The sequence below is a fragment of the Teleopsis dalmanni genome, chromosome 1, assembly GCF_002237135.1.
Source record: "Teleopsis dalmanni isolate 2A chromosome 1, ASM223713v2, whole genome shotgun sequence".
Classification (NCBI taxonomy): domain Eukaryota; kingdom Metazoa; phylum Arthropoda; class Insecta; order Diptera; family Diopsidae; genus Teleopsis; species Teleopsis dalmanni.
In genome coordinates, this window is record NC_051846.1 from 187,613,343 (window position 1) to 187,751,889 (window position 138,547).

The window sequence follows — 138,547 nt, forward strand, 5'->3', positions numbered from 1 at the left end:
AAAAAAAAAATACTTTACAAAAAACATTTAAAAGGTTATTTCTTGTTATGGTGGAATTTTTATCTGAAGTATTTCTAAAAGAACACATGATGTCATCTAATAATGAGAGTGAAATTCTTTTCAGTTACGAATTTTTCGTCGAAATTGTGTGGCGAATTTTAAGTGAAGTGGCAAAAAAAACGCACTAAGAATGAAGACATTTTCTTTAAAATTCATGGAAATATAACCACTTAATTTATGATTAGATTTCGTTGAACTCATAATAAAAAATAAAATTAATTACAAAAATATTTTGAATTTAATAAATAATTTATTATTGTATATTCATTTGAAAGATGTCATTCGAACTGTTTCTAATTATAATTCAAATTCTTTATGAATTAAGGTGAATACCACCTTAAAGCAATTACAGATAGCTCAAAACCTGGCTTTAAGAAAACTGTTTAAGATCCATGGTATATTAGATCAACAGACATACATAGAGATCTTGGATAGACTCAGTGAAAAAATATATCAGAGACAGAGCTTTAAAATTATTCACTAAAGTTGATACGCTACTTAACCCCGCCCTAACAATCCTCAAGTCCACTTCTGGACTCTCAGGAAGATATGCTGATGTAAGGTCCGTCATCAACTAAAAGACAAATAAATGATATGATTTCTTAGCCTAGTTAGCCTAGTCTAGTGTGGGGTAGAGATATGCCCCCCAGCCATTATAGAGTAAAAGTGCGTAATAGTACTAACTCAAGAAAAAGAAGAAGAATTTATTTATTTATAATGGTTTATATATTTTTTTTAAACCGACTATAGATCCCTTTTTCTACGCAGACCCAATGGAAACATTGCACGTCAAGCTCTGAGATGGAATCCTCAAGGCAGTCGTCGACCTGGAGCGCCGGCTAAAACTTGGAGAAGAACAATTGAAGAAGAACTACCATAAGAGCGGCGAACTACTCCTGGAGTGATTTATGTCGTGAATCAAATAACCTAATACGATATAAAAAGATGGTAGAGGCCCTATGCTCCACTGGGAGATAAGGATAAGCGAGAGAGAGAGAGATCCCTTTTTGTTGAATATTTCAACGTATAGCCTATAGCCGGATTAAAAAATATATAAAAACCATTCTTTATGAACTATTTTTTTTAACAAAGTAGAGAAAAAATCAAGAAAACATACACATAATTATACAATCTTCAAATACATTTCAAAAAATGTTTTACCATATATAATTTATTATATTATATCTGATGTATCTACTTAAACTATTTCCAATCTATTTAAGTTTTTTAATTACCCATTTGCACTAATGTTCATAACTCCATAGATTAGTCAATATAATGCAGTTGTAAAACAATACATATATACCGATTACATATTAATACCGAAAATAGCACATATTTGAATATATAAAATGCTGATACCGTGAAAACTCTCATTACAGACATGGTTGTTGAACCATATCGACTTCTTGTGTTATTTATCGGTTCATTATAATATACATAACAATCTTAAGACCAACATCAATACGATGAATAGAAATCTAAACAAAATTGGTGTAGGAAAACAGGATTTACGATCGTTGAATGAGAAATATACGAATAATAAAGTAATCTTGTATAACAGCATCATAAAACCAATATGGACTTATGGTATCCAGCTGTTTGGTAATGCTAGTACTTCAAATATTGAAAGTATCCAAAGAGCTCAGTCAAAAATACTGAGAACAAACACTAGTGTCCCATGGTATATTAGAAATGAAAGTATCGACCGAGATCTACAAATTCCCTTAAAGAAAGCTGAATTTGACAATATAAAAAATAAATACAATAAAAGGCTAACAGACCATGTTAACGCCTTAACAAGGATCTCACACTTCTATCCATTACTTCTCGCCTAAAAAGAACTGACCGTCCAGCTATTATTTAATATTCAATAGCTTGAAGTAAAAACCGCACCTTTCCTTTTAAAAATCTGATAAAGTTGAATTGCACTTTTAATAAACCACCTAACATTTATCTCATTACAGACATGGTTGTTGAACGGATACATCTATTGAACGGATATCTCTGTTGAAATTATATACCTGTTGAACGAACATTTCTTTTGAACGGACACCCTTGTTGGAACAGACAGTTCTGTTTAATGGGGACCAAATATTTTTAAAGAATGAAATGGGACAACTGAACCTCTTTTCATTAGAAAGAAATCAACCTATTCATATTTCACTGTAAAATAATATTATAATTCTGCCACGCAATTTAAACGATGCCAATATCGGACTGCACTAAATACTAAACGTTATAGCAAATTTCAAACAATTATCATTAGAATCAAAATTTTTATTTAACTTTTGTACCAATTAGAAAAAAATATTTGTACAATAAATTAATTTAAATCTTAATAAATAACTTTCAAGTATCCGAAAATAGAATAAATAGATCTGCATAATTTAACCATATTTAATCATTAAAATCTTTAAACAGAAGTGTTATTAATAGTGAATACCATAAAAATTATTCTAATATTCTTGTAAGTGAATAATGGGAATATATTTTTTATATCTTTTAATTTTTGCACTACAAACTATCATTTTCATTATTTGCAGATTTTTGCTTTTTTCCATACATTATTTATAATCAAAAATAGATTAATGATCTCAAATAACTTCATGGGAAAATTCTGTTAAAAGATTATTCTTTTGTTTTAAAACAAGTTTTCTTCATTATGTATGGTTGGAGGAAAAATTAGATTCATAAAGGGTTACACGTTGCAGTGGTGCTACACTAGTCAACAAATACTTTTAGTTTGAATTTGGTATTTCAACAGAATGGTTAAGTCATAATGGTCATTTTGTGAATAACTCTTTACATATAAACTTTATTGAAGAGGGGTTTAAAATAATATATGTTGAAGGTAAAAATAATTATAAAAATATATAGAAATTATTTATTTAATAGATTCATTTGAAGTTTCATTCATATAGGTAAGTGTTGATTAAAAGTAAATCCTATCTATTTGATTGCTACTCGCTAACTAAATCAGAAAGATTTATGTGTAGAAATAAACTCTATAATCCATTATCGTAATACTTCATCAAAATAATAAAAAAAAATATATGAGAAAATGAGCAATATATGATAGTCCTGAATATAAGACACAACGCATATTTTTATCTATCTATTTATCTATTTTTATCTATAACTAATCGAAAATCTGTAATCTAAAATATTTCCTTAAAATAATGGTGGATTGGTTGGTTGGTTACAGTGGCAGTCCAAATACCTCAATTATTTATTTTACGCCGTTTTGTTATCACATTTCTCATGAGAAGCAGTAAGATAGAAGAACACGAACTGAATCCATCCTGTCGAATTTAGATATTTTAAAAGGTCTTTCGTCTTTACCGTTGAATAGTCTAGAAAAATATTTTACTGTTTTAAAAATTGAAAGATTGCTTTCAAGAAATGAAAAAGAATTGTATATAATGAGGATAATATGTTATAATATTCAGATATATGAGATTATATGGAGTAAATCAGGTTGACCAACTCACTTTAACTCTACGGCTTTATGGTGATAGCACTACTGAAAACGGGACCTGCTGTTCTTATGGAAGCATTTCAAAACTCTAATAACACTATGGCTATTCTTAATCTTAGCATTGGGCACTTTTGTAGTAGAGCTAAAGCCATAATTCTTTAAACGCTCACTCTGTTTCTACCTACAGAAAAAACATTTAACTGTGTTTTTTTCCCTTTCCACAATTTTATGAGAGGTAAGTGACAATAAGTAAATATCTGCCAAATACCCAGTTAAACGTTATACAAGTCAGACTCTTAGAGACGTCCTCTCTTGGGAAGTTAAGGAGACCTGCAGATTTTTTTCTATCTACCTATATTAACCAGGGAATAAGAAATATACTTTTATATTTATTATAAGCCTATTTTATTAAATCGAATTCACTCGTATATATAATCAAAACTATAATTTTTTAAAATATATGAGCAATAAGATGCAATTCTGTATGTCCTTTCATAATTGAAGTTTTTGTAGCAACTTCTTATAAACTTCTATAAAGCTTTAGGCTTTACTTATAAAAAAATTGTAGGCTGGTGTAATAAATAATGACAGGGGTATGTAAATAGGTTATTTTGTAAGTTTAATTACAAACGAGTACACAGGGAAAAGTGCTTTTAATTTATTCGTTCATTGCAAAAGAACTAATAGCAGATACTATACCTTCTTGAGCGTTAAACGCATTACCATTTCTACAATTTGTATCTTCTAACCATTGGGAGCAGTAAAAAATTAACATATTTTTACATTTACTATATAGGTATTCATTTTCTACCCTCTGACAATGTAATTGCTACATATGTAATTAATATCTTTAAGAAATAAAGTGGATAAACTTTTAAGTTGAATTTGAAAATGCTGGAGATTTTTAGACAATAAAATTTAGGAAAACAGCTTGAGAAAAATGAGGTTAAGTTGTCATAATGCTTTTTTAATATTTTGTTTATTCAAAAAATTATAAATTTTAGAATTGCATAAAAGAATATCGACTTATCCCCAGCTAGATACGTATTGTTCCCCAAAATGGAGAAGGTACATGCTACATCACAAAAAATATATTTACGAGTGTTAAAAAGAAAAATCATTCTGGACGTCCATAAACATGAAGTGATAAATAACACACCAATCAAACCAAAATTTAAGTGCTCAAAAATCATCGATTGATAATAAGACAGTTCGCTAATACTGTTGACATTTTATTTAGATCTGTTGATCTTTTATTTGTGCCTGTAAAAAGTAATATCTCGTTTGTTGCCAAATATCTTCAATTTAAAAAAAAAAAATCATATGAGTCGAATATTATCATACAATTGATAGACTTCTTAGTCAAGATTTTCCGACTAAAAAAAATTGACAAAATACATGATACTTGAATATGCGAATTGGTTCTGTGCATACAACTCAAAAACAACCGACCAATCAAGCGACCAATCAAGCGACTACTACACAAAACCTGAGAAGACTCGTTCTTAACAAAAAATTTTATATTAGCTATGCGAGGTATAGGTACGTTCAACTTTTTGCAAAAGAATTCTTGAATTCTTCTTCTTCTTGGTTCTTGGTTTTCCACGATAATGTACAATCGTACAAATTTTAACCCATAACGTTCAACAACTATCATATTTGTCTTATTGAACTCCGTATGATATCTAGCTATTCTGCGTCGAGAATCAAGATTCTACTCTGAGGACTTGGTTTCTGCATGATTAAGCAGATAAATACCGAATAGCTTCGCTCTTTAAATGCTATTCCAAAAGTCGACTTTTAAATCGAGTCAATGTGTCTTCAAATCATTTAAGGTACTTCTATTATATCGGGGTAGGAGTATTTTAAATACAATGAGTTTGATTTAATAGAATAGATCATGTTTTTAAAACTTATAAACAATTTTACTTTATTTTTTTATCACATCGTTATATAAAATATATTATATATTTTATTTATTATTATATATTATATATATTATATATTTTACAATATGTGTTAACGGATATTTTTAATTAAAAATTTTAAATTGAAATTAAATGTTAAGAAACTATCTAGATATAAATGTATTTAAATTTATGCATTATATATAATTTAATATCTTATCTTTTTAATTTTTTTATCTTTTTATCTATCTTATTTATCTATCTTAAAAAATATATGTGAATATATAATTCCTTTCCGTTTTTTTTTAATAATTTTTTTTAACATTTCTACACTTCATTCACAAATCTTAATAAACTTAAAATTATATTTCAAAGTTAATCTTCTGCTTAAAGACAATGTAGAAATGCTGTGTAAGATGTATAGTATGTCGTATGAGTATCTTAAGTAGGCGTCGCAAGCTTTTAAGAGCAGCAACAAGTTGTCTAGTTTAATGTGTTTAATCCAAATTCTAAACCTACATTATTGAGATCAGTTAGGTAACTCATAAGCCATACAAACGCAGATACTTGACGACAATGTCGGTGTAAGCGAGCAACACCAATGACAACTGCAGACCCACATGTTGCAGATACGAGTATCTACATAAGCCGCAACTCAGTTAACGTACTACCAACTCAAAGCTCTTACAGATGCAATGCAACAATACAGCAGCAACCGTTATGACGGAAGCGGTATTGCGTTCGAATTAGTCCCACACTCTTTTTATTCATACGTATATTGCGCTGCAACTTCACAATTGCCTTATAAAAATACATTGCGCTAAAGATACTTGTAAAGAAATGATAAAAAGTATCTATAACAAATTTATGCATAATTTCGAACGATTGTTCCAAGCGGGACATATATTCCAGCATCATTTTCAGCTTGTACGAGTATTTATCTTTTATTTTAACTCATTTTGGTATATTTTCTATTTATGTTTATTTCTTTCTTTCTTTCTTTATTTATTTTATTTATTTTATTTTACTGTCTTTCTTTCATTCACCTTTCTATTTATATTATGTGCTGTTATGTTTATTATCTTTGCATTTTTCTATCTGCGATGTGATTTTTTCTTAATCATTCAGAAACCGAATCGTGTTTGAGATACTTTTTTCTAGTGGAACTCTTGAAGCGCTGCTACCGCTCCAATGCTGCCAGCACCGAAGAAACTGTAACAATGAAGATTGTTGACCTCCATTAAAAATAAAAAATAAATACCAGAAAATGTTGGTACAAATTAGTGATTTGTTTTTGTAAAAAATTTACTTTTTTATGCTGCTTTCGCAAATATTTCAGTTTATTTTTTTTCTATTTTTCTATTTTTGAATTTTTTTTTTTCAATGAAAATAACATTTTTTGAATAACAAAAACATTTTTAGTATAGAAATATTCGGATTACATTGAGGGAAAGTTTTTTCTTAGTTTAATTTTTGATACTTTTAAATTTAACTGTATTTTGCTTTTAAACAATTTTTCTTGAATGCAACTAAAGACTTCAAATTGTTTCGAAATATATCTTTCAAATAATCAATAATATAAATTTTATTAACTACTTGTTATGTAAAACATAATATAACTATTGAACACATAATTATAAAACAATCTACTTCGTTATATCTGATATAAAATTTACTTTTTAAATGAGTTTTATATTTTTCTAACAAACTATGATATGTAAAGTGAATAACGCTTCTCTCTAAAATATACTTTTTATCTACAACAAATATTCATTTATTGAACTATTATTTAATGGAATAACTAAAAGTATGAATGAGATAACTTGTGTCCTCTGCTCATACCCTGCGATTGTAAAGAAACTCTTCTTCTTCTTCTCTTAGCCTCTGCCCCCCAGTGGAACATAGAGCTTCCACCATTATTTTGTATCGGATTCTGCTACTTGATTCTCGGCAGATATCATTCCCCGCATTCCACTGCTTCTTCTTTTATTTAAACAAGAGGTTAAAATCTGGAAGAGATTGATCTCTATACTTTAGCCATTACTTTTGTCTTGTTGCTATTACTCTCTAGGTCGGAAGCTGCTGCATTTACCCTAAGTGCTTCAATGTGTTGTTGTAAGTAACTGATATTATAGCTGAGTAAACAAACATTACCTCCATATTCCACATCTTCCAGATGCATATATGGATTCCACTGGAAACATTGTAAAGAAACAAACTAAAAAAAACTGGACACTGGATCCCAAAACATTAAGAGATTTTTCAATACATTTCATCAAGATAAAATAAATACATTTCGAGGGAATACTTCGTAGGGAAAAATTCCGTACTAAACATCATCTATCAGTCATGATTAGATCTGATGGGGGCAGGCCTAATAGAACTATCATGATTGAGAATTAGAGGTAAAACCGAGTTTATAGACTTGTCAGGTTAATAATCTTTAATTTGAATGTGGGGTCAGGTTTTCTCAAGAGATACTTTTACCTTTAAGTCGGTCTGTCAGGTAAGCAGTTCAAACGATATCCTTTCAGTAGTGTCACAACGTGATATTATTGTATTTGGCTTATCTTAATTTTGGTACAAAATGCTACCATCCCAAACTAAAACAACCCTATAAATTGTCATTAGCTTCAACCATTTTCTAAAAAAACGTTTCTTCTGAAATAATGTAATGAAATGAATTGTACGAATACATTGATCCGTATTTAACATATAAAGTAATTTAGGCCCTTCGGGTCAGATGTTTTCACAATTTCTCATTTGTAGTATAATGATAAGATAAGACATAATGTTCAAGTTAGGTTTCGTACATAATTTGGGCATCCCAATCTAACCTAATCCTAACCTAAAGTTTAACATTAGCAAGAACCTTACTCCAAAAAAAATATGTTTCTTCTGGAGTAATTTAACGAATGAAATGTATTTGTTAAAGGGTTGAAAATTTGAACCAAAGGTCTTAAGAACTTTTCCAATTAAAAATTGAGGTTGCAGCCACATAAGATAATGGCGCTGACCACTATTTTGGAATATGAAATCACCAAGTCAATATTAAAAAGACATATAAGTTATGTAGACCATATATAGTGATCGAGTAAATGAATGACATGTTCTAATTGTTTCTCTAACTCACACTTACAACAGGATCAGCTAAAAGGAACTTTAAACCAGTTGATACGTATGGTCGCATATATTGAACTATGAGAAATACAGGTTTACTTGTAAATTTATTTGTATGTCACCATTTGATCGGCATTTTATAATGTTTTATTTGAATAATCACACTTAAATTACAGCTTAATAAATACCCGCAATGCTCAATAACTTAGTTACTTAGTAATCTGGTTCCTTTATTCAGCATGTCATTTGATCATTTTAACCCATAATTTTTGATAGATCATTAATATGTTAACAACTTCATATATAAATTTATTTATTTATTTTTTTTTAATTTGTTAATATTTTCCAACCAAATATGTGGACTTCTTAAACAAAACCAACATGATTAATGACTTTCAAACAATTTGCAAGTTTTTTGACACATTTTCAATTTTATACGGTGACACACTTTACTTAATAAACTATCCTATGGAGAAGTCTATAAATCTATCTGAGAATAGCACAGAAATGAGTATAATAAAACATATAACTGTTTTAAAATATTTAAAAATAATTACGTAAATAATTGCATTAGCTGTAGGTTATAATGAATAAAGAATCAATTATATATGTAGTTTTTTATTTATTTATAAATTTTAAATAAATTCAGAAGCTTTAAAAGTTTTAAGTACAATTTTGTTGAATGGCTTGCCGCTAGACATTTACGCTAAACAGTCTTAAATAGTCTATTAAAGTCGTAATTTATTATATTATAAATTAATGTACAAACTATCTTTGCTATTGTAAGTGTCTGTACAATGCTTACCAAATGTATACATCACCTTGATAGACTAATGGTGATATAATCTTGATTATGATATAATCTATTGAATCTATAAAATACATCCCACTGTTTCATTCGGGCCTTTAATGCTTGTATATAAAATTTTGTTAATATTATGCCGTAAATCAGTGGTATTATTTTCAATCGAAATTCACATTTAATGCAATTTTCATTTTCGATTGGTAAATCACGAACGAAATATATAACACTCGAGATTAATTTATAATACTCTAGATATTTTTTCAGAGTAGCAAGATGACCTACTGTTTTATATGACTTAGCAAATAAAGAATGATTTGATTTGATATATAAATATATGTATGAAATATAAATATTTACTAACACTACTACAAAAATATTGGATAGCTCCTAAAATGTTTGAATGGGCAACAAAATTTGACAGCTCGAGAACAAATCTAGCTGGAATCCAGATTTACCAATCAAAAACGCCATTAATATTAGTTGAAGTGATTGTAATATATCATGACCTATTAAATTAATTGTAAATTCTCTGGTACATGCTTCTAAACAAAGTCCAACTTATATTAAACTATTGATGAGCCTCAAATCGGCAGACTTTGTGGCTCTCACAAAATATAGAATCGGTAAGAGTCTGGAAGTGAGTACTTGAAATCTTAGTGCTGATCAGTTTAATCTAAACTTACTTGATGATTGATTTTTGTATCGACAGCGCTTTATTTTTTATTAAATTAAGACATAGGCGCCATTTTATTACCACACATACTGATATAAGGTTCTAAACTTCAAAGCCGGCTTGATTAAGAATCATTTGAGTTGTCTTTATGGGAATATGCAAAAGTAACTCAAATGACTTCTCTTTATGAGGGATCTTAGTATGCGGAAAAACTTCAAACATTGAAATGAGCATATGTGAAGTTATGTTTGAGCTCTTGTAAGCTATATGTCAACAAGTCATAGAAAGACGTATCAAGATACTTGAGTACTATAAGATGTAAAGGACACTTAAATGATGCTGTACCTCACATCCAATCACAAGATCAGATAAATGTATTGAGGTAAAAATTTAATCGTAATTTCAATCACAAGTGTATTCTATTTTCGTTTCGTGTTTTCGGAAGCACGAAATCAATATTTTAGTAGATAAATATTTTAAAAATACCGAGACTAGATTTAAATGGCATATGAAATAACTGGGTTTGGGATTGCCAAACAAAGTAGCGCAGCAATCATAGCAAAATTTTTTTACTAACAACTGACCTTAACCAAGTGCCAGTTATCTTCTTGAAGAGTATGAGGAGTTCCAGCTGTTATACGCAGACAGGTTCTTCTGCTACAGAAACTTTCTCCTGACCCAGAGCAAAACGAGCCAGCAGGTGACAATATATTTAGAGAAGTAATCTTTTTCTACGAGATTTTAACGAGACTGGAGTAGGCGTAAAAGCAACAGAGGTGCCTGGAGAGACATGCTGAAAAAGGCCAAAACCTGGTAACGGGTTGTTAGGGCCAAGCAAGTAAGTAGTTTTCTACGCAGAAAGTGAAGATGGTTATTTTAAAAGGCTTATTTGAAGAATAAAATGTATATACAATTAGCAATAATATATAAACTTTGAAGATAAGACGTTAATATATGTTGCAGTTGTGAAATGCAGTTGTGCATCGAATAAATGATCGAAGAGTTTAATGATATATGTGTGTCATTATAATTTTTGTACAGTAGTTGTGTGTATTAACCATTTCATTAGTATATAATTGTTTTAAAAGTTGTATTGCTACATTTTCTACTAGTCTGATAAAACTGGTCTGACTTTATCAAATAGCAATTGATGTATTTTATCTTTTATCAAGCTAATTTACTATAAAGCTTTTAATTTTGATATGTCTTTAAATTGCATTAATTTCGAAATGAATTTAATAGTAATGAAGTTGGATCAATCGTAGGCAGTAATTACTACTTCGACTTCTCAGAAAAATACTTTCAAAACAAAAATTAAGAAAATATTTTAATTTACAAAAAATAATTGTAAAAGTAATGAACTAAATGAACTTAATTCATTAAAATATGACTTTTGACACAATAATAGACATTTTTAGAGTATATATTAATGTTTATTACTTAGACCTAAACTGTATAATCAAAGCAATATACATTGATATGACATATCTATTTTAAATATTATTGATTTTAATTATCTTACATTGAATGGAAACCAATAATTGAAAAACAAAATACATTAATTTAGTTAAAGAACGAACTATGATACTCTGAACCACATGATAACCCCTAAAATAAAATATTGACTAATATATCAACCACAATATGAACACTTAATATTACTTCAAAAAACTTCAAACATTAATGCTTATTAATACATAAAATTATTAATGAAAAAAAAACTAGACATAAACAAACTTTGCCAATAAAAAATATAAACAAACTGATTTTCAACGCCACAGAGACGAATATCTCACAACGCCACAGCCAAATATTCGTCGTAGATATAAAAATTATTTTTATGAATTACAGACGCTACTGTCATCAAAAAAAATTAAACAAATAAATATAAATGACAGCATGAAAATAAGAATAAAACTGTTTATATATTGTATATATGTATGTACCACATATAAAAAATGGCATAAAACTCTGATAACTTCTGCGCAAATAAATTGTATGTAAATATAGAAATATTAACTAATGAACCCATCAACATTTTATTGGACATACGAGCATTCACATGGGAAAGTATCTCATCCACATATTTTAACAATTATCAATACTATATAAATATATGTACAATATATGTATGTGTAGGTATGTATGCATAAGTAAGTGTGTAAGTAAGTTTGCATAGTGCTTCAAAGCCAACATATCTACATAAATATAGTACATGTATTTGAAAGACCCTCGACCTATCGATATGTTCATTGATGTCATGCAATTGCACAAATTGTCTTTTGTAGGGTCACCGAGTGAGTGTCTCCCACCCACTCGCACACCCATAAATCAAGTTATGCTCTCGGCATTATTTTCTGTCTGTATTTTCATTCTTCTCCACTGTTTCTGTTATTTTAAACTGATTTGTAAATATTGTCGATTGTGTACGAGTATGGAATTTATGCCATCATTGGTTGGATGGTCATGTGAATGCCGCGTCACCAAAAGGAGTGGCATTTAAATGAAGAAGATTTTTAATAAATAAAATAAATACTCGTACAATGTCATAAACTCTCGGTGTGATTAAAATATATATAAGTTATTTAACTTTAACAAAGCTTTTCATTTGAATGAAAGCCTTTATTTTATTACTATTATATTTTAATAATAAAAAGTTATTAAAAGTTTGCATCCACATCTATGATTGATGTTTCAATTGTATCTATATATGGTATCTAAAGGTTTTAAAGGTCAAGCAATTATTATAAAAGGTTAAATTAATAACAATAATTATATGTAAGAGTAAAAATATGGAAAAGGTTAAACACTTTCATAATTTTGAATACATGTACTTACATTATATACAAATATGTACTATATTTTTATAGAATAGGTACATTATTAACTTGTCGAACAAGAGATGATACTACATTTATAGCTGAAGTATTGAATTAAAACATCTGAAAATTATCTATTTGCTAGAGAATTTGTACAATTTAGAGGATTGAAGGAACTTAGCGCTATAAAGTGGACTTTTAGAGTATGTAATTTAATAATATCAACAATAAATATTTCTATTTAGATGAGTACTAAATGAATTCAATTTCGTCTTTTTTATTCTAATCATTTCATTTTGAATAAAATCAGTATATTTATATTTTCTACTATTTTATATATGTAAAGGTTAGATCAGGTTACATCGGCGATCCCTAGCGGATCCAATTAGGCCTATTGGCTCATTGTGTTACCTTATATAGAGGAAAACTAAGTGTTTAAAACCACTTAAATTGTTTGGACAATTTAGAGGATTAAAGTCACTTAGTGCTATAAAGTGAACTTTCAGAGTATGTAATTTGATGATATCGACAATAAATATTTCGATTAAAATGAGTTCTAGGTGAATTCAATTTCTTCTCTTTTATTCTAATCATTTCATTTTTAATAAAATCGATAGATTTATATTTTCTACCTTTGATATATGTAAAGGCCAATGAGCCTATTGGCTCATTATTGTGTTACCTTATATAGAGGAAAACTAGTGTCATGTCTAGTAATTGATCAAAATCCTTAAGAAAGGTGGCTCCTAAAGTGTTGAGTCATCGTCGTGCATAAAGTTTTGCAGAGTAGATGAAAGGCACTTTCATCGTCTTCCCCATAGTTGCAACAGGAATGATTGAAAGGGAGATTCAGTATTCTAGAGAGGGTTCCCTAGTTTGCAGTGACCTGTAAGTAAACCTATCAGAAGACTAATATCTCTACGGGACATCTCAATGAGAATATTAGATTTCCTTAAAAATATTACTTTTATATGTGCCAATGTATATATATATATATATATATATATATATATATATGTCATTCTTCATATATATTCACTAAAATTACGCTGAAACTTATATATACTCGTATTCTACGCAATATATATGATTTTTAATGCTATGACTTAATAACATAGATATTCAATTATAATTATTTAACATATTTGCACTAAATTTTAGCAAATTTACATTATTAATTTTAACTTAAATCGACCAGTTCTCGAACAAAAATAGCAAAAACGCCTCTGCGGAAATTTCAAAGCCAAAATATAAATTTATAAAAACATTGCAAAAACGTGGTTGTATTAACAATAACCTTTAAATTAAATCTCATATAAGTATATGCATATATCTTACATATATATATACATAAACATACTCATACATATCGACATATTTTTAAGTATTGTTTCAACTAAAAACCAACACGAATATTTAAAAATGCGTTAAAAAAATTAAAATACAACACAAATGTTTACATTGAACAAGCAAAAAAACAGTTGAGTTGAACATTAAAAACTCCATGATTTTAGTAAGCATATCTATGTATCTAGATATCCACACAGTTATTTATAAAAGTGACACCTAAGGCAAGCTCAATGTCTTGGCCAAATTATTATTGAGAAATGTGCAAGCAGTGCAACTTACGTGTATGCAGCGCCAGACACTGCACATTTACTCATTTTTTATATTAAATTATTTGTTTTTCATGAGTCTCGAATGCTTAAACCAATGCAATACTGACATCAGTAGTCAACTGTAGTCGTAAAAAGTATAAATTTTTACGTTTATTATATTTTAAATAATTCATTTTTAATAAAGACTATGAGTTCATAGCTCAAATTGGAAAGAAAACAGTGCTTAGGTAAGTAGGAAGATAGTCTGCTAAGTACGACTGCTATCGTATAGCAGTGGTACTAGTGCTCATGGAAGAAAAGTATAATTGGATCCATATTAAAGAATATTCTATTATAGAACCAAAACCACTATTGTTTATGATGGACTTCAATCAGATAATTGTGGAAATATTATTCTAAATGAGTCTTGCTCAGCACGTTAAAGATCATTTAATCACTGATCTCTAATCTAAGATATTTAGAATAAAAACCTAATAGATCCAGAATCAGGAGAGCAGTATTATTTAAATGGACACAGAGTGTATAATTACACATCTTTAACTTGATAAATTTATTTATTTACTATAAAACAAAATCTAATAAAACATAACACAAGTATGATCTATAATAAATATGATATAACTTTTCAATGTAGAAACGAAAGGGCTACCACAATCCAGAATGTCGAGAAAAGATTATTTCAAATGAGTAAATGAAGTTTAGTTGCATATTTCTAAATTGAAATCTTTATTTATACACTCTAAAACAAAACCTAATAGACTATATAGATATAAATGTGATGTAATGTAATCGACTACCTCGATCTGAATTTTGAGGTAAGTCAATAACCCCAAGAAAAGGCTTTTATAAAAAGACACAGAGATAGACACAGTATAGGCACAGAAATTTAATTTGTCATATTTAATATATATATACATATTTTATATATATAAAAAAATAAGCAACTATTCGATATAAAAACTAAAGGGTTACAACTATCCAGAATTTCGAGAAAAGATTTTCATAAATAAGAAAAGATGGTGTAGGCACAGATTTCTAACTTTAGTCTTACGTCATATAAATAACAAAACCCCTAGTACATTTACTACAAAATAAAACCTAATAGGGTAAAAATATCTAACAAGATTATTCAATATACAAACTTTATGATTATTTACATCAAAGGTTCTTGATCTGGCTGCACTATTTCAGTGGCATGTCAAACACAACATACATTTTACAACATGGATCGCTTAACAACCGCTGTATTTAAACGTAAAGAATCAAATATAGTAATATAGTAGTAAATTCTTTTAAACAGATATTTCTGGTACATGATAGATACCAGAAACTACCTGTTGAGGAGCTCATGCAATGCTTCGTAAGGACACAATTTTACTGAAACACATCCCTTTGTTAGCACTTCAAAAACACATAAATGTCTCTAATACCTATGTTACATTGGAGATATCTAATATCTGAGGAAAGAAAATACTAAACAGAAGGCAGTGACTTCTGTCGAGTATATGACAGTACCTGACATAGTAGTTGATTAATATAAAACTCTGTTTCTTAGTACTAATAAATAATATAAATGAATGTGTATAGTACATTAATGTTTACGCGATAATGCCAAAGCTAATTTTTTTTCTTATTTTAAATCATAATAACACCGCAAGCGGACTATAATAACACAATAATGTCTTTAACACCTTAAATAGTGATAATTGATAAAAGGATGTTCTAGACGAGATCACCACCTTCTGGCAAGTACCTGACAAAGTGCTTGATTGATATTAACCTCTTTTCCGTAGTAAATATTAAATAATACAAATAACTATGTATAGTCTATTAAATCTTCAATAAACCCAAGTTCTTGTAACAATATTTATCTCAATATTTATATTAATATATAATATTTTGTTTCTAATTTTAAATAACAATAATGCATTAGTAGTTTTTTAATAACTTAACGATGTTTCTAACGAAAGAAATTCTAGAGCGGATCTCTTATTTTTGCCAAGCACCTGACAGTGCCTGAACGGGTAGCTGGGTGACATTAACCTCGTTGTCTTCGTAGAGCATAGAGTTTTTATTTTAATTAATTAAAATATAAACTTTTAGTAAAATACTACTAATAAATACTTTTGTTAGAAATTTTCCACTATATTTTGAAGCTTTTTTCCATTGACTCTCAGATAAATAGTAACGACTTTCACGATCATAAAAAAATCTTCCAACATTTTTGATAACTATATTTACACCTTTCATCATGTTTACACATATTTGAGGAAAACAATTCAACTAATTGTATTCATAACTTATAATAACTACTTCATACTAGTACTTTTATCACATAAATCCATCTCTAAAAGTATCTACTATATATATGTATGTTATATAATTAACACAACGTTGATAGTTTGACCTTAGAAATGTTAATGGTTTAATTGCTTTGACACAATTTTGGTTTTAATTTTATTCAATTCGATTGCACTTGTTTGTTTCAATAAACTGATTTTTGAGTAAATACTTGAGACAGAAAAAAAACATTTACAGCAATTCGCTTTTAATAGTCGCAGTATGAAACCCCAAATGTTTGATATTACCACAAACAGAGATAGGTAAACACATTGAAGTCGGCATTCGACGCAAATTTTGAATATCTTCCCAGCGAAGCCATTGGCGATCAAGCCAAACGATTTTAAATTTTTTTATGTAAATTTTTGCGGAGCCACCATTCAATAAAAAAAAATTTTACATATCAGTAAACAATAAATTTTATAGATTAAGCGAATGCAAAAAAAAAAAAATAAAAATACTTTAAACCCCACGTCACTTTTTTATACATACTTGGCATGCTGTCTTACCATATAGAGAGCCAATGGTAATGTATTTTACAAGAAATAGCAATAAGTTAAATAGTTAATATATCTATAAATAAATATTCATTAGGTATAACTGAATTTAAATATCTTAGATTGTTTAATAGATAAATAGTTAGGGTGACGTAAAGTAATGGTGATAATTAGTGCCCATCATAGTACCATAGTTGTAGTACCATAGAGAAAAAATATGCTATATATAAGTACGTTGCAATGATACTCCTTTTAATGTTATTGGTTTTAGATAAAACTAATAGATGAGTATACTTAATATATAAATATAGATCTAGGACATGATCTAGGTCACAGTACTATATTTTTTTTACAAGTAAATATATTAGATAATTAATAGAAATAAACATTCTACTGGGCAACAAATTTACTTTATATCTCCACATTTTACAATATTTTATATTGAAACTTCAGAAAATCTTAGTATTTAATTTCTAAATGTATCTCAACTTCTCAGATTAGCTATCTTATCCCAACGTCATTATAATTTATTATTATTATTGTTAAGGGATGTGGCACTGCGCCAGTCGTGTCTATTGTGCCCCCTTCTGGGCTTAGAGTAGGTCTTTAAGCCCTGCTGCGTCAATAAAAAGTGGTATAGAACCTGCTTTACAGAGTTTTATTGCCTCTTCCGTAAGAATATCTATTCCTACATTTCGAAGAACTTCTTAAGAAAGTAGGACTATGTGCAACTGTTGATAAACCATAGCGACCAAAAATCAATCAAACAAGACACAATGAAAAAAGAGTCTCGTGTTAACTTGGAATGCCATAATATTTTAAGATCGTAGAACATATATCAGTTATCTCGCGTACTAAATGAACCACCATTCTCGTATTCTATAATTATTCTCATTATTTAGCAAAAATTTTTAATTTTTATTACTTATTTTAACCCGAACTGAGATAAAGATTAATGATAAGTGTTACAATACTCTTTAGTACAAGCTTCCACAGTTGTTTCAGATTCAAATGCCAGATCCAAAACCAGATAAAGACGTTGAGATCACTTACTGATAATCGGAGAACACGCAAAAAAATACTAACAAACATTTCACCACAACATTTGAAATTACTAGGCTCCTTTAATTTTGTTTTTGAACGGCGGTAGTTACCAGATACAAACCCAGATAAAGGCGTAAAGATCACCTACGGAGAATCGGAGAACGCAACCAAAGAAGATAAACAAATATTTCACTATGTAATTATTTCTCAAAATTTGTAGTTGCCAGCATCCTTAAATTTCGTTTCTAAAAGGAGGTAGTTGCCAGATAAAGGGGTTGCCTACTGACAGTCGCAGAACGTGAGTTAGTGCAAATCTATTTACTCTAAAACACTTCTCAAAATTTTTATATCTGACCCGTATAAATTTCGGCAGTGGCTACACTGACATTCATATTTAAATCTCGGAATGTCTAATCTGATAAATTTTTGTGGCATAATGCGTAAATGTTCCTAAACTTATTAAACCCCTCATCTGGAAAAATTTAATATTAAACATACATTTTTTATGAAATCAAATCTGAAAGTATTACAACCTCTAAATAAGTCATTGTACTCAGGCATCATTGTTCTTTTACAAGTAAAAATTGTAACACTAATAAGTTGATGTGAAAAAACTATACATAATCTATATAAAATTATGACTATAAAAGTGCTCACACATAATAAGTATACTTGAAATTATAATAAACTAATACATTAATGGAGTGTAAAGAAAAGAACAATTGCCTGGCATAAATATATAGCATATCTTATAAAGTATCACATTTACTTTGTTCGTTCTAAGCATACATGTGTGAAGAATGTATCTGAGAAGGAGTAGCACACAAGTGACACCCCATAGAAATAACACTAAATAGTACAAATTTAACACAACTCTAACCATACTGATGCAACCTACAGAAAAGACCCTTCACAATATTGGCTTTTATAACAGATGGACATATTGTGAAAGAGGCATGGATACAAGCATTTAACTAGGTATACATATATGCTTACTATATACCCCGCTTTTGTTTTATTAACTGCGATTTTTTACTTGTTTATTTATATATGCATACATAAATGTAAATATATGTCCAAAGTAGCTAAAATGCTACACTGCTACAATTTGCATCTTAAAGATACTTTTACATAAGTTTAAATACAATTTTATGGTTTGAAGTTGATAACGTGACACTTCACTTTGGTGTTAGATAGCGAGTTTTATGTGAAAGATGTTTAAAATTTAAAAATTAGTTTATACGTTTATATGTTTAAAGTATCTACCATATGAAATCTGGTCTTCAAGCTGCTGATTTTTAATTTTTATCTGCGTGTGAATTGCATATTAAATTGATTTTACGATTGATTTTTGCAAAGTGAAAATTTTAAAACGCATATTTCAAACTTAATTGTCGAGGTGTTTAACTGGAGATCTACAATTTAATTTGAGCACGCAACAATGACTATTTTTGTATCTGAAGCGATTTGCGAGCTCAAATGAAAATCATAAAAAGTTAGGCACGAAAATGGTGAAAATTTTACTCACACCCAAAACGGGTAGCAAATAATTTGACCGTTTCTATCCGCCGGTCATACCCGTTCCATTATTGTACAAAAATAACAGTTTATTACATATTTGGATACTATTTTCATTCAATGACCTTGAAAATTCCTTTTATGTTTGTTACACGTTTTGAGATACATCGAGATGTCGTCTACGAAAGCAATTTAAGCTTTAAGAGAATAAATTTCGCAGTTGATTAGTCTCAATTATTCAATTTTACTCAAAAGATACTTGATAATCTTTATATTGTACGAACCATATTTAGTCTTCCAAATGATGTACGCGTATGTAGATAGAGAGAAATGCAAAGGTCAAAGGAATCTCTGAGCACAGCAAGTGGTGCTAATATTTATGGTAAATCTCTATAAGTACAATATCTTATTTGGAAATGGTGTGTAAACAGATTCTAATTAGGAATTAATTAAATATTCTGTTTAACATAATAGTAAATATTATTTTTAAATCTTTTTGAGTTAACAAAAAGATGTTTGCTAACATAGATACAAACTCCATTAATATCAAAGTACTTAACATCGCAAACTAAAAAACCTTCGTAATATATAGATATTCCACATACACATATCAATATTTGTATGTAGTATAATTTCAGGATATCAGAATCTGAAGCTAATTGTTTACAGTCCAATTAACACTGAACTGCACCGATCTAACTTCCCAGAAAAAATTAACTAATCTCATATCCCAAGGATATATAATAAACCGATATGATCCCAGTCCCTAGAAAAAGTAATATATTTAGTTAAAACGATATGATCCCAGTTCCTAGAAAAAGCAAACTAATTAGATATTCCCAACAGCAAGAAAACGATATGCATTATAACAGCAAAAAGTGATTAATCATCGTCTATAAAATAATCTATAGATAATGATCTATATTATTATCATCATATTTGGCAATCCAAATAGAATTAAACCCTGCAAGCGCTTTATAAGACGACATAATTAAACATATAAACAACGTCGATAAGTTAAGGAAAGAATTTATCCTAGCAGATTAGCTGCTACATATCTTATTGAATATATCTTATTGAATATAAGAAATTCGAAACAAAGGACTATAAGAACTAAGATGGATAGATAAAGTTGATCGTTGATACAAAAGAACTTGAATTACATTAGAAAGATGAAATTGAACAAAATAAATAAACGCTGCTGTATATATGTTCATTTTATATAAGAATTATAAGAAATCTAAACTGAAGGACTAACACTTCATTAATAAATAACTGAATCGGAGTACAAGATAAATGGGTGTCGGGATATTAAGTTTTTGGAGTATAAGACTAGTTGTTACTGGAGAGCATTGGTTAAAAAGAAATCACAATTTAAGAGAAGGGTTTACAAAAGAAACTTCACAGACGAGAAAGAATGAATCTGATAGAAGGCCTTGAAATGAGAAACCTTTTGCCTTGTATATTTAAACAAAACGATTAAAAGTTTAAGTGAGTAAAGTATTTTGGATAGAAGTTCATGAGAACTGCTAAGTATGTTCAAGGTAAGGCACAGTAAAAAGTTTTTTAATCGCTCGATATTGAATTAAATTTTAGATGGCAGATTTGGGATAACCTTTTCAACAAGATGTTAAACTTGGGAGAAATCTTCCATGAAGACTGCAGAGTTGGGATAACTACCCGAGCAAAATTACAGAGTTGGGATAACTCTCCCAGCAAGATTGCAGAGTTGGGATAACACTCACAACAAGATGTCAGACTTTAAATTAGTCCCTAAACAATATGGGAAAGTTAAGATAACTCTTCTAACAAGATAGTAGAGTTGGGAAAAATTGTGCCTAACAAAATGGCATATTTGGAAGATGGCAGAGTTGGGATAAAACTCCCTACAGGATATCTGACCTTGAATTACTCTTCCCTCAAGATAGCAGAGTTGGGATAACCCTCTCAACGAGATGGTAGAGTTGCGATAACTCTGCAAGCAAGATGGTAAACTTGGGATTACTCTCCCAACAAGATGGAAGAGTTGGGTTAACTCTCCAACAAGATGGCAGAATAAGGACAACTCTCCCAACAAAATGACAAAGTTGGAATAACTCTCCTAAAAAGATGGAAGAATTGAAATAATTCTTCTAACTAGATGGCAGAGTTCGAATTACTGTCCCAACAAGATGGCAGACTTGTGATAACTTTCCCAACAGGATAGCAGAGTTGGGATAACTTTCCCAATACGATGGCAGAATCAGAAGAATGCACATCTGTAATTTAAACAGTGCGAACACTTTCTTTTCAAACACATGAAAACACATCATTTAAACGAAAAATTAATTCAAACCAAATGAGAAGAGAATATTCAATTTAAATTGACCCTATTAAAAAACAAAGTTCAAATTTTATAGCGTATAATTTAATAAAATTTTATGTAATTTTTATTATATTAAAGTCATCTATTTTACTACCAAATAAATTTTATCTTGAATACTCATTCTATTATTATGATCATTACCGAACTTAACAGTTGCAGTATCTATTTTTGTCTGTATATGTATGTATATATGTATATGTTGTATGCTCGTACAAACATTTTCTAGCTTTAAAAATTGTTGATGTAGGAAATGATTTTTCCAAAATTATAGACTTACACACACACACTCACATTCCTATTCGGAAATTGTGAATGAAATTCTTATGTGTGTACTTAAGTGGTTTTCGTGTTTGGGTGTGTGTGTGTTGTAAGCGCTATTACGTGCGTTAATTAAAAAACAAAAGAAAAGAACTCTAACCGGCTATAAAAATAAGAACCGACTAAAAAGAAACATGTGGCATGAGACAAACACACCTTAACCTTGCATCACAGGTACAGAAATGTTTGTGCAAATGTAAAAAAGGAAAGTTAACTTATTAAATGTTTACTTGTCAGGGGCACAAGTGACACTTTACATTAAATGTACATAATACATATGTACATATGTATATACGTATATATAATTTTTTTTGCGTTTGTTTTTTTAACTTTGGAGTAATTTTCACATTTGTAACCAGTAAATAAGTAAACACTATTTTGGTAGTGAAGCGTGAGTGCTTTGCATTGTTGTTGCATAGGAAATATAAAATTTTACCACAAGGGATATTTAATTGAGCAAACCTATGATTGTATGTATGTGTGTGTGTTTTTTTATTTAAAAGGAACACAGTGAAGTCACTTCATTTGGGTTGAATAAAATAAACGTTGACGTTATACCTTTTTTGGTAACTTCCTGGGATTGTCATAGGAAATTTTTTTTTTCTTTATACAATGCGTTTTTAACAGTAGACAATTTTTATTGTTGTTTTTTTTTAATATATACAAATTTTAAGGTGTATTTTATTTAAAGTTTGAGACTTGAATTTTTAAGTATCTTTTATCGAAGTAAAAATATATTTATAAGGATAAGTTTTTGAATTTAATGTCATTAATAAAATCAAATTGATTAATTAATTTGAAACAATTATCAGTCTCAATTATCAATTTTATTATATTTTCTAAAAACTACTGAATTACATATAAGAAATATATCTTAAACTAAAAATATATTAATAAGCATAAGTTTTTGAATTTAATACCAATAAAAAAAATCAAATTGTTTAATTAATTTTAAATAATTATTAGTCTCAATTACCAGTTTTATTATATATTCTAAAAACTACTTCTTTTCTTCTTCTTGTTCTTGAGTTAGTGCTATTACGCACTTTTACTCTGTAATGGCTAGGGGGCTTATCACTACCCCACACTAGGCTAAGAAATCATATCATTTATTTGTCTTTTAGTTAATGACGGATCTTAAATCAGCATATCTTCCTGAGATTCCAGAAGTGGACTTAAGGATTGTTAGGACGGGGTTAAGTAGCGTATCAACTTTAGTGAATAATTTGAGAGCTCTGTCTCTGAAATATTTTTTCACAGAGTCTATCCAAGATCTCTATGTATGTCTGTTGATCTAATATACCATTGAATCTTAAACAGTCTTCTTAAAGTCAGGTTTTAAGCTATCTGAATTACATATAAGAAATAATTCTTAAACTAAACATATACATATTTATAGGAATAAGTATTTGAATTTAATGTCAATATAAAAAATCAAATTGTTTAATTAATTTTGAACAATAAGAACAATAAAGTCTAAATTATCAGTTATATTATATTTTCTAAAAACGTCCGAATTACATATAAGAAATATTTTTTATATATTCTATATAAAAAGGTGCCGATTTTGAAGATTTTATTAATTTCATGAAAACGAGTTGAAAGAACTTTTTAAGGTATTTTATACCGTCTTATTGCATTAATTAAAATTTAATGTTTTGACTTAAAATAATAATTGCAAAAACCAAAATTCTGACTTATTTATTATAAATTTTAAGTATATTTTTAAGCTGCATAATGAATTTTTGTAATCTTATAATATATGCATTTATCTTAAATATTTTACATATTTAAGTTATCAAAAACATGCGCTCAAACGGATATTTTTATATATACATATATATATGTATATGTAAATGTATGTGTACATAAAAAACTGGTATAAAACTTGATGAATGTCTAAATGCCGGCTAAGTACTTTTCTTGCACAAAATTCATCACGTGCGAATTTATTTTTTTTTTATTTCCATAACATCAAACACACACACACACATACACACTTGCATGTCACATACACCAGAGCAAATGGTAACAACCTAGCCGTTTTACTGCTGCCTACATCTGTCTATGGAGAAAAAAAAAGTTAACCTTGTATTAAGATTTATTTACCTTTTGTTGCTGTTATTCTTAATATGAAAATATATGTGTGTACATTTTAGCAAGGTGGCATTGCAAGAAAGTGAAGAAGTAAGAAATAGATTATAATCAAAAAATTTGGCAACGTTGCATATTAAAAACAAACTGTCTTCAGACAAGGTGTTAAAATTCTTTTAAATAAATTGCCTCAATCAATTTATATGCCGCAATAATAATGATGAAGATAGATTTTTCTTCTAACTGAATTCAACTTCAAATTAATGGATTCAGAAATACTGGTTGACTATTTCTAAACCGTTAGTAAAACGTTTTTCTAGTTTTCTCGCCGAGAATAAAATGAGTGAACGCAAAATGTATACATTGTAACGCTTTTAACTAGATTTCTTATTTAAAATATAACTAAATAAAATAGTAATTTTTACTAAAATTGAAAAAATAAAATATTAAAGTCATGCACGCATTTTTGCTTACCTTTGAAAAAATTTCTCTAAAGAATTTAGTAAAATAAAGTTATTGCAGACCAAAATCTAATAAGCTCTAATTGGATTTTTTTTTCTATTGATTATTTGTAAATTAATCTACAAAGAAATTTTAATTTTTCTTAAATATATTATATACAGTATTTAATTTTATTATAAAACCTACCATTAAATTATCTATTAAATAAAAACATTTCTATTTTAAAAATATTTTTATTAAAAACATATTATTATTGTAGTTATTCATAAAGTCCTTATAGACTTTGAAATCGAACATCAAACCAGCTTTCAAAATAAACTGTTTTATGACAAGCTTATCACCAAATAAATACAGTACAACTAAACAAATAAAAACAACAACAAATCCGGCATACCAAGCATTTGCTAAAAACATACTTCCATAATCAGAAATGACTCACATATGAAACCTATACAGCACAAATAAATATGTACAATCATAGCATAGAAAAAACAAAAAAAAAAATAAATTTATTTGCTTTTTATCGTTTGCCCATATCAATAGCCTTTATGTGTAACCAAAAATTCTTGAAATAAGATGACGTTGTATGCGTCTTTCAGAGCCTAACTTTCCCCTCTCAAAACAAAACAACTGTTTTAAACAAATCAAAATATACAAACATGACTTGAATGAGTAGAGAGTGTATTTATTATTCAAATAAGTAAATGTAAGACAGTGTTGCGTTTTATAGCAGAGGGATTTTAAGCAACACGTAGGATATTGTAGAGCAAATGATATGTTGTTTCCTTCATTGCATGGCAATAAAATAAAACTTTGTTCAAGGAATCAAATCATTAGCTATGAAAAAAAATTATTAGATGTATTACTATATAAATGTTCATACCTTTAGTACCTTATAATGTTAAAAAATATGCAAAGAAATATTCAAACTGTAGTGTAAATCTATGTCTGTTAAATTGATAATAGATTGTTTTTGTTCTACTAAAAGAATATTTATTTGAGCATTCTTTAGTACAATTTAAAGCTACTTTTATCTTAAGAATATTTATATATCAATTCTCAAAAAAATTAATTGGTTTTGGTCAACTAAAAGAATATTTGTACTATTTGAAGTTCCTCTATCTTTATATTTTTATTAATTTTTTTTATTATTTTTTTGATTATATTGGATTACAAATTAGGAAATTGGATATAAATTGGAATCTTATACAAACCTAATAGCATAATAACTATAAGATAGTGCACAAAGATTCGTGTGGGTCATATAACTAACTTAGAGTTGATTTCGGAGTAGCTTAAGTATGCATTTAGTCAGCAAACTTAATGTCTTAAGCAGAAACAATAGTAGTTAGTACTGAGTTTTAAGGTACGACTGTAAAATCGTCGCACAAGATCCTGTACAACACTTAAAAAAAGAATGACAGGAAAAGAAAACTATATTAAAATGTGTTGATACTTATACCATTATCAACAAAAGATATATATAACTGATACTAGTTTGATTTTCTAATATTTATACTGTGTCTTTATTAACAAATATTTATGTACATGCCTCGTTTTAATGCATGATAGTTTTCTTGCTTTCACTATTCAAATCTAGGAAGGCTTGCTATTAAAAACACATCTTATTATAAAAGAGATCACAACATTTAATATCAATATTTGTTTAATTCATATCCAACTTAACCAGTATTTCTTCTTAAATTTAGATTCTTATATCTAAGAACATCTTATTATGTATAATTTGCTTATATAAAAGTATAAATATATAAATTAGAACAAATTTTTATTTACTAAATATTCTATTAAATTAAATTAAATTAAATAGTGCTCTAATCCTATTTTTAGAAATATGCAGTTATATCCATAGCCTGCTTAGCTTATGGTATTAGTAAAGAATTCAAATTATGAAATTATATATAATTTTCTTATATAAAAGTATAGATTCTAAACAATGGGACCTTGCTTAGCTAATTCTATTAATAAAGTATTCAAAGAGTGAACTTTTATTATTATACTAAGATAAAAGTATTAATAAACAATGCAATTAGTAGACTTTTATTAAAATAATACATTTGCTTACTATTTCCAAACATGTGCAATCATTTTAGTCAGATTTGTTAGATGCGATGACAATAGACAGATAATTAATATAATTTTTATCATAATATCCTTCTTATATATACATAAACAATAAAAATATTCATACATAATATAAGAAATTACATTAAATAATTTTCCAAAAAAAAAAAATCCCTTTTCACATTAATAGAAATTATTTTAAAATTCTTTATGAAAAATATTTTTTATTTTAATATGATTAATATTAATTCTATGCTACTAATCGACTTTTATGGACTTTTTTGCTTGTATAATAATGCATAAGTTTTTTTATTGTACAATTGATAAGAAAATAAAATTTGATTAGCAGTTAATTTCAATATCAGTTACATTAGAAATACTACTGCTTATCTGTTATTTCATAAAAGGCAACACTGACTCAGTGTTAAATTAAATGAGAGTATGAAAATCGAATTTCTTTTTCTAACAACCGTACAGCAACGCACTTAGAGTTATGTGTGAAAAGTAAAACTATATTTTTAAAACGCTCCCCAAGCCATTGATGTAATATTGTTTGTATATATTTTATATGCATTTGAAAGAAATTTACTCAGGCAAATTCTCTGAAACTTGAATAAAATATTTTGATAATGCATCCATATCCATATATGGTAAAAAGTCGAAAATCGTTGGAGAATGGCTTTGATAAGAGCGTTGCCTTTATAAGCGCCTGTAACGACCAGTTTTACCAATATTACAGTTTGCGTTCTTGTGCTGTGTGGTATTACCAACACGAACGACTACAGTCAAAGACTTAATTTATTTATTAATTTAATTTTAGTAAAAAATACAAATTTACCAAAAGTAAGTAACAACGATTTTCAATGGAATATAAATAAAAAAATATAAAAATAAAGAAAATCATGTGAAAATTTATAAAAGACTGAAAAGTGGAATTGTGAAAATTAAAAAATTATTTATTAATTAAAAGAATAGTGGAAAATAATTTTAAATGTGTAATAAAATAAATATACAATTTTGAAGAAATTAATAAAGCTGGAGAATTTTGTCTTAATAGACTGAAAATAAAAATTTATATATTGAAAGTGTTTTGGAAACCTTTGAAGTCAAAAATGTTATAGAATAATTAATAGCAATTTCTGTTATAATAGTTATATATTAAATGGATTAAAGAGTTAAGAAGTGTAATTATAACAGTTTTGCATATCTAATATATGCATACAAAAGTTTCTAAATATATAAATAAATTATTGTTAGTTCCAACCCTCTTTCATCACGTGCAACTTAACTTGAATTTTTGCAGTGTATAGGGTGTGCCCTTTATGCACTAATTCCAATTCTAGCATATTAACATTGGAACTAATGGTATAATATGTATATGCTGGCTGCACTCTAAAGATGTTGGGTGAACAATACGTTTAAATGAAAGTTTAATGTTGAATTATAATATAAAATTCCCACATAATAATGGATTCACTTTCATTTATTTTCATAAATTTTTCGGATAATACAATCATAGTTTCACCCATTCATTTGGAAACGTATTTGTCTGATGCGGTTGCATACAATAGACTCAGATCTTTTACAATAAGCAGACTTTCACACAAGCACGACGCCTATTGTATTCCAAACTGTAACTAATGTGAAATAGTAAATGCTTTAAAGAAAGTTAAAAAATTTTATTGTTGCATAAATGACTTATGTATATAAACATAACATTCTCGGAAAGAGTATAAATTTTAGACATATATTTGAAAAAAAAATATCATTGTTGATAGGGGACTTAATGCAGTTGTTGTACCTTTTTTAAAAGTCTACTACAAAAAGAATTTCTTACCTAAAAATAAGACCAGTTACGGACTGATATGATAATTTCCGTTTGAAGTATATGGGCGCCGCACCCACGTCTAGTATAAAATCGAAAATTTTGTAAAATAGATATAGGAATTTACATAAAGAATAGTAAGTTCTTTAGTAGTTTGCAAGCAAAATCGGTTAGAAACAGATATTTATTTAAAAATTATAAGATAGATAACGATAGCAAATAGGTACTAAACTCTTTAGGAGTTGCAAACAAAATTATATAATTATAATATAATTTTTATTTAAAAATAGTAATAGATAAATGGAAAATAAGTTTGCTAGTGAAATTTATTAGTAATATTTGTTTTTTTATTTTTTAAATAAATATAAATAAATGGTTAATAGGTACTATATTCTTAGTTAGCAAAATTTTTAGTTAGTTACTAAGCAAAATTTATTAGTAATAATTTTCTTTTTTATTGAAAAAAGTATTACTTAATAAATTCTTAAGCAGCTTACAAACAAAATTTATTATTAATATATTCTTTTTTTTAGTAAGAATTGTAAGCTATATATAGATAACAAATAAACACTTCATTCTTCAAAAGACAACTTATTAGTAATATTTTTTTTATTTAAAAATAGTTATTTAATTCTTCATTAGTTTACAAGCAAAATTTATTAGTAATACATTTTTTAATTTAATTTTTTTTTTTTTGTTAATACCGCCCGCTACTTTTTAAACGAAAAATGCCAGTTTAGGTATCAAAAAAAATGCCGGTTTCGAACACATTTATACCAATTGTGTGTATATATATATATAGCCATATAAATATTTCCACTGAAGGGGAATGTCGCGAACAGAAAACATGACCATATATGGTCACGAAAATTGTACTGTGCAAAAAAACACAAGTTTGAGAGCAAACCTTAAAAACTCGTTTTCACAATATATATACGTATCTCACTCTTGCGCATGGCATATTTACGATAACAGAAACTTATAGTTATCTTGTGTCTTACTTATGTGAGTGAGAGCAGATTGTATAGCAGTTAATTTCGTTGGAATAGCAACTAGCGTAGCGCTTATAGGAAACGTTCATTCGATTTCGAACTGTAGAATCGGTTGGTTGTGTACTTGTTAGTAAAAACAGTTTTGTGCTTGTGCCAAGTCAGCGGTTTAATATACTTGTTTAAATAAAAAAATTTAATAAAAGGTTAGAATTGTGTTATTTATATAAAAGTTAATCAATTTAAATAAATTTGTGTAGTTTAAATACTTTTGGATTTTGTACTAAGTGAAGTTTTTAAGAAAATGTTTTAAATGTGGCTTTGCAGACGCCATTTTTTATTTTTTTTTATTTTTTGGGGTACATAAGCCGGTTGCCATTGTCAAGGGCGTTGCCCTCATTTATTACTAACGTAAAATTTTTAAATTAGTGTATAAAATAAAATAAGAATTTAGAATGCAACAAATTTGTTTCAAACGTCAAACTTAGTAAATATTAAAATAAAATTAATTTTTCTTCGATATAATTAATTTATATATTATACAATTTTTAAACTGTTTTGCCACAATTTTCTATCCAAATTTATGTTTTAGTTTTATTCAAGTTGTTTTATTAGTAATAAAATTATTATTTTTGCAGCATAAATATTTTTGCAATTTCACATCAGTCTGTAAAGCAATAATCTGTATTAATTACCTTAATTTTAATATTTCATAATATTAATAATTTTATTCTTTTTTTTTTTTGTATTATAGCAAAAATGTGTGACGAAGAAGTTGCTGCCTTAGTTGTTGATAATGGTTCCGGTATGTGCAAAGCTGGTTTTGCAGGTGATGATGCACCACGTGCCGTGTTCCCATCAATTGTTGGTCGTCCCCGTCATCAGGGTGTGATGGTTGGTATGGGTCAAAAAGATTCATATGTTGGTGATGAAGCACAAAGCAAACGTGGTATTTTGACTTTGAAATACCCAATTGAACACGGTATTGTAACCAACTGGGATGATATGGAAAAGATCTGGCATCATACATTCTACAATGAATTGCGTGTTGCACCAGAAGAACACCCTGTCCTACTTACAGAAGCTCCATTGAATCCAAAGGCTAACCGTGAGAAGATGACACAAATTATGTTCGAAACCTTCAACACACCCGCCATGTATGTGGCTATTCAGGCTGTGCTTTCATTGTATGCTTCCGGTCGTACAACTGGTATTGTGTTGGATTCTGGTGATGGTGTCTCTCACACTGTACCAATCTATGAAGGTTATGCCCTGCCACATGCCATTTTGCGTTTGGATTTGGCTGGTCGCGATTTAACTGACTACTTAATGAAAATCTTGACTGAACGTGGTTATTCATTCACAACCACAGCCGAACGTGAAATTGTACGTGACATTAAAGAAAAATTGTGCTATGTTGCACTCGATTTCGAACAAGAAATGGCAACAGCTGCCTCCAGCTCATCATTGGAGAAGTCCTATGAATTACCCGATGGACAAGTCATCACCATTGGTAATGAACGTTTCCGTTGCCCAGAAGCCCTATTCCAACCATCATTCTTGGGTATGGAAGCTTGCGGTATTCATGAAACCACTTACAATTCCATCATGAAATGCGATGTCGACATCCGTAAGGATCTTTATGCTAATACTGTATTGTCTGGTGGTACCACCATGTACCCAGGCATTGCTGATCGAATGCAAAAGGAAATCACTGCTTTGGCTCCATCCACAATGAAGATTAAGATTATTGCCCCACCAGAACGTAAATACTCTGTCTGGATCGGTGGCTCAATTTTGGCATCACTATCAACCTTCCAACAGATGTGGATCTCCAAACAGGAATATGATGAATCTGGCCCATCAATTGTGCACAGAAAATGCTTCTAAGCTGCTTAAGCTTACGATGACTGCCGTATTAGCCGTATTAGTGGTATAAAATGAAACGTAAAGAATGAAGAAAATTAATTGAAATGACTATGTTAAAAATTGAGTAGAAGCAAAAAAACCTAGCACGTAAGATTGTATTACAAAAACAATGTCATTAAAACTATTAAAACAACAAAATACATCTAAAGTTGTTTGAAATAATTCAATGAAATACACCTACACATACAAGAACAATTTACAACATCAAAAAGACATCCCAAAACTGCAAATTATTATTAATTTTTTAATTTTTTTTTTAATAACTCGCAAATGTATTATTATTTCTTAATTATTATTATTATATAATTATATAAAAAAGATGAAAAACTGAAAAATAAGAAAACACATTTTGTCCTTTTCGAAAACAAAGGCAAAAGAGAAAATTAAACCAAAAACTCGGAAGTTTTCCTTTCTTTTTTCTTCAAAATCAAACAAAATTTCACATTTCATCAATTCAAAAACTTCATTAATTTCCATTTATAAAAAGAGTAATTGCTTTCGAGGTGGTGATTAAGGTGGGGGAGCAGTTCATTCCGTTAAAAACTGTAGAACACTTTTGGCTTTGTAGTATTAAACAGCTCCATCTCTAGATTTAAGTGACCTATCTGTATTAGCGAGTCGGCAAACCAATTTCCATTCACTTAATAGAAATTCCTGTTGCATTTCTAGTGATGCGCATATATAACAATTAACCGCTATGCAAGTAACCGTTAGACTTGAAAGTCAATAAAGATTAACTGTTCTCATAATAGGAAGATCAAGAATTTTAAGTGAAAGTCAGTTAAACATCTTTATTGCTCTTGCAACATTTTTAAGTAGAACAGTCTACACACAAATCCAAAAAAAAAAATTAATTATAAGAAAAATGCAGTTAACAAATAAAAAAAAAGAAATAGCAATTAAATAAATTGCATTTCTATTATATTACGATGGTAGCTAAGATACAATAGTAGAGAGTAGTGACATTTATGACACTTTACCCAAATTTCTCATTCTTCTCTTGTTAGTCAATTAACTGTTCTTGGTTGGTGATTGTCTCCAACTGCCATTCATGGCTGTAGGCTAAACTGAGGCACTTTGGATACGCTATACTAACTGTGCATATGAAGACACTTTAATGAAGCAACCAACAACAGCATTTGTTTTGGGTCATTGGCCTACAATAGAACTGTGAATTGGTTCATATGGCAGCGGCTGGTGCGGGGTATGGGTTTATATGTACTAAAGTTAGTTCTCTTTTGTTACAGACAAAACTGTTGCCTCCGATTATGACGGTGCCAGCTACACCTGTTGTGTGAAGCATTTAATTAATTCCGTTTGTCTACTTTCTAAATATGCTTCTTTATATGCTAATAATGAACATATAAATTGGAACATTTGCATCGCTTATATCTATCTATACACAGCCACTGATTAATGATTGTAGTTCAAAAAAATTTTGATTCTATTTAAATTGCAATACAATAATGAATTGAAAGTAATCTGTATATATATATATGTGCGTATGAAGTTTGAAATTAACTGCATTACACATATGTAGGTATGACTAGACAATATAATAATGTAGTATTTATTATAGTAAAATTATTAGAAGGGGCAAAGTTGCGCCATGACTTATGCTATATAATTTTTATATCCTTATAACAATATGAAAGTGTTATATATGTGTATATCGTAAAAGTCCTAAGAGAAAAAAAGAAAGACCTGAACGCGAATGAATTTAAAATAATTTAAATCTAAAGACTTTCCAATTCGGATCAGGAGTGGGTGCCTAGACGCAGGTTCTACAAGAAGCATATGGCATGGACAGCTAACTTATAAGGAATACTCCTTAAAGTAATGCGAAAGTGGTTTCGAGATGAAAAAGTCTGAAGAAGAAGAGGAGGTGTTTTAGTTCATATACTACACAGTAGGAGTCAGATATACTATTCCAGCGACGGTGGATTTAACGGTGCTTAAAACATTCCACCGACTCCCCAACAAAAAAAAAATACATTTATATATAGATGTATATATTTTAGGTTAGCAATAGGGACTTACACTACCAGCGGACCAAAATTACTGCTACCAGAAAAAATCATGTATGCTATATATAAAGATATAGATATAGGGAGCTTCTAATACTGAATAGTAGTGGCATCCCACTTGTCACAGAGTTTCTCACTGGACATTGTGGAGTAAAAAAGCATCTATCGAATCTAAATATTACATGAGACGATAGCTGCAAACTTTGTTGTGAAGAAGAGGAAACAGTAGAACACATTCTGTGTCACTGTGATAGTTTCGCCAAACTCAGACTTTGGTACTTAACAACTGCCTATTCACTAATAACGGAATTAGGCAACATCTCTCCAAAGGACATAATGGCGTTTTTAGCTGCTACTCATCTATGAAACTAAAGTGGATTTGTCACAATAATCCTTAAAAGATGCAGTGACATGGTGACATATCCCCAACCCGTTTTAAAGAATGAAATTATTTATTAATGTATATATAAAAATATCAAGTTTATCTATATCATCTCAAACTACCAGCAGAGCAAGAGCATTCCTATAAAAAAAAATCATGTGGGCTATATATATAGATGTGGATATATACATATAAAGATTGAAATTATGCGGATAAATTAGTATGAATATTGATAAGATTATTAAGGGCCATGTTATGCAGAGTGTCTCGGGCACGGCATGAGTACAATTGTTGTTGTTTTCAATGCAAATTTTAAATTAGAGAATGAGAGAAAAAACAATATGGCCGTTTAAACTCCGGCATGAGAGCCGGCGTTTTTGTGCCCCGGCACTAAGGCAAAACAGTGTTGTTTAGTAATAAATTTCAAAATTTGCGCCTTTTAGGAGTAAACTACTACAATTCTAGTACGTTTTGGAGAAAAAATGGCAGTAAGCAACACAGCATTTTTTTTATAAATCGCTAATAATATAATTATTACACTTTCCGATTTTAAAAAAATGCATAAATACTGTTAACATTTATTAAAAGATAATATAATAATAAGATAGCATTATTACAGCCTCTATGAGTTTTTTCATGCGAGTTATTTTTGGTGGCAAATTGAGAGTGAGCATATCTAAATTTCCTTTTAAATTTAGGCACAACCAAGAAGTAGTAAAAATACAAAATTGGCAATACTGATGTGACACTCTGCATAACATGCATTTTCGGCATAGCCCGAAAGAGCGTAATTTGCCGTGCCCGAGACACTCTGCATAACATGGCCCTAAGCGAAACTTAAACTATAAATATGAGAATTTTTCGTTAATGTACATATCTACGAATAAACTACGAAACGTAGTTTTCATAAACTATTTAAAAAAAATAAGAAAAACTGCATTTTTTATTTAGGTTCTGATAATCTATAGAATTGAAGTACTTTGTCGCAAAATAATATTACTTCATTAAAATTCTAATATATTTAATTTTTTATTCCAACAAGCAAACAAAAATTGCAGTGCTGTAGATAACATTTATTTTCTTCCAAAAAAGGGGTCCAAAATATATTATAAATATTTATAATACGAATATTATATGTAAAAATTAATAAATACATATATATATATGTATATATATGTCAGCAGTTTTAGATTCAGATGGGAAAAACCGCTTCCATTTTTCGGGCCTTAGAGCTATGTGTAAGAGAGTGCCTACGTAGGGGCACCCGAGGTATCAAAATATACATTTTTTCGGACAGCTTGGTTGTCCTCTAAAAGCTCTAAAATCTTTATCAAACTTTTTATTTCAATCAAAATTGGTATGGGAAGGTTTTTAACTTCTAAATATGTTAGCATCGAGAAACTATGTTACTCTTATATAGATACCGGGACATGAAGGGCATGAGGGCAATGATATAGCTGACTCTCTATCAAAGAAAGGTGCATGTACTCCTTTCATTTGTCCAGAGCCCTTCGGGGGGTAACAAATAGCTTCACAAATAACTTATTATGTGAACGGCAGAAATAAAATCTATTTGAACATTGGAAAGCATAAATAGACATGCGACAGTGAAGAAGATTCATTAATTCTGAACACATCAAAGTTGAAGTTATCCTTAACTTGAACAGAAATGATATTAAAATCTACACTGAACTTCTTACAGGACACTGTAGACTCAATTACCACATGAAGAATAAAAGTGCGGTAAAAAGTGATTCCTGTCGACTCTGAAGAGAAGGAAACATCAGAATGTATTCTATGCAACTGCCCAGCAGCGATAGGACGTAGACTTGACTACCTTGGAAGCGGGATTTTAGTCCCAAATCAAATAGGTAAAATTAAGCCCACAGCATTTACGAAATTAATAATTAGTCTAGAATTGTTTTAGTTGTACTTCTAGGCGCAAAATAGATCTTTTAGATCGGACTGCATTCATAGTCTATTATTTAAGAATAATATGGGTTCAGATCTACTTAGAATATTTTACTTTATTTCAATAAGAAAAATAATTAATGAATTCATTTCTTCAAATATCGTGATTATATAGCTCAAGAAACTGATCCCTTTTTCTTATAGTCTTACACGACTTTACTTTTATGTAATGTTTTGTACACGTTTTGGTTTTGTATATATTTGCATTTTTAGTAATCCATTGCACTATTTAAAATAAAAAAGAAACAGGTCTACATTTAGTACATCGGTTGGCATTGTTTGATACAGTTTTATTAAATTTAATTTCAAAAGGTGATTGAATAAATTTCAAATTTAAAGCTAGAGAAATTTCTGGAAATATATTGGAATATTGTGTTGGAATATTATCTATTGGATTTTAACCAGAATTGATAAGCAACTATGTTAATTACAGAGTTTTTTGAAAATCAGGATATATTCATAACTGGCGCTACAGGTATATAACATAAAGATCTTTGAAGAATAACGTGGTTTTGAATTAATAATTCGGTGTAAGTGGATCAGACCTCTTCGATTCTAAGAAGTTGGAATCTCAAGATCTGCTGAAATTAAAAAACCTATCGTTGTTACAAGTAATATTTAAACTGAAATAGATAATTTATAATTACAAAAATAAAGTCATTATCGACCCGGTAGTGTTAATGTTTGGTCTGCGTCTTTGGTCTTGATACCAAACAATACAAAGGTATTAAAAGTATAAGTAAGCATATATTTTTCATAAGGGCAAAATTGTGTTTACTTATTTATATAAATATATATAAAATCGATTTGTTAAAAATAATGCCTGATAAATAATAAAGCCTAAAAGCGCTATTTGACCTAAGAAAAGTTATGATTCAGTTACATAAAATATATTAGATTATGCATTCAGTTGCATTAGAAATGCATAAGGAAGTAAATTAATTTAAACAATAATTATATATGGTACATTGCTTAACCATTAATAGGTTACGCTCGTGTGACATTTCCACCAACGACTTTAAAAAATGAAGAATGGGGTTTTTTTCATATACATAAGTATAATATAGATACTGTCATATTTAATGTGGACTAACCATGTCTGATGGACAGCTCTGATTCACACTAATATGCTATTATAAATCCAATACGTCTTAATAGTGCGACTATTTCAATTAAGACCAATAAGTAATAATGACTTAAGCATAATAAAATTAATAAAATAAAATTAATAATAAATAAATAATTAAAATAAATTAACTAACTTAACAAAATTAACTTAATTAATTAAGTTAGTTATCATTAATTAATATTAAAATTTCAACAATTTATTACCTATTTTTCCTGACATCTAGAAAAAAAGTTTAATTGATGAGCGGTACTACTTCATTTCAGCAATTGGCTTTACAAAATAAACAAGTGTTTAGTCCTCGTAATTTCTTTAATGGTGTTGTAACCTGCTAGGATCTAAAAAGCAGATAACATGAAAGGATTAACAAGACTAATACATAGATTGGAATATGGATAGGTTATAGTAAATTGAGGGAGAATCAAGGAGTATGTGTGAATTGGAGTTTGGGGTTGGGTGGTATTTAATTAAAAATCAACACAGGTCGATCGTCAATGGGGTGAGTTCAAATGTCGACTAGATGGAGGTTTGTGTGTGCAGTGGAATGTTTTTTTAATCATTTTTCCTAGTATTAAAAAGTCTCAATCCCTATATTAAACACGAAGGGGAGAATCTGATAATTATGCTCATAACATTTTCTTTTCTAATCTGGTGGTATATATTTAAGAGATTGCGAACTTCAATACATCGTCTGAAACTATCTTGGAAATTGAGCATTGAAAGTTTGTGCAGCCTTGGGTACTTGTTGAAAAACACGATTAGATTCTAGTTTAACAAGCGCGAGTTTAAACCGTAGTTTAAACCGGTGAGATCCCAAGGGATCCATTTAGGCTTATAAGCCCATTGTGTTAGCGTATATTTTAAAACTTAGGGGTTAGAACCACTTAGAACCTTTGGCAGAGCTTATATTTAAGGGACTATAAACTACGGACTAAACTATAAACTATTTAAAAATAAAAATTTGAATATTTTCTAAAATCACTGATGATGAGTAGTACTTGGGAATACTCGAAATATCGTTGTATGGTCAATCAAATTACAATAAATTAATTAAAATTTGTGTTATTGTTTCTTCATTACAGTTCGAATCCCTCTAATTTTGAAATTTGTGATTGTTAAAATCATTGTTGCTATTATTAAAAAAGTCTCAAGCCAGAGCAACAATACAACTGGACAAATCTTTAAATTAAGCTCGCTTTATATATTTTTCTAATGTGTTATTATACATTTGTATGTTCTGTTGTCTATTAAAGAGGTCTCGATACAGATCGGGTTATGTATATGTCAGCATTCTAGACTTCGCTACTTACTGTATATGTTATATCTATATAAATCATATACGTATATTTTTGAACGATTTTAATATATTTTTATTTTAATAAAATTAAGGCTTCATTGGTAAAGCCTTGCTGGACAAATTATTACGTTTATCACCAAATATTGGAAACATTTACGTGCTTATACGAAGCAAAAAGGGAAAAAGTGTTCAGGAACGTTTAAAAGCGCTTTTAGAAGCTCCTGTATTTGAGAACTCTTGGAAAGAGCAACCGCAGAATATATCGAAAGTATATGCGATCGATGGCGATACCACTAAGTTAAAACTGGGTATTGGTAATGATGATATGGAGAAATTGAAAAATGTTTCAATATTAATACATGCGGCAGCTACTGTAAGGTATGTTTACAAATTTCTTGTATCAAAATGTTTTTAATTACTTTTATTTAACAGATTCGATGAGCCTCTACATCCTGCTATACTTCAAAATACACAAAGCACCTATGAAATTATAAAAATTGCAGAGAATTTGAAACAACTTAAAGTTCTCATGCATGTATCGACAACATTTTGCAATTCTAATCATACTGAGAGCGATGAAGAGGTAATAAACAATAAGACTAGATCCATAAAAATTTTATAATATATATGTGATAAAATATAGGCTTTATTAAGAATAGCAAAATATTTAACATCAGCTTTATCACAATTCTATGTCTGCATAACGTCGGTTAAACCTGCTAGGGACTTATTTATCAGAGAAGTTATTCGTCAGTTCCAAAACCACTCTTTGAAGAGTTTCTTATAATTTATTAAAGTTTGAAATAGTTAAAGTTCGAAATAGTTTGAAAACCAACCAACGAACCTTACCTATTATAAGTAGCTAATAACGGACTATTTTAAATATCTGAAATAGTTATATGGGTTCGAAAATTATTTTAAACTAAAATTTATGATTAAATTAAAACAAAAAATAAAATTTATGGGTTCATTTTTCATAAGATTGATCAACGTAAATATATCTCTATAAATTTATATATAATTTTCAAAATGTCTCCTTTTCTGTGTAAATATGGTATAGGTGGAATAATGAATTATGAGAATGAAGTCACTGTAGAGCGGAAAAGAACAGAACACATTTCTTTCTAGGATAAAAAAGTCTGCATTCTTAGAGTCAGCTTTTTTAAAGTTGTTACACTTAAGGACAGATCCCATTGATAATTAGGTGTCTAAATCTAAACATAAACATGTTTGTCCAAATCTATTTTGTGTTGTCCGTGACACACCCCTACTATTCGGGAATCTAGAGTTCTTTCGATTTGAAAACATTGATGTTTTTTATTATTTTTTAATGGTTATTATTAATTATATTTTTTTAACTACTAATGGGATAGTAGTTAAAAGCAATAGCATTAATCAGCACTTACTGGTACATGTAGTCGTGATCGGCTTTTTGCGTACTCAGTCTTCCAGAACTAAGGGGTCCTTTGGAGTTCTTAAAGCGGTTCTAAAATAACCGCTTTAACCTGACGTTTAAGTTATTATCATAATAAATTTAATCCAAACTTCTTCCTATATATTCATAGGTTTTTCAGGCTTGTGCGGATTGGCGAACAACAATAAGATTAGCTCAAACTTACGATGAAGACACGTTGGAGACCTTAAGTTTAAAGTAAATTTAGTTTTTACAACATTACATAAAACTATACTTTGTGCTATCACAAATTATGTATTTATATATTACAACAGATACATCAACCCATCGGCAAATACCTACACATTTACGAAAAACTTAGCCGAGCAAATCATAAATGAGTACCGTTACAAATTACCAGTAGTAATCTTTAGACCATCAATAGGTATTTTATTAAAATAAATATATTTTCACGCGATTTGAATTTCTTTAATTTTTTATATCAGTTTTGCCTGCTCTTAAAGAACCATTGCCTGGTTGGATAGATAATTTAAATGGTTCTATAGGTCTTATGCTAGCCTGCTCTTTGGGTATCTTGCGTACTAATTATATTACACATTCAATTACACACGATCAAGTACCGGTAGATATGGTAGTACGTGCTATGTTAATAGCATGCTTTAAGAAAGGATATCTGTAAGTAAATTATATAAGTTTGGAACTATTAATATTATATTAACTATGATATATGTCATAAATAAAAATGATCAGTTCGAGAGACGATAACAATTTAGATGTTTATAACTTGGGCTCAAAAGACTACATACGCGTAAATTTAAGAGAATTTCTTATAATAGCTGAAAAAGAATGTAAAAAAAATCCGTTTAAGAAAACATTATGGACTCCTGGCGGAAAACCGACATTATGTCCATTTACATTTCTAATAAGAGTAAGTAAATTTTTCAAGTAAAATATGCTTAATAGAGAAAGCAATTCATATGTTACGATTTTTTTAGTATATTTTCCTACAACTTTTGTTGTCATATCTGGGAGATATTGGTCTGCGTTTATCTGGACAGAAACCATTGTGGGTATTAAATATTTGTAATAATTATTTGATATATTTTCCAAATTTTCTAGCCTTTTTAAATTGCAACGACGCATTTTTGTTGCAAATAACGCAATTAGTTATTTTACAAATAGAGACTGGATTTTTAAAAATGACAAATCAATAGCTTTGGAGACTATAATACCAAAATCGGAAATGTAATTCTATGTTTTAGAATAGATCAATATCTTATTAGCTAATTAAAATATTTTTTTAATGTTTAGTGACAAATTTGGCTTAACGGAATACTTACATCGAAATGAAGGTAAAATTATCGCTACTTATATACGCGGCTTGAAACTATTTTTAATGAACGAACCTGAAGAAGCCAGTAAAGGGACTTGGAGACGTTTTAAAATCTTAACGTATACCAATTATTTATTACAATTGTTAACTGTTTTAATAGCAGTAAGGTTTCTTATATATTTGCTTTTTTAATATTTCTTTGAATGATATTAAATAAACTTTAAAAATGTTCATAAAAATTAATTTTGTTTTTAAAGAAAGTGCTTATGCCAAAAATTAATAAAATTGTTTGAATAATAATTAAGTAGCAGAAATAAAAATTATATAAATTAATAACTAATGTTTATGCAATGATTTTAACGATCCTTTGTCTAAATGTCTTGTTCTTAATGACCTCTCAATCCAGTTATTATTGCTATGATTATTAATCTGAGGTCGTTCTTTTTTACAAGCTCTCTATTAGATTGTTGTAAATCTGGGTTCAGATTCGAAGCACGGTTCTTAATAATCTCTTTATTAAGTTATCGCGCCTCTAGCTTTCGATCTGACTTTACGGTTCTTTATAAACTGTCTGTTGGAATATTGCAGATCTGGCTTTTAATGTAAAGGCATTATTGTAAATAATCTCTTAACTCAGTTATCACGCATCTGGGTTTTTAATTGAGATAATAGTTTTATAATCTCTCTAGTAAGTTGTTGTGATTATAGTCTTTGATTTAAAATAATTAACAGATATTCATAATCTGTTAATTCAGTTATTAAACCTCTGTATTTGATTAAAGGTAATTTTTTACAATTTTTATTTTGGGTTATTGAGAACCTAGTCTTTAATTTGAAGTCATGTTCTCCTATAAGAAGATGACTTCTTAAAGATTTCTTCAAAATTTGTCATTTTAGTTGTTTTACCACTGGTTTTTGATTCGAAGTAATGATGTTTCACTTAGTCATGGCTTACAATATCTATATTGTGTTCTTACAGAACTAGTTTTTGTACTAAATTAATAATTCTTAATACTTCCTCAATTCAGTTACTACGCGTTTGGTCTTTGATATAAGGTTAGGCTTCTTCATAATTTCTCCTTCAAATTGTCCGATTTTAGGCTTTTGATCAGTCATTCTTCATAATAATCTCTCAATTCCGTTATTACGCCTCTCGTTTTTGATTTGAGGTTATGTTCTTTATAACTTATCTATTGGAGTAATGTAATTCTTGCTTCTAATCGAAATTTATTATTTTTAATAATCTTTAAATTCAGTTATTATGAGTATCCTTTTGCTTTTGACTCGAGGTTGTGATTTTTTACAAAATAACTGACATGGCTCTCTGACGGTATGTTATGGATCTAGCTTTTGATCTGAATTCACAGTTCCTAATAATCTATTAATTGCGTATCTGACTTTTTGTCTGTACTGTAGTTACAACATATTTATTAGGTTATTGTAACTATAAATTTTGATCCTAAATCTTTATTCTTAAGAATTTAAAATTCTTGACTCTAGTATCTTGTTAATAGTAAAAATTAAAGTCAAGACAAATAGCTAAAGTTTAAAATTTACTTAATATACTTAAATGTGATTATCAGTGTAGTTTATATTTAAGCAATTAAATATATAATTGCGATCGTAAAGTCTATAGGTGAAATTTTCCTATTCAAATTGAACGTCTTTATCCATAATTTTTATTCGAAAATCCATATTATATCTACATATATATAAAATCGTTTGTTCGTCTGTTCGTTACTCAATAACTTTTTAATGACTTAACTAATCTTCTTGATACTCTCAGATCTTATTTATATAGTTTTTCGGCGTAACATAGGCTATTAAAACATTCGATATTAGTTATAATTTTAATTTAAATAATAAATTTAATAATTTCCGTTTCAAACTGTCCGACAGTTTGTGTGAATGATACTGATTTTCTTATTTTTTTCAAATAAAAAAAATTTATTACATAAGCATAGATTTCAATATATTTAAAAAATTAAACTGGATATATATACATTTGCTTAATAATTAGAATAGAGGAAAAATATATTTTTCTTATTAATTGTAGCTGTGCTTAAAGAAAAAATGCCAAGATTTAAGAATTGAATAAACAACAAAATATTTTTGGGCAATACGTAAGAACTTTACTTTATTCGGAAGTTCCAACATATTTCACATGGAACAAAACTTTAAAAAAGTGGTATACTACATATACATAGAACAACAAATCATAACTCAAATATTCAATTCAATCGGGAAATTTATAACGAAGCTTTGATTATGATCGAAGACTTATGTTTACTTATATCAAATCAACCAATTAAATTATAAGGATTGTATTCGCCAAATCGTTTGGCAACCGATCTATTTAACAATGATATGCAGTGCGACCTTCAGTATAGCTCTGAAGATTTGGTTGAATTTGTTACAAGAAGCGAACAAATCTTAACGCACCAACTAAAGCTCATTTATGATTGGCTTTCGAACGCAATTGCAGCAAAAGAAGGCGGCTTTTTTTTTCTTGGATGCATCAGGTGGAACTGGAAAACCTTTCTTAATTTTAGTCATTCTTGCAAAGGTTAGGATGCAAGGTAATATCGCTTTAGCACTTGCATCATCTGGAATCACTGCGACATTGTTAGATGGTGGTAGAACAACCCATTCGGCACTAAAGTTGCCACTAAACATACATTCATGTGAAAATGCAGTATGCACTATATGGCTAAAGTACTTCAAAAAAGTCACATCATTGTTTGGGATGAATGCACAATGGCACATAAGTATTCATTGGAAGCATTAAATCGAACACTTAAAGATTTAAATGCCAAGGATAGACTTTTTGGAGGCGCTTTAATTTTATTGGCAAGTGATTTTAGACAAACATTGCCAGTTATTCCAGGTTCAACCTATGCTGATGAAGTCAATGCTTGCCTCAAATCATCTATTTTGTGGCGTAGTGTCCATATATTGCGACTTACCGAAATCATGCGTGTTGGACTACAGAGGGATTTAGCTGCAGAACTATTTGCAAAACAATCGATGGATATTGGTAATGGAAACGTAAGTCTTCATGAAAATACGCAATTTATTAAATTGCCAGAAAATTTTTGTAAAATTGTTAATTCGAAAGAGGAATTAATAGAAAGCTTATTTTCTCACACATATCAAAATTATCAGAACCATCAATGGCTTCAAAGTAGAGCGATTCTGGCTGCCAAGAACTTAGATGTGCTACCTGGTAATTTAATTTCGTTAAAATCCATCGACACAGTGGTAGATGAAAACGAGATTGTGAATTATCCCACTGAGTTCTTAAATTCGCTTGATTTGCCAGGACTACCACCACACAATGTAGTTTTAAAAGTTGGTTCACCAATCATTTTATTACGCAATCTAAACCCACTAAAATTATGTAATGGAACATGATAAGTAATTAAAAGACTTATGGGGAACTTAATTGAATCAACAATATTAAGTGGAAAATTCAGAGGAGAAAATATATTGCTTCCACGCATACTAATTATACCAACCGATGTTCCAATTCAATTCAAACGATTGCAATTTCCAATTCGTTTAGCATTTGCGATGAGATTAATAAATCTCAAGATCAAACATTAAAAGTATGTGGACTGAATTTGGAACATCCATGTTTTTCGCATGGGCAACTATATGTTGCATGTTCCCGTGTTGGAAAACCTTCTGATCTATATATATACGGTCAAAATGGCTTAACAAAAAATATTGTTCATGATTTAGCTTTAAGATAACATAAGAGCTCATAATAAAACTGTTAATATAATATTAAAAAAAAAACATGAAAATATTTGTAACATAAGTAATGCATGTGGACTTTTTGCAGTTCAAAAGAAAAAATCAATTCAAAATAATTTTCGCATTAAAATGCTAAAGGTTAAGTTGAATAACAACACACATATTATAACTCAACTGAGCCAGGAAAATTAATTGCAAGGGGAAACAACGTTCGCCGGGTCAGCTAGTATATATATATATTCCAACTAAACAATATATAGTATTTAGGAAAAAAGTGTTCTTAATTAACGAAATCTCTAAATTTAACACAACACTTCTAAAATCTATCAAGATCTCTACAATTCTAAAGTCTGATGACTCTATCTCTAGTAGCTCTAGAAGTTCTATTGTATTTGGTCATTACCCTCTATGACCATCAACTATATCCTTTGCTAATTATATGTCAGCGTTTGGTGTTCATTATTTAACAGTCTTATTGACTAATGTGTCCTCCATATCAAATATTATGCACAGTCCAAACTTATAATCTTGAGTTTAGCACCAGCTGTACGTTTTATTAACTCATTATCCAACTATGTTGCATTCTTAACTTGCATTCTTCTGTATACTTGAACTATTTTTTTTTGGAAGCGGGATTTTAGTCCCAAATCAGATGGGTAAAATTAAGCCCACAGCATTTACGAAATTAATAATTAGTCTAGAATTGTTTTAGTTGTACTTCTAGGCGCAAAATAGATCTTTTAGATCGGACTGCATTCATAGTTTATTATTTAAGAATAATATGGGTTCAGATCTGCTTAGAATATTTTACTTTATTTCAATAAGAAAAATAATTAATGAATTCATTTCTTCAAATATCGCGATTATATAGCTCAAGAAACTGATCCCTTTTTCTTCTAGTCTTACACGACTTTACTTTTATGTAATGTTTTGTATATGTTTATGTTTTGTATATATTTGCATTTTAATAATCCATTACACTATTTAAAACAAAAAAGAAACAGGTCTACATTTAGTACATCGGTTGGCATTGTTTGATACAGTTTTATTAAATTTAATTTCAAAAGTTGATTGAATAAATTTCAAATTTAAAGCTTGAGAAATTTCTGGAAATATATTGGAATATTGTGTTGGAATATTATCTATTGGATTTTAACCAGAATTGATAAGCAACTATGTTAATTACAGAGTTTTTTGAAAATCAGGATATATTCATAACTGGCGCTACAGGTATATAACATAAAGATCTTTGAAGAATAACGTGGTTTTGAATTAATAATTCGGTGTAAGTGGATCAGACCTCTTCGATTCTAAGAAGTTGGAATCTCAAGATCTGCTGAAATTAAAAAACCTATCGTTGTTACAAGTAATATTTAAACTGAAATAGATAATTTATAATTACAAAAATAAAGTCATTATCGACCCGGTAGTGTTAATGTTTGGTCTGCGTCTTTGGTCTTGATACCAAACAATACAAAGGTATTAAAAGTATAAGTAAGCATATATTTTTCATAAGGGCAAAATTGTGTTTACTTATTTATATAAATATATATAAAATCGATTTGTTAAAAATAATGCCTGATAAATAATAAAGCCTAAAAGCGCTATTTGACCTAAGAAAAGTTATGATTCAGTTACATAAAATATATTAGATTATGCATTCAGTTGCATTAGAAATGCATAAGGAAGTAAATTAATTTAAACAATAATTATATATGGTACATTGCTTAACCATTAATAGGTTACGCTCGTGTGACATTTCCACCAACGACTTTAAAAAATGAAGAATGGGGTTTTTTTCATATACATAAGTATAATATAGATACTGTCATATTTAATGTGGACTAACCATGTCTGATGGACAGCTCTGATTCACACTAATATGCTATTATAAATCCAATACGTCTTAATAGTGCGACTATTTCAATTAAGACCAATAAGTAATAATGACTTAAGCATAATAAAATTAATAAAATAAAATTAATAATAAATAAATAATTAAAATAAATTAACTAACTTAACAAAATTAACTTAATTAATTAAGTTAGTTATCATTAATTAATATTAAAATTTCAACAATTTATTACCTATTTTTCCTGACATCTAGAAAAAAAGTTTAATTGATGAGCGGTACTACTTCATTTCAGCAATTGGCTTTACAAAATAAACAAGTGTTTAGTCCTCGTAATTTCTTTAATGGTGTTGTAACCTGCTAGGATCTAAAAAGCAGATAACATGAAAGGATTAACAAGACTAATACATAGATTGGAATATGGATAGGTTATAGTAAATTGAGGGAGAATCAAGGAGTATGTGTGAATTGGAGTTTGGGGTTGGGTGGTATTTAATTAAAAATCAACACAGGTCGATCGTCAATGGGGTGAGTTCAAATGTCGACTAGATGGAGGTTTGTGTGTGCAGTGGAATGTTTTTTTAATCATTTTTCCTAGTATTAAAAAGTCTCAATCCCTATATTAAACACGAAGGGGAGAATCTGATAATTATGCTCATAACATTTTCTTTTCTAATCTGGTGGTATATATTTAAGAGATTGCGAACTTCAATACATCGTCTGAAACTATCTTGGAAATTGAGCATTGAAAGTTTGTGCAGCCTTGGCTACTTGTTGAAAAACACGATTAGATTCTAGTTTAACAAGCGCGAGTTTAAACCGTAGTTTAAACCGGTGAGATCCCAAGGGATCCATTTAGGCTTATAAGCCCATTGTGTTAGCGTATATTTTAAAACTTAGGGGTTAGAACCACTTAGAACCTTTGGCAGAGCTTATATTTAAGGGATTATAAACTACGGACTAAACTATAAACTATTTAAAAATAAAAATTTGAATATTTTCTAAAATCACTGATGATGAGTAGTACTTGGGAATACTCGAAATATCGTTGTATGGTCAATCAAATTACAATAAATTAATTAAAATTTGTGTTATTGTTTCTTCATTACAGTTCGAATCCCTCTAATTTTGAAATTTGTGATTGTTAAAATCATTGTTGCTATTATTAAAAAAGTCTCAAGCCAGAGCAACAATACAACTGGACAAATCTTTAAATTAAGCTCGCTTTATATATTTTTCTAATGTGTTATTATACATTTGTATGTTCTGTTGTCTATTAAAGAGGTCTCGATACAGATCGGGTTATGTATATGTCAGCATTCTAGACTTCGCTACTTACTGTATATGTTATATCTATATAAATCATATACGTATATTTTTGAACGATTTTAATATATTTTTATTTTAATAAAATTAAGGCTTCATTGGTAAAGCCTTGCTGGACAAATTATTACGTTTATCACCAAATATTGGAAACATTTACGTGCTTATACGAAGCAAAAAGGGAAAAAGTGTTCAGGAACGTTTAAAAGCGCTTTTAGAAGCTCCTGTATTTGAGAACTCTTGGAAAGAGCAACCGCAGAATATATCGAAAGTATATGCGATCGATGGCGATACCACTAAGTTAAAACTGGGTATTGGTAATGATGATATGGAGAAATTGAAAAATGTTTCAATATTAATACATGCGGCAGCTACTGTAAGGTATGTTTACAAATTTCTTGTATCAAAATGTTTTTAATTACTTTTATTTAACAGATTCGATGAGCCTCTACATCCTGCTATACTTCAAAATACACAAAGCACCTATGAAATTATAAAAATTGCAGAGAATTTGAAACAACTTAAAGTTCTCATGCATGTATCGACAACATTTTGCAATTCTAATCATACTGAGAGCGATGAAGAGGTAATAAACAATAAGACTAGATCCATAAAAATTTTATAATATATATGTGATAAAATATAGGCTTTATTAAGAATAGCAAAATATTTAACATCAGCTTTATCACAATTCTATGTCTGCATAACGTCGGTTAAACCTGCTAGGGACTTATTTATCAGAGAAGTTATTCGTCAGTTCCAAAACCACTCTTTGAAGAGTTTCTTATAATTTATTAAAGTTTGAAATAGTTAAAGTTCGAAATAGTTTGAAAACCAACCAACGAACCTTACCTATTATAAGTAGCTAATAACGGACTATTTTAAATATCTGAAATAGTTATATGGGTTCGAAAATTATTTTAAACTAAAATTTATGATTAAATTAAAACAAAAAATAAAATTTATGGGTTCATTTTTCATAAGATTGATCAACGTAAATATATCTCTATAAATTTATATATAATTTTCAAAATGTCTCCTTTTCTGTGTAAATATGGTATAGGTGGAATAATGAATTATGAGAATGAAGTCACTGTAGAGCGGAAAAGAACAGAACACATTTCTTTCTAGGATAAAAAAGTCTGCATTCTTAGAGTCAGCTTTTTTAAAGTTGTTACACTTAAGGACAGATCCCATTGATAATTAGGTGTCTAAATCTAAACATAAACATGTTTGTCCAAATCTATTTTGTGTTGTCCGTGACACACCCCTACTATTCGGGAATCTAGAGTTCTTTCGATTTGAAAACATTGATGTTTTTTATTATTTTTTAATGATTATTATTAATTATATTTTTTTAACTACTAATGGGATAGTAGTTAAAAGCAATAGCATTAATCAGCACTTACTGGTACATGTAGTCGTGATCGGCTTTTTGCGTACTCAGTCTTCCAGAACTAAGGGGTCCTTTGGAGTTCTTAAAGCGGTTCTAAAATAACCGCTTTAACCTGACGTTTAAGTTATTATCATAATAAATTTAATCCAAACTTCTTCCTATATATTCATAGGTTTTTCAGGCTTGTGCGGATTGGCGAACAACAATAAGATTAGCTCAAACTTACGATGAAGACACGTTGGAGACCTTAAGTTTAAAGTAAATTTAGTTTTTACAACATTACATAAAACTATACTTTGTGCTATCACAAATTATGTATTTATATATTACAACAGATACATCAACCCATCGGCAAATACCTACACATTTACGAAAAACTTAGCCGAGCAAATCATAAATGAGTACCGTTACAAATTACCAGTAGTAATCTTTAGACCATCAATAGGTATTTTATTAAAATAAATATATTTTCACGCGATTTGAATTTCTTTAATTTTTTATATCAGTTTTGCCTGCTCTTAAAGAACCATTGCCTGGTTGGATAGATAATTTAAATGGTTCTATAGGTCTTATGCTAGCCTGCTCTTTGGGTATCTTGCGTACTAATTATATTACACATTCAATTACACACGATCAAGTACCGGTAGATATGGTAGTACGTGCTATGTTAATAGCATGCTTTAAGAAAGGATATCTGTAAGTAAATTATATAAGTTTGGAACTATTAATATTATATTAACTATGATATATGTCATAAATAAAAATGATCAGTTCGAGAGACGATAACAATTTAGATGTTTATAACTTGGGCTCAAAAGACTACATACGCGTAAATTTAAGAGAATTTCTTATAATAGCTGAAAAAGAATGTAAAAAAAATCCGTTTAAGAAAACATTATGGACTCCTGGCGGAAAACCGACATTATGTCCATTTACATTTCTAATAAGAGTAAGTAAATTTTTCAAGTAAAATATGCTTAATAGAGAAAGCAATTCATATGTTACGATTTTTTTAGTATATTTTCCTACAACTTTTGTTGTCATATCTGGGAGATATTGGTCTGCGTTTATCTGGACAGAAACCATTGTGGGTATTAAATATTTGTAATAATTATTTGATATATTTTCCAAATTTTCTAGCCTTTTTAAATTGCAACGACGCATTTTTGTTGCAAATAACGCAATTAGTTATTTTACAAATAGAGACTGGATTTTTAAAAATGACAAATCAATAGCTTTGGAGACTATAATACCAAAATCGGAAATGTAATTCTATGTTTTAGAATAGATCAATATCTTATTAGCTAATTAAAATATTTTTTTAATGTTTAGTGACAAATTTGGCTTAACGGAATACTTACATCGAAATGAAGGTAAAATTATCGCTACTTATATACGCGGCTTGAAACTATTTTTAATGAACGAACCTGAAGAAGCCAGTAAAGGGACTTGGAGACGTTTTAAAATCTTAACGTATACCAATTATTTATTACAATTGTTAACTGTTTTAATAGCAGTAAGGTTTCTTATATATTTGCTTTTTTAATATTTCTTTGAATGATATTAAATAAACTTTAAAAATGTTCATAAAAATTAATTTTGTTTTTAAAGAAAGTGCTTATGCCAAAAATTAATAAAATTGTTTGAATAATAATTAAGTAGCAGAAATAAAAATTATATAAATTAATAACTAATGTTTATGCAATGATTTTAACGATCCTTTGTCTAAATGTCTTGTTCTTAATGACCTCTCAATCCAGTTATTATTGCTATGATTATTAATCTGAGGTCGTTCTTTTTTACAAGCTCTCTATTAGATTGTTGTAAATCTGGGTTCAGATTCGAAGCACGGTTCTTAATAATCTCTTTATTAAGTTATCGCGCCTCTAGCTTTCGATCTGACTTTACGGTTCTTTATAAACTGTCTGTTGGAATATTGCAGATCTGGCTTTTAATGTAAAGGCATTATTGTAAATAATCTCTTAACTCAGTTATCACGCATCTGGGTTTTTAATTGAGATAATAGTTTTATAATCTCTCTAGTAAGTTGTTGTGATTATAGTCTTTGATTTAAAATAATTAACAGATATTCATAATCTGTTAATTCAGTTATTAAACCTCTGTATTTGATTAAAGGTAATTTTTTACAATTTTTATTTTGGGTTATTGAGAACCTAGTCTTTAATTTGAAGTCATGTTCTCCTATAAGAAGATGACTTCTTAAAGATTTCTTCAAAATTTGTCATTTTAGTTGTTTTACCACTGGTTTTTGATTCGAAGTAATGATGTTTCACTTAGTCATGGCTTACAATATCTATATTGTGTTCTTACAGAACTAGTTTTTGTACTAAATTAATAATTCTTAATACTTCCTCAATTCAGTTACTACGCGTTTGGTCTTTGATATAAGGTTAGGCTTCTTCATAATTTCTCCTTCAAATTGTCCGATTTTAGGCTTTTGATCAGTCATTCTTCATAATAATCTCTCAATTCCGTTATTACGCCTCTCGTTTTTGATTTGAGGTTATGTTCTTTATAACTTATCTATTGGAGTAATGTAATTCTTGCTTCTAATCGAAATTTATTATTTTTAATAATCTTTAAATTCAGTTATTATGAGTATCCTTTTGCTTTTGACTCGAGGTTGTGATTTTTTACAAAATAACTGACATGGCTCTCTGACGGTATGTTATGGATCTAGCTTTTGATCTGAATTCACAGTTCCTAATAATCTATTAATTGCGTATCTGACTTTTTGTCTGTACTGTAGTTACAACATATTTATTAGGTTATTGTAACTATAAATTTTGATCCTAAATCTTTATTCTTAAGAATTTAAAATTCTTGACTCTAGTATCTTGTTAATAGTAAAAATTAAAGTCAAGACAAATAGCTAAAGTTTAAAATTTACTTAATATACTTAAATGTGATTATCAGTGTAGTTTATATTTAAGCAATTAAATATATAATTGCGATCGTAAAGTCTATAGGTGAAATTTTCCTATTCAAATTGAACGTCTTTATCCATAATTTTTATTCGAAAATCCATATTATATCTACATATATATAAAATCGTTTGTTCGTCTGTTCGTTACTCAATAACTTTTTAATGACTTAACTAATCTTCTTGATACTCTCAGATCTTATTTATATAGTTTTTCGGCGTAACATAGGCTATTAAAACATTCGATATTAGTTATAATTTTAATTTAAATAATAAATTTAATAATTTCCGTTTCAAACTGTCCGACAGTTTGTGTGAATGATACTGATTTTCTTATTTTTTTCAAATAAAAAAAATTTATTACATAAGCATAGATTTCAATATATTTAAAAAATTAAACTGGATATATATACATTTGCTTAATAATTAGAATAGAGGAAAAATATATTTTTCTTATTAATTGTAGCTGTGCTTAAAGAAAAAATGCCAAGATTTAAGAATTGAATAAACAACAAAATATTTTTGGGCAATACGTAAGAACTTTACTTTATTCGGAAGTTCCAACATATTTCACATGGAACAAAACTTTAAAAAAGTGGTATACTACATATACATAGAACAACAAATCATAACTCAAATATTCAATTCAATCGGGAAATTTATAACGAAGCTTTGATTATGATCGAAGACTTATGTTTACTTATATCAAATCAACCAATTAAATTATAAGGATTGTATTCGCCAAATCGTTTGGCAACCGATCTATTTAACAATGATATGCAGTGCGACCTTCAGTATAGCTCTGAAGATTTGGTTGAATTTGTTACAAGAAGCGAACAAATCTTAACGCACCAACTAAAGCTCATTTATGATTGGCTTTCGAACGCAATTGCAGCAAAAGAAGGCGGCTTTTTTTTTCTTGGATGCATCAGGTGGAACTGGAAAACCTTTCTTAATTTTAGTCATTCTTGCAAAGGTTAGGATGCAAGGTAATATCGCTTTAGCACTTGCATCATCTGGAATCACTGCGACATTGTTAGATGGTGGTAGAACAACCCATTCGGCACTAAAGTTGCCACTAAACATACATTCATGTGAAAATGCAGTATGCACTATATGGCTAAAGTACTTCAAAAAAGTCACATCATTGTTTGGGATGAATGCACAATGGCACATAAGTATTCATTGGAAGCATTAAATCGAACACTTAAAGATTTAAATGCCAAGGATAGACTTTTTGGAGGCGCTTTAATTTTATTGGCAAGTGATTTTAGACAAACATTGCCAGTTATTCCAGGTTCAACCTATGCTGATGAAGTCAATGCTTGCCTCAAATCATCTATTTTGTGGCGTAGTGTCCATATATTGCGACTTACCGAAATCATGCGTGTTGGACTACAGAGGGATTTAGCTGCAGAACTATTTGCAAAACAATCGATGGATATTGGTAATGGAAACGTAAGTCTTCATGAAAATACGCAATTTATTAAATTGCCAGAAAATTTTTGTAAAATTGTTAATTCGAAAGAGGAATTAATAGAAAGCTTATTTTCTCACACATATCAAAATTATCAGAACCATCAATGGCTTCAAAGTAGAGCGATTCTGGCTGCCAAGAACTTAGATGTGCTACCTGGTAATTTAATTTCGTTAAAATCCATCGACACAGTGGTAGATGAAAACGAGATTGTGAATTATCCCACTGAGTTCTTAAATTCGCTTGATTTGCCAGGACTACCACCACACAATGTAGTTTTAAAAGTTGGTTCACCAATCATTTTATTACGCAATCTAAACCCACTAAAATTATGTAATGGAACATGATAAGTAATTAAAAGACTTATGGGGAACTTAATTGAATCAACAATATTAAGTGGAAAATTCAGAGGAGAAAATATATTGCTTCCACGCATACTAATTATACCAACCGATGTTCCAATTCAATTCAAACGATTGCAATTTCCAATTCGTTTAGCATTTGCGATGAGATTAATAAATCTCAAGATCAAACATTAAAAGTATGTGGACTGAATTTGGAACATCCATGTTTTTCGCATGGGCAACTATATGTTGCATGTTCCCGTGTTGGAAAACCTTCTGATCTATATATATACGGTCAAAATGGCTTAACAAAAAATATTGTTCATGATTTAGCTTTAAGATAACATAAGAGCTCATAATAAAACTGTTAATATAATATTAAAAAAAAAACATGAAAATATTTGTAACATAAGTAATGCATGTGGACTTTTTGCAGTTCAAAAGAAAAAATCAATTCAAAATAATTTTCGCATTAAAATGCTAAAGGTTAAGTTGAATAACAACACACATATTATAACTCAACTGAGCCAGGAAAATTAATTGCAAGGGGAAACAACGTTCGCCGGGTCAGCTAGTATATATATATATTCCAACTAAACAATATATAGTATTTAGGAAAAAAGTGTTCTTAATTAACGAAATCTCTAAATTTAACACAACACTTCTAAAATCTATCAAGATCTCTACAATTCTAAAGTCTGATGACTCTATCTCTAGTAGCTCTAGAAGTTCTATTGTATTTGGTCATTACCCTCTATGACCATCAACTATATCCTTTGCTAATTATATGTCAGCGTTTGGTGTTCATTATTTAACAGTCTTATTGACTAATGTGTCCTCCATATCAAATATTATGCACAGTCCAAACTTATAATCTTGAGTTTAGCACCAGCTGTACGTTTTATTAACTCATTATCCAACTATGTTGCATTCTTAACTTGCATTCTTCTGTATACTTGAACTATTTTTTTTTGGAAGCGGGATTTTAGTCCCAAATCAGATGGGTAAAATTAAGCCCACAGCATTTACGAAATTAATAATTAGTCTAGAATTGTTTTAGTTGTACTTCTAGGCGCAAAATAGATCTTTTAGATCGGACTGCATTCATAGTTTATTATTTAAGAATAATATGGGTTCAGATCTGCTTAGAATATTTTACTTTATTTCAATAAGAAAAATAATTAATGAATTCATTTCTTCAAATATCGCGATTATATAGCTCAAGAAACTGATCCCTTTTTCTTCTAGTCTTACACGACTTTACTTTTATGTAATGTTTTGTATATGTTTATGTTTTGTATATATTTGCATTTTAATAATCCATTACACTATTTAAAACAAAAAAGAAACAGGTCTACATTTAGTACATCGGTTGGCATTGTTTGATACAGTTTTATTAAATTTAATTTCAAAAGTTGATTGAATAAATTTCAAATTTAAAGCTTGAGAAATTTCTGGAAATATATTGGAATATTGTGTTGGAATATTATCTATTGGATTTTAACCAGAATTGATAAGCAACTATGTTAATTACAGAGTTTTTTGAAAATCAGGATATATTCATAACTGGCGCTACAGGTATATAACATAAAGATCTTTGAAGAATAACGTGGTTTTGAATTAATAATTCGGTGTAAGTGGATCAGACCTCTTCGATTCTAAGAAGTTGGAATCTCAAGATCTGCTGAAATTAAAAAACCTATCGTTGTTACAAGTAATATTTAAACTGAAATAGATAATTTATAATTACAAAAATAAAGTCATTATCGACCCGGTAGTGTTAATGTTTGGTCTGCGTCTTTGGTCTTGATACCAAACAATACAAAGGTATTAAAAGTATAAGTAAGCATATATTTTTCATAAGGGCAAAATTGTGTTTACTTATTTATATAAATATATATAAAATCGATTTGTTAAAAATAATGCCTGATAAATAATAAAGCCTAAAAGCGCTATTTGACCTAAGAAAAGTTATGATTCAGTTACATAAAATATATTAGATTATGCATTCAGTTGCATTAGAAATGCATAAGGAAGTAAATTAATTTAAACAATAATTATATATGGTACATTGCTTAACCATTAATAGGTTACGCTCGTGTGACATTTCCACCAACGACTTTAAAAAATGAAGAATGGGGTTTTTTTCATATACATACATAAGTATAATATAGATACTGTCATATTTAATGTGGACTAACCATGTCTGATGGACAGCTCTGATTCACACTAATATGCTATTATAAATCCAATACGTCTTAATAGTGCGACTATTTCAATTAAGACCAATAAGTAATAATGACTTAAGCATAATAAAATTAATAAAATAAAATTAATAATAAATAAATAATTAAAATAAATTAACTAACTTAACAAAATTAACTTAATTAATTAAGTTAGTTATCATTAATTAATATTAAAATTTCAACAATTTATTACCTATTTTTCCTGACATCTAGAAAAAAAGTTTAATTGATGAGCGGTACTACTTCATTTCAGCAATTGGCTTTACAAAATAAACAAGTGTTTAGTCCTCGTAATTTCTTTAATGGTGTTGTAACCTGCTAGGATCTAAAAAGCAGATAACATGAAAGGATTAACAAGACTAATACATAGATTGGAATATGGATAGGTTATAGTAAATTGAGGGAGAATCAAGGAGTATGTGTGAATTGGAGTTTGGGGTTGGGTGGTATTTAATTAAAAATCAACACAGGTCGATCGTCAATGGGGTGAGTTCAAATGTCGACTAGATGGAGGTTTGTGTGTGCAGTGGAATGTTTTTTTAATCATTTTTCCTAGTATTAAAAAGTCTCAATCCCTATATTAAACACGAAGGGGAGAATCTGATAATTATGCTCATAACATTTTCTTTTCTAATCTGGTGGTATATATTTAAGAGATTGCGAACTTCAATACATCGTCTGAAACTATCTTGGAAATTGAGCATTGAAAGTTTGTGCAGCCTTGGGTACTTGTTGAAAAACACGATTAGATTCTAGTTTAACAAGCGCGAGTTTAAACCGTAGTTTAAACCGGTGAGATCCCAAGGGATCCATTTAGGCTTATAAGCCCATTGTGTTAGCGTATATTTTAAAACTTAGGGGTTAGAACCACTTAGAACCTTTGGCAGAGCTTATATTTAAGGGACTATAAACTACGGACTAAACTATAAACTATTTAAAAATAAAAATTTGAATATTTTCTAAAATCACTGATGATGAGTAGTACTTGGGAATACTCGAAATATCGTTGTATGGTCAATCAAATTACAATAAATTAATTAAAATTTGTGTTATTGTTTCTTCATTACAGTTCGAATCCCTCTAATTTTGAAATTTGTGATTGTTGAAATCATTGTTGCTATTATTAAAAAAGTTTCAAGCCAGAGCAACAATATGACTGGACAAATCTTTAAATTAAGCTCGCTTTATATATTTTTCTAACGTGTTATTATACCTTTGTGAGGTCTCGATACAGATCGGATTATGTATATGTCAGCATTCTAGACTTCGCTACTTACTGTATATGTTATGTTATATCTATATAAATCATATACGTATATTTTTGAACGATTTTAATATATTTTTATTTTAACAAAATTAAGGCTTCATTGGTAAAGCCTTGCTGGACAAATTATTACGTTTATCACCAAATATTGGAAACATTTACGTGCTTATACGAAGCAAAAAGGGAAAAAGTGTTCAGGAACGTTTAAAAGCGCTTTTAGAAGCTCCTGTATTTGAGAACTCTTGGAAAGAGCAACCGCAGAATATATCGAAAGTATATGCGATCGATGGCGATACCACTAAGTTAAAACTGGGTATTGGTAATGATGATATGGAGAAATTGAAAAATGTTTCAATATTAATACATGCGGCAGCTACTGTAAGGTATGTTTACAAATTTCTTGTATCAAAATGTTTTTAATTACTTTTATTTAACAGATTCGATGAGCCTCTACATCCTGCTATACTTCAAAATACACAAAGCACCTATGAAATTATAAAAATTGCAGAGAATTTGAAACAACTTAAAGTTCTCATGCATGTATCGACAACATTTTGCAATTCTAATCATACTGAGAGCGATGAAGAGGTAATAAACAATAAGACTAGATCCATAAAAATTTTATGATATACATATATGTGATAAGATATAGGCCTTATTAAGAATAGCAAAGTATTTCACATCAGCTTTATCACAATTCTATGTCTGCATAACGTCGGTTAAACCTGCTAGGGACTTATTTATCAGAGGAGTTATTCGTCAGTTCCAAAACCACCCTTTGAAGAGTTTCTTATAATTTATTAAAGTTTGAAATAGTTAAAGTTCGAAATAGTTTGAAAACTAACCAACGAACCTAACCTATTAAAAGTAGCTAATAATGAACAATTTTAAATATCTGAAATAGTTATATGGGTTCGAAAATTATTTTTAACTAAAATTTATGGGTTCATTTTTCATAAGATAAATCTATAAATTTATATATAATTTTCAAAATGTCTCCTTTTCTGTGTAAATATGGTATAGGTGGAATAATGAATTATGAGAATAAAGTCACTATAGAGCGGAAAAGAACAGAACACATTTCTTTCTAGGATAAAAAAGTCTGCATTCTTAGAGTCAGCTTTTTTAAAGTTGTTACACTTTAGGACAGACCCTATTGATAATTAGCTGTCTAAATCTAAACATAAACATGTTTGTCCAAATCTATTTTGTGTTGTCCGTGACACACCCCTACTATTCGGGAATCTAGAGTTCTTTCCATTTGAAAACATTGATGTAATTATTATTTTTTAATGGTTATTATTAATTATAATTTTTTAACTACTAAAGGGACATTAGTAGTTAAAAAACCGCTTTAACCTTACTTTTAAGTTATTATCATAATTAATTTAATCCAAACTTCTTCCTATATATTCATAGGTTTTTCAGGCTTGTGCGGATTGGCGAACAACAATAAAATTAGCTCAAACTTACGATGAAGACACGTTGGAGACCTTAAGTTTAAAGTAAATTTAGTTTTTACTACATTACATAAAACTATACTTTGTGCTATCACACATTATGTATTTATATATTACAACAGATACATCAACCCATCGGCAAATACCTATACATTTACGAAAAACTTAGCCGAGCAAATCATAAATGAGTACCGTTACAAATTACCAGTAGTAATCTTTAGACCATCAATAGGTATTTTATTAAAATAAATATATTTTCACGCGATTTGAATTTCTTTAATTTTTTATATCAGTTTTGCCTGCTCTTAAAGAACCATTGCCTGGTTGGATAGATAATTTAAATGGTTATATATGTAGGTCTTATGCTAGCCTGCTGTTTGGGTATCATGCGTACTAATTATATTACACATTCAATTACACACGATCAAGTACCGGTAGATATGGTAGTACGTGCTATGTTAATAGCATGCTTTAAGAAAGGATATCTGTAAGTAAATTATATAAGTTTGGAACTATTAATATTATATTAATAATGATATATGTCATAAATAAAAATGATCAGTTCGAGAGACGATAACAATTTAGATGTTTATAACATGGGCTCAAAAGACTACATACGCGTAAATTTAAGAGAATTTGTTATAATAGCTGAAAAAGAATGTAAAAAAAATCCGTTTAAGAAAACATTATGGACTCCTGGCGGAAAACCGACATTATGTCCATTTACATTTGTAATAAGAGTAAGTAAATTTTTCAAGTTATTCGCATATGTACGCATACATAAAATATGCTTAATAGAGAAAGCAATTCATATATTACGATTTTTTTAGTATATTTTCCTACAACTTTTGTTGTCATATCTGGGAGATATTGGTCTGCGTTTATCTGGGCAGAAACCATTGTGGGTATTAAATATTTGTAATAATTATTTAATATATTTTCCAAATTTTCTAGCCTTTTTAAATTGCAACGACGCATTTTTGTTGCAAATAACGCAATTAGTTATTTTACAAATAGAGACTGGATTTTTAAGAATGACAAATCCATAGCTTTGGAGACTATAATACCAAAATCGGAAATGTAATTCTATGTTTTAGAATAAATCAATGTCTTATTAGCTAATTAAAATATTTTTTTAATGTTTAGTGACAAATTTGGCTTAACGGAATACTTACATCGAAATGAAGGTAAAATTATCGCTACTTATATGCGCGGCTTGAAACTATTTTTAATGAACGAACCTGAAGAAGCCAGTAAAGGGACTTGGAGACGTTTTAAAATCTTAACGTATACCAATTATTTATTACAATTTTTAACTGTTTTAATAGCAGTTAGGTTTCTCATATATTTGCTTTTTTAATATTTCTTTAAATGATATTAAATGAACTTTAAAAATTTTCCTAAAAATTAATTTTGTTTTTAAAGAAAGTGATAATTGTTTAAAATTGTTTATATATAAATAATTATGTAATAAAAAAAAATAATATGAATTGTTTACTAGTGCTTATGCCAAAAATTAATAAAATTGTTTGTATAATAATTAAGTAGCAGAAATAAAAATTATATAAATTAATAACTAATGTTTATGCAATGATTTTAGCGATCCTTTGTCTAAGTGTCTTGTTCTTAATGACCTCTCAATCCAGTTATTACCGCTATGATTATTAATCTGAGGTCGTTCTTTTTTACAAGCTCTCTATTAGATTGTTGTAAATCTGGGTTCAGATTCGAAGCACAGTTCTTAATAATCTCTTTATTAAGTTATCGCGCCTCTAGCTTTCGATCTGACTTTACGGTTCTTTATAAACTGTCTGTTGGAATATTGCAAATCTGGCTTTTAATGTAAAGGCATTATTGTAAATAATCTCCTAACTCAGTTATCACGCATCTGGGTTTTTAATTGAGATAATAGTTTTATAATCTCTCTAGTAAGTTGTTGTGATTATAGTCTTTGATTTAAAATAATTAACAGATATTCATAATCTGTTAATTCAGTTATTAAACCTCTGTGTTTGATTAGAGGTAAATATTATAGGCAATTTTTATTTTGGGTTATTGAGAACCTAGTCTTTAAGTTGAAGTCATGTTCTCCTATAAGAAAATGACTTCTTAAATATTTCTTCAAAATTTGTCATTTTAGTTGTTTTACCACTGGTTTTTGATTCGAAGTAATGATGTTTCACTTAGTCATGGCTTACAATATCTATATTGTGTTGTTACGGAACTAGTTTTTGTACTAAATTAATAATTCTTAATACTTCCTCAATTCAGTTACTACGCCTTTGGTCTTTGATATAAGGTTATGCTTCTTCATAATTTCTCCTTCAAATTGTCTCGATTTTAGGCTTTTGATCAGTCATTCTTCATAATAATCTCTCAATTCCGTTATTACGCCTCTCGTTTTTGATTTGAGGTTATGTTCTTTATAACTTATCTATTGGAGTAATGTGATTCTTGCTTCTGATTGAAATTTATTATTTTTAATAATCTTTAAATTCAGTTATTACTAGTATCCTTTTGCTTTTGACTCGAGGTTGTGATTTTTTACAAAATAACTGACATGGCTTTCTGACGGTTTGTTATGGATCTAGCTTTTTATCTGAATTCACAGTTCCTAATAATCTATTATTTGCGTATCTGACTTTTTGTCTGTACTGTAGTTACAACATATTTATTAGGTTATTGTAACTATAAATTTTAATCCCAAATCTTTATTCTTAAGAATTTAAAATCCTTGACTCTAGTATCTTGTTAATAGTAAAAATTAAAGTCAAGACAAATAGCTAAAGTTATAAAAATAAATTGTTAAGTTCATTAACATTTAGCAGTCCTATTAAAATTTTAGATTATGCATTTTTTGAAAAAAAATAATTCTCAAAATAAAAAAAATATAAACCTTTGAGTTGGTAAAGAGAGCTGAAAAATTTCCATATTCACATTGGCAGTCTATATGTATCGATTGAATGTGTAGCAATGGTGCTATGAAGTACAACGTATAATATTTATTCGAAAATAATTAATGAATTAGGAATTCAAATTAAGTATTTTAAATTATAATTAATTTTAAAGCAAAATACTATATTGTTTGGAGTATTTTAAAATTCAAGAAAACAGTTGAAGTGTTGCACAGTGAACGTACGGTTTAGATTTCATAAACTCCGAAAGGTCTGCAATATTAAAAATTTTAAAACTTTATAATAAATAATTTATTATTTAACAGTATAAAAATTAAATTTACTTAATATACTTAAATGTGGTTATCAGTGTAGTTTATATTTAAGCAATTAAATATATAATTGCGATCGTAAAGTCTATAGGTGAAATTTTCCTATTCAAATTGAACGTCTTTATCCATAATTTTGATTCGAAAATCCATATTATATATATACATTCCAACTTAATAATATATAGTATTTGAGAAATAGTGTTCTTAATTAACGGAATCTCTAAATTCTATTCTAATAAAATTTAACACAACACTTCTAAAAGCTATCAAGATCTCTACCTACAATTCTCAAGTGAGATGACTCTATCTCTAGTAGCTCTAGAAGTTTTATTGTATTTGGTCACTACCCTCTATGACCATCAACTATATCCTTTGCTAATTATATGTCAACGTTTGGTGTTCATAACTGAACTCTTATTGACTGTTAAATAACAGTTAATCTGTCCTCTATATCAAATACTATGCACAGTCCAAACTTATAATCCTGAGTTTAGCACCAGCTGTACGTATTATTAACTCATTATCCAACTATATTGCATTTTTAACTTGCATTCTTCTGTGTACTTGAACTATTTTTTGAAGAAGAGGACTTCAACAAATATTTTTTCATATGAAAATAGTTTTTGTTTCGTAGATTTTATATATCTCGTAGATTTATATATCCTGTTTATGAAAAAAATAAAAACCACAGATATGTTGAACTATTAACAGATCTGTATTCGTTCCATTTATTGGAAAGCGACATTAATTATTGGGGTAGTATTATTATTTGAAGTATTAGTATATAGTTTCAGTGTCGAGAGAGCAAACCATCGGAGACCTGGGTGATTTTAGAACGTTGAAGTCTCACAATAACTTTGGCTTCGATTTAAAAAAAAAACATTTAGTATCGGTGTATGTGATGAGAAGTATATATCATATACACATATTTGATATTTAATATACATAGGTATATAAAAATTATTTACTTGTGGTATAATCCATTTCATAAGGGAAGTCAACTGAATGAACTACAATAAATTATTCATCGCTATCGATGAAAAAAATCGCGGTCGTACTTACTAAAATTCACTATATTAAAAAATCTACGTTATGAGTAATTATATATAATATATATCTCCACAATATAAATAACAACACCTAGCCATTGAATCTTATGCAGTAAAAGTTTTACTGTTTGTGAATAAGAAATTCTAATTGGTCACATCAATTCTATTTTAATTTATTCGACCTTTTAATGAACCCGATGATTCTTGTAAATTATACATACATATATATATACACATTTAACCCAAATTTTAACCCATATAAAAATTTACATTCATGGATTTTAACATACATTATTTATTTACAGAATAATAGAAATACTGGAATTATGTCGATTAGAAAATTTTATAAAAATCAAGAAGTATTTATAACCGGTGGTTCAGGTAAGAGATTTAATGTTAATATATTACTTAATTAATTTTATTCATTTATTAAATTTTATATAATTATTTAATACGAAAAGGTTTCATTGGAAAAGCAACGATCGAGAAACTATTGCGTTCCTGTCCCAATGTTGGTAATATATATGTCTTAATGCGTAGTAAAAAGAATCGGAATCCTGAAGAGCGTTTACGTGATATTTTAAAATCTGCACTTTATAATCGTATAAGACAAGAAAATCCACAAGTTTTAAAAAAAGTAATTGCAATCGAGGGAAATTGTGCTGAATTGGGTTTGGGTATAAAACCAGAAAATTTGGAGAAATTAAGGAATGTCTCCATAGTAATTCATTCAGCAGCAAGTGTTAGGTATATCGAAAATTATTAAACCTATTAAAGTTTGTTATATATATTTATTTAATTATTAATAGATTTGATGATGCTTTACGCGATGCTATAATTTTAAACACACGCGGAACTCACGAATTAATTAAGATCGCAGAGACATTGAAGAATCTGAAGGTGTTTGTGCATATTTCTACAACTTATTGTAATCCGGACAAGCAAGTAGTAGAAGAGGAAGTAAGTAAGAAAGTTGGGAGAATATAGTTCTTACCTACTTTATTTAAAGTTTTGAGTGAAAGACAAAATAACTATAAAAGTAGTTCACTTAGGGCCGATTTTACAACTGAAGACTCAAACATAGTAGACAGAGTTTAACCTCTATGTGAAGTATATAACTTATGTATATATTTTTCTCTTACTTAGGTTTATCCAGCTTTCGCAGATTGGCGCACTACTATAAAACTAGCAGAAACATATAATACTGAAACGTTGAATATTTTAAATTTGAAGTAACTATATATTATAATGAATTTGTGTATATATGTATACAACATTTTAAACAATTATTTTTTGTTATAGATATAGTAATAATCAACCAAATACATACACATTCACAAAAGGATTGTCTGAACAAATAATTAATGATTATAAAAATAAATTACCCTTAGTAATATTTAGACCTTCAATTGGTATATATCACAATTTATATATATAATTTGGCTTCTATTAAAAATATTTTCTTAGTTATATCATCGCTAATTGAACCTTTTCCTGGTTGGGTGGATAATTTTAATGGACCTATTGGACTGCTAGTCGCCTGTGGTACCGGCATAATGCGTACAATGTATGGTGATCCAGATATTGTTTCTGATTTTGTACCTGTAGATATTGCAGTACGTGCACTTTTGATGGCTGCGTATGATAGGGCCATGGAACCGCATGAGTAAATCATAATATTTTTATATATAATTTTATATATCCACAATTTTTATATATGTATATATTAAGTATAAATAGAGAAGATAATGATTTGAAAGTGATTAATTGTGCCACGGCTTCAGTTTGTCCCATAACTACTGGTCAAATTATTGAATATGGCAAAGAGATTGTGAAAAAAAATCCATTTGATAAAACATTGTGGGTACCAGGTGGTAGCATAACACGTTGTCCTGCTTGGAATTTTATACGGGTATGTCTTTAAATTTATTTTTTTTTTTTACTTTCTATGATTAATATATAATTTTGTAGTTCATAACAATGCATGTATTTATGGCAGTATTGGTGGACTCAGCTTTACGTTTCTTAAACCAAAAGCCCTTGTGAGTTCCTTTCTTTCTTTTTCTCTTGATCTGTTTTCTGAATTAATTGTATATATATTTCTGAATTTTCAGCCTTCTTAAAGTACAACGTCGTATTTATATGGCGAATTTGGCTTTACATTATTTTGCCACTACCTCATGGGTGTTTAAAAATAAAAACTTAATTGAATTAGATGCAAATGTCTCGGATGCTGAAAGGTTAGTAAAAACTTCTATGATATATCAAAGTCAAAACAGTTAAGTTAAAGCTTTGTTTGTAATTTTAGCTGTCAAATATTTTCATTTTGCATTGAAAGCTACAACAATTGACAGCTACAATTACAAACAGAACTCTCGTGTGAATTCAATATAAGCCAGCGAAGTTGATAGCTTAAGTAAGTCTTAAGACATAAGTTATGACTGTAAAATGAACTTTCAAGGGCCTGAAAAACTAGTTGCTGACTTTATTTTAAATCTTTATTTATCAAATAAGAGTTATAGTCTTCACCGCGTATTATTTCTTGAATATTTTTTAAAATTTTTTGACAGTTCAACTACAAATGTCAGAAGCTGTCATTTTTCCACTGACAGCATAAAGTTTGAAAGCTTTTAATGCAAAATCAAAAACAATTATCAAAAAAACTTGATAATTATTTATAATTTATATACTACAATAATATTTTTATTTGTATTGTATTTTAGAGATATATTTGGATTTATGCAGTATGCCGATACTGATCAGAAAGAATTTCTATCTAGTGGTCTTCGTGGTGCAAAGGAGTTTTTACTTCTGGAGAAACCTATAAGTTCCAAAAGAGCTATTCGACGTTTTAAATTTTTGGAAGGTCTTCAATACTTTGTTAAGTTTATATCCATACTATTAATAGCACGTTTTATTATTCGTTTTATATATACTAGATACTACATGAAGTAAATATGTATAATAAAAGTATCACGTTAATAATAAACTTCTTCTTTAAATTGATTTTAATAAAATGTACTTGAACGCAATATTTAATTGTGTGTTTTGATTTTATTCTGCCTTCATCTCAAACAGAAAATTGCTGCATGATATTTGTAATATAAAAATTAAAGAGTATATTTTGTGTTTATTAGCTAAATATACACAGAATATCTACATCACAGAGTATTTATTTATTTTCCATGTGTTCTGTTCACTAACGTCTACAAACACGAAATAATTAAAATTTAGTAAAATTCAAAAAGCCTACAGATTTATAGTATGTATAAAATATATCTAATCTATTTAAATTATGTACAAATTCATTATTAACAATTTTCTTGTTTTAAAATTATACAAGAAAATGTCAGAATTTACTTTGAGAAAATAATAAGTATTGTAAAGTTAAAAATCAAATTGATATAATAAAAAATAATATATAAGCTTATTGTAAAATATATACGAAAAATTATATAGTGCAATAGTATGAAATTTAATAAATTTAATTACTTTTCAAATTAATGTACTTAATAAAAATATTGAATTTATTTACAGTTTGAAAGACATTACTAAAAATGAATTCTTAAGTCAAAGTTGACAAAATGGCGTTGGTGGCAACAATTATTATCTGACAGAGATTACACAGAATTGTGTTGTTATCCAAAACTAAAACACACTACAATTTTTTGTTTAAATAATTTAATTTTATTAAATTAATTGCTTATATATATGATTTTATGTATTTATTATTTTTGTATTAATTTTTTTGTATAGTAATATCGTTTTATGATATTTAAATTCCATATTTATATTATTAATAAAATAGTAATTGTTATTATTATTATTTTTTTATTATGAATACATTTAATAGGTACAATGCAGATTTTTTTTAAAAGGTTTTTTGAAGTTACAGCATATGTTATTTTATAGTTTTTATTTTAATATATATTATATAGTGTAATTCTATTCGAATTTATTGATGATGCCTTGAAGTTTTTAACTTCTTCATCGGAGCGTTAGAGTCATAATTTTATAATAAATAATATTATATATTAAGTTTTTATTTTGACGTTATTAATTTACTAAAAACTTGTAATACAAATATTTTTTTGAATTCTAATGCATTTTGGGTAATTAATTAACTATTTTTATATGTTTTAAATTAATTTAATATTATTTATGTTTTTTAAAGTGTCTATGAATCTGTATAAAAATACAAATAATATTAAAAAAAGTGAATTCGGAACGATTCAAACTTAAATTTTTTGCTTAAAAAAATATTGCATTTTATAATGACATGTTTTTCTTAACGCATTTGTATAAAACTTTGATATTTGTAAAATATTGCAAGTGCCATAGCCAAATAAGTCTGTACACATAAAAAAGGACATTTTTCTAAAATGTTTTTATATACGTGATTATTTAAAAAATTTTATAATATAAATGATATTGATAAATGTATTGACTTGCAAATATATTTACAATACAATACTATATATTTGCAAGTCAAATAGTATAAGAACAAGAGTAATAAAATTTGTATTCTATTAGTCGAAAAAACCTGTGAAAAATGTTTCACACAAGAGTTTTGTTTGTAATTTTAACTGTAAATTGTTGTTGCTTTCAATGCAAACTGAAAATTTTTCACAGCTAAACTTACAAAGCTCTCGTGTGTATCCAATAAAAGATTTTTACACAAATATAGTTAACTTGTCATTATAACATATATTGTTTGAATTTAAAATCTTTAAGGGCCATGTTATGCAGAGTGTCTCGGGCACGGCAAATTACGCTCTTTCAGGCTATGCCGAAAATTCATGTTATGCAGAGTGTCACATCAGTATTGCCAATTTTGTATTTTTACTACTTCTTGGTTGTGCCTAAATTTAAAAGGAAATTTAGATATGCTCACTTTCAATTTGCCACCAAAAATAACTCGCTTGAAAAAACACATAGAGACTGTAATAATGTTAATTTATTATTATATTATCTTATAATAATTGTTAACAGTACTTACGCGTTTCTTTAAAATCGGAAAATGTAATAATTATATTATTAGCGATTTATAAAAAAAATGCTGTGTTGCTTACTGCTATTTTTTGTCCAAAACGTACTAGAATTGTAGTAGTTTGCTCCTAAAAGGCGCACATTTTGAAATTTATTACTAAACAACACTGTTTTGCCTTAGTGCCGGGGCACAAATACGCCGGCTCTCATGCCGGAGTTTGAACGGCCATATTGTATTTTTTCTCATTCTCAAATTTAAAATTTGCATTGAAAACAACAACAATTGTACTCATGCCGTGTCCGAGACACTCTGCATAACATGGCCCTAAGAAAATAATAACTACTATAACTAATACTTTTTACAAGTGTGAAAAACTACAGTTACTAATTGCTTACTTATGTATTTATACATATAAATATATTTCTAATATGTTAAATACGCCATAATTATGGTTCAATTCATTGAAACTGAATACACAGTAACACACAATTGTGTTTCTCTAACGAATGCTACGCTTTCCATAGATAAGATCTGGCAACCTTGTTTTGACATCAGTCAAACGCGTACATAAAAAAATTTTCGTAGGAAATTTCCTGAACTGCTGCTACTTTCCATTAAAATATAAACAAAAATAACTTTGTATTAGCGTTTTTTGGAAGTAAATTTTTAAACTAATTGAGATCTAAACGGTGTTAGTGTGTATATTGAGTTTACTATTAACTGTTATTTACAATTGATCTAATACCATTGTGTGCTTGGTGTATTGCATCTGAAGTGCTTATATTAATTGAATTAATAAACGCACTGTACTAAAATGGCTGCAACTCAGCAATATTCATTACGTTGGAACAATTATTTTCGTCATTTAACTTATGCTTTGGATAATCATCGCACCAATGATGATTTTGTGGATGTCAGCCTCTGCTGCGATGGACGAAAAATTAAAGCGCACAAGGTTGTATTGTCATCATGCAGCAGTTACTTTAAAGAGATTTTTAAGGAGAATCCCCATCCGCATCCAGTTATCATATTTAAATTCATTAAATTTGAAGATTTAAATTCTATAATAGAATTTATGTATCAGGTAAGTGCGCATCTAATTAATTTACATGCGCTCTAAATTTGTATAAACAAATAATTTTTTTTCTTTTACTACGAAAGGGTGAAGTTAATGTACAACAAGAGGCGCTACAATCATTTTTACAAACAGCTGAATTACTTTCCGTACAAGGTTTAACAACTGAAGAAAAAGAAAAACCAAAGGCTCCACCACCAATGGAAGAACAGAAACTAATAAAAAATATGCCAAGTACCACGATTAGACCAATCACTGAAACTGGTACGGCAACGCAAACTATCGACTTGCCAGCAACTTCTATAATAGGACATCAGTTACAAACACAACAACAGACATCGCCACAGCATCATGATGTACAAACTCAAGTTCAACAAATACAAGTTCAATCGCCACAACCAACTGTTCCTCAGGCACAGACCACACATCAACTGCAACAACAACAACAACAGCATTTACAACAAACTCATATTGCCCAAAATACAATCACCCTGCCAGCAAATTCAATTAAAAAGCGTAAAATAACGTTTTCTGATGATGATGATAATATATATACCACCGAAACTGTAGATTTTGTTAAGGAGGAACCTAGCGTTGTTAAATGTCGCATCAGTGATTGTGAGTTGTATATTTGTATACAGTTTTGTATTATGATTTCCATTTTGTTTTTATTAAATTATTATTTTGTTATATTAAGCTACTGAAATGGCATTCATACGCAATAATGTTAAACTAGACATGCCGGAATATATTCATGTGAATGACATGGATGACAGCCAACAGTTGTCTGATACGCAGGTAACCACACAGGATACAACAACGGTTACACAAAATGTAACGCAATACACGTCAGAATATGAAATACTAACTGAGTCAGAAATTGAAGATAAATTTCATCACGCTGATGCCGATAACACCGAAATAAGTATTGAAATGGGTAAGTTATGATGTTAATGTTGAAATAGGTAATGGTTTATGGATTAGGCTAAGGCTTTTATACACTGCGAACAGCTTAATCTATTGCGCACCCCTTTGTATTTAGAGATTTATTATCTCGCGGAAAAATGAACTAGGTCCTTCGGAGGGGTCCTTCATCCTATAGTTGGTATGCACCTAAAATTTTCTGCTTTCTGTGGCCTAGTACATCACAGTTGGTGTTCAGATGTTCCATAGACTCTTCCTCATCACATCAGGTGCTTCTATCGTCCGTTTGGATACGAATGACGTCACGCTTTGAGACAGCTTGACTCTTCCATTCAAATAGAAGGAAACTTGAGAAGTCTATGTATTCCTATCTTGGACCATATCAATTTCACTCTTCTACCCTATAATAGAGTGCTGCAACAACCTTTTTTGTACTTGCTTTTAATTTGATGTTTAGCTACACTAACAACAACGGCAGTTCTACTGTTTTACATTTTATGTTCTCATCTATCTGTTTTCATATCCAAAAGCACACACTTATTTAAGCTCTATTGGTTAAGGACTTCTGTTCATTAAAGTATTTATTGCATCTCGATTCTGGTTATTATTAGTTAGTCCCTATCCAAACCTTCACTCTTCACTCCTACAATCCTACTCTTATCTTTAACCTATTCCTCTTGTAATCCATTCATGTTCCTTCCGGTTTACAAAAAACATATAATGTTATTCATTATAAAGAAAAAAGAATGAATTCTCAATGATTTCTAAGTTAATGATATTCTTAACTAATTATTACTTATTACTATATTACTTTGATTTAATATAAAATATTAATTTTATTATTGTATTTTAGGTCGTTTACTTAATTCGACTTGTACAACTACTTCCACAACGCAGCAGACTCTAGAAGAAGGCACCATTGTGACGACACTAAAATCGATTGGAAAAAATAATACCCAACCAGGTATATTTTTGCATTATTTAAATAATTTATATTGTTTATGATAAATTATGTACATATGTTTTGTGTTTAAATGTTTCTTTAATAAAAATGGGCATTAATTAAGTTTTTAACATAATGATTAGAATTTAATTATAATAATTTTGATAACTTTTTAAATAAGGTAGAGGTTTATATATGTTTAAAACAATATAAACAATAATAAAGTTGTGTATTCAATGAATATGTCTCCAAAGGTTTCAATGTATGTTTTGTTTCTGTTAAACTTATTATATTTTTATTATTAAGATTATGGTTCTCCAACAAGATAGTAAAATGATTGTATATAATACATTAATTTCATTAATTAAGCAATTAAAAAATAAATTTTTTATATATGTATTTAATTTTATATATATATAGAATACTTAAAAAAGTATTATAAAAAATTTTAAAAATATAGTAAGGAGCCAATTGTTAATATAATAAGTGTTTATATTTTTGAAATAATATAATTTGTATTTTATTGCTTTCTGTTGAATTTTAAAAGATAATGAATTTGTTGTTTATGAAGTAAGAAGCCAAAGAAGCCTTAAACCTTCGGCAAGGATTTATAAAAATAATAACTATATAAAATTTTTGAGGAATAAAACACTAAAAAACAGTTTATAAAAAAAGCTTTAAACAACAAATACATTAAATATTAAATGATATGTGTTGTATATTTAGTTTTTATATTGTAGTTTTGTTGTTAAAGTACTTAAATACAGTTTTTTCAGTACTTAATGTAAGCACTTAAACTCCTCATATATCAGCAAATTAATTTTAATTCATAATATAGTTTATTTTAGAGCAATTTGTAGTATATATTTGGCAAAATTATTTAATTAAGAATATCATATTAGTTTCTGATTTGTAGTTTATAAAGTTAGCAATATAATTCTAGCTTAGGTAGCTATACGGTGTAGTCCATTCAGCGCTTAAATATATTAGTTCATCTACTAAATGCAATTAGTTACTGTTTTGCTTCTTTTTTTTTGTGTTTGTTATAAGCATGCAGTATCAAAACGTTTGACTATATTGTACTTTTTATATATTTTTAGATTTGCCAAATAATAAGTGGACAGAATGTCAGTTTTGCAAAATGGTTATAACTACGGTAAATCTTTGGAGACATATTCGTACACAACATACACCACAGCCTCCGCGTCAATGTGAACTATGCAATAAAAATTTTAAGAATAAATACAGTCTACGTGAGCATATACGTATCTCACATGAGCAGAAAATCGCAGTGAAGACGGAGAACTGATTGACAATTTTTCATTTGCGACGAGCTGTTGCTCAGGATATAATGCAGAGTAGTCGCAATGATTAATGTACTTTGAAAATTAATTTTGACGTATCAAAGAATTGATTTTATTTAATGAACAACAAAAAAGCACATAGATTTAAAGAGCAAGAGATGTAGAAGAGTAAATATAGTGCATGAAAACTTACAGGGCATTAAGTTCTTAATTAATAACAAGTATTGTCATATAAACTTTAATAAAGCAATTAATTGCTTTGAAAAATAAAACAAAAAAAATAATTTGCAAACGTCCAGTTTTTTTAAAAGTAAAATTATTAAGATAAAATATATGTTCTTTTATTTTAATTTATTAATTTAAAAAAATAATGCTGAACAGCAGTCCTGGCAACTAGTATTATTTAATAAAATAAGAAAACAAACACTAGAATTTGGTATAACTTTTACTATTATTTGCTTAAGCAAGTTTAAGAACATATTCTTACTATTATTAGAATATAAATTTAAGTAATAAATTTAGACAGAAAATGTAGATCATTTTCTACATTTTATAATTAAATTTTATAATTATTAAAATGTAAATAAAATTTCGAACAAAAACCCAATTTAATAAAAAAAGAAACATTCAAATAAAATAAATTAATATAATAAAAAATTTAAATTAAATAAATATAAACAAAACTAAAATAGAAATAAAATTAAAATAAAAAAAAAATTAATAAAATAAAAAAAATAAAACAAACAAAAATCAAATTTGAAAAAATTATTTTGATATCTATTACATTAAAAAAAATAAAATAAAAAAATTTAAAATAAAATTAAAAATAAAAAAAAATTCTAATTTTGATATCTATTAAAAAGTAAATAACAAATATTTATAAAATGTGAATCATAAAAATATAATTAAATTAAAAAAAATTAAAAAGTAAAATATAAAGAAAAAATAATTTTAATAATTATTATAATGTAAATAAAATAAATTAAAAATTAAAATAATAAAAATAGAATAAAGAAAAATAAAATAAAAAACAAACAAAAAGTAAAATTAAATAACAATAGTAGTTAATGATTAAAAAAGACAAAATAAAAAAAAAATTAAAAAAAGCAAAATATAAAAAAAGTAAAACTTTATAATATTAAATAAAACAATAATTTGGGTCGCTATCAATAATTAAAATATATTTTTAAAAAAAGTCTAATAAATTAAAAATACAACAAAATAAAAAATTAAATTTTTATTTTAGTTTAGTTTTATTTAGTTTTGAATATTTATTTATATATGTGTATTTAAATAATGAAAGTCTTTTTAATTTTTAAACATAAAATTGAAATTGAATTGAACGTTGAAGTAATTTATAGTAATATAGTTCTATTTTTGTTAAATAAATAACTTGTAAAATACTAGTTTCTAACAAATAACATATTTTAATAAAAAATTAAAAATAAATTTGGAACATGACATATATTTATTTTATTATTATATAAAATTCATTTATATTAAATATCAATCTATAATTATTATTAAGTCTAATTTATGTACATTGAAAAATTTAAATTAATTTATGTTGTGTACTATAGTTGTATAAAATAATATTTATTTTAAATTTTATATATATTAGATTGCTTAAGAGAAGTTTATGAAATTTATTCAAACTCGAAATATATTGTATATTAGTGATCATTTTAAAAAATTAATTATAATAATAAAGTATACTTAATAATTATAATAATAAAGTATTTGTATAAATTTTACAAAAAAAATAAAAATTCAAAATTTTTTTATAACACTAAAACATTTCTTGAAAGTTGATTTTTTTAATAATATTGATAAAATTAATTTTTTAATAGCATTAATAAAATTAATTTTTTAATAATATTAATAAAGACTATTTAAAAAAAGAATTTTTTAATAATATTAATAAAATTTGATAATATAATATTAAAATTAATTTTTTTATAATATTAATTAAATATTTTTAGCTTTAACTAGAACAAATTTAATAACATTAATACCAACATTAACGAGTATATAAGTATTAAAAGGTTTATTTTGCATGATATTAATATTTCTCCACATTTCTCCATAATATTATTATTGTTGAATTAAATTTTATTGCATCAGAATACATAAATATTCAATAAATTCCATCAAATTTATAAAAGAATTTAATACAATAATAATTATATTTAATTGGAAATAGTGCACATTTTAAATAAACTTAATATTTAATTATTATTCAAGTATTATTATAGTACACTTACTTTATGTGATTTAAATGTGTGAATTGAATTAATTATTTTATGTACAAAACAATTTTAATTATATATATATAACTCAGAGAATGTGCTTATATTAGTTTATAATAATTAACTTGCTTTACGTCATATATACAATCAAAAATAATAAACAGTTTTGTACTTAAAAGTTAGTTATCTCCATAAGATATATTCATATAAATATATTAAGTGCTATTGCCACATATTAAATTAAGATTGAAAACCAAAAATTTTAATAATTAAATTTATCATTAAAAACTTATATAACTTATTTTATGTATTATAATATTTTTGAATTATTTTGAAATTTATAAAAATAATGATTCATTTTAAAATTAATTAATTACACTTATATATATTTGCTTTTTTCATAATAAGGCCGTGTGCGAGTTCTAGAGATTTTTTGCACTGCACTTATGTATATATTTATTTATTTATTTATTTATTTATTTAATGCACTTATTTATTATTTTTGATTAAAAGTTTTCAAATTTATTTATTAAACATCTTATAAAATTTTCACAATGGTAATACGTAATTTACTGAATTTTTATCTAATTTTATCTAACCCTATTTGAAATTTTGGTAAATACCGACATTAGCTGCTATACTACATAATTTATTATTTCCCTCAATTTACTCGAACTCGCACACGGCCTAAATATTATTTTACCTATTTTTTTTGTGCTAATATATTTAATTTAATTTAAAATTAATTTGTTAATTTCATGATTTTTTTTTACTTTCAAAATTAATAAATTTATAAAAGTTATGATTATTTTAAAAACTCATTAAATATGTTTAAAATGATTATTATTAAAATTATTTTTTTTCATTATTAATTTTAAAACTTTAATTATTAAAATTATTTCATTTATTATATTAAATATTTCTCCATATTTTTAAGCAAATAAAAGCGTATATATTATAACAATATTGTTTTGGATACATTATAATTAACATTATATTTTTAGATTTATTATAAAATATATGATTTAGATTTATTTAGTTTGTTATATATAAAATATGTATTTTATATACTTCTCTGCATATAACTATATACAAAAGTATATAGTTTTGTATTATTATAAAGCAATTCGTAAAATCAAACGTTATATTATAATTATTCATTTGTTTCACATAATGTAAATGTACTATAAAATTTATTAGTTATAAAATATTTATTTTATATAAATTTTAGTTTTTGCGGTTCAAAGATTTTTAATTAAAAGTTTTATGATTTATTTGAATTTTTATTATTTCAATAATTTTTAAAATATATGCAATTCCTGTTAGAAATTAATTGAAGAGGTATTCCTTTTATGAAAAGAAACTATTCTAAAAAGTACATTAACTTATTTGTTTAAAACTTATTTGTTTAAAGTTAGAATAATTTAAATAATCTATATAAAAATATACAGATTAACTGAAACTTTGTTAATTAAAGTTTAGTTATAATTTTTTTTTATAATTAAAAATAGTCTGGTTTTTAAACTAATGAATTTTCAATATCAACTTCTACACAACTCACTCAGATTTAGATTTTTTAATTTAAAAACATATTCTAATGTTTAAAGTTCGGCATGAAATATGGTAAATAAAAAATTATAGAAATTTTTAGCGCATATTGAGTTTAATGTGTTTACGAAGTTTGATTCGAAGAAAGTTTTAAAAAAAATTTTTTTTTAATTAAACATTTTTCAACAAATATTTTAAATTTAGAACAAAAAATATATAAATAGTTCAAAAAAATGTTATCATACAATCAAGATCGTGAAAGAAACTGCATCTACATCTGCATCTTTCTAAAACCTGTCTACTGTATAATTTGCTATCTATAGTAGATTAATCTAAGTCTAAAATTATTAAAGTTTAAGCATACTTTATGTTATTAACTGTATATATTTATAATTCTTTTTAAATTAAAATAGAAAAATATTTTGAGTTATTTATTTGTATATAAATTGTGTTATTTTTTAAATTTTGTATTTTTAAATACATATGTATGAAAAAATTAAAAGAAGTATTTACTATTGATAAGATCAAACGCTGTAGCTATTATTGATGTATTTTTAAAAATAATTTAGGTTTAATATTTAATATTAAACAAACGAACAAACGATGTTATATATATGTATATATATAAATGTTTGTAAAACAAATTCAAATATAAAAATAATATATTTATTGAATAAAGAAATAAATTAAATATAATATATGTATATAATATATGTATATATTATATATATGTATATATTATATCATGTACATAATATATATATAACTGTATATAATTATATATATGTATATATATTATATATGTATATATTAATAATATGTATACATTATATTATATGTATATATTATATATATGTATATATATATATATGTATATATTATATATATGTAAATATATATTATATGTAATATATGTATACATATAATACTATATTATATATATAATTATATAATATATATATAATATATATATATATATATATATATATATATTATATATATTATAATATATATATATTATATATTATATATTATATTATGTAATTTATCTAATTCATTGAAAGCAGTCACGTAGTCAGGGCTGGAGAGGCGAAATTAATCGAAGGATATGTGTATTCGTGTATACATATATCTATTTATTATTAATGTTTTATGATAGAGCTGAGTGGTAAATCAAAGTTTATCTGACAGCCCCCGAACACACTACATAGGCCAGTAGCGCCTAAGTGATATTTAAACGGACGTTCTCATAAATTAATATCTCTCCATCTATGCAATGTTGCTAATAACCTGTTTTTATTGTTCAATCAAAGTACTTTTCTGAAACGGACAGTTTTCTTTATCAGATAGAATAGACTGGTCTCATCAATATCCTTTTAAAAGATATTTCACTCCTTGTATACATAAATAATATATATATATTGTATAATATATAAGAAAATTTATTAGTAATAATATTATATTTATACACATACACAAATGTATGTATAATTTATTTGTATATTTATATATATATATATACAATTATGTTTATTTAACTATGTATATATATAAATATATACATATAATATGAAAGATGTATAAGTAAAGTATTGATAAAACAAATATTGAAAATATTTTATATTCTACAGTGAATTAATTTTTAAGCTATTTATGTATGTAAATGTAATTTAAAAAAATTATAATAATTCGTATTGTCCAATAAAAATGTATGTACAAAAAAAAATTACCAACTATTTTATATATTATTTATTAAATTTAAATAGGTTTCAACTTCAACTATTTTATTTAAAAAATAATAATAACAGTATTTTTATTTATTTATTTTTTTTTTTTCAGAGGAATCTCTTTCTTGCAAATTTTGTAGTCGGAAATTGCAATCTATAAATGCTCTACGTCGACATATAGCGTCGAGGCATACAGATATTTCCAGTAAAGACCATACGTGCACAATTTGCAATAAAAGCTTTAAAACGAAATGGTCACTCTCAACCCATAATTCACGATTCCATCGCGATGCAAGAGCCACTAAAGAATGCATCAAAATGGATTATGTGTAATATATGTTATAGAATAATTTTAATTTAGTTTTAAGCTAATATAGTATTGATGTAGGTTAATTACAACCAAACTCGTAAACATAAAAAAATATAAACTATTATATATTTTCAATAGATTTGAAAAAATTTTTTTAGTAAATTTTTATATACGATAACTTTTAAAGTATTAGGATAAGTAGAAAGTTAATTGGTAGTATTAATCCTATTTTATATTTATTTTAATGTAACTAATAAGTTAAAAAAAAAATATTGTAAATTACAAAAAGATCAAATATAAATATAAATTTCTTAAAATAAAAATAAAAAGTTTTAAAAAGTATTGTATTTATTTTTCAATAAACAAAATCAAAAAATTATAAAATAAAAATTATAAAAAATACAAAATATAAATTACCATATATACTAAAAAGTCTTAACTATAACAATACATTATGCCACCGTTATTTTTGTAACTATTTTAGGAATCCAAGATATGAAAGAATTCTATAACACGCAGAGAGTAAAGGTTGTTTCCATCAATCAGATGTTGGAAGTACATGTGTACGATCAAGAAAAGAGAAAAAATTTGACAGGATGTTATAAACTAATTTGAGTTTAGGTGTATGTCAACATGTTTAGTAGATCCCTACCTCCAGGCTGCACTCATCGATCTCTTTTTTCCTATGATACATATATCGACACCTATTGTAATGGACCCAATATTAATTAAGTCGAATATAACTGTAAACTTACAGTTGCACTGTAACTAAGTTTTCTAAAGCCCTCGTCTAATATCTCACAGAAAGGACGACGTCTTCTCTATGCCGCAAGAACTGTACTAACTAACTTAATTGAGATCAGCATATAGTCACATGACATATGGCAGTTACTTATCACGGATAAAAGCGTTAATTCCGAATGTGTGCCCCAACCTTAACTCTATCCTCACGATATAGCCTATCTAATTTTTCTTTCTCAACGCATACATAAACTTAAGTCCAATTGATCTTTGGACTCGCCCCATAGAAGTATATGTGTACAGGATGTTAAAGAAAAATGAATCTAGGCATGTTGAACTCACTTATCATCCTTCATATAAAGAAATCTTACCACATTCACAGCGCAAAGCCATAAGTCAGAGCTGTAGTTAGTCCACACATTGTGAAAAGACCTTGTACGTGGCACACGTGTTTTATTTCCAGAGATGTCAGGTAAATTCCAGTGTATAGCGTTGCCTTTCAGAAACTACTAATATAAAAAGTCCTAATCTCTTGTTTATGTTGTTGTTGTAGTTATACATACACAAAGCTAAATACTAGCTCTTCTGACTTTGGAGGACATAAGGTCATGTGTACAGACGGGTGCTTCTGGGACCTAGATTTCGACGCTTTTATAATCTCTAGTTTATAATCAACGTCAATGGTGAATTTATCGGTTGACTTCAGATAGCCACGCTTTAATGTACGCAACTAGAAAAGCCTCTCACGCAGCGAAGTTGGGTGTATAAGAGTACTGCGTCAGGTGGAAACCCGATACCGGGTTGTTTTGACAAGTTATTCAGCATATAAAGAGATCTACGAACAGATGTTCCAGATTTTAGTAAATATACAATTATCTTACTCAGTTCAATCATATAAATTCTTTTTAATTTGATATCAAGAACAAGAGTAAATAAATATCTGAAAGGTATGGGTTACTTATACGACTGTCGTTCAGAACTATATTAATAAAAATAAATGATTAATTCGATATATATACAGTTAATGTGGCTTAGCACTTCCATTTGCGATTAAAACTCTAAAAATCTGATGTTATTTAAAAAATAGAAATATTTATTTCAAAAATAAAGTATTAGAATATTTAAGCTAAGTATAGCGTTTCGTATACAAAGTTATAATTATGTTTTATAGATTTTCCATGCCAGGCAGTGGAAATTTAGAGCTGAAGCTTTCAACTTTGCTGCGCAATGCTGCAATTTTATTTGAAATATCGGAATTATTTTTAACAGCATCATGAAAATCAGCCAATTTCGGTCCAGAAATTTTAACAGCTTCAGCACAAATCTTTAAGGCACCATCGATATATTCAGCAACGACATCAATATCTGTTTCTATAAGACCACGAGTTGTCAGTGCTGGTGTACCCAAACGTATACCAGATGGATTAAGTGCAGACTTATCACCGGGCACAGTATTTTTATTACAAGCAATATTGACTTCTTCAAGCACATGCTCAGCACGTGAACCAGTCAGACCAACATTACGTAAATCAATTAAGATTAAATGCACATCAGTGCCACCGGTGACTATGGTATAGCCACGCTTTTGTAAGGCCTCGCAGAGACGACGTGAATTGACAATAACTTGCTTTTGGTATTCAACAAATTCAGGAGATTTGGCCTGTTTGAAGGCAGTAGCAATGCCAGCAATAGTATTATTATGTGGACCTCCTAGAAGTAAAGAAATAGAAATATTGAATTTGGGACATGCTTAATAGGTTAAGTATATTACAATGACGTATAAGGAAAGGAGAGAGATTTATTGTTCTGGTCATTATTAACAGAAAGGCGTATATATATAGAGCATATATGCTACTCCGTGAATACACTATGTAAAATACATAGCACATTCTATATCCTTTAATATTTTATATATATATATTTTACATATATATACTTTACATATATATATTTTATAGTCTATTCTATATATTTAACTAATATATATTTTTTTTTTTTGGGTTCCGAAAAGATGTATCGTCATGAACGCCAGTTACTCTTACTACTCCTCTGAAATAATATCAACAAACCTTGTAGAGATGGGAATACTGCGTTGTTAATGCGTTCCTCTAGGTCATACATGATTTTATCGCCGTTGGGTTTAACTTTGCGTACACCTTTGCGGAAGAAAATAACGCCTGCACGTGGACCACGCAAAGTTTTATGTGTTGTGGTGCTAACAATATCAGAATATTCGAAAGGTGATGGTATCAAACCGGCTGCAACTAGACCAGCAACATGAGCCATATCAGAGAATAGATAAGAATCGTTGGCATCACAAATCTTGCGGAATCGTGCATAATCCAAAACACGCGAATAACAAGAAACACCAGCAATAATGACTTTTGGTTTAAATAGCTTAGCATTATTTTCTAGTGTGTCGTAATCAATCAGACCACTTATAGGATCTACTTTATATGGCATGCTCTCAAAATAAATTGAAGTGGCAGACACTCTCTTACTGGGCGTCATGAAACCGTGTGTTAAATGACCACCATCTGGTAAATCTAAACCCATAATACGATCATGTGGTTGACATACTGCGGTGTAAACAGCAAAATTAGCTGGAGACCCTGAATAAGGTTGTACATTAACACCCCATTCTTCTGGATTTAAATTGAATGCTTCCAGTGCACGTTTTTGTGCGAGACGTTCTATTTGATCAATAAACTCATTGCCACCGTAATATCTAATATAAAATAGAATAATATATATAAGATGTTAATTGAGAGTTATCTATATTTAAGAGTTATCTATAGGAAATCTCTATGCTTACCTCTTTCCGGGTAGACCTTCTGAATATTTATTATGTAAGCAGGAACTCAAACATTCGAGTACAGAGTAAGAAGTGAAATTCTCGCTAGCAATCAATTCCAAACCAGTAGTTTGTCTTTTCTTCTCCTCCTGTATGATGGTCAAAAGTTCTTCATCGATTTCGCTTAATTTTGAATGCAGTATTTTAGCAGAACCAGACATTTTCTGAAATGAAAAAAAAAATAATTCTTTTAAATTTATTCCATAATTGCAAAATAAGTGCAGTTTTTTAATACTTTTGTAGCCATTTTTATCAATAAATATTAAATAATTTATGAACTTGTAATGAACGCTGCCCCAATAAAAATGACGGATCGATTTTTATGTTTTCCAATATTTATTAACAATTTTTCTTAAGATTGTAAATAAAAAATAAAAATATTTGAAATGAAGTGCAGAGTTCAATGCGCCGACAGATAATTCGCGATAATTGATCTCCAAAGTGGTGTGTGTCGCTGGTGGAAAAATATTTTTCACTATTTTTGTTTTTATAAAAGATTTTATTTTTTCCTTGCAAAAAAAAATATTCTCAATTCATAAAATAAAAAATTATTATTCTATTTTTATATTAAGGCTTATCAATTGTAAATCCACTTATGAAGAGTCTTCCAGTTAGAAGGAAAAGTTGTCAAGAAATGCAGAGTCTTTGAACACGAAGCGGCCAATTGAAATGTTCCGGCTTTACTGAGGCCCTCAATTTTCAAATACCGCATTTTTAAGAAATCTCCAGTATTTTGATTAGATAATAGAGTGCGAAAGTGAGAACAGCGACAATTGGCTTTGAGTGTGTAAGATAAGCTAAGAAAGTTTTCAATTTACTTAAGAAATTTATACCATTTTTTTTTAAACAAATTATTACTTTTTTTTTTTTGATAATTACTTTTTAAAATTTGCTTATGGCTTGCGCCAATATTAGAATCAGGTGAGGTTCCATCGCTGTCTTTATTAACATATTAAATTTATAAAAAAAATTTTATTATTTATTATATATTAATATATTTTTTTTAATTAAAATTCTTTTTTAATTCCAACTTATCTTTTTCAAAATAATCAATACCCAGTTTAATCCGGAATTCAGAATTAATTGATAAGGGAAAAAAATATCACATATATATATATATATTCGTTGAATATGCTTAAGAATTATATACATATTTAATTAATATATATATGTGTATATATATAAGAGGCACACGATGGTTTTAAAAATTTAAAAAAAAGAAACTTTAAATTTTGTAGTGAGACAGACCATCTATTGCTAATTATGTACCGGTGAGGTTAAAATACTACCGTTTTTTATGTCTTTATAAAAAAATTTTTTTTTTTAAGTTTAAAAAATTATTTTCAATTCATAAAAGAAAAAATATAAATATACATATATTTTTTTTTAAATATATAAACTAAACATATTTTTATATTAAAGCTTATCACTTCTAAATTCACTTGTGAGAAGTGTACTAAGTTTGATGAAAAAGTTGTCAGTAATTTTCTAAAAGTGTTTTGTTACCAAAAGCTTTAATTCCCACCGACTTCTAAAAGGGCACTCAATATTGTATGATTTATGTAGCAAAAAATATAACAGAAGTTACAATAGGAATTCAAATAAGGATTGGATAAGAGCGTAAATGGATCTTAATGAAAACTATTCTGTGTCGATCTGAGTTTGATTATTTTAGTGTCTAAACCTCTAGTTATGGATCTTAATGAAAACTATTCTGTGTCGATCTGAGTTTGATTATTTTAGTGTCTAAACCTCTAGTTATGGATCTTAATGAAAACTATCCTGTGTCGATCTGAATTTGATTATTTTAGTGTCTAAACCTTTAGTTATCTGTTAACTGGAGCTATGGCACTGTCATGGTTCCATAATCATTTTCATGGTTATCGACCTATGCCCACGGTGTATTGCCTAATGACAATATCCGAACGTAATGAAGGCTAGTCATCGGATACACGCCAAAAACAAAAAGGTATATACTTACATATAAAAAATGGAAACATAAAAAATAACCATTAATTTAACTATAAAAATAAAATGGAACTATAAAAAATGGAAATATAAGAAATAAAATAAAAATAAAATTGAAACATAATGGTAAATTACAAATAAATATAAATGTAGCTAAAAGAAAATGACCATATATCAAATAACCCGACTTTAATGACTGTTAGAATGTTTTGTATGTTTCACATTTCACATGGTTTTTAACCATATTAAGTAACTAATATTGAATACGAACAGGAGTTGATCGCCCATACATATAGACAAATAGATTGTGAGACCTAGATTTGATCGCTCCTGTCAGACTCTAGCAATCCCCAGAATGCTTATCTAAGATTCTCGCTTATATCTTCTTCGTAAATACTTTTTATTTTATTACAAAAGAACAGAAATAATTGACTAGAATAGGGAGAATCTCACCCATTTCCAATCCACCCCACTCCCTAATTCCCTCCACCCTTACTCAACCATTAACCATCCATAAACTAACCCATGTATTTGTTGTGTAATTTCTGTTATCTGCTTTACAGATCCATTGAAAATATTACATGCTCTACTAAATTCAATTCATAACATTTAGTAAAGTTCTTCATTCTTAACGCAAGCAGTCAATGCCCAACTTATTCAATATATTTGTCTATATTAAAATAAAACCCAAGGTTCCCAAAAAAGCAAACAATAATATATTTAAAAAAAATAGATAATGATAAAATGCTGTCTAATAGCATTAAAAATATATAATACGGATGGAAAAGTAAGGTTCATACTGGAGGCCAAGGTTCATACTGGACTTCAGTGCCAAATAAGAAGAAGAATGGAAAAGCAATTCTGCAGAACTCTATATATAGAGTTGAAGCTGAAAATTGAAAATAAGCTACTAACTTATGATTTAAAATAAATTGTAAGCGGAAATAGTATATATAAAAATAAATTTATTTATTAACAAAGTTATAACATAATTATAAATTACATCTAACTAAAATTTATAGAAGCTATAGCTACTTGGCTTAAGCTTATTGGTTTGAAAAAAAAAGAAGCGTATTATAGTTAGGAGCTAGGATGGCAGTGTGGTTAAAAATAAATTTAATTTGTCGGATTAAACTGAATAACATAAAATGGCAATTTAAATAAAAAGTTAACCCAAAATATTTTCTAAACTTACGAATTTGTTATTTCCAATAAGACAAATAATATAAATCAATAGCAAATAAAGTAAATCAATAACTCTTTATTTTGATGGATGTGCTAATAAGAAACTCTAATAGTTCCAATTTAATATGCAAAAAAAAAAATATTGCAAATTATAAAGTAAACTGTAAATTAAATAATAGTTGATATAAACATAAAAATATTTCAAAAAATATATGTAGGCACATCCATGTACCATATAAATATAATGAATAAAATATTTTTGATACACTTTGCTTAACGACAGTCTAATGATTCGCATGTTTGGCAGAGCTGAGATTAGAAATACCTTATCTAAAATATTTATAGAATAGATTTTTTACGTTATTTTATAGGTCTCCCGCAATGATCACGTTATCTGTATTTTAGTAGATAAGTGAACTTTAATTGGTAATCTGATTGAATATTGTAGATAATAGCAATAACGTACTATATAAAAATTAGACAAATCTTTTATAAACACATGTTTGAGAAAGGTCTAATATGAGTCGATCAATATATATTATTTATTTTTTAATAAAACATTAATTTAATAATTTTAAAAAATGAAAGCTTTTATTATAATTTATAGTTATAGACATTTAATTATTATTAATTTTATTTAACTGCACTATTCATCACTTAACAATAGTTAATCCTATAATTAAATGTACTAACAATTTTCTTTGGACTTGACAGAAATAAATTAATATAAAGCAACAAACTACATTAATCCTATAATTAAATGTACTAACAATTTTCTTTGTATGATGAAATTTAATTATAATTAATTATAACTTAATCACTTAACAGAAGTTAATTAATATAAAGCAATAAACTATATTAACCTAATAGTCCAGTTTCTTATTCTTAATTAACTTTAAAATTAATTTTAGTGTTAACTCAAAAATAAATACATATTAATCTTCTAAATATACTAACAATTGTTTTTTTGGTTAACGAAATTCAATTATAATTAATTTCACTTGATCACTTAACAGAAGTAATTAATATAGAGCAACAAACTATATTAAGCTAGTAATCCAGTTCCTTATTCTTTTTTTTAATTTACTTTAAAATTAATTTTAGTTTTAACTCAAAAAATATATAAATTTTAATGTTTTAACTAAAGGTACTAACAATTTTCTTTGGGTGTCATCTAATAACTCATTTGCCGCAAGTTTAGGGATGAGAATTTTTTTTACAAAAAGATCGGCACGTTTTGTGGAACTTCGTAAGTTTATGTGTCACATTAAACCACATTTTATTACATAATATAATTAAACACAATAATTGAAACAAGATTTATTTTTTTTTTAAGTCACCTCACTGCATACAAGAACTAATCAAAGTAAACAAATAAATTGACCGTGAAATTAATAAAATAAACGCATGCCGCTAAAGCACTCACAAAGAAAAGTGAAAACGTGATCTATCAATAATACACTAATATAAAACCACTTTTTTTTTATTTATTTAGATATATATCACTTTGCTTTTATTTTCATATTACTATTTTAAATTACACTAATAATAATTCTATACAATATTTAATATTAATAATGACTTACCGCTGAATAATTTACTGCCGATCTCGTGAAGTTTAACGAAACTGCAGGAGTTGCCAATTCACGCAAATTACTTTTTTGTATTGTATTGCAGCTTCCAATTTGTTGTCTTCTAAATGTTGTTTTTGTTGTTTTAGTAAAAAAACGGCGAATTGTGGTTTGCATTTTGTAATCAAAGCTTTAGCAAAATGACTATCACAATAAATAATGTAATGTGATTTATAAGAGATACTGAGTGTCCACTTCTAATTGAAATGCAAATGCTTACTAAATAATTAAATTTTTAAGGTTTTGTAAAAAGATTTGTCAAATATTTTCTTCTTAATATGTTTTACTGATAAGTAATACGCGTTCATTGTCAAATTGTTTACATTTCACTTTTCTTTTTTTTTTTGTATTCCTATATGCACTGATAAACTTTGACACTTCTTTTAATGATGGCAATTTATATTATCTTCTTTATTTTTGTTTTTGGCATTTATATGTTATTAATTCATGCATTCAATTTTTGCTAATTACTAAAAATAGAGATAACAACAATACACCCAGCTGACTTATTTTTAAATGTAAATATTTCTAGAGCTGCCAACACAACCTAAATTTTTGTAGACTTTTTCTTATTTCTACGCTTTTCCATAGATCTTGAGGAATTTTATTGTTTTCATTTAAATAATTACAAATATATAAATAATCTTATTATTATCTGTTTTAGTACCAAAAAACTAGTAAGACAAAACTAGTTCGGAAATTGAACAAAAAATTTTAAGCAAAATTAATAGTTATCTGACAGATATTAGGACTGAATTAGTTATTAAATATTAAGATCGTAATTAGCAAAACAAATTAAAAGTATTAAGTAATGACAGAGTACACTCAGTATAATAGTACATTCAAACTATGTCATTTATGCAATGTTCATTTTTATTAATGATAGTGATAATGGGTGTTTTCGGTGGTTCGCAAGTATGGCAAAAAACAGCAAGTTACTGGACAATACTGGCGAAATGTACACAAATACTATTTTCTCTATCTAGGCCAGGAGTTGTATACTGGTCATACACTTCGATCCGTAAAGAAAAAAGTGTTACCAATCTAAGAGCGGACTATTGTGAACATTCATTGGAAATTTCAATGAATACTGTATTCATAAGTCAAAAATCATATGTAATCAAAAATTCAAAAATTTCATAAATTTAAAAAATAGGAGTAAAAAAAATTTGTTTTATTTTGAAATTCCCAACATTCTTACCATTTCTTTTAATTCTGCATTCATTTTAATTTTCAATTTTATATGAATTATTTATTTTTATACAAAATGTAATTTGTTTGATTTATGTGCACATATGCAAGGTTTGCTAATTGCTAAAACATAATACTAGACAGCTTGCAAAAGTGATGCCCATGTTTCGCTTGGTGAATATAGGCCAGCATGCATTTTTTGCCACACTTGCGAGCCAATGAAAACGCTTCTATTAATTAGAGAAACTGTCAAACATATTTCTTTTTATTATCTTAACGTTGGCAACCTTTAAAGCAGGTTTACCAACACTGATTGTCAATAAACAAATTAGAATTGTTTTCGTTTGTTGAATGTGTGATGTTAGAATTCCGGATATAATGGAACCAATAGAAAGATCAGAAAATCCGCTTATAGCGAAATGTGTCAACACTGAAGATGTAATAAATTTTATTAATAATTCCTGTTTATCCAAAATGTGTCCGTTTCTACACAAAAACATAGAAACGGTTGATGTAAGTAAAATATTATCAAAAAATGCTAACAAATTTTAGAACTTTATTTTCTTACCAGATTTGCAAAGGTTTTCTTAAATTGATAGACGAAGTAAATACCTTTAAAGAATTAAAAGATTTGCTAGTGGTTGGAAGCATGGTATACTTTCACAAACAAACTATCTACAATCTGGATTGGCGGGATAATTTATTGTTGCAGACGTTCCGTGTTGTGAATACTGTACATCCTATTGAAGTATATGAAATCATTATATATCATTACAATAAAAACTTATATTTATTATTATTTATAGATTCATATACTTTGCAAACATGTATGGGACAGCTTGGTAACTAAGGATCCGGAGTATATTTTAAATTTACACATGATTTGCCGTAGGATTGACACGGAAGGCGTTGCGCCGAAACTGATTTCTATATGTTTAGGATTAAAAATAATCGCTGAAATATCTCAAACTAAAATGGATTTCTTTTGTTTAAATAAGGTTAGCTAGTATTATTTTGTTTTATTTTGTAGTAATTCAAATATTTATATATATTATTTACTTTGCAGTTAAATAATTTATTAGATATGCTAAACAAAATCAATATTGGATCTCTTAAGAGACCGGAGAGTACAAGAAATACATTCATATTGTTTACTACAGTCAAATTTATATCTGCGAAATTGGTATCTGATAGTGAACTCCTTGAATGCATTTATCCACAATGTTTAACGCATAAGACCGAAATAATTAAAGGAATACAAGAGTGGTTGCGTTATGTCCAAGAAAGACTAATGTCTATTTCCCGTCAAGAAAATAAATACCAGATTTTCAATTTATCGGTACGATTTTTAATATATACTTATAATTTTATAGGTATTATTTATTTTTTTTATATTTATTTTAGTTGATTCCATATATGACTATAATAAACGAGTTTAAGAATGGATCGGATGAAGTCAAATATCTAAACATGTCTACCTAATCAAAATTAATTTTATTTATTCATCCATTTTTATCTATTATTTATTTAACTAATTAATTTTTTTTATTTACAAGTTTTGATTTTGTTTAAATTGTTGATATAAAAATTTAAAACATATTAACCACCTATTTTTTATAAGATAAGTTTGTTTTGTATATATTTATGATTTTAATTAGTAATGTTAAAAACTTAATTAAGAAGAAGTATTTCAAATAATTCTAATTCTCATATGAATAAATAAGTCAGTATTATATAGCATAACAATGGTAAAAGACGTTTTTTATTGCGGTTACGATCGGATATTACATTAATAAAAGGACTTGTATGGTATTTGCCTATTTCTGAGAATTACGCTGTTGATTATTTATTAAATCAACATTCAAAATCGATATAATAACCAAAACTAATCGGCAACTTCTTACAACGTCAAAGAACTGACTTATGTTTATATATACCTTTCGTACTTAGATACTTGGCATACATTTTTAACGATTAAGGTACGCTTAATATATCTTGTTAGTATTGAAAAAATAGATCTTTTTGGATTAATGGATCCTATTTACTTGTTGAAGAACAGATGACCACGAAAAATTTACTGACAAATATAACCAGATAGTACACGAGTACGTAACGTGTTTGATTTCATTTAACTTGGAAATTGCAATCGTTGTCGTCCTCAATCCCCAGTAGTCGACAACTTCCGCGTGGTACTCCAGGATAGTTATTTGTCAGCTGCTGTGTAATGAACTAATAGTATTTACAGCGAATTGTATCCCCAAGACTTATGCCTCGGACTTGAAAACCGTATGTTGACGATCCATGGAAATGACCAAAAGACTATGATATACGGATATTCACCTAGAATGTCCGAGTCCTCTATAGGTTAGGTGCCTCTGCCCAAAGGTGTGAAATCATTCAATAAATGTAAGGCGTTACGCAATCCAGAATATGTGATGGACAGGATAAAGTTGCTCCTATCACAACAAAGTATCGATATCTATTTAAGCGGTGGGAATTTGTATATGGTTTGTTGATTTGCAAGAGACTCAGTTCTATGGTTTACACTAGTGAACAAAGGGCCTGCTACTATCCACATTAAGGAAGACTTCTTTAATATCACCCAAATTTGCACCACGTATTGACTGTAGATAAGTACGACGTGACTGAAGATATCTTCTACGGTGAGTAAATTGTTCGGTTTTTGTTTTTACTATTGAGTCCCTTATAAGTTAGGCACAAGATGGGTCGTAATTTTAAAGAGCTTGACTTGAACTAAGCTTAAGGACTCAAAACCTTTAAAAACAGAACACTTTCTTGGCGGACAGTAGGTCTATCCTGCTAAAATTAGAACGACTTATTCAATACAAATATAATTGTTCTTTGACTACAACTCCTCTTGTATTAATAAGTAAATCGATTTAAAAATAGATTTATTCGTAAGAACCTTAATACAATGAATCGAGCTCTTGCGTCAAATACGATTTTGTATTAAATACAATTTTGCGTCAAATACGATTTTGCTTCAAATACGATTTTGCGTCAAATACGTTTTTTCGTTTATTCGTTCAAAGTTAATAGCGTCATTAATGTGAGATCACAGAGAGTACCATAAGCAGAGGCGAGAAGTTATCCAAAGCCGCTATTTATATAAACGAATGGTATTAAACATTAATATATATAAATAAAATTAATAAATATTATTATATGTGTTAAATAAATGTTTATTGTTTGATAACTATAATTAGTTATCAAAGTTTAGTTTTTTATATGTGCAATTAAAATAAAAATTGTTTTAAAAACTTTATCCTTGCATTTCACAAAATCGTAAAAAACGGCATAAAATCTATGAAATACAAAAAAAAACAATTTAAATTCAAAATATTTGCTCACAGTATAAAATTCTGTTGACTTCCAAAAATCGTGGTGAAAAAGTTTACTTACGCAAAATTCATACGGCAAACTTCTAAGCACGCTTCGCTCTCATATCGTTTACTGCACTTATTCACCACATTTACTCGCGTTTGCAATTTATTTCCTTCGTTGATATCAGTTGTTATTAACGGTACATAGTGAGTGGATGTGCATCGGAAAATGTAAACAAGCAGAAAATCTCGCGTGTGATTAATAAAATAAATATTCTTTATATTTTAAAATACGTAAATAAACAATATTTATTTTGAAAATATATTTTAAGGCATTTAAGATAAATGATTGAAGTGAGCAAAAAATAAAACACAAAAAAAAAAAATTGCTTTTGGCTATAAATAAAAATTTTTTAAATTAAATTGAATTTTAAATTAAAACAATAAAAACACTTTGTTGTGTTTGCTTGAATTTTTCAGTGCAACAGAATTATTAATTGAAATGAAGTAGAATATCCGCTGTTATTCAAAATTTCCGGGTTTATTGGCATTTAAGTGTTGTATATGTGTAAAAAAGCCTACATAAATTTTTGATTAAAAAAATTTATAAAATTCACAAAATATTAAAAATTAATATAAAAAGGCGTAAGCGCCTCACATATTATCTTGTTATAAAAACAAAAACATTAACAATAACAATATTTTGAGCTCAACACTGAGGAAACAATTCTCAGAAAAAAATAAAATTCCAAATAAATTAAACAACAAAAGGTGAGTTAGTAATTTTAATAATTTTAAATAATATATTTTTTTTAATTATAAATAAAATTAAATTTTTTTCTCGCCATTAATGTGCGAAGTCAGCACTTCCGTATTGTTTATTTTTGTTGTTGTTTTGTATATGTTTTTTTTTAATAATATTTTTAATTGCAGTTATAAAAATTTTAATTATTTTTGCAATTAATAAACGAACAAAAATAAAAAAAAATAAAAAGTGATTTAATAATATGGTATTTATATGCACAATTGAATTGATACAAAAACAAACGCACACACATAAATCTAATATTCATATACGCGCGTACACACGTGCGCTTTGATAAATGTTTTTGTTTTGTTTTTATAAAAATTTTTGCTTAGATTTTGTTTTTATTACAATATTTTCTTTTTTGTTTTTGTTGTTGTTGTTGTTGATTTTTTTGTTGTGTTCCTTTCTTTCTCATTTATATGTGCCGATTTTGTTGTTGTGCTTAGTTGTGTGTTTAAATGCTCTTTTGTTTGGTTTTGTTTTTGTTTCCACTGTTACTGCTATTGTTAATGTGTTGTTGTTATTTGCTACAAAATTTTGGTCAAGTTCAATGCCCAAAAAATACCAAAACAGAATTCCAAAAACAAAAAAAATAATTCGCTTGCAGCCGCAAGCAACGGTATTATAATCTATTCATGTGAATAATAAAAGCATGTGTTAACATTTAATATGCGCCCTTTGCAACCGCCCTTTTATTGCAACAGTTATTGCACTCTACAAATGTGTAACAGTTCTTATAATGGTATTGTTAGTGTAGTTGTTGTTGTTGTTTGTGTTGCTATTGCTGTTGTTTGACATTGATATTTTTAGCTCTCTTTTTTTTCAATATGCCGCCAACAACAACAACTTTCGCTCTTCTATTGCCATTTGCTTTACTATTGCAACTTGTTAGCTTTTGGTTTTGTTTTTGTTTTAAATTTTGTTTACAAGCACATGTGCTTTCACATAAATTTGTTATTGTTTCGCCGTGTACTCGTTAGCACGAATATATACTGCAAATTTATTATAAATAAACAACTTCTTCATAATTGTAGTTAAAGATACAAAATAACACTATTTAAATTGTAATAAAATTATTTATTTATATTACTTGTTTAATAAAAAGAAATATAAATTTATTACATTAAATTTAATTTAAAAAAAATGAACTATAAAAGCTGGAAAGCTTAAATGAATTCATTGAAGGAGGTATTGAAGTTTTATGGGTGAATGGTCAAAGAGAAGAAGATGACTAACGTAGGCATATTTTCATAAATCCTGCTCCAACGTTTGATAGATTTAAGCCCTATGGGAAATCCTTAAGTAATGTATTTTATACGAAAACAAAATTTAAATAATTTTTAATTTCGTATTAACTAAATTTCTTAAATAAAAATTGTTACCGTAAATAATTTAAAATCTTAAAATTCTTTTTATTTTTATGTATATCCAATAGTATAATTTTAATAATGAAAATATATTAACGTCGTGTGCGAGTTCGAGTAAATTGTTGGTAAATTGAGGGAAATAGTAAATTATGTCGGTATGGCAGCGAATGTTGGTAGTTACCAGAATTTCGAGTAGGGTAAATTAAAAAAAAATTAGGTAAATTAGGTGTTACCATTGTGAAAATTTTATAAGATTTTTAATAAATAAATAAATAAATATTTACATAAGTGTAGTGCAGGACATCCTTAGGGAATTTCAATATACTTTATCTCAATTTACTCGAACTCGCACATGGCCTAAATATTTAAATTTTTCCTAAAAAGAAAATTCCCTACTTTATACAATTTTAATTGTGTCATCATTTAATTTTTCTTGTTTTAATGTTTGCTTTTATTGATGGTACTTTTTCAAAGCCATTGTTGTTGTTGTTATTGCTCTATTGTTTACAATGTTATGTTGGACGTGTGCAAGTTAGGCAAAGTTGATGCTAAACCAAATGGGTGATTTTTTGCACTGCACACATTTGGCCATTTATCAACATGTATCGACTCATCACTACATTATCGGCACAACTTAGAATTTCCCTTATTTAGAACGCAGCTTAGCCTAACTCGCACACGTTCATTGTATGCTTGCACTCGCAAATATAAATGTCATTAAATATTAAAACTGCAAGAGGACTAAATTTATAATTTTTTTATATAATTATATTTTCTAAATAATTTAAAAAATTGTTGCAAAGTAATAAATGTACTTTATGTTGTCAAATTGTAATATTAATTAACTAAATTTTTTAAACTCCGTTAAGCTTTTAATAAATTTGATTGATTTTAATTGAACTTGAAGTCATTTTTAATGTAAAGCATAGGTTGTTTAGTCAAGGTGGAGTTAATTACGACTGTCAGACTGTATGTTAATACTGTATGTTAACACTTCAGTAAGACTACTTATTGTCCAGGTTTACGGAAGACAAAAGTTCTCGTTTTTTTTTTACTATCACATCAGCGGAACAATACAGTGCTCTGTTAACAATTTAGTAAAAGCCTATGATTTAGGGATCACGTTATTCTACTAATCTAGATATAATCTAGTTATATATTTAACATTGAAAATATTTACAAGAAAGTGTTAGAACGACTGGGACTACGTCTCGGAGCGATTTGCTAAGTTCGACATACAGATTCTTGAAAACTACAATACCCGCAACACCATTTTCTACAGATATATAAAAGTTGTTTTTGTGAAAACATTGGAAATATAAAGAATTAAATATTTACAAGAAGATTTTCTATAGATATATAAAAAAATACAATTTTAAGAAATGCAGAATTTCATTAAATTAAATTAAATTAAATTACTACTAAAATTTTGAGTCTCCAGGACTGAGAATGTAATAGAGTATCAAATTTTTGGAGTTTTTCAATGATCATAATATAACTAGAGAAGTTGGAGAATGATATATGTAAAGACGAGAGTAATGAACTTCTTTAGAGATAAAAAGTGAAGGAATAAATACTTAAACTAGTGAAAGATTTTATTATTTCGTAGTTCAGATATTGAGTGTTCGAAATTTAACTTAAGAAGTATGAGAAGTTAGAGTAAGATGAAGGTAAGGGTGAGTGTAAGAAATATGATTAATAAAAATATTAATGATGCTATTAAAATATTTTTAATCATATTTTACAAGTCCTTAAAATCATTTTGTATATAGCTTAAATATTAAAATAATTCAAATTATTTTACTTTCATTTTTGTCATACAACATATAAAAATTTTTTAACTTTACTATTGCATTTAATGAAATTATTTTCATAATTTTTTATATTAAAAGTTATTTATATAATATATTCAGTATGCAAATTTTTATATCGAATACTATTTATAATAATATATATTTTTATTAGTTTTTATTAAAGCAAATCATTTAAAACATGTAATAATTTACATTTAAAACAGGAAATAAAAAACCTGATTTTCCTTGAATTTTTATGAATAAAAACATAAATAATTTTACAAAAAAAAGTTAATTGAAATTAAAACAAAAAAATTACAGTAAAATTACAAAAAAAAAACCATTGAGTTTTTTTTTTTGATTTTGTAACCACGTACAAAAAAAAAGTTAAATACACAGTAAAATTAATTTCAAAAAGCTAAACTTAAATAAAAAATTAATATAAAAAAATAAAATCCCCTTGAATTTGTCAGAAAAGAAATAGTTTATTTCTAGACAAAAAACGCAATTATTTTAATGTTTCAGAGGCAACAGAAAAATGAAAAATTATTAAAATGAAAACACACACACACACACACATCCACACACAAGTAAGCGCAAAATATAGTTGGCATTTTGTTTATTTAATTATTTTTTTATTTATTTTTTATTTAAAACAATTGAAAATATTCTATATAAAGTAATTATAGTAGATTTTTTTTTAAGTTAAGCGATTTAATTTTTTATATTGCATATTCTGAAATTGACGTATTCCGCTGGGGTTAAAAAGGGTGGTTAGCCTTTGATTTACATTAATTGCCGACTCTATATATTCTATAAATATATGTGAATACATATATTATAATTAATTGAGAAATGCATACTTTCATTGAGTTAATAAAATAAAATTCTTAAAAATAATTATTAATCATTTCTATAAATATAATTTTTGTTATATCATAAAAGCATTTAAAGGGAAGAGTCTGTGATTTACTTATGCATAATGTTTGCTCTACTATCATGAATAATTATTTACTTAATTGGCTATTAGAGACGCGTGTCGTTCTTGCCCGCCTCCAGTAGCCTCCTTCAGCCAAACGGATCTGTGGCTTGCTATTGCCAGTTGATGGTACCAAGTGCGTTCAAATTGTTGTTCACTGGGTCTTTCTACCGAAAATGCGGACGTTCTCTATCGCGTTTTCCACCAAAGGACTTTTCTAGCCGGAGCGTTATCGAAACGTCGAGTAATAATTGTTTTTCAGTTTTAAAATATAAAGCAGAATTTTCAAATTCTTTGTGCCTGGAAAAGTAAAAAGCAAATAATAATAATTTTTTTTAAGAATAAAATATGTAAAAGGCAAATATAATTATTATTTCTCAAAAGAATAATTTCAAAAAATAATTTTTTTTTGATTTTTTCGTTGTTGAAACCACAAATAATAATTATTTCAGTGTTTTAAAATATAAAGCAGAATTTTTAAGTTATTTGTGCCTGAAAAAGTAAAAAGCAAATAATAATAATTTTTTTTGAAGAATATAATATGTAAACGGCAAATATAATTTTTATTTTTTGTGTGTTATTTTAAATGTTAAAAAGTTTACTACATACTTAAATAAGAATTTAGACAAATTTTTGTTGTTACTTTTTTTGTTGTAAAATTTTGAAACAATAAATTTTTTCCGTCTTTGCTTAAAAGTTCTTAAGTGAAGAGTCGTCTTCTTTAATATTCTCTTCAACTATTGATTAAAAATAACGTAAAAGATTTATACTTTGAAATACTTGTACTTTTACTCCAGAACTTAACAGCCTCACATTTTTGTAATTTTAAGATCCCTAGAAAAATTTATGTACATTTGTTTGTACATAGATTTAGTTACGTTAAAAAGTATACGACATTTTTCTAAAATTGTCCATTTAAATGACCAGACATACCGACTCACACATACACATACACGTATTTCACAAGCCTTACGTTGTTTAAGACTTAAAAATAAATTATAAGTAACAAGCCAAAAAAAGCCTTTTTAATTCGAAATTTAAAGAAAAAAAAATCACCCAGAAAAAAGCAAATTGACTTTTTATTTATGTTGCCTTTTGGAACCAACTGTCTTTGCTAGCGATATTTTATTTTGTTTCTATATGAAACGATAAAAAACAACCTCCATATTTATATCCAACGTAGAGAACCTTTTTCCACACTCAACAAATTGCAAACTTATTTCTATAAAAAAAAGGTAGCAAACTAACTTAAAAAAAATTTAATAAAAAATAAATAAATTTTTATACAAATATATAAATGTATGTGCCAACACACACACACATACACAAACATACAACTGTACGTACAAGTCGAAAAGATTACGCCAAAAAAGTAACACAAACGCACATATACACGTACTGACATATACAGGCCGTTAAATGCTCTTCGCTGCTCTGCACCGAATGAACCACCATCAATGGTGACGATGTAAGTAAAAACGCAAAAAACCTACAAAAACAAATAATAAAAAAACAAATAATAAAAAAACAGAATAATAAAAAAAAACATTGGCATGAAAAATAATAAAATTGGAAAATTTATAAAAAATGAAAATATAAAAACAAAAATAAATTGCAGCCGTATAAAAACAAATAATAAAAAATAAATAAAGAAACAACAACTACACTCAAAATAAAAAAAAATAAAAAAAAAAAATTCAAGGAAAGAGGCAATTTTTTTTGTTTTATTCTCATTGTTGTTGTTGTTTTGTTCTTCGCGTTTGTTGTAATATTAAAATAAAAAATTTAAATAAAACTAAAAACAAAAAACAAAAACAAACGCAAAAATAAGAACATAGAAAAAAGTAAGTTGTTGTTTGCAGTCTTTCAAGTATAGTTCAACTAGAATTTAATAATAAAAAGTAGGAAAACCAAAGAACTAAACCTGCTGCTATGAAAATGTGAAAAAATGTGAAAAAAGGTGAAAATAAAAAATTTTTGTAAAAACAAGAACAAAAACTATATTTCAGCTTAAGATAAATGTGCAAACAACACACATATGTATGTAGATGTGTATGTGTGTGCATATTCTGTCAGCCAAAGTATTACATATATATGTATATGTATATGTATGTATGTATGTACATACATAACTATCAACGGCATGAGAAGCAGGAAGTGGAGAAGTAGTAGCCATAGAAGTGAATAGTGAAGGTAGTGCCTTGCCTGCTGTCAGTGCAACAACTTTTTATTTTTAGAAGAAATAGTAGTTATAATATCTCCAGGTTGTTGTTGTTATTGTTGGGTTTTATGTAGTTTGATTACTGGAAAATTTTTTATTAATAAAATTAAAAAAACAAAATAGGCACTAAATTTAGAAATTACACTTTAGCTGCAAAAAAAAAAATAAAAAAAAAATTAAAAATATTACAAAGTTTAAGGAAGTTAAAGAAAAATTATTTGCAAAATTGCATATCACGCCTTAATACTTATAATATTTATTTTTGGAATCGCATATTCCTGGTATGAATAGACTCCATACGGATCTATATATGTATATGAGTTCTTAATTTAAATTGCTTTTCAAGGAACACGAGTAAATGCTGTAATATGTAATCTAGAATTTTATAAAGGATTACACTATACTTATAATTGATATAGTACTATATAAATATTCCTCACACTCGTCACAAATTATCTAAGAATAGACATTAGACAATTAAAATTTGGGTACTTGTTAAAGTCGTAGATTTATAGTAATGAAATTTTTTTTAAATATAGCTTTTGTGCCCATTCGGCTTACTGAAATTCCTCCAAAGTCTTGCCTAAACATGGTTGGACTCTGTAGTAACTCCCAGCTATCAAAGATGCACCAACTCGGAAAAGGCTCAACATACATACAGTTAATTTTTTAATATTTTTGAAAATCTTAAAAATTTTAATGTGTAGAAAAATGAAGTAAGGTGTACTAAATACAATCAAATTTCCATAACTCGAACTTTTATATCCTGAATTTTCTATAACTAAAACTAAATAGCGTGCAACAGGGTTCAGAGAGCAAATTACATACAACAACAAAAAAATTCTTTAACTCGAAGTCTCCATTAGTCGAACCTTTTCTTTACAAAATAGTACTTAGAGTTATGGAAATTTGACTGTACTTGTGCTATATCACTTCGGTTGAAAAATTTTCATAATATCTCGACCATTATAACACCCACCATTCATATAAAATTTTGATAAAACCTTGTTTATTTAAAAAAAAAATTTTTTTATTTATTTTATTTATATATCTTATACAAATAAAAATGCAATTTAAAGCAAAAAGTGGGAATGATTCACCTATTAGTTCTTAAGTTATTTTTAAATCTATGAAAATTTGCGAAATGAACTTCGTTCAATATACTATATATATACTATATATATATTATGTATGTGTATGTATATATAAATATATAATATATATACTATATATATACTATATATATACTATATATATATTATATATATACTATATAAATGGGGAGCCATTATAATTTTGGTTACCTAATTGAATTTATATGATTTTGAACATTATTTAGTGTTAATTATTTCAATGATTATAATATTTACTTAACGATTAAAGTACATATTCTTTTTCATTTTTCTTCATTCATCCACCTCCCTCCATTATCGTCCATCCATGCTTCTTAAACATGTTTCTTCATCCGTGCTTCTTTATACAACATCAATTACTGAATTGCATGATGCTACGCGATCCATGCTCCTCCATCTATGGTTCTTAAACTATACTTCTTCAGGTATGTTTTTTTATCCATGCTCCTCTATCTATATTTCTCCACCCAATGATTTTCCATTCATGTTTCTTCATCAAATTTTTCTTTATTAATTTGTAATTCTCTATTCTATCCTATTTATCTACCTATCATTTCCCATATATCGCTTTCAAGCATAACGTTAATTTCATAATTTGGATCCCTACATAGAGGGTAGGGTGTCCTACATAGAGGGTAGGATATAGTTTTAATAAATAAGTTGCATAGTTGTCAAATTGTTAATACTGCCCTATCTTAGAAGTTCTCTACGTTCATACTTTTATAGTCTCTCTCTTTATCTGGAAAATTTTAAAGCGTTATAAGAATATTCTCAATATTATTCACTGAAGATGATTTTTATCGACAAAACTTTTCGTTTCTCAAAGGAAAACTTCTCTTATCTGAACCGTACCTTGTAATCCGTTGTAAGTTGCGGTATTACATTTTAAAGATAGAAAGTAAGAGTGCTTTATGTAGTGCTTATATATTTTATATATACGTATGCATATATATCTCTATGTTATATTTATTTAAAACAATTAATTTGATTAAAAAAAAAATAATTTGCTTTGCAAAATAGGTGCAATGCATTTTAATTACTGAATTGAGTCTTCATTTATTATTGTCAGTTAATTAATTTTTTTAAAAGTTAGGGTTTTTTATTTAAAATTTTTAAATGTATTACACAATAGTCGTATGATATGAGTAAGAATGTATTTAAAAATATGTATATATGTAAATGTATTTTAAAATTCATAAAAATCCCAATGCACGGCTGTGATATTGGGTATTATTTTCTTAGTCATTTAAAATAGAATTGAAAAATAATTTTATTTTATATCATAAAATTAAAAAAAGTATTTTAAAAATAATTTCAGTTTAAGAAAAAAATTTAAAAATATACATTTCAAGTGAAAACTGAAATAAAAGAATTAATTTAAAAATTAAATTATTTTTGTATGAAGTATATTAAATGAGTAATTTTGTAGGCTTTGCGGTTATACATATGATTACGTAGGTCTGATACATATAAAAAGTATTCAATGCTTTCTTAAAAAATTTAAAAATAAAATAATTTTTTCAAGTATTTGATCATGAAATTATAACAAAAGTCTACTTTATGTTGTTTCAAAGTAAAGATTTCATAATTTAGTGAAAACTAGTTTGAAATAAAAATATATCTAAAATTTAGCATAATTGTTTTCTAATATCGTCAAGAAATTGCTAAAAAAATATGTACGTTCTTTGATTTAATTCGATTTGATTGAAAAAGAGAATAGATCTAAAAGGTCTTTATGTACTGAGAGCAGAGACGTTTCCATTGTGCTTCTTTGCAAGCCTTATTAGTCTAATTTATTGCTTAGAATAAATTTTGTAAGTTGGGTTCATATATTGTCAATATTTGTTAGTTTCTGTTTTCCAATTACTAATTGTCAAGACCAGGATATAGCTGAACATATGACTACTATATGTTTTATCGTCTTTTCATTGTGCTTCTTGTAAGCCTTATTAACCCGATTTTTTGTTAAAAAAAGTAATCAGTTTCTAGAGTTGAATTATTTTATTGTCCATTTCAGTTTTCTAATTAGGAATTCTAAAGTCCGGGATAAAAGTTGGACTTTTTTTAACAATATGCTTCATTGCATTTCCATTCTGCTCTAGTAAGCCTTATTAGAGCGATTTTTTTTTAATTAAAGTCATCAGTTGCTCGAGTTCAATTCTTTTCTATTCAATCCTGATACAGATACTGATCAGTATGTGCAGTTAAACTATTTTATTGTTCGGTTTTATTAGTTGCTACTTTCCAATTAATAATTCCCAAATCCAAGCTAAACAGTTGACAACTAAATTCTTTTTTTGTCTTTTTGGTTTACTGCACTCTTTGCATTTGTCTGATTCAAAGATGCGTTATGGTCGCTCTGTATAGTACTTTTATATCGTTTACGTTATCCCTCTTTAAGGTAGGGCTTAGAATATTCACATTACAAGGTATACTTTTTATGGGAGGCGAATAAAATCCATCAGGCACCGTTCTGTACATATGGTTTCCAAATGCTCACAACTTCTGTTGTACTGGACTCTGGGTTGGCTTCAAACGGAATTGTTGTGGTGACTGTAGTCACTATAATTATTTAAGCATGTTGGTAGGAAGGAAGAAAGGAAGAGGAGGAAGAGCAGGAAGAGTTTTGACATTTACACTTTCACATGATGTGGACTTGTATTTTCTCAACCGAATGCTCTGACCGGAGAAAAAACAGCAGAGGTTTGAATAGATGTCGTTCTTCAGTGAAAAAGAAGTTACATCCATACATATAACTTCTATTGTTATAGTCGGAGCTAATTCCAATAGTGTTTATATTAGCGAATTTTTTTGATACGTTTGTTCAATATCGTTCTGTTAAACCACCGTGACAGGTGACTAGGACAAGCAATTAAGATTCTAGTTCCTTCTCTTAATCAGTTATATTTTTGTACTTTTTTGAACTTGCAATACTTGAACAATTAAGATTCAAGTCCCATTATTAATCTGTTATATTTTTGTATCTGCAACACTTAAGCAAATAAAATTCAAGTCCCTTTTCTTAATCAGTTATATTCTTGAGCTTATTCTAATAGGATGTATATTGGCGCATTAATTTGATACTTTTGTTCAACATCGTTCTTTGACTAGGGAAAGTAATTAAGACTCAAATCTCACCCTTAATCAGTTATATTTTTGTAACTGCAATACTTGAGCAATTAAAATTCAAGTCCCTTTCCTTAATCAGTTATATTTTTGAGCTTATTCTAATAGGATGTACATTGACCCATTAATTTGATGCTTTTGTTCAATATCGTTCTGTTAAGTCCTATCGTTCTGTGACTACGGAAAGCAGTTAAGACTCAAATCTCACCCATAATCAGTTATATTTTTGTAACTGCAATACTTGAGCAATTAAGACTCAAGTTCCTTCCTTTCATCAGTTATATTCTTGTAACTGCAATACTTATTTAACACTAAACGTCATAGAGAAGTACAAATAATTCGTAAAGAACTTGAATAATGTATGAGTGTATGCGTATGTAACTTACAATTATAGATATTTTCAAGGGGAAATATTTTATCTTTTTTGGATTTTTTTCTAAAATATTAAATATGTAAATCACATTGACGTGTTGCTAGTAGTTTTGGTATTAAATCGTGTCAAAATAATATCTTGTAAAAAAAAAATTCCATAATTACCAAGTGTGTTTTAATTCCATTAAATTTAATATATTTTATTTAACCATTTGAAATAAGAAAAAAAATAATTCGAACATTCCTTAGCTCTCATTAAAACAAGTTTATAGTAGTTTTTCTTTTAAATTATAGAATTATTTTTTTTTCTTTTTTTTTAGCAAAAGAATTTATGAGCATTAATTTAATTTGTATGTCTCTGTGAAATTCCTAGAGTTCGGGTTAAAAGTTATTTAAGAAATCTTAAACTTTTCTTCTGCAGCAACATAAATTTTTTATACTCCTGTCTTACCATCTGACCACTTTAGTCATAAAATTTCAAAAAAAAAATATTGCATTTTTTGCAAGTATCTTTAAAAATGCACACAACTCAACTTAAAATGATTTCTTGTATTTGTGTTGTGTTGTGTTGTTGTAGCTTTTTTATGCTAAATTATCTAAAATGTTAATAATTTCTATAACAACTCCTTTACTCCATATACAAGCGTTTATAATTTCCATTTCTGTGTAGAATACTGGGCTCAGTCTGTACTCTTTCTTTCTAGCATAGCTACAGCATCACATACATACCAAAAAAAAAAGATATATGTTTATATATATATGGAAAAATAAAGAAAAATATTTATGTTCTACAGCCGAATGCAAAGTTTTTTTTGTTTAGCAAATGTATCTGATGGTTCGAAAAAATGATATTGCCAACGATCCAAAGAAAAGTATCTCTATTTATGTAGGGAAGCATTCTCTTACATACGAGTATAGCATTTGTGCTTTTTTATTTTACTTTTATTATTATTAATTGAAATAGACGAAACTGCTTTTATGTACACAAACTTAAAGGCTGTTGCGTATCGATGAGTTCATCTTGAACTTGCGCGATTTATGCATTTCGTAGATAGAAAAAAATGTGGAGAATAGTTTCATTGCACTTGGCCTTATTTGCCTGGTTTGTTTCAACTTGATTTGGTTTGGTTTGGCACGGTGTGGTTCGACTTCACTTGGTTTGGGCTGATTGGAGTTGTACTATGGTTTGGCTCTTGCTGTGGCGCAAAGCTTACACTGTTTTAAAGTTTTGCACTTTTCTTTGCTATTTACAAAAACAAAGCCAAGATACGCAACTACAAGTCTGTCTGTCTTTTTGTATCTGAACTCGTCTATACGACCGTTGTTGCACTTCTTTATAATATGTTACAAGTAACAACCTTTGTTTATGTGTTTTTATGTTTAGTTTTAAAAAATTCTTTGAAGAAGGAACGAGAGTTTTTTGGTTGCAACAAACTTAAAAAAATTGTTTACAAGATTTTTTCCTATTTGGTTAGCTTATTTAGTTTTTACGCATTTTAATACCCTACACCATTTAAATAGAAGTAGTCTAACCAAGTCAATTCGTTTTAGAATATATCACCAACCTGCAGTTTCAGTCTACCTATATACCCTCTGATAGGTTGTAGACGTAACTAAAAATGACTTTTCATTAATTTAAGTAACATAATATATTGTCCTAGAACGAAGGATTTAGCAGTCCAATCCGCATACTTCACCGCAAATATCAGAAAACTTAAGACACAAAAGTATAATCCTTATGTGAGTTAGTCAAGGAGTCATTAAAGCTTTAGAGTCGACCTCGTTAAAGCTCTTTAAACATTAAATTGTATTGTTTTCGGTATAATACGAAAAAGGAACGTAACTTGTTAGAGATGGAATATCTTGAGGGCCTAAAACTACGTCTTTCTCTCTCAATTGAATGGAAAGACTATATTTATACATTATTAATGCTTTGTGACTATTTAATAAGATATAAATTTTTTTGAATTACTGAAATTATCTGAAATCCCTCTATCAAAATAACTTTCTGGATATGGATCTACGAAGAAATTTTCTGATTTTTGATTTTGAACGCAACTCCACAGATCAGACAATATATTCATATATAACATATTTTAATTAAATTAAATTAATATATATCATGGCAATGAAAATATTTGGGTTGTAGTATTCCTAATTTTAATTTATGGTAAATATTAAAAACAAATTAAATACTACTAAAATTTTAAATAATTTCTTAAATAATGCTGTTGCAATTCAAAAGACCAGGCCTTACACCCATTTTTACCATATTTTAATTATATTAAATTAATATTTATCATGGCCATGGAAATATTTGGGTTGTAGTATTCATGATTTTTTTTTCTATTTCAATTTATGATAAATATTAAAATCAAATTAAATATTAATAAAATTTTAAATGACCTCTTAAATAATTGCTTCTGCTAAATGGAAATGCTGCCAGAAGGCAGTAATACTTCCACAGCATTCGTCCTATACTAAAAATTTTTATTTCTTGGAAATTTCTTAAATAATTATAATTGTAAAAGTTTCCGAGTACTAAAAGAATTTAAAACATTAAACAGTAAAAGATTGTGACTAGGGAATAATGTGGAAAATCTGGTAAAACTTGAATAGACACCAAATTTCGCTAGAGTTTGCATTTCCAAGTGTTTTTTATTTGAGAAATAAAAAAGTTAATAAATATTAATATTAATATTTCGATATATAGAAGTCGTAATTACTAGTTATTATTATCAAATAAAAATTTGTTAATAAATGAGTTTAATTATTTTCCACAATTTTTTAAATAATTTTGAACTTTAATTAAATTTAGCCTCAAACATTTTTATTATATGCACAGGTGTTTTTATTTTAATATTAAGAAAAAACTTAATCACAAATATACTAATATATTTATTTATATTATTTATACGTATAAATAAAAATTTTGGTGTGAAGAAGATATTAACGATTAGCCGCAATCTGGAAATAACAGAATTTCCAACTTTTTATCTTTTCATTTTTTTTTTTAAAAATAATTTTTTTAATAAATTTTATTTTATGGAAATTTTACTGCCTTTTTTGCTTTGTCTAAAAATAACACAAAATAAAAAAACCTGAAAATAAGTACAAAACGAGTAAACCAAACCAAACCAAAAAAAAAAAAATCGTAAAATAAAAAATATTTTATTATGAAACATAAACGGAAGTTCACATTAAATTTAATTAAAATTATAAAAAAAACGCTCTTAAAAAATATTTATTAAACTTCGCAGAGAAATCATTTACTGTTGTGAACTAAATTTTTTTTATTTAATATTTAAAAATGACCGATAAATTGACAGAACGAATATTAACGTCACGAAAGTAAGCGACTGACAATTTTAATGCAAAAAATTGATAAATAAAGTATCTAAAGAATTTGTGTTTCAAAAAAAAAGTAACAACGGCAACAACAACAACATTGGCAGAATAAAGCACAACGACAACAAAACATACTGTAAATTCCCCTTAATTTTTACAAACTAAAATTAAATAGAAAATATTTTTTATAGTTTATTTTTGGTGCTTTTGTTGGAGGGTTTTTTGCATTTGAGCTACATTTTACAGATTGGCTATTTAAATCTTTTGAAATTAAGCAAAAGTATAACCAAAAATTATATAAATTTATAATATATTTAATAATTTTATTAATAAAAAGTTTTATAAAGTTTATTCATTTGAAAAAAAATTAAAAATAAAATAAAAAAAACAAAAAATATTTAAAGTTAGAAGGGTTCAAATATAAATGAAAAGACAACAACAAAAATAAACTACTCGAACCCTTCTAACTTTAAAATAGTTTCTTTTTGTCATAAAACGCGTCATTTTCAGCACAAAAAAAAATGACATTAGAAAATATTAAATTTTTTTTAAAACTAATAAATTCATACAATGAAAAATCAATATAAATTAAAATAAATTTAAAATAACACAATTTGACAGGCACGAGTTCTAAATCTGACACATGCAGTCCTAAAACCACTGACGATGAGCACTTAATACTATTCGAAACAGTGTTGTATGATCAGACAATAAATTATATTCAATAAATTAAACAAAATTTTTGTTGTTGCCTTTTCATTTCAATTCGAACCCTTCTAAATTTATACAAATTACGAAGTAAACCCCATTAATAATATACACTATTAAAAACAAATGAAAGCTAATTTACCAGCTAAAATCACCAAAAGCGAAAAATTAAAAAAGGTAAAGAACTACATTGCAAAAATAATTTATATAGATTAGGCCCATTGTGCTACCGTATATATAGGAATAATTCAGGGTTTAAAACTACTTAGAACCTTTGGCGAAGTTCAAAATGCGGTTTAGTGTAAGTCTTCATCAATTGATCAAGATCCTCAAGAAAAGGGGCTGCTAAAGTGTTTAGTCGCCGGCGTGGATGAGCTGGACAATAATTTATATAATATAATAATAAAATTATAATAAATTTTTGTTTTTTGTCAGTATAAATATTTTATTGTAATGTAATAAGATATTGTAATGTTAATATAATATAAGCAAGCCAACAAGGTCATTGTTGTCTTTAGGATCTTAACAAATAGATCCACAAGGCTTTTACAAGTCTTAATCAACACGTTCGATTATTTATAGATCAATTTAATAATATTTACTTTAAAAATAAATACAGTTGGAACAAATAATTCTTATCCCAGCTCGAATACAATCGAAATTTTCGAGAAATAGTCTGATTAAGAATTGAAGCAATTATGAATGAATTGATTTTAATCAAGATACTGTAAGGTGATGTTAGTTAGATATGTTATAATAATGATTCTATTGTTCTATAGACCCAAAGTATTATCGTCTAAAACTCAAATTTAAAATCATATAAAAAGTTTTATCAGCTAGAGGTTCTGTAGCTGACTTAGAGTTCTGATAAACTTGATTCTTTGTAAACGTAAAATGAAAGTGAATATTTAATATTCTAGCATGATTTTTTTAACTAGCATAGGATGGAAAGAGAATATAATTAATGCCTCTATCGGTGAGCTTGTCTACCATACAGATGGCGCCAACAGAGACCAATATTTCGACTATATTCTATAGACATCTTCAGGGTATTGTATGGTATGAATATAATATTGTATATGAATATAGAATAGAATATAAAATCTTTTAAAAAACAAACATTTTTTTTAAAAGTGTATTATTTATTACAAAATTTTTATAAGATTTTCTATCATACGTTTTATGTTCAAGAAATTATAATTATCATAATCATAATAATATCATTAATAATCTCTCTGATTTTTTAATTTGTTTGGTGTTATCTTATGGCTTATATTATGTCCCCGTCACGGTAATTTTTGAAATATTTCTACCACTCTGAAAGTCTTGGTCTTAGCTGATTTTCAAAAATATAAATACTATATACATTAAAGACGAAGTCAACTTATATCCCTATGGTAGCTTCTTGTAGAGTTGACCATTATGACTATTATATTGTATCTTACTATAGTTTGTTTACGTTCCCACTGTTAAATGCAATCATACTTAGTTTATTTAAATAAATGTTTTAATAAATTCTTTAGAAATCATGTAGAGTGCTCTAATATTAATAAACTACAACAAAAAATGTTTTCATCTTTTTTGTATCTTTTTCAAAATTGTATCTCAATTTTTTGTATGCTTGTTCTTTTCGCATTGCTTTTCAAAATGAAAAATAATTTATTTTTTTTCATTCACTGTTTGAAAGTTCTGCTCTTTCGGTCCCGTATGCTTTTCTAACCCTAAATAAAAACCTGGTACAAAGCAAAAGTTGTTAGCTAAGGTCATGAACCAATTAACTTGTATGAACATTACAACAGTCCACGTATCTGCTTTCAGTATCACCGAACCTATTCTACCGCAATAAAATCTGAATTAGGTGAAGTAGCGTACAAACCGCTTTGATAAGATTGAACGTTGGTTGTTTGTTTTTTTTTTTTATAAATTTAACAATTTTTTTTTAATTTTTTTTTTTGTATTTTTATAATGAACGAAAAAATAAGTCAAAATAGTTTATCTGCCAAATGTGGCAAAACCCGTAAAAACATTCAGAACATATACCAACAAAAAAAAATTATATTTTTGCCTAATAATCATTATAAAAAAAAATTCTATATAAAAACAGTAATAAAATATATGAAAAAAAAAAATAAAAAAATCCAATTTAAAATTATATAAAAAGGCAAAAGAACTGTAAAAATACCAAATACAAAAAATTATCGATTTTATTTTCAATAAAAAACTGCAAATATTTTTCAAAAGAATTTTTGTATTTGTCTGAAATTTTAATGCCAAGTTGAAAAAGAATCAAAAAACTTATACTGCAAAAAAACAAAAAATAAAAAAATTAAAAAAAAATTAAAAAAGTTTAAATTCAAAAATTTTACGTCTTTGCCAACCAAAAAACCAAAAAGAAAAGAGAAGAAAAAAATTTAAATTAAACCTAAAAAGAGGGTAAAAATTTGCTATCCATAAAATGAATATTCCATAAAAAGATTTTCAGACAGTTAAGTCAAGTATTTTACGTATTTCACAGATTTATTTTTCGGTTTTTACACACAATGACTGAGATAAATTTTTGAATTTTTATTTTTAGTTCAAATTTTCAGAAATACGCTTGGATTTATCTTTTAAATAAAGCCAATTAAGAAATAAATACCCAATATCAATATTTGTTTTAATTATTGTTTTTTTTCTTTTTTTGCTCAAATTGCAGACGTAGATACTTTCTTCTTAACTTTAAAGATCGTTTTTAAATGCTCTATAAATCGTTTTAAAGCTCCATAAAAATGTTGACGTAAAATATAATCTTAAAAAAAAAATTATTTTTCAAGTGTCAAATGTCCTCTCAGTAGATAGATAGATGATGTGAAGGAGTTTAAAATTCATACGAAAATATAAACTTAAAAAAAAAATAATTTTTTCAAGTGTCAAATGTCCTCACAGTAGATAGATGGATAATGTGAAGGAGTTTAAAATTCATCAAGTAGCTAGAAAACTTTTTGATTCAGCATTTTTCGCAAATTTGGGAAGAGGTTGGGTCCTTTAAAAACAAGTTAAATGCAAGATGAATGCGAGTGTTTGCGTGATTTCTATATAAGAGATTTTATGGAGTTAAAGAATAATGTACACATATGCCTAAGCCTGTAACAAGATAACATCTTTTAATTAAAAATAGTGCACACACATGCATATGCCTTAATTTGGATAAACTCGAACAGTGATATAAGATCCCATTTCCTTGGGCGGTAGAGAACACGATAGAAGTTGTGTTAAGACAGGTCTGTAGGAGTTTTAATAGTGCAGTCCCAGCTACGTACCAAATGAATTATTCCAGTGTAACTAAAAGAATTGATATTATAAAAGATACTTGTATAATGTTTGTAAAATCTCAAGTTCTAAATTTAGACTATATAGCCCATGTCACCTTTGATCTGACTTTTGAAATATATGATACTTGTTAGTCTGTCGCAAAAAATGGTCATTAATCAGGTTTATTTAAGCGTATATATAGGTATATATATATCTGATTTATATATATAATATTATATTATAAATAAATATATAAATATCATATAGTATATATATATAGCAACAAATAATCCAAACATTGATATACGAAAATTGAATATAAATAAAAATATAAAAATATCCAAGCAAATCCAAACAAGCGGAAAAACCTTTGGAGAAATTAGAACCCTGGCAAAAAATCGTGACAGTTGGAAAAAGCTCGTTATGACCCAATGTTCCCCTGTGAACGTACTGGAATGAATGAAATTAATAAGTAAATAAAAAATAATAGCATAAATAAATATTACTTCGACGTAGGAAATGTTTTCTTAAAATATATATTATAAACCTTTCATTTATTTTGTATTATTTATAATTTTTTTGAATTTCATTAGAAATTTCAAGAAATATTATTCCACTAAACATTTACAATGAAAAATATTGTGCCTGACCCCAATATAAAAATTAATAAATTATTCAAATTGTACAACGATATTCAGACATCAAAAAATATTATATACATAAATTAAATTTTTTTATTCAATTTTTCTAATTTTAAATTATTAAATACATGGGAAATGTATCACTCACTCCCTTACATCAATTGTATCTTCTTAATTTGCTTTCATATAAATATTAAAAAATTTTAATTAGAAAATAATATTTTTTTGCTTTATAATTGCGTACAAGTATTTTTTTTTCTGGCTTCATTCTATATTTTTTAATTATAAATAATTTATTTCAAATTAAAAAAATGTACAACAATTCCCAAAACAAAATAGAAAATATTATAATAAATAAATGCTAATTATTATTATTAAGCAGAAACTGTTATATTGTATGCAGTTTTGAGTTCCTTGTTAGATTGCACTGTGGGGTAGTTTGTATAAAAAGCACTCAAAAAATTAAGAAATAATATTCTTTATCTTCATCGTCTTCTTTCAGTTCTTCTTTGCTCTTGACAGTACGTACATTTATTGTGGGTCGCCATATATTTCCATCTAATGTTGGGCGTATATCGTCTTATATTTTTCCGAATAAAAGTAGCAATTGAACCAACTATTGAGTAGGTGATCTGCTTCGTTTCTTGCTTCCTTTCAGTCTTTGTCTTAAATTGTTCTTAGGTTCCTGATCGTCTCGCTAAAGGACCAATATAAATCAGTTACCAATTAGATATCTGCACGTACGTTGCGTGTAATTCTTCGTTCAAAGTTTTTCCGAGTAATAAAAGTAACTATTGCACCAATTATCGAGTAGGGGATCTACTTCGTTTCTTCCTTCCTAGATATCAATGAAATATCTGATTTTACGTTATGTTTACTTCAGTTTGTCATAAACAACCAATTGTTCTTATGTTATTGATTATATCTCTAAGTGACCAAAATAAGTTAAACATCATTACAATATCAGACTCTTGATTTTACAATTAATTCAATAGACCCAGAGATATTGATTATATGAGTAGTTCATAAAATTCTTAATACTATTCAATATACTCTCAATTCAGAAGTTTCGACTTTCTGCTTGTTTTAATTGTTCCTCAAATACAGAGATATTGTTTGTTTGATTAGTTAAGGGGCGATCCTTAACATTATTTAATATATCCACAACTTAAAAGCTTCAATCTTCTATTTGTCTAATTTTTTAGTAGTAGGCTGTATTAGTAGATACCGAGAACGTTAATGCTTTAACAACTAATCGAAGCTTCGTTGACTTATTTATGGTTTTTTATTTCTTTATTTATTTGGCTTCTGTGGTGTTAGAATCTGCAATACGATGTTAAATTTCTTCGGAACCTTTCGTTTTGTTTATTATGATGGAGCCGAAGTAATTAAATTAGTAAACTACTTTGTAGTCTACAGTTGAACTTGAGTTTGAAGGCATCTACTAATTTAATTAATATTTTATATAATCACACAAAGTTTTCTTCGAAAAGCCATATTATATTTAGAATCAAAATTAAGTTGGGATCTAATGGTAAATAATGCTACATTTGATATTTCACCACTAATCATACTTAGATTTTTTAAGGGGTCAATTACCTTATTGAGGAGTTCCTAACATCAGTGGAACCGAGATTTACTACTTACTATTTTCATCCTTATCCCTAATCAAAGCTGGATAGTCACAAAGATTGTGACGGAAACTCTATCACCATCTGGGTAGAGACCTCATATAATGACAAAATTAATCTGGCCTTTTTTTTTTTGAAAATTTATGTGAAGGGTGTGTGTTCTCTTATAAAGTTTTGTGGACATGTAGGCTATATTACAGTTAACAATTTAATATAATAAATAAAATATCCTTTATTATAGTTGGACAGCCACAAAGAATGTGAGAGGAACTCCAACACTTTCTGGGTAGAGACGACATTCTGTCATTTAAGACAGACTTATCTGTCTGGGATAGTTTGGGCTCTCTTGGTTATTAATTAATTTACCTACACTTAGACACATAATGCTATAGCAATTCGTCGTACATATGCCTTATATGGTTATATTGTCTTCTTCCATTACGTTACAAATATATTGACAAAATTAATCTGCCTTTTTTTCTAAAAATTTGTGTGAAGAGTATAAATATAAAGTTTTGTGGTTACGTACGTTATAGTATAGTCAACTGTTATAGACTATGGAAAATAAAAGAAAATTTGTGTGAACTCTATAAATATAAAATTTATGTATATAATAGCTATAAGGGTTATAGTACAGTTAACTCTTATAAACTATGAAAAGCAATATATTTTTTTACAAATTGATTTGTAAAAAACTGCGGTTTATAAGTTTTTTCTGACCAGAGATCCACCCATGTACCCCTGCTACATCATATATTTATGAATTATTTCACTTTGCAAAAAATTTCTTCAATTTTTTTTTTTTTTGCCTATAATTAATAATTTCAATTATTTTTTTTATATAATTCAATACATTTATGCAATAATATTTTATTATTACGGATATATACTCTATTTAAATTTTTATGCTTTGACTGTACTGTAGTCAACTGCACTTGTGAGAAATTTTTTCACAGTATTTTTTTTTGTGCTGTACATTTTTAATATAAATTTTTTTATTAAAAAAAAAGTGCACCTTTCATTATTGTTGACATAAAAATCGATATTTCAAAAAAGTAAGTAAAAATAAAAATAAAAAAATGGAAAAAAATTAAAAGATAAAATTGCAAAAAAAAAACATTAAGAAAAAAAAATTACAACTGAAAAATAAAGTAAAATAAAAAACGGTCGTTATGTTTTTGTTGTTGTTGCTGCTGCTGCCGTTGCCGTTGCTGTAATGCTTTTTCATTTTTATTTTACCGCTCTCAACCTTTACGTCCTTCATTTACGTTCTTCATCAGCAGTTTGACAGCATAAAAAATATATAAAAAAATTGTAAAATGTAAAAGTACAAAAAAAGTTGCTATAAAAAACTGCAAAATATTTTCCATTTCCATGTTAAAGCATGAGAAAAGCTAAAAGAAGTACTAACAGCTTTGGCGAATTGACAGAGCGCGAGGGGCAACTACAAAAAGATGAAAGACGTTAGACGGAAAGCCTTAACTATGGCGGGAAAATGTATTAAAAAAAACAACAACAGTTTTTTTATATGATATATTTATTTTTATATTTTTATTTGAAAGATCAAAATGTGTCGGTGCGGGTGCGGGTGCGGGTGGCGGCACAGACGAAGTGTGAGGTCCAATATGTACATATGTTTGCGTGCTGTTTTGTTTTCAAGCTTACATACGAGCATGAGTGTAGGAATGTGTGTATATGTGTATGGGATGTGTATGTGTGTGCAAGGGATCAAAAACCCTTCCTAAAAAAAATGGAATGTTCCGGTTTTTAATGTAACTTTTTTATATTTTTGAGAAGATGAAAATTCCTTTTTTTATAATTTTTTTGTTGGCAATTTTTCAGAAAAGCAGAAAAAAATAAATAAAATTCTCATATTACGACATAATGGAAGGACGTAAAAATCCTTTTTAATGTTTTTTTTTTTCGTTATTTATTTTAGAGTATAAAATACTGACACAAAGGATATTATAAATATTTTTTTATAATATTTTACAGGGTTCTAGAGGACAAATATCCTCTTCAAAATCGATGTTCTTCTGCCAAATATTTTGATTGGCGGGATTTGTTTTTAACGAATACGTATCCATCAATGTTATCTTATTGGTTTTGATATATCCTGACAGTTACACTTCGCAATATTGTAATAGGAAGTTTGACAATAGTTCTAAAAAATATTGTAAGAAGGCTAGTATATATATTTTGTGAAAAAGTATATTTACTTTCTTACTACTTAGTTGGTTATTACAGATGTGAATTGTGCTTAACCGTGTACATTAGCCTCTGCCAGTCAACTCAATCAGTACCCAGTGTCTTCATATCATTGTTCAACTGGGCCTTCCACTGAAAAAGGCGGATATCCTCCAATGCGGGTACTGAATCTAGCCGGAGTATTTTCTTTCCTTCACAAGACATGACCAAGTCAACGAAATCGCTGAATTTTTATGCGTTTAACTATGTCAATGTCACGGTCGTCTAATATCTTTTCTTTTTTCTATATATAAGTATTTAGTTAATTCCTAATAAGTATGTTAAATTGGAAAATTGTTCTCTTTCCGATGTTACAATGGTATTTTTTTATATATTTTTGAAGATAGAAACAAATTCTTTTTTACCATATACCTATGCGCTTCATCGCTCGGGCACGCTACTATTTATTGGCAAGGTGTATTATAGAATTTTAAAAAATTTAGTTCTTTAATTCAATTTAGTTAATTACTTGACTTTAACGGTGACATCCTTCTTCTAATTCTATAATTTTAACTAGTAAAGTAGTTCCATGCTTAATTCGACGGCAGCAACATCACTGGGAGTTGTAAGCGTGTTGTTATAGCGGTAAATGGTGTCAAAACGAAGTATATGTCGGCAACAGGTAGTAATATGTGTGAATGAGGGCAAAACAAAGTATATATCGGCTACTGGTAGAAATGTGCGTCAGGTAGCTGGTGACTATACTTTCGTGTCTGTCAAGTATATCATATACCATGGATCCACCATAACAAACAACAACGTTGTCAGATTGTAGAAAAGACGAAAAAGCTACTATTAGTTCAATATGGTGGCTGGAGACTATACTTTCGAATCTGTCAAGAATTTTTTCCACCTTTGGTCCGCCGTAACCCGCAACAACAACGATGACAGACAGATAGAGAAGAGACGATGAAGCTACTATGAGTTCAGTAAGCAATTAGGATGTAGAGGTCTTTCGCAACAGATAAAATCTACACACTCTATGTGTTGATCATCCAACCCGTGCTTTTGTATGACGCAGAAGTACAGACGTTCTCATAGAATGATGAAGCAACACTGAAAGTTTTCGAGAGATCTTGTCTTCGTAAGATCTTTAGTTCTCTACAAATTGGCGATGGCTACTGTATCTGATTATGCCACTAGGTTTATGAACTTTATCAACGAATTAATAATGGAATAATAATGAATAATGAATGGATAAGTTACAGCGAAAAAGGTATTTGAATCGGTAGTTGGGAAGACCGTATAGAGGTAGACCGTGTTACGGGTGGAGTGATCAAGTTGAGGGAGCAATAACCGCATTTGATGTACGAGACTGTAGAAAGTTCGCACACAGCAGAGGCACCTGTAGAAACATGGTGCGTCAGCCCGAAAGCCTTTAACAGGTTGTTATGACCATTTAAGTAAGTAAGTGAAGTAGTGCCAACATCACTTTCCATATGTATAACATAGTGTTTAAATTTTTTTTCTTTGTATTTAAGTACAGTATATGGGGCACTGTATGCTCTAATTTTTTTCTGTATCATAACCCTCACTGCAAGCTTCGAATTCCGATACACCCAGTATTTTGTATATAAAATATGATTTTAAATTATTGCAGTTGCTTTAATATAATCACAATTTCGAGTCCTTCAAAAAAAAAAAAGAAAACTATGCAGAAAATATGCTAAGGAAAAAATTAAAATTATTCACAAAACCCAAAATAATGAAAACTGCAAAAAATAAAAAACATGAAAAAAATAAATAAAATATAATAGAAAGGAAAAATGAAATTCTCTCGTATTTTTTTTTATTTTATTATTTTTCTTCCATATTTTGTTGTTATGATTTTATATACATTTTCCTACAACAACAGTGGTAAAGTAAGAATATGTATGAAAGCATGAACATTAAAAAAAAATAATAAAAAAAATAAATAAAAATAAAAAAAAAATGTGAACATAAAAAATTGCTATTAAAAGAAAATGAGGACTTTTTTTGTTAATGTTTCTCTTGTTTTCATATTTGCCTTTCACTCCACACCAACCAACCAACCAACCAACTAACCAACCAACCCACCTCCTTCAATAAAAAATTCCCATATATTTTTAAATTAAAAATTTTTTATATGTATATATAAAAATATATATATATATATATATTTTGCATTATAATCAAAAATTCTGAAAAATTTTCATGTGAATTTAATTTTGAAATTCTTTAAATAGCTCCGAAACATGAAATATTTATGCAGGAGTATCCTTGCCTTGATGTAGGCATAAGATTGTATGTGCTTATGTTTGTGTATGTGCTGGTGTGTACACCGTGCGACTGTGTGTGCATGTGTTGTTAAATTCATTAACATAAAAAAGTGAAAAAAATAAAAATAAAAAAAAAACAAAAATAACTGGTAAAAGAAAAAAAATTAAATTAAAAATGTGAAAGGTTTTTTCCAGCAATTTTAATCGTTTTTTACGTTGATAAATATTCTGCATATATTGTGCTTCCTACATACATACGAAGATATATACACACACATACATACACTCATATAAATTAATTTTTTTCTTTTATGAAATATATTTAATTTTCAAAGAGGTTTTTATTGCTACGTAAAAATTTTAATCTCAATTTTTCTTCTTTCGTTATTGAATTCATTTTTATTTTTATCAAAAAATATTTAAAAACTTAATTATGCCAATATTCCAATATCCATGCGAAAACCCATTTGCCCTTTAGTCCATTCCATTCTGTGTGTAAACATACACTTCGATTTGCTACGAAAAATATTGTTCATAATAAATCCACAAATGATTTCATATTAAAATATGAAATTATTAATAATAATAAAAAAAAATTAAGTAACTAGCTTGAAACATAAATTAATATAAAAATATACGAATACAAACCCATATTTATATATACACATAATAGCTGAATGCTCTATATTGAACACCGACAGTGTGATCTCTCTTAGAGATAGACACGTTGTCCGACATAATATATAAAATATAAGTAAACTACCCAAAGTGATAACAGCAGCAGATTTATCCATCTTAAAAGTAGAATTGTTGCCTCACCTAATATATGAAATAAAACAACCCCAACCACTAAAGGTGCTAATAGAAGCAAACTTATATATCTTATAGATAGACTTATTGCTCCACATAACATACAAAATATTAGAAAACAAACCAAGGTGCTAACAGCAGCAGATCTGTCCATCTTGGAGATAGTATCATTGCCCCACATAACATATAAAGTAAACTAATAACTACAATGCTAAGAGCAGCAAACTTATCCATCTTGGATGAAGACTTGTTGCTTCACATAACATACGGAATAAAACAACCCCAACCATGAAAGGTGCTAACACCAGCAAACTTATCTATCTTTTAGATAGACTCATTGCTCTACATAACAATCAATAACAATTAACTTTAAGTCTCTTCCATTTACAAAGCCTAAGATGTGATCATTTCACTATTGTGCTCAAATGCACTTTTTCAAAACCCCATGAACCGTTATTTCCTTGGGAAAACATTTGAAATTATTTTCCCTAGATACGGGGAGTTTGATTTGGTCAAAGGAGCTTACAAAAAAATATTCACTGAAATTAGATAGTATGTTATCATAATCCTTTCCGATTGTGAATCAATAACCTACGGGTAGTAATTTTTTATATGACTTAAACATTAAATAGTGCGCCTCAAAGAATAATTATAAGAAAATAATACATGATAGAAGAAATTTCCACTAAGAAGTTGTGGATATATTGTTTTTTTATTTTTCTCATGACTGTTATTAAAACTAAGATTAAATTCGAGAGAACTTTTTCACACTAATGATATTTTATTTTTATAAGAATAAAGTAACTGAGTTTGTTCTATGTTTTGAATATTTTATTCTGAAGAAGAGATTTTATTTATAGATTTAATGGAGAAATCTATTACTATTATGACAGAACTCCAAAAATTATTTATTGGTCGGTGGGGTGTGGATCTGTTTAGTTTAGTGATAAAAAACTGCTTTGAGTTTGTTCTATGTTTTGAATATCTTATTCTGAAGAAGGGATTTTATTTATGAATTTAATGAGTATGTAACACGTTTGACAGAAACTTAAAAACTATTTATTGGTCGGTGGGGTGTGGATCTGCTTAGTGTAGTGATAAAAAACTACCATATTTCAGTTTGTTGTTTGCCTCTATCTCTCATGTTATTCTAAATTTTACTATATGAATATGAAGAACGTCAATACTTTCAGAATTATATATTTTTAATTTAAAACAAAAATTACAAAAATGCTCTCTGCCATTAGAATCAATAAGATAGATTAGTCTAGTTAAATACTTTCATAGCACTGTGAAGATATTTATTTGCTATAGTGTTAATTGATAAATACTTTATACCTATATGCTTAATTAATAAAACAAATTATATTTGTGTAATAATTTTAAATAAAACGTGAATTGTAATCAGAAGGGCTTCCAGATATCAATAGCATTCGATGATTAGAGCCAAACGTTTATATTCAACGAAATATTTTTGAATGCACCATATGCACGTTATATAGACTATTGAACTTTGATTTATGAAATAAGAAATCTATAAAAAATTACTAAGAGTCATCAGTAATCAAAGTTTCTGGTAAACAAAATAACTGTTCTTGTTATTTAATACTGATTAATCTTTTATCAAACAAACAGGGTTAACAGGTTGTAAGGCTGCAAGACGAATTTTTCAAGATCGTAACTATAGCATATCGATGTTTACAACTTGTGTGAGCTTTAGAAAAAACGATATATAATATAAAAATTAGAAGAAAATAACAGCGCACTTTAAAAGAGTCTATCACAGGTTTTATCTAGTAGCTAGTAGCTATTAGTAGTAAGTATATATATATAAGTATATAAGTTATATATGTAGAGTTCATAAAATCATACTTATAAATTTCATTTAACTACCAACCTAAATAAATAATTATATAGTCTTTCCCGAAGTTAACACCAAATTGAAATCGTTTGAATTGCTATGGATCATAATGCGGATATATCTTAAACCTATTCTTTAAGATATCATTAATCATTTTTCGTTCCCCTTAAGAACAATAAAAATCCTTTTAAAAATTTTTTTTGTACTGAAAGATAATGCGAATTTTAAATTTAATGAGACCCTCACCTCTATTTTGTCTCTTAAATAACTTTAAAATCTTTTTATTTTAAAAGAATTTTTTGTATAATTTTTTCTTTATTTTGTTTCCTTAAATTTTTTTTGGAAATTTTCTTTTTCTATAGCATTTTTGTTGGGCTGAATGTTGAAATACTTCTTGCCATATAAAAGAGGACTAAGGCGTGTATAGTAGTACTGCTACTACTGGTAATGGAGTTGATGTCGAGAAGGGGGAGAGACATTTATGGTGGTTTTGGTCACTCTTGCTTCTATTAATGTTGAAAATTTTCTAAATTTTTTTGCTGAAATATTTTTCTTCTTATAAAATGAAAAATATATTTTATTTTTTTTTATTTCTTATTTCACCTTTTTTTTGTTGCTCTTATCCCTTAATTTTTTTCCTTAGTTTTTTTCTATATATATTTTTTATATTTTTTTAACTGCTAAACCCTTTTTATATGTCCAGCGAATAAATAAGCAAATGGACAGAAAAGGTTATAGAATTGTTGGGGATGGTTTGATGGAGGGGATATAATGAAAATGTATGGCATACCAATTTGTGGGACTTTAGTATATTTTACATTTCTTGCATTTTAGTTTTTATTTTATTTTTCTTACTTGTGCATTTATCTTTTATATGTAGTTTAATACTTTTAACAATGCAAAAATTTATTATGGTATTTTTTTTTTGTACAATTTTAATTTATACCATTTTGTGAAGTAGTAAGTAAAATGACGTGTACTAGTTAGAGGTAAGAAAGGAGTGATGAAATATTATTTCTTATAATGAAAAGTGATAATTAATGTATTTTTTTGGAACATATATTAATATTAAACATTGGTTGAGTGTTTGTAAGGAATAACTTTATTAAGATGGACTCTTATTGTAAGATATATATTTGGAAATTATATTATAGTATGTATTATAGTATGTATCAAATAAATATCTTGCAAAAACCTTGGGGACCTTGTTTGCTTTTAAATTCAATTTTTTATAAAGTCTTATGAATTTAAAAATATATAATTTTATTTTGAAATAATACATACAGACTTTTTGGAAGTATTTTTTAATATAATTTTTAGAATGAGGACTGAGGACCTAGTAGTCCAGTTACTTATGTTTAGTTAACTTTAAAATTAATTTTAGTCTTAACTCATAATAAATAAATAAATAAATAAATTTTTGGTACTACGTAAAAGTAGGAAATTAGGTGCTTTCATATAATCATTGCTACCACACAAAGTTTATAGCATAATTTTAGGGGTTAGGAAAATGGTAGTTACTCAATGCTCTATAAATATCCGTAGCTTCACATTCAAAACTAAATTATATTTTCTACATTCATAAATAAAATGCAATCCTTAAAATAAATATACTCAAAATATACTAACTCAATATTTTAGTATTGGCTTTTATAATATATACATAATAATTCTCATTAAGTTTGCTTCAATATCTCAGGCTTTCAACGTAAACATTTTAATAGGAAATGCTTTCTCACACTTCAGACAGACTTGAATGACATTCAAGTTTATCTGGAGATGATCTCAGAAAAAACCAGTATTCATATATATTTGTACTGCCAGGTGGCTTTAAAATTTCTCCAATAATGTATCACTAAAACCAAATTCATCCAAAAGTTTCTCCATATCCTTAAAAGAAATTTCGATGCCTTAGGTCATCTAAACTTTAGAAAAGGTCAGTATTTTAATCTAACTTTATGAGAACAAAGTGAGAACTTATTCAAAAGGATGTGATAAAGTCTATCAATTGCCTTAATCTATATCCAGATAAGAATATGAAGTTTTTTTAGGGATAGTAATATTGATATCATAGGTCGTGTTGCAAGTTTTGTCTTTAAACCCAATTATTATGTATTAGCATGTAATATAAATACATAATCTCTCTATTTGTCTATATACCATATATCTAAGATAAATGATATAGATAAGATAATCTTATCTTAATTTATCTAAATTTATATCTTAAATATATAAGATAAAACAAAATTGAAATGTGTTCTTTTTATTGAAACATATACATATCTCCAATTTATTCGACTAAAAAACTTAATATTATATACTAAAATACTTTTATCTTTTCTATTTTAGCAGCAAAATGTTACCACAACAATATTGTCTTCGTTGGAGATATCATCACAGTAATCTACAAACAATGTTTTCACAATTACTGGATCGAGGCTGTTTTTGCGATGTAACACTGGCTTGTGAAGGACAGCTGATAAGAGCACATCGTGTTGTACTCTGCGCTTGCAGTACCTTTTTTGACACCGTGCTCAGTAACTACGCCAGCGAACGAGATCCCATAATCATAATGAAGGATGTTACATTTGCAGAAGTAAAATGTCTAATAGAATTTATGTATAAAGGAGAAATAAATGTAGAACATGTGAGTTATTTGATTAATTATTATTATATATATTAACATAATATATTAATATATATTGTGATAATTACAAAGATTATAATGACTAAACACAATACTTTTTAGGCACAATTAGCTTCACTTTTGAAAACTGCTGATGATCTCAAAATAAAAGGTTTAGCTGAGGTCTCTTGGCGAGATGAAGAAGATATGCCACCGCCACCCACACCTGCAGCTGAATTTCATTCACCTACACGACCACTGGAGTTGTGTAGCCAAGATGTGGAGCGTGACGTATCGCCCATTAGAGAAAATGTACGTGAACATAGATCAGAATCTCCTATTAATTGTAAAATACGCCCACAAATACATAACGCGACACCTGTGACCACATCAGCACAAAGCGTATCAATTACAGCCTCACCAGAACATTTGGGACCGAAACGAAAACGTGGACGTCCGCCATTAGATGACGCCTATGATGTTTTTAATATGTAAGCTATTAAATTATTAAACTATTGAAATTTTATTTATTCTTATATCGACATTTTTGATATTTAAGACGAAAAATTGCACAATACATGGATCATCAAGCTTATCTAGAATCGCGTCAGTATGCAGATGAACAGCAACAAAGTAAGCATCCAATAGCTGCAAGTAATGCAATTACAACATCTGCTAATGCTTATCAACAACATATACAACAACAACACAACCATCATAACCAACGACAACAACGTCTACATAGTGCAGAGTTGGAGAATGATAATGAGCAAACTGATCCCGAATGGATAACGAGTAATCTTGAAGTGAATGTTGCGGAATGTGAACAGCCAATCAATGGTAATAAAACTGAAATGTCGGATATAAAAGATCTAAAAGAACATGTTGAAGATGTACGTAAAAAGGAGGTAATTACAGAAAAGCATGAAAAAAAACATAGATCAAAATCTCCAGAACAAAAAGAAAGAACAACTAAAGAACGAAAGTTACGAAAAATATCTAAAGAAGAGCGTGAACGTCGCATAAGTGATGATAGTATGCCAAAGCGTTTGGTTGTTGAAAAAGAATTACCATTAAGAGATAATGAAGAGGCGTCGACAGTGCCACAGCCAGTTGAAGAAATTGAAAATGTACAACACGTTTTGGAACATCAATCACCAGCTAGTACAGCAGCAAGCACAAATTCCTCAACTTCTAATACTACTCATATAACACATAAGCATGGACATACAACAGTTGCAGGTGCTCCTCCTCCACCACCACCACCACCTCTGCATCATTTTGGCAAATATGCCCCAGAAGGTTACTTTCTAAATGAACATGGCATATTAATGACTCATGATTTTGTGCATGCCACTACTGTAAGCATACCGACTTCATCTGCTTCCGGTGCAGGTGGTAGCGGCAGTTCTAGTGTAGCTACGAGCGGTAATGGTACCAATGGGAATGATGATTATATGGATATAAAAATGGAGGATTACGATGCAGCTGATTTACGTCTTACGAGTGAAGAGATGTCACAATGGCAGGATGTTATTAAAATGGATGATTATTTGGCTAAGGGACGAAGACCACAATTTTGGGAAGAACCTTTTACTCGACGGGTAAGTGGAAGTTGTATAATTGCTAATTAGTATTATATGTAAGATTTGTAGTGGTAGAAAGCGAATGGGAGTGAATACGAAAAAGTGTGCGAAGCAATTAACAAAACAGTGTTAGATTAGGGCTAGTAAGAAACCGTGGGATAAAGGATAAGAATGGAAAAAGAGAGAGAGAGAGGAGAGTGAAAGAGAGGGAGAGGAAACTGAGACACGGCGAAAGTGAGTGTGGAAAGAGACTGTGGGATTGAGAGAGAGGGGGGGTTAACGAGAGAGAGAGAAATGAGAAATAGTGTGAAAGAGAGAGAAGGAGAGAAGAAGACTCAATAAGAGAAAGAGAGATAATAACACACAATAAGATAAAGAGAGAGAAAAACAGATAGCAAGAGAAAGAGAGTGAAAAACAGAGAGATAGAAAAGGAGAGAGATGGTAAAAGAGTGAAAGACGACAAGAGAAATATAGTTAGCAAAAGATAAGAATTGAAAAAATTGAAGAAAGACAGAAAAATAAATAAAAATAGTGAAGTAGGGAGAGATATTAAAAGGAAGAGATGGTAAAAAGGAGAGATAGTAAAAAAAGGAGATATCAAAATGGCGAAATAATAAGTGAACGATTAGAAGTGAGACAAAAAAGATTAATGAAAGACTGAGAAAATAAAGGGGGATATATACAAAATGAGAGAGAAAGTGGGAGAAACGTAATAAGACAAAATAAGAGTGAGAGAATGAGACATAGAGAGTGAGGGAGTGGGAGAAAGAACAAGAGAGAGTTATAACATTTGTTGGTTCAATAAAAAGTTCGACTTTTTTCTTGATTCATTGACACAAATTGATTCGTTAGTTTTAAAAATAATTAATCAAATAATTCATATATTTTATTTTATAATTCACATATCATATATTTTATAGGTATTAGATGCGATTAAAAATAAAAGACTTGAAATGAAAAAAGCTGCACGTATTTTGGGTGTTTCTTATGGAACTTTATATGGCCGTTACAGAGAAGTCTACGGTTGTCTTAAGCATCCATATAGGTAACATAAATATACTAATATATTTTATATACTCTAAAGTACTCATATAACTTTTTTCTTATATTAAGCAATTCAACTTTTCGTGCTGCAACATCCACACCCATAGGACTACAGCCTCGATTTGATGTTACTTGGCCAACTTCAAAGCGTGACTCTGGTGTTTTGCTGCCGGGGCAGTTAGGTGCGTTTATTTTTAATATAACTACTATATATAGATAATCTAAACTAAATTATTTATCCCTTACAGAAATTGGTAAAATACGTCCGAAAGATCTCAGTGAGTTATGGGCACGCCCGCAAATCTAAATCTAGACGATATTATAAAAAGGAGTATTATATATAGTTCTTTAGTTTACTTTGCTGTATTATTAACGCATGAATGCATTCACATAAACTGATGGAAAATTTAAAAGACATTCTTGTAAAGACAATTTAGTATTTTTCTTATTATCTAGTGTGAGGCTAGTATAATTTTTATTTTAATATTAAATATATAAATATAATCGTATTATATACAGATATCATGTGTATTAAGTATAATTACTGCAACAATATTTATTTACATTAGTCTAATTTAATAGTTAATTATTTGCTGTTCCATAAGAGAAATATTTGATATTAGGTATATAGGGAAATATGTAAATACATAAATAATTAAATATAAATTCCTTATAAGGTTTTGTGTTCAAAATCTATATTAATTTAATTAATAAAAAAATATATTAACTTAAAAATAGGTTTTAAAATATTATCTTTATAAAGCAATTAATTAAAGTTTCTGTTCCAATAAATAAATTTCGTTTTGTATATAATATATTTAATAAAATTAAATGATATATTTTAAAGTACTTATGTAATAGTTAATTTCTTTATAAGTCTATATGTATAAAACAAATAATATTTAGATAAATTACGTACTTTAAAGAAAATAAAATATTAAAGATCTTAATTTTTTAATCTTATTTTTTGAAATTTGCTTGAATAAAAAAATTTTCGTTTTAGTAAGAAAAACAATATTAGTTCATTTAATTTTATTTAAATACTGGAAAGGAAAAGCAAAAAATCTGCTGAGAATATATAATGATTTCAGGAGTGGTTTACGTCCTGTCTGTGCAATTTTGCAAGAGAGAAGGACCTAAATTTTTCTAGTAACAGTGGAACTATAGGGCTTATGATAATAACAACATTTAAGGAATTTGTTATTTGTGAGATTCAGTTTAATTAGGAAAATTATTTAAAAAATGCTTATATATTGCATTAATAAAAATGTTTCAATACTTTATTAATCAACTTTGCTTTGATAAATAAAATTTTTGTCATTATTTCAAGTTATAGAGTTTTTATTGAAGAAAATATATGTTGATGCTATCAGTTAAAATATATTTTTTTTGCACAATACATTTTAAAAGGATTTAAATTTAAGGTAAGTAATAATTTTAAATAATCTTAAATTGAAAATTATTTTAATTAACACTATATTATATTAAAATATTTATGTTTTGCTTTCTTATGAGAATTTACTCGAGTATCGCGAATTAATATTATTGCTATATTATTTAATTTCGTATTATATATATTAAATTATTTAATATATTTTATATTTATATATTTAATAATTTATCGGATATTCATATAATTGCTATTGCTATGGAGGGTTTAACTATTTATATTGGATTGCAACATTTTTGAATATTTATGAATCTATTTCCAATAAGATTTTCTCTGCCAGATAAATTTAATAATTTTAAAACCCATGCTTTTTCTTCTTTACTCACAAACGCTCTTGTTCTGATTTGACGGTTCGCATAATTCAACTAAGCCAATATTGCCAGATCTGCGAAATCTTTTGAAGTAACAAAACGCTCCCAAATAGTATAGCGACAAATTCTTTGTGTGGAATCAATTTTTCGCCCGATATTAATGCCAACAATCTTATAAAACGTAATTAATTATCTTTTTTTTTGATAAAATACTTAACTTTATTAAATATATTTGTTAAAAATTTTTATTGTAAAGTTTAAAATTCCAAACAAACAATGTAATAAATATATTTTCTTAAACAATAATTTAAGAGCGGGCTTATTGGTCATTTAAATAAAAAACAAACTATAATTTATTATTTATATTTAAAACAAATTATTTTATTAAGAAAGTTTCCGATATTTCGAATATCTTCGATAGTCATCTTCCGGAAAAGTAACGTATATACAATGTAAAATTTATAAAAGTTACAAAATTAATAAGAAAATCATATAATAAATACAATAATAATAATAACAATAACAAAAACAAAACAAGATAAAAATTATAAAATACATATTCTCTTTTTGTTTTTGTTGTTGTTATTATTATCATTGTATTTATTATATGATTTTCTAATTAATTTTCACGCGGTAACTTTTACATTGTATATTTATTTCTGTACTTTAATTTTTTTTTTGTGTAATTTGTTTTGATTCTTTGTCAAATATTCGCTCTAAAACTCGTCTGATGTTTGTCACATATGAAATCTTTAATACAGAATGCGTAACATGAAAGCTTCTAATTAACAAATATATTTTGATTTCACATATATACGTGTATATAACCTGTAGTTTCTGAAAAAAATATGTTACACATTTATTAAAATACAATAAAAACGAATATCTTATAAGAATGTATTTTGTGATGTAGTGTAGAGAAGTTAAAACCATTGTTGCTTTTATAGTACAACGCTATATAAAGTAAACTCGGTCGATATATATTTCAAATAAATTATGCTTTGATTATTATTATTATTAAAAATTATATTGATATATAAATTCCGCATACAAGCACAAACGGTATGCATACGGTAGCACAAACAGTGCTGCCAGCTCCAAAGGCAATTTCTTAATATTCGCTTCAATCAGACTTTTCACTTGTCACTTTGACATTTATTTTACTTCTTACTAAACAATAAATGTATTCATACATTTAAAAATGTGGATAAAACATAAAATAATTCATGGTAAGACATATAAAACATACAAATTGGAATATATATGTATTTAAAAAATTTAATATTCCTTTTCTAGTTGGAGCCAGCATGGCTAACATTAAAACTGAAAATGGTCAGTTTATAATGTTTTGTGTTGTAAATGGTGATACAATGGAATACAAAGCTACCAACATGGATGAGACTTATGCTGAAAAATTAAAAATCTCTGAAGTTATGAATCGCGTTAAGGTTTGACAAAAGCAATATTAAAATAATTAATTAATTTATTTATAATTATGAAATTATTGTTTACTTTCTTTAAAGGAGTTGAACAAACGTATACGCTTTGATGAAAAAACGGTTTGTGACACATTGACACAGCGACAACCGGATGATGAAATTTGGTTAGATGAGCATGATGATTCGAAAGGTTTGAAATTAAAATATATGATACGTAAGTGTCCATTTAACTTTAATTTCTATCTCAAAAAGCAAGCTGAAGAGGAGGTAAGCTATTTTAGTTGTATTTTCCAATCGCATGTCATTAATATGTTTTCCTCTTTAGCATAAATATTCATTGATGGTGCCACTCTTTAAAACCATTGCCAGTTTAAGCGAGCAAATTGTTGAGTTGAGAGACGCTGTTACACGTAAAGATGTTGAAATTCAGCAGTTTAAGAAAGAAGGTGCTATTTTAAAGAGAAGTAAGTTTTTATGATATTAATTTCTATAGATTTATATATTATATTTTGTGTGGTTGGCTATATAATAGACTTAACAACTTTTTCGTGCAGCAAAACCTGTTATGTTAGTTTATGCTATAGTCACGTGCTAAACAGTTACTTGTTAGGCATAATTTGTTTATTTCCAATTGCTCTGTGCTCCTACTGCAGCTGTATTATTTATGATGTCGTGCCTCTCTTTACCGTTTCGAATGAGAGTCTTATTGACTTAAATTCTAAACTTTTTTTATATCGACTTACTTGGATTGTTTTAAACACTGCATCGAAATATGATCCATATTTTAGAGGCTTTTAAGTGCATCACAATAATAATTTACTATAATTTAGAGCTAACATTGTAAGGAATGATTTAATTATCCAATTTTTATATTGTCACAGTATTTTTTACTTTTTTTTATATGAATAATACAAAGCATGTTAATTTGTTATAAAACATCCTGTGTATGTATTTATAAAAGATTATTGAACTAGCAAAAGATCTAGTTAGAATTTGAGGACTACATTTATAAATTCTAGTCAGAATCTAGTTGAGGTTTGTGGAATACATTTATTATTTAAATTTATATTTTGTATTTTTAGCTACTGTTGCCACATCAATGTTTAACTTCGATGACTTTGATAAGAAGTATGACGAGTGTAATAAACTAGCAAAGGTGTTGGAGCCAGTTGGGTTGCTTTTCATTGAACAGTTACAAAACAGTACTGAACTGGAGGCAGTATCAAACTCTGATGTTGTAATGGTTGAAAAAAACTGCGAATCACCTAAAAACTGTGAATCACCCAAAAAGAGTGAAACTCACAAAAAAGAGCAAAATAAAAGTCCAAAGGATAGGTAAGCTTGTATACAAAATAGTATATACTGTGAAAATTATCTTAAACGAACACTGGCTGGATCAGAAAGTCTAATTGCATAATTAAGAAATATATGCATAATTAGACAATTTGTTTAACAGAGCTTTCGCCGTATATTTATAATAAGTATGAAATTTCAAATTTTTAAATTAAATTTTATATTTTTTATAGAAAACGCACTGCTATGGCTAGAAAGCAAAAGTTACTAAGTCGTCAATTACAATCACGAAAACAAAATTTAGATTACGAAAGTAGTCAGAGTTTTAGTCAAAATTCAATGGACATACAGGTTGAAACAAAAGAATCAAAATCAAGTACAGAGATAAGAGAAGATGTTATATCAACACCACGTAAGAGAAGAAAAGTTGCTGAAAGTAAATTACCAGAATCTGATAGCGATGAGATTTCTGATGAAGTGCTTAATTGTAAAACTCCTAATAGAACTTTAAATAAAAAAATAAATGGGAAGAAAGTTGGAAAACGTGAAAGTACTGCATTATATCTTTCTGAAGATGAAAGCAGTCAAGTTCAATCACCTGTTCGAAAACGTGTAGCACCTCAGGTCTCCAATTCAACAACTTCTGCGGAAGAAACAACTGATGAGGATAAGCAAAAAGATATTGAAAACATTTTACTACGTTTGCAAGAATTAAACAGAACGCGACGTGAAGAGTTAAATAAAAATAAAAAAGTTTAAGATAAATACATTTTAGTTTTATATAATACATATTCTATATAATTAAATTATACAGTTTAAGTATTTATTTTTGAAAAAATTTGAAATTGAAAGTTATTACAAAAATTTATTTATATAAATCTTAAAAAAATATATATGTATAAATTCAATATGAGTCAATTGAATTAAATTAAATAAATGTAATAACTTTTAACGCAAATTTTTGTATACATTTCAACTTTAAAGTTTATATGAAAATTTATTTTTTTATATGCTATTTTGTATTATATAATAACAATATGTATATAATATATATATATATAATATTATACTAAATAATATATATAAATAATATATATATATATAAATATATATAATATATATAAATATATAATATAATATATATATATATAATTATATATGGATAATATATATATATATAATATATATATATTAATAATATATATATAATATAATTCTAATTATTATAATATATTATTATAGTATATATATATTAATATATTATATATAATATAATATATAAATATATATATATATTAAATATATATATACATATATATATATAATTAATATTAAAATATTATATATATATTATAATATATTTTATATATATTATACATAAATTAAAAATAATTCATATTATAAATTAATATATATATATTAAATTTATATATATATGTATACATTAATTGTATATATATAATATGCATATATATTAAATATTATATTATTTATATATATTATAGATAAATATATATAATATGACTATATATATTATACATAATTATATCCTCCATATGACTACAATACTATTTATATGCTGTGTATGGTCTATATGTGTATATTGTTTTATAATATTTGATATAAAATTTTATTGTAATATAATATAAAGAATATTCTTATTAAACCAAATAATGAGTTCATTTATTGTTACTGATTTTTGTTTATAGTACAAAAATATTTTTTTTATATATATATGTGGAACATATTAATTTGTTATTAGTTTTATAATAATAATTAATTATTTAAATAAATTATACAAAACTGCAGTAACAAAATTAGTCAAATGTACATAAAATATATGCGCTAAATTAGAATTAAGTAGAGGATAGACTCTTTTTGTAATTGATAAGATAAAAGAAATTTGTTTAAACACAAATTTAATTGAATCAATCGTAATATTCAATATATTTATACGATAAAAATTTGTTAAATGCGATAAAATTTTTAACAATTAACTAGCAACTTGCTAATGTTAACGGAATGAAAATATATTTCTTAGTGTTGATTCATTCGCAAAAGTCGAACATAATTATATTTGCCTAAATAAACGGAAGTATTTCTTTTCACTTTTTAACTATCGAAGATATATAATTTTTACTAAGTGTAAAATGAATTCTTCTATAATAATATCTATTCTTTTTTTATTGATATGCAATTTAATATTTGTTTATACAAGTGAGTAAATAGTCATTGAGTTTAGTGCAACTTTGTGTAATAAAGCGCCAATCTTGTGAAGTAAACGCTTATTTTATTTATAACAATGCTTTATAATTCTTTGCTTATAAAATAAATTTTGTAATTAAACGAAATTGTTTTTTATTACACGCTTATTATCATATACTCTTAAGGTGTATTTTTGTGGACTGTCTGACAGTATAATATCCTGCGTAACTTTGTGAATTCACAAAGCGTAACTGTTGGTGGATCTCACGTAGTTCTGCTTTCTCAAGATATCTTATTACAAAAGTTAAGTTAGTTTAACTATTGTAGCTCTATGGTAATCTAATGTGACTAGCTTAGATTTGTTCTACATATTTACATGAAAAACTCAAACCTCCGCGCTGAGTGATATTTATTCTGCCCGGATTATTTTATTACTCCAAGGGTTTTAAAAAATTTATAAATTATGTATAATATGTGCGAGTGTGCGATTAAATAATGTATAAAATGTTATATTAAAAAAGGATATTTCAACTTTATCCAGACGAATTTGGTAGATACTTTTTTAGAAGCAAACTGAGTCATCAATGTTATAAATTTTACCATTTTGTCACTGGTATTAATATCAACTGAGTCGTGTAAAATCTAAAAATTTTATGAGTAATAGGAAATTTGGTTGGACGTAAAAAGTTTTAGGTTAGGTAAGCTTCGTTATAACTCCATTTTTCATCCTTTTTTAATGAATAATTCTACTCGGTGGGTTCTAATAAAGTGATGCCATGGCATTAACGTTGCGAGTTATAAGATGAGCTACAATAAATGTTTCCATTATGACTAAATATGTCATATTTGTTTATGTATTTCAGAAGGAAATACCAAAATTTGAAAACCGTACCTTAGTTGTCTTTATTCGGCCAGGAATATTCTAGAGATTGAAGTCAGTTTAGTCTAAGACGAATACATTGAAGGCAATTAATGGATTTAACCTCTTCATTATGGCAATACATCACTGGTAAAAAACATCGCAATAGGCAATAATACTGTTTTATTAGTATTCCACAAAAATCTTGGGGGCCCCTTTTCTGACCGATCTGACTGATCTGTCATCCTACAATGTGAGGGACCTAGCTAGATTCATAGAACTGTCGGGCTGGTTTTCTTTCACCTAATGGGGGAGTCGTTGGTCGTATACAGATCACCTTATCTATATACGAACATCGCTCTTTCCTTGTGGTACCACAACGGGCCATTATTTGTGCTTAAGTGGGCTTTTTCTTGGTAAACAGGGCCGCCACTCCAACCAACCAACCATTAGTATTCCAGAATGTTTCAGCATGTTTGTTGAAACCTAATAGATATTTTTGTATATAATGTATACCATAGAATCCTAGCAACATCACGACTTTCACGAGTAATACACAAGTCTTTCACTTTAATAGTGAATTTATACATGCTCCTAATCAAACTGTACATCGGGGCTTATATTGAGAGGTATTGATCACAATTTATCTAAAAAAACACTTGTGCGTAAGATACGGTTTTGAAAATGTCGATGTGGCATAAAAACAGTGCGAAACATGGACTAACAGTACAGATACGAACTAAATCATTATTTCAAACAAATGAGGTTTAACTTTATTAATTGAAATATTGTATGAGGATTTGAAGAGAATACTCTTTAATATTTTTATAATTTTTCCACACAAGTTAGATAGGTGAAGTAGAACGAAATCAAAATCTCAATTAACTAGAAACCCGTTTGGTTCCATAAGAAATATTCGCAGTTTTGGTGAGAAGATTGTCTATTTTATTACTAGCCGGCGGTTTAAAGATATTTAAAGAAAATCGCACATATTTACTTATGCTTGACTCTAGATTAATCTTGACACTGACACAATAGATATTCTGGCGAACCCAGAATATGTCAGAGAATGTCAAACAGTATGAGCTTAGACATTTATATGGTTGTTTTAAACTTATTTAATATTAGAAATTTGAAATTATATTTGTTAGATCTGTAAAAATAATTTAGTTCTTCTGCTCTTTGCGAAATTGAAATCCATATATCTCGGAGTTATGAATTATATATGGTTGTGATTGATTATAAAACTCAATAAAACATTTATCATCCGTATGAAAAAAATTAACATTCTGGTATCATTTATGTATAGGTTAGCTTTAGTCTGGTACACCAGAGCTGACTTAAGCAGAAATAATAGTGACATTCACAACAAAATGTGAAGTACCACAATTAAATTAAAAGTATTTAAAAAATTTTCAATAAAATAATTAATTAATTTATTAATTTCATTCATAGCAACACCGACTAATGTTAGTAAGGAAATTGATCCTAAAATAATTGGTGGGTCAGCTATTGAAATAACACAAGCTCCATGGCAAGTATCTGTTCGTCTAAAGGCAAATGATGATATATATTTTGGTTCAGGTCACATATGTGGTGGTTCAGTGATATCACAGCGTGTCATTGTTTCAGCTGCACACTGCGTTGCCATGTAAGTAAAATGAAGGCAAAGTAATTTATCATATTTTATCTTAAACAAAATAAAATTAATTATTTGTTTTACAGTGAAGGCACAACTCCTCTAGCATTCCGAAGTGCCAGCGAATTTACGTTAGTAATGGGCAGTATATATCTCTATGAACGTACAAAAAATACTCAGCAGTATAGCGTTTTGGAAGTGTTAACACATCCAAATTTTAATCTCACTACTTTGGTCGACGATGTTTCGCTGTTCTTTATAAATGGTTACATACCCATAAATTCACCAACCGTAACGCCAATTGCATTAAATGCTTTGGCTATAACTACAGGTACCTATTGTACTATATCTGGATGGGGAAAGATAAAAGTTTCTTCAGTAAGTTCATACAGTGGACCAAAAGAAAGTTAGTTGAATAAACTTTCAAAAACTTATTTTAGGAAAATCCATCATCTATATTAATGGGTGCAACAGTGCCGATCGTCAGCAATACTGTTTGCGCAACAAACTATGGCAATCTTATAAAACCGGGCATGATGTGCGCAGGTTTTATGCAATCTGGTGGAGTAGACTCTTGTCAAGGTGACTCGGGTGGCCCATTAGTATGTAACAATGTATTAAGTGGCATAGTATCGTGGGGTTATAGCTGCGCTCAGCCCGGTTATCCTGGTGTTTATTCCAACGTTTCGTATTTCAACTCATGGATTAGAACAACGAACTCTTCATTTAATTACACCTATTATAGAGACTCGGCAGTGGGTGTATATAACAATTATCAATTTATTTATATTGGCGTCATAAGTCTTATTGTGAAATTCTTATCCACATACTTTATGTAAATATTTTTGTATTCTATGTACTGCTGTTATTTCGTAATTGCCATACGAACAAGTTCTTATTCATTTGTTAACACCTAAAGGCTTAAAATAGATTTCCTAGTAAAATTTTTATTTGCATTAATACGATTTTTCAATTTAATAGTTTTTTACGGAAACATAATTATCTATTTAAATAAACATTTTTGAAAAGATTGATATGAGTGTATATATAACTGTTGGTGATGTTATCTATATGAAACGCATTCATTAATTAGGATATTAAGAAAGTGATTAGAATTGGGGACTTTTTGCATATTCTGAGAAAACACAAATCTACTCAAACTGTTTTTAACGAGAGTACTATAAAACTAATTTTTTTCAGAGACACATATAATAAAGAAAATATAAGTTTTATTCCAGATCTTTAAGCCGGTTCAAAACTGCTCCGGTTTTAAACCCAAAATACGAGGCTACTATAAAATTAATTTTTTCAGAGACACTTAAATAATAAAGGAAATATAAGTTTTATTCCAGATCTTTAAGCCGGTTCAAAACTGATCCGGTTTTAAACCCGAAATACTAACTTTTTAGTGCGAGTGAACCGAACCATAAACTGGACCATTGGAAACTTATATAAAATCAATGGTTAAGAGTATTCTTAAATAACTCAATCGAATGTTTTAAAAAATGTATTAAATATGAAGGGAAGAAAGATTTTGCAAAATGTTATACTGGAACAACACATCAAGTCTATTGGACTATTGGTCAAGTATTTTCAAAGAATAGTTATAGTCAGTGTACTTTCGCTGAGAAACTTTAGTAACCGAAACAAAAAAAGGTTTAGAAACCGAGCTTCACAATAAAGAATTTGAAATAATTAAAACCATAGTTTAGTAATGTTATACGAAGACTTGTGGTTACAGAATAAAAACTAAGTGAATTATTTTGGCCAATATTTATTCACGGATGCAAAACTTTTGACTTTAAAGCAGAATAACGTAATTCGTTTAAACACATGGGGAAAAAGGAACGTTAAATAGGAGATTTAATGATCCAGCGAGAGTGGAAACAGCACATTACCAAATAAGAACAAATACTTAAATTGTGATTTTATTCGAATATATAAGCTTGTTAACCCAAATAAAATTTTAGGAAATTCTTTGGTTTAGCTATGTAGCACGACAAATACTCCAATAAATATTAAGTATATGAACTTCGAATTTTTTAATTCAGTAAATAATGGCGGTACACTTCCGACCCCGTTGAGTTAATAAGGTAAGGAGTTTCTTAAAACGGATTTGTGTCAATGACTAGAATTTGTGAATTTGTGTCAAGCTATATTTTTACGAAATACCATAGAGGATTGATGAAAAAAATATTGCCTTTGCATACCAATAGCCTATGTTGTCTGTGCGGAAGTCTACAGTATCACTTTCACAGAAAATTATTAAAATCAAGCAAAATATGTGCCCTCTAGGTAAGGGGCGTATACAGAAACTCACTAAAAAAGATTTTTATGAAGTTCAAAGTTGTTATGAAAACATTTTACGACAATAAACTCCATTTTAGATTACTTCTTTGGATTTCTCCATTGTATACTCCATTGCTGTTTCAAGAATTTTTAAGAAATACATAAAGTTCAAATTTGTTGGTATTACAGAATCATTTCAATAAATGGAGCTGGAGAGCAAAATCATAACAACACATAACAAATAAAAAAATTCGGAATCAATTAAAATATAATTCATTTCAGTGGCTTAAAACTTGAAATTTAGAGTTTGGAATAATGTTTTTAGTTTAGAGCAAAAAATTCTAAAATAGAGCACTTTATAGCTATTGATCGGTGTAAAACACATTGCTTCAGTTCAATGAATTAATAATTTTAATATGATTCAATAATTGGAAAATAATCTGAAGTGCATAGTTATAAAGCAAATATTGCTGTAAGTCATTTTTAGATTAAACTATTTATAAGTATATAAAATATGAATCGATATTATTATTATTGTTGCTTTGGGATGTGACTCTACGACCGTCGGGTCTATTGTGCCCCCTTATGGGTTTAGACTAAGTTTCTAAGCGCTATTGTATTGATAGAAATAAATAAAAAACCTACTCTATATAGTTTTATTGCCTCTTCCGTAAGGGTATACATTCACAGGTGTCTATTCAGTATGTGCATTAGCGCAGCATGCTCTCACAGCACATATGTGGCTGATTCTTCATTCTCTTAGTAGATCCGTATATATACCAAATCTCGTAAAGTGGTATTTTAGTTTACAGTGTCCTATTAAGATTTTTCTAATGATCTTAAGTTTTTCTTTTGATAGGTTCATATAATTTTGGACCTATCTCCTATTGTTATAGTTTCTAATAAGTGATTTAAATTGTGTTGATCTTGGTATATTATTTCAGCAATTATTTTTGTTCTGGTTCTCTTTTATTTTTATCAGAGAAAGGAGAGTACTGTGTTCCAATCCACAGAAATTTCATTGATACAAGGTATATTTTTTGAATAAATTATTGATTGACTATATATTTGGGAATTTTTATCAAAACTTTATAATTATCTTTCTTAATTAGGTAAAATAAAGCAAATTTTATTTAATAGGTCGTTTATTTTTTTAATTCCTTAAAACTCAGTTGATACTCAACAATTGGCAGTACATTTCAAAGCAATAGGATTGGAACGTAAAGACATTGTTTAATAAATAGGTGTATATTTTTTTTTATATAATAAAGTAATTACAAAAGCATTGAAAATATATTCTGTTCTTATCATGAAAGTAAATAATGTGTCCTCGGCGTTGTTAAATTGATAGTTTATAAATGAAATCGTTAGTTTGGTTCCGATCTATTGTGTCACCTCACAAAGTTGT

At 27.7% G+C, this 138,547-nt stretch overlaps 12 protein-coding genes and 1 pseudogene across 19 annotated transcripts; 12 read left to right on the plus strand and 1 right to left on the minus strand.

Moving 5' to 3' along the window:
• Nucleotides 1-27,922: 27,922 nt before the first annotated feature.
• LOC119670796 (actin-5C) lies at nt 27,923-32,089 on the plus strand. 2 transcript variants are annotated; one of them, XM_038081204.1, is made up of 2 exons: nt 27,923-28,047; nt 30,773-32,089. In XM_038081204.1, exon 2 carries the CDS (start codon nt 30,778-30,780, stop codon nt 31,906-31,908), a length of 1,131 nt encoding a protein of 376 aa, XP_037937132.1. In that variant the 5' UTR covers nt 27,923-28,047; nt 30,773-30,777; the 3' UTR covers nt 31,909-32,089. The 2 variants fall into 2 exon arrangements, with proteins under 2 accessions (XP_037937132.1, XP_037937133.1); XM_038081205.1 differs by lacking the exon at nt 27,923-28,047 and adding an exon at nt 30,111-30,224.
• A 4,538-nt stretch (nt 32,090-36,627) lies between these two features.
• LOC119670797 (putative fatty acyl-CoA reductase CG5065) lies at nt 36,628-41,700 on the plus strand. The gene is made up of 10 exons (XM_038081206.1): nt 36,628-36,802; nt 38,843-39,128; nt 39,183-39,333; nt 40,316-40,401; nt 40,479-40,588; nt 40,650-40,839; nt 40,915-41,092; nt 41,160-41,230; nt 41,284-41,409; nt 41,476-41,700. Exons 1-10 carry the CDS (start codon nt 36,748-36,750, stop codon nt 41,687-41,689), a joined length of 1,467 nt encoding a protein of 488 aa, XP_037937134.1. The 5' UTR covers nt 36,628-36,747; the 3' UTR covers nt 41,690-41,700.
• Nucleotides 41,701-44,203: 2,503 nt separating this feature from the next.
• On the plus strand, nt 44,204-44,911 carry LOC119666909. Its single transcript, XM_038076190.1, has one exon. It carries the CDS (start codon nt 44,204-44,206, stop codon nt 44,909-44,911), a length of 708 nt encoding a protein of 235 aa, XP_037932118.1.
• A 1,401-nt stretch (nt 44,912-46,312) lies between these two features.
• On the plus strand, nt 46,313-51,384 carry LOC119670800 (putative fatty acyl-CoA reductase CG5065). Its single transcript, XM_038081209.1, has 10 exons — nt 46,313-46,486; nt 48,527-48,812; nt 48,867-49,017; nt 50,000-50,085; nt 50,163-50,272; nt 50,334-50,523; nt 50,599-50,776; nt 50,844-50,914; nt 50,968-51,093; nt 51,160-51,384. Exons 1-10 carry the CDS (start codon nt 46,432-46,434, stop codon nt 51,371-51,373), a joined length of 1,467 nt encoding a protein of 488 aa, XP_037937137.1. The 5' UTR covers nt 46,313-46,431; the 3' UTR covers nt 51,374-51,384.
• A 2,503-nt stretch (nt 51,385-53,887) lies between these two features.
• LOC119666910 lies at nt 53,888-54,595 on the plus strand. Its single transcript, XM_038076191.1, has one exon. The coding sequence runs from the start codon at nt 53,888-53,890 to the stop codon at nt 54,593-54,595; it is 708 nt and encodes a 235-aa protein (XP_037932119.1).
• A 1,398-nt stretch (nt 54,596-55,993) lies between these two features.
• Nucleotides 55,994-60,922, plus strand: LOC119666911 (annotated as a pseudogene).
• A 1,758-nt stretch (nt 60,923-62,680) lies between these two features.
• On the plus strand, nt 62,681-66,802 carry LOC119672560 (putative fatty acyl-CoA reductase CG5065). Its single transcript, XM_038083636.1, has 11 exons — nt 62,681-62,727; nt 64,143-64,218; nt 64,299-64,584; nt 64,647-64,797; nt 64,984-65,069; nt 65,140-65,249; nt 65,305-65,503; nt 65,569-65,749; nt 65,809-65,879; nt 65,952-66,077; nt 66,561-66,802. Exons 2-11 carry the CDS (start codon nt 64,164-64,166, stop codon nt 66,790-66,792), a joined length of 1,497 nt encoding a protein of 498 aa, XP_037939564.1. The 5' UTR covers nt 62,681-62,727; nt 64,143-64,163; the 3' UTR covers nt 66,793-66,802.
• A 2,466-nt stretch (nt 66,803-69,268) lies between these two features.
• On the plus strand, nt 69,269-78,999 carry LOC119670801 (modifier of mdg4). 2 transcript variants are annotated; one of them, XM_038081210.1, is made up of 5 exons: nt 69,269-69,911; nt 69,989-70,520; nt 70,600-70,839; nt 71,680-71,790; nt 78,710-78,999. In XM_038081210.1, exons 1-5 carry the CDS (start codon nt 69,642-69,644, stop codon nt 78,928-78,930), a joined length of 1,374 nt encoding a protein of 457 aa, XP_037937138.1. In that variant the 5' UTR covers nt 69,269-69,641; the 3' UTR covers nt 78,931-78,999. The 2 variants fall into 2 exon arrangements, with proteins under 2 accessions (XP_037937138.1, XP_037937139.1); XM_038081211.1 differs by lacking the exon at nt 78,710-78,999 and adding an exon at nt 72,870-73,366 and having other exon boundaries at nt 69,277-69,911.
• Nucleotides 79,000-80,713: 1,714 nt separating this feature from the next.
• LOC119670802 (serine hydroxymethyltransferase, cytosolic) lies at nt 80,714-87,744 on the minus strand. 3 transcript variants are annotated; one of them, XM_038081213.1, is made up of 4 exons: nt 87,242-87,744; nt 82,464-82,666; nt 81,718-82,376; nt 80,714-81,358 (listed from the first exon to the last, which is right to left on the minus strand). In XM_038081213.1, exons 1-4 carry the CDS (start codon nt 87,401-87,403, stop codon nt 80,814-80,816), a joined length of 1,569 nt encoding a protein of 522 aa, XP_037937141.1. In that variant the 5' UTR covers nt 87,404-87,744; the 3' UTR covers nt 80,714-80,813. The 3 variants fall into 3 exon arrangements, with proteins under 3 accessions (XP_037937141.1, XP_037937143.1, XP_037937142.1); XM_038081215.1 differs by lacking the exon at nt 87,242-87,744 and adding an exon at nt 86,811-86,900; XM_038081214.1 differs by lacking the exon at nt 87,242-87,744 and adding an exon at nt 82,738-82,844.
• LOC119670803 lies at nt 86,815-90,212 on the plus strand. Of its 3 annotated transcripts, none has more exons than XM_038081218.1 (6): nt 86,815-86,904; nt 88,843-88,990; nt 89,049-89,225; nt 89,284-89,475; nt 89,544-89,816; nt 89,882-90,212. In XM_038081218.1, exons 2-6 carry the CDS (start codon nt 88,856-88,858, stop codon nt 89,957-89,959), a joined length of 855 nt encoding a protein of 284 aa, XP_037937146.1. In that variant the 5' UTR covers nt 86,815-86,904; nt 88,843-88,855; the 3' UTR covers nt 89,960-90,212. The 3 variants fall into 3 exon arrangements, with proteins under 3 accessions (XP_037937146.1, XP_037937145.1, XP_037937144.1); XM_038081217.1 differs by having other exon boundaries at nt 86,831-86,904; nt 88,773-88,990; XM_038081216.1 differs by lacking the exon at nt 86,815-86,904 and having other exon boundaries at nt 88,550-88,990.
• A 2,051-nt stretch (nt 90,213-92,263) lies between these two features.
• On the plus strand, nt 92,264-126,086 carry LOC119670804 (protein tramtrack, beta isoform). Its single transcript, XM_038081219.1, has 7 exons — nt 92,264-92,592; nt 122,747-123,044; nt 123,147-123,514; nt 123,583-124,627; nt 125,531-125,655; nt 125,724-125,836; nt 125,903-126,086. The coding sequence occupies exons 2-7, from the start codon at nt 122,754-122,756 to the stop codon at nt 125,959-125,961; spliced, it is 2,001 nt and encodes a 666-aa protein (XP_037937147.1). The 5' UTR covers nt 92,264-92,592; nt 122,747-122,753; the 3' UTR covers nt 125,962-126,086.
• Nucleotides 126,087-127,036: 950 nt separating this feature from the next.
• Nucleotides 127,037-131,120, plus strand: LOC119670805 (non-homologous end-joining factor 1-like). 2 transcript variants are annotated; one of them, XM_038081221.1, is made up of 6 exons: nt 127,037-127,078; nt 128,712-128,863; nt 128,939-129,121; nt 129,180-129,318; nt 129,937-130,189; nt 130,381-131,120. In XM_038081221.1, the coding sequence occupies exons 2-6, from the start codon at nt 128,723-128,725 to the stop codon at nt 130,904-130,906; spliced, it is 1,242 nt and encodes a 413-aa protein (XP_037937149.1). In that variant the 5' UTR covers nt 127,037-127,078; nt 128,712-128,722; the 3' UTR covers nt 130,907-131,120. The 2 variants fall into 2 exon arrangements, with proteins under 2 accessions (XP_037937149.1, XP_037937148.1); XM_038081220.1 differs by lacking the exon at nt 127,037-127,078 and adding an exon at nt 128,612-128,644.
• Nucleotides 131,121-132,135: 1,015 nt separating this feature from the next.
• Nucleotides 132,136-135,780, plus strand: LOC119672568 (trypsin-like). The gene is made up of 4 exons (XM_038083650.1): nt 132,136-132,364; nt 134,667-134,862; nt 134,937-135,228; nt 135,291-135,780. The coding sequence occupies exons 1-4, from the start codon at nt 132,298-132,300 to the stop codon at nt 135,687-135,689; spliced, it is 954 nt and encodes a 317-aa protein (XP_037939578.1). The 5' UTR covers nt 132,136-132,297; the 3' UTR covers nt 135,690-135,780.
• Nucleotides 135,781-138,547: the final 2,767 nt, after the last annotated feature.

Excerpts from the sequence above, each read along its gene's own strand:
- LOC119670800 (XM_038081209.1), top strand. The coding sequence starts at position 46,432 with ATGTTAATTACAGAGTTTTTTGAAAATCAGGATATATTCATAACTGGC. Across the intron at positions 48,813-48,866 it reads CATGCGGCAGCTACTGTAAG|ATTCGATGAGCCTCTACATC; the intron begins GTATGTTTACAA and ends TTTATTTAACAG. Across the intron at positions 51,094-51,159 it reads ATAATACCAAAATCGGAAAT|TGACAAATTTGGCTTAACGG; the intron begins GTAATTCTATGT and ends TTTAATGTTTAG.
- LOC119670802 (XM_038081213.1), bottom strand. The coding sequence starts at position 87,403 with ATGCAAACCACAATTCGCCGTTTTTTTACTAAAACAACAAAAACAACA. Across the intron at positions 82,377-82,463 it reads GAAGGTCTACCCGGAAAGAG|ATATTACGGTGGCAATGAGT; the intron begins GTAAGCATAGAG and ends ATTTTATATTAG. Across the intron at positions 81,359-81,717 it reads AGTATTCCCATCTCTACAAG|GAGGTCCACATAATAATACT; the intron begins GTTTGTTGATAT and ends CTTTACTTCTAG.
- LOC119666910 (XM_038076191.1), top strand. The coding sequence starts at position 53,888 with ATGGCTAAAGTACTTCAAAAAAGTCACATCATTGTTTGGGATGAATGC.
- LOC119670805 (XM_038081220.1), top strand. The coding sequence starts at position 128,617 with ATGTGGATAAAACATAAAATAATTCATG. Across the intron at positions 128,645-128,711 it reads AAAACATAAAATAATTCATG|TTGGAGCCAGCATGGCTAAC; the intron begins GTAAGACATATA and ends TTCCTTTTCTAG. Across the intron at positions 128,864-128,938 it reads AAGTTATGAATCGCGTTAAG|GAGTTGAACAAACGTATACG; the intron begins GTTTGACAAAAG and ends CTTTCTTTAAAG.
- LOC119672560 (XM_038083636.1), top strand. The coding sequence starts at position 64,164 with ATGTCGATTAGAAAATTTTATAAAAATCAAGAAGTATTTATAACCGGT. Across the intron at positions 65,070-65,139 it reads TTGAATATTTTAAATTTGAA|ATATAGTAATAATCAACCAA; the intron begins GTAACTATATAT and ends TTTTTGTTATAG. Across the intron at positions 65,750-65,808 it reads CTGCTTGGAATTTTATACGG|TTCATAACAATGCATGTATT; the intron begins GTATGTCTTTAA and ends ATAATTTTGTAG.
- LOC119670803 (XM_038081217.1), top strand. The coding sequence starts at position 88,829 with ATGTGTGATGTTAGAATTCCGGATATAATGGAACCAATAGAAAGATCA. Across the intron at positions 89,226-89,283 it reads ATACTGTACATCCTATTGAA|ATTCATATACTTTGCAAACA; the intron begins GTATATGAAATC and ends TATTATTTATAG. Across the intron at positions 89,476-89,543 it reads ATTTCTTTTGTTTAAATAAG|TTAAATAATTTATTAGATAT; the intron begins GTTAGCTAGTAT and ends TTTACTTTGCAG.
- LOC119670804 (XM_038081219.1), top strand. The coding sequence starts at position 122,754 with ATGTTACCACAACAATATTGTCTTCGTTGGAGATATCATCACAGTAAT. Across the intron at positions 124,628-125,530 it reads AAGAACCTTTTACTCGACGG|GTATTAGATGCGATTAAAAA; the intron begins GTAAGTGGAAGT and ends TATATTTTATAG. Across the intron at positions 125,837-125,902 it reads TTTGCTGCCGGGGCAGTTAG|AAATTGGTAAAATACGTCCG; the intron begins GTGCGTTTATTT and ends TATCCCTTACAG.
- LOC119670796 (XM_038081204.1), top strand. The coding sequence starts at position 30,778 with ATGTGTGACGAAGAAGTTGCTGCCTTAGTTGTTGATAATGGTTCCGGT.
- LOC119670801 (XM_038081210.1), top strand. The coding sequence starts at position 69,642 with ATGGCTGCAACTCAGCAATATTCATTACGTTGGAACAATTATTTTCGT. Across the intron at positions 69,912-69,988 it reads TAATAGAATTTATGTATCAG|GGTGAAGTTAATGTACAACA; the intron begins GTAAGTGCGCAT and ends TTACTACGAAAG. Across the intron at positions 70,521-70,599 it reads TAAATGTCGCATCAGTGATT|CTACTGAAATGGCATTCATA; the intron begins GTGAGTTGTATA and ends TGTTATATTAAG.
- LOC119666909 (XM_038076190.1), top strand. The coding sequence starts at position 44,204 with ATGGCTAAAGTACTTCAAAAAAGTCACATCATTGTTTGGGATGAATGC.
- LOC119672568 (XM_038083650.1), top strand. The coding sequence starts at position 132,298 with ATGAATTCTTCTATAATAATATCTATTCTTTTTTTATTGATATGCAAT. Across the intron at positions 132,365-134,666 it reads TTTAATATTTGTTTATACAA|CAACACCGACTAATGTTAGT; the intron begins GTGAGTAAATAG and ends TTTCATTCATAG. Across the intron at positions 134,863-134,936 it reads GCTGCACACTGCGTTGCCAT|TGAAGGCACAACTCCTCTAG; the intron begins GTAAGTAAAATG and ends TTTGTTTTACAG.
- LOC119670797 (XM_038081206.1), top strand. The coding sequence starts at position 36,748 with ATGTTAATTACAGAGTTTTTTGAAAATCAGGATATATTCATAACTGGC. Across the intron at positions 39,129-39,182 it reads CATGCGGCAGCTACTGTAAG|ATTCGATGAGCCTCTACATC; the intron begins GTATGTTTACAA and ends TTTATTTAACAG. Across the intron at positions 41,093-41,159 it reads CATTTACATTTCTAATAAGA|TATATTTTCCTACAACTTTT; the intron begins GTAAGTAAATTT and ends CGATTTTTTTAG.